This window comes from Aythya marila (genome assembly GCF_965140915.1).
Source record: "Aythya marila genome assembly, chromosome: 2".
Classification (NCBI taxonomy): domain Eukaryota; kingdom Metazoa; phylum Chordata; class Aves; order Anseriformes; family Anatidae; genus Aythya; species Aythya marila.
The window spans coordinates 21,481,496-21,625,674 of record NC_139043.1 but is presented as its reverse complement, the minus strand read 5'-3'; the positions used below and the strand labels follow the sequence as shown (position 1 = coordinate 21,625,674).

General features: G+C 38.2%; 3 protein-coding genes across 6 annotated transcripts; 2 read left to right on the top strand and 1 right to left on the bottom strand.

Annotated features, from left to right (window-relative positions):
• Window positions 1-3,471: 3,471 nt before the first annotated feature.
• Window positions 3,472-18,600, bottom strand: HACD1 (3-hydroxyacyl-CoA dehydratase 1). 2 transcript variants are annotated; one of them, XM_082752519.1, is made up of 7 exons: window positions 18,347-18,600; window positions 14,125-14,242; window positions 13,023-13,041; window positions 12,854-12,936; window positions 10,130-10,251; window positions 7,688-7,866; window positions 3,472-6,215 (listed from the first exon to the last, which is right to left on the bottom strand). In XM_082752519.1, the coding sequence occupies exons 1-7, from the start codon at window positions 18,472-18,474 to the stop codon at window positions 6,133-6,135; spliced, it is 732 nt and encodes a 243-aa protein (XP_082608645.1). In that variant the 5' UTR covers window positions 18,475-18,600; the 3' UTR covers window positions 3,472-6,132. The 2 variants fall into 2 exon arrangements, with proteins under 2 accessions (XP_082608645.1, XP_082608644.1); XM_082752518.1 differs by having other exon boundaries at window positions 12,854-12,942; window positions 18,347-18,598.
• A 9,538-nt stretch (window positions 18,601-28,138) lies between these two features.
• STAM (signal transducing adaptor molecule) lies at window positions 28,139-63,668 on the top strand. Of its 2 annotated transcripts, none has more exons than XM_082753873.1 (14): window positions 28,139-28,203; window positions 39,091-39,175; window positions 46,469-46,544; window positions 46,639-46,734; window positions 47,262-47,408; window positions 47,684-47,774; window positions 49,640-49,832; window positions 50,131-50,225; window positions 51,471-51,559; window positions 53,206-53,293; window positions 55,046-55,100; window positions 55,440-55,593; window positions 57,533-57,554; window positions 58,517-63,668. In XM_082753873.1, the coding sequence occupies exons 1-14, from the start codon at window positions 28,164-28,166 to the stop codon at window positions 58,651-58,653; spliced, it is 1,368 nt and encodes a 455-aa protein (XP_082609999.1). In that variant the 5' UTR covers window positions 28,139-28,163; the 3' UTR covers window positions 58,654-63,668. The 2 variants fall into 2 exon arrangements, with proteins under 2 accessions (XP_082609999.1, XP_082609998.1); XM_082753872.1 differs by having other exon boundaries at window positions 57,533-57,708.
• Window positions 63,669-80,270: 16,602 nt separating this feature from the next.
• Window positions 80,271-143,520, top strand: LOC309875289 (macrophage mannose receptor 1-like). 2 transcript variants are annotated; one of them, XM_082754546.1, is made up of 30 exons: window positions 80,271-80,795; window positions 84,674-85,075; window positions 86,496-86,669; window positions 91,454-91,618; window positions 93,712-93,825; window positions 96,182-96,328; window positions 101,555-101,737; window positions 107,093-107,250; window positions 110,692-110,805; window positions 112,059-112,174; window positions 113,514-113,662; window positions 115,110-115,309; window positions 115,794-115,918; window positions 117,135-117,222; window positions 118,157-118,301; window positions 119,825-119,866; window positions 119,987-120,150; window positions 121,334-121,401; window positions 122,546-122,646; window positions 123,157-123,299; window positions 124,037-124,151; window positions 126,013-126,182; window positions 128,565-128,667; window positions 129,526-129,755; window positions 130,774-130,939; window positions 131,674-131,826; window positions 136,421-136,537; window positions 138,510-138,677; window positions 141,521-141,574; window positions 141,896-143,520. In XM_082754546.1, the coding sequence occupies exons 1-30, from the start codon at window positions 80,729-80,731 to the stop codon at window positions 142,144-142,146; spliced, it is 4,392 nt and encodes a 1,463-aa protein (XP_082610672.1). In that variant the 5' UTR covers window positions 80,271-80,728; the 3' UTR covers window positions 142,147-143,520. The 2 variants fall into 2 exon arrangements, with proteins under 2 accessions (XP_082610672.1, XP_082610673.1); XM_082754547.1 differs by lacking the exon at window positions 80,271-80,795 and having other exon boundaries at window positions 84,680-84,788; window positions 84,892-85,075; window positions 141,896-143,338.
• Window positions 143,521-144,179: the final 659 nt, after the last annotated feature.

Here is a 144,179-nt window from a genome sequence, read left to right as displayed (position 1 = left end):
CCATCAGACTCCTGTTGAGATCAGTGGACATTCTTCAATTAACTTCTATAGAAATCACGCTGGTTTAACCTTGGTAGTGGGCCAGGACAAATAAATCCTCTCTTATAAATTTAGATCAGAAGTCCACCTCTGCAACTTTCAGATTAGGAGATCTTAGTCTGCATTATAATACCTCTGACTAACAGGATTTAGCCTCTATATGCAGTTAAGCTCCTTGGGGTTACAACCACTTGATTCCTAATTCAAAAGAAGTAGGTGTGAATGTTCACATACTGCTTTATCTTACTGTCATGGCAACAAAATCCTCATAGCTGCAATGTCGTTGTTAGTTATACAGCAAAGGACAGCCAGAGGATGTTCGCTGCCTGCACCCCTGAAAGGTTAATACCACTAAAAGCCCTGTTCCAAAACATTGAAATATCCACTATTGTAATACCTATTTCAGGATCATTGTAATGTAATTGTCTTCATATTGTCATGAATCTGTCGTGTTGACAGATGCTATACGTCTTTTTTTTTATGCCCTGTATTGTTCTGTCTTGTTAAAGAGAAGTTAAACCAATATTACTATTCCCACTTACCTCTTTTTATGTGGAATATAAAAAGGAAGTCTGACTACTAGCAAATACGTTAAAGTTGGAACCTCAAGATTTGTGAAATAATTCCAGATTAAAAAAAATATATATATATACACACAGTACTTATAAACAGATACCAGTCTGGTGTAATACTCTGAACAGTATGAGCAGTACTGAATGATAATGTCTGTATGAACTGACTTCTACATGCTACCACAGAAAAATAATAATAAAAAAATCAAATCAAATCAAACAGAACACAGTTTAAAACATGGCTTTTAATTGATGATGAATTTCTACAGTGCTACAGCAATTTAGCAATCTCTAAAACAAATATCTGAATCTCTAGCTCATCAAATCTTATGATCTTTACAAATAAATAAGTTATTAAAAGTATCATAGCGAGCGTTTTCCTGTCTGTGTAAACTGCTAATGATAATAACGCATTCCAGGAAAAGTAACAATAATGAACAGCTGCAGTGCATTTACATTTTTAAGAATCTTTAAGTACAATCTATACATGATATGCTTACATAAATATTTCCGTACTTACACTTTTACAAAGCCATCTGAAAGGACATAAAATACAGTCAAGACTGAACAGAGAAGCAAGAGAACTGCAAACAAAAAGACAACATGTTCCAGTTGATACAACATGACATGGAAAGTAGTACACATTTACGTTTTAGAACTCCAAAACCATTAGCAGTTGCAGGCCTGATCTTGATAACCAGCTCCTGTAAGAGAGCTAGAGTTACCCAACATTCAGGTTCTCCATAGTTTGTCTTGGTGCAGGCTTAAGTTCACTTTTTCAACTTATTCCTACTGTGGCCTAAGAATTCACTGGATAGGTCCCCTGATCTGCTAATAAGGATGAACAACTTTGTTAACATCTGTAAAGCTTCTTGTCCTACTAAAGGCACTCAAGACCCCTTGAAAGGCATCAGTGGCTTACAATGTCAGACACTGAAACAAAAGTACCATACCCTGTTAAGGTGTGCCACCACGAAAGCAAGATTAAGGGACTACCCTTGGCAAATGTGAACCTGCCCTTTTAACGGCCTTGCAAAACTTGGCAAAACTTCACATTATTGAACTCACTTGAGCAAGGGAGCACAGACAGAAGAGCGTTGCAGAAACAAAAGGTGTCTGTTTCTTAAACAGTCATTAAAACAAACATATATTAAAACATTTCAATGGGCTACGGTTAATCATCTATAAAAGTCTGTGATAAGCATGAATTTAAATTGTAAACTGATCATAAACAATACAGTCTCTCTGAGCACATTTTAAAATATACATTGTGAAATAAAATTTAGTTTTCAGAAAAAGCTTTCCATCTTTTTGTTCAAAAATACATTTAACCAATGTTTTGTAAAGAACTGCATGCCTGCCTGGAAATTTTGATTTATGAAGCCCTTCTGCCTAGTGCAGAATATTTACTTGTATTATTTTTCCTTTTTTTTTTTTTTTTTAATAAAACAGATTAAGCAAAAGCTCAGTTCACAGAAACTGTTAACATAGCAGTTATTCTAAATTATAGTTTATTGCAATGTTACTAATTTATTTGCCTTCTAATCACATAAATATACAAATAAGGTAAGCCATTATGAAGAGAGCAAGTACCACAGTCAGAGCAGTAGCTAGACCTAGATTTAAACTGCACATATTTCTGGATAAATAAAGGTCACAGGAAAGGTCTCCATTCAATTCCTCGTTAACGAGTCATTGCAATCTGCCCATTAACGCGGACTTGGCCGGGTGTTGTGTTCAATGGGAATTAGGAGAAGCAGCACACCGCATGATTTCTCCAGGGCTGTTCATTTTGAGCTGTACTATTGACAGCAGCTGACAGGTCATACCAGTATTTCAAGAAATACACGCTTATAGATCAAGATACAGATACAGAGAGCTGAGTGAAGCACAAAGCCTCTTTCTGTAACACACCCTTTGTGCAGAGAGATCCTCTCAGCTGATCTCATTAGTTCCTTATGCAGAGGGTATGAGAGCATGTTCAGCTGCCTCTCTTCTCAAATCCCAAGCAAAGAGAAGTGAGGGAAATGATGCATAACAGCTACTGTTCACAATGGCCTCCGCGATCCTCCTGGCAGCTAGTGTGGAGGATGCAATTTCTCAGCACTATATTCCATTGTACTGGCCTCACCCCGATGTCAGGATTTGGCCTCCAGACATTGTGGGCAGAGCTGTGAAAGGAGGTGATTCACCCAACCTGTCCTCGAACAGCCTTTCCCAGCGTGTCTGTTGGGGGGAACCTCAACAAATCCAACTGCTTTCAACTGGAGTTTACAAAAAGGACCTCGTGTTTACATTACTAGCAATAGTAAGAAATGTCACTTCGTGATTAGAAATCTCATTCCAAATGCCTGTTCCTACGTATTAGCATAAAAAAAAAATCAAACAAACAAACAAAAAACCTTCATAAGGTCATACTTTGTATTAATCCATGTCAGAAAGCAAATACAGCACAAGTAAGAAAACATATTCATACAAACAATTTGTTAAAGACTACATCAAAACATTACAGACACTGATGCCTGACTACATTCTAATCTCTCATAAACTGGAGGATTTCAATGCAAACCAGGAATATTGCAGAGAGGAATACAAAAAAGAGAGGTGTCAAAAATAAGTTGGAAAGAGAGCACCATAAGAAAATCATACTTAACTTTTTATGTCCATTTAACAAATTAATTAAATGTTTCACGGTGTTATACTGAAGTTTAGTTAAGCTACAAAGGATAAAGTCCTGGCCCATTTTACCCAAAATTTTCACTACTCTAGAGAAGATATTAAAACAAAAGGTATACATTGAGGCTTCAGTGAAAGACTTTAAACAAAAAAGAAGAGGAAGAAAAGAAGAGGAAGAGAATAAACTTACTTTTACAATTGTATCAATATCTTGTATGATGTTTTATGAAAAACAAGATTTTAACAAGCTGTGCTGTATTTTTTTATGTCACATTGACAAAAGGGTATAAAAATAGCTCCTGGATTGTCATATGATAAGAGCCTTAAGCCACAATGAAAACAAATGTAATACAGTATTAGAGCTCGGGTATTTCTTTTATTACAAGAATAGTATCTGTGGGATACACTCCAATAAAGGATTTCAAAATCACATACTGCAAGTATTCAATGCATTTTCAATAAATTGATAGCTATGGTCTTTGGTGAGCTGCCCTGACAGTAAAAAAAAAGAAAAAAAGAAAGAAAAAAAAAAAGACACAGAACTTAATCTAATCTTATTTACTCATGTTTCATCATACTCTTCTGCTTACTGAGAAATATTTCTAAGAACTGCCATGATGCTTGCTCCTCATGCATCAAAATGCAAGCAAAGTTTATAAAAGTGTATTCTAAGAACTTTGGACAAATACAACTGCTAGTCTGAACGTGTAACACAAGTATTTTGTGAATCAGAATTGTAAATGTGGTTTATATTTTAAACTTTAAATACTTTTAGCTGCATATAAAACAGAAAAGTAATAAGTTAACTTATAGCACCTTGCATACATTTGTTCTAAAAAATAAAAAGATTATACCTTTTAAAATTTCAAGGAATACAGCTATTCTATCTCAAGTCCACTATGCACCTACCATTTAAAAGGAATCTCATTTACATGTAATAAAGACAATGTAAATATCAAAACCGTAAGGCACAAAATGGAATTTAAAAGTTAGGGGTACAGTAAATCCTTGCTTTTTCATCAAAGTACCTGATACACCTGAAAAAGATGCATCTACAATTTTCAAAAGAAGTTGTACTATCATCAAATCATTGAAGATAAAAGTGGAAACTGCCTATTTGAGTATGAAGTTCAAACTCCTTCCAAAGAAAGATTGTTTTCCAGTACTGTATTACATCCAACTTAAAACCTTTCAAGAAATTATATGCATTGATAAGCTTTACTGTATCATTCTGGATGGTTGGACTAGATGATCCTGTAGGTCCTTTCCCACCTTGTGTTTCTATGGTTCTATGATTCTGATCTCACTGGTAGGATCTTTCTCCTGATATTCACTAGATATATAACCAGTTCTAGTTACACCTTCATGTTAATAAAGCCTCTTCCTCTACATGTATTTGTCACATAACCAAAATTTGTACATACTTAATGACTCAACCTATCCAACTTCCTTCTTACTTTAACTATTTTTTAATGTTTTCTGACCTTTCTGAAGAACGACTCAACTCTGCGCTCCCGAGGTACCCAAAATATAAGACAGTACTCTAGAAATTACCTCAGTGATCACAGGGAGTATTCTGATTTCCAGCTGCCTGATGCAGCTCTTCCGCATATATTCTCTTATTTTTATATTAGTGATTCTGGAAGCAACTTTGTTGCCTATATTATCAAGACTTCCTGCTACATTATTACTTTTCAATCTTCTCTCCCTCTCACTAACTATCAAAGTATCCTCAAATGCATTACCTTGTCTTTGGATCTCTGTGCCCAACTCTTGCCCATATTTAATCCATCTATTGGACTTCTTTCCCTCAGGTATCATATAGTGCAGTACCAGCTGTAACTTTTATTAATACACTGTAGATCCCCCTTGCATATTATTGAAGATGTTAATTAGAATTACATAATCACATTACAAACAATTAATGGGGAGGGAGCAATTAAAATTGCACAATGGGATGATTCAAAGCACAATCTATATTTTAAGACATTATTTCAAGTATATTTTATCCCTCTTACCTAATTATGGGAATAAAAATATCTCACTGTAGCTACAGTTTCTAAATGCAACACCATAATTTTTCTGCATACATAATTAAATGTAGAATAAGAAACATGCTGACGATTAGTCTTCCTCCACAAGAGTCCTGTTCCAGCCACTGACCAGAGAAAGGTAAGAACATCAAGACTACTCCTCAGCACAAACTTCTAACCAGTTAATATTATATCTATTAATCAACATTTCTTTTAAATTAAATGCAAAAATATAGAGAAATCTAAACTCGCACTGACAATCAAGAATTCTGCTCCTTTCAAAAATCCTTCTAGAATTCTACAGTGTGATCCTGTAATTCAAAGAATGTTCAACAACACACCAACAGTACTTATAACTGTAAAGGTATAATTTAACATACAACTTAAATAACATTTAACCCACCTACTCTATGAAAAACATCATTATCTAGTTCATGCTCTGTTTTCCAGAAGACTCATTTTCAACACAACTCATCAACTCTCCTTCTGTTCTTCAGCATGACTACAGATCATCAAGGCCTTTCACAATAGAAAGCACATTAGCCAACCACTCAGTTTGTTAAAGCTATTTGTCAGCCTATTGAAAATATGAAAACGTTTGAAGAAATGAACAATTAAAAATCAAAGTGAAACCAAAGATGAAAAGTTAATTCTGATGACATATTATCTGTATAAATAATACAGTCCATGTTACTTTATACACATTTATTCTTGTTCCATGTTTTAAAACTTGGACTCAGAAAAATCACAGGAAGTTTTGTTTTTTTACCCTTGTTTTTTCCGTTAAAAGCACCATAATTACACGGCTCAATTCAATCGTCCTTTTCTACAATCACTTCTCCATGAAGCACCTTTCTTCTCTGCCGCAGCATGTGGAAGTAGAGTTGTGGAAATACTTGATCAAAGCATAGAAGAAAGCAAATTAGATTAAAAAAAAAATCAACAGATCACATTACGGCAAAGTACACTTTTGCAGAATGATGAACTGAGGAAAAATTATGGCACACAGTGCCACAGCTGGTTAAGGCAAATAACAGTGAGTCATGAACTTCGCAGTGAGTTACAAAACAATAATTACTCAAAAGTCAGACAAAGCCCTCTGAATGTGTACTCTGCTTTTATGGATCTTCCCTTCAACATTTTATTTGTATGGAAAAGACTTAACCACTTAACAGGACTTAGCAGTACCTAAGTCTTTAAACCTATGCTAAGGTAAGCATGTATGAATTGAGACCTTGAGGATCCAAATTTACCCTACTTGTCCAAGTCTGAAATGAAGAGCTCTCTCTTTCTCTTGGTCCTATTATATTACGGTTCTGATGCATTTGATCATTATTTTTAATGCAAAGAAAATTGGATTTATTCCTGAAACATAAAGTTATGCAAACAATTCTTAAACTGTTAGTAAGTTGTGATAACTTCAAACATCAGTTTACTCATATAAATCTCTCTCATTGGTCTCCATGATTTCTTACAACAAGAAAATTCAAAGTGTGTTTACATACAAAGTCCACACTTTAAGTCAGTTTCTTGAAGGAATACATTTTATGGGTATACATCACAGCTCCTTTCAACTTCAGTTTTCCTGCTTCTCAGTTCTCTCCCTCGTCTCTTGCTTTTTTCTAACCTCACTGTCCAGAGTATCTAACATACACTACTTGCCCAGTTTGCTCTAGCTCCATTTCAGTTGTCAATGTGCTGTATCTAAATCAGGTTGCTTTCCCCTTGGCTGCACTGTTTAGACTACAGTGGAAATAACAATGGAAGTTCAAGACAGATAGTCTCTTTAGTCTTAGTTCTGGTTAGCTAACTGATCTGTGGCTCCTGGTATCCAGAAGCACAAGGAAAATCTGGTTAAACTGAAGTACACTCAGAGAGGTTTTGGAGGCAGGGGGTGGATTTCTGTGAAGCTGAAATTTTGCTTCAAGTTTTTCCTAAGCATGCTTGCTCAAATGGTTTCAGGTAAGAGGATACTAACAGCAATTAAAAAAAATAAAAAATAAAAAAAGAGAGAAGGCATATCTTTGGATATTGCAGGAGAATTTTAAAGTCATTGCTTCAAAGCAGCAGAGGCACTAGAAATTTACAGAGCTACAACTACAGACAGACATTTCTGTATGTAAATATTTTTACTTATTGCTGGTCTTCTTAGCATTTTCACAGAAATTAAGATAGCTTATGTTCTGATGCAAATAACAGAACAGAACATTTCAGTTTAAATAATTAAAGCACAGCAAAGCTTGAAACAACAGAAATCAGATGTTAAGAGTGGAAAGTGTCAGGAAATTTAACTACAGGCACTGTTGCCAGCATTGCTGATAATTGGTTATTATATTGCTAATGTTACTGAAGTTAAATAATACTTACATGGTATATAGGAGAACATGACAATAATAAGGAAGTAATAGTAGTCGAAGGAGACATTGTATTTGTTGGGAAGTCTCAATGAAAACATTCCTGTTTTCTTCACATAGGGTAAAGCAGCATATATAGTCAGCAGTTCACCAGCAACTCCAGCAGGATACAAAATTATAAAAAAGTTGTATCTGCATTAAAAAATAAATTAAAAAATGTGAGAAATGCCCAATGAATTTAAAATTTCCTTTTGCTATTATTAGTGGCACAGCAATATATTGGAGTAGTTCCTGCACCAAAGTCAAGGACCACCTCCTCAGTTGGCACAGAATATCAGTTTCAATTACTTTAGATTGGGTCGTTTTTGTTTACAGAGAATGAATTCCTCAATCACGTTATTTAAAAACAGAGAAATATTGGAATGCATGTATGCCTTTCTAATACTAAAGAGTCAAAAATTATTCTGTAAATTTGTAGTCTCCAGTAATGTCTTTTTAATTAATTTATTTATTACTGATCTTACGTCTGTTGTCACTGATAGGACTAAAACCAGAACTGGATCCCAAATTCAGATGATCCTGCACATCCCTGTCACAGTGCATGCACGCTAGGTCAATTCTATGTACTATAATTTCTTTGAAGACAATGGAAAAGTTGAGAAATATCAGAAACTTGTTTTACCCACTGCCACAAGGGAAATCTAAGTAATACTACGTTTACAACTAATACAAATTAAAATTTAAAGAAAACAACTCCAGAAAATCATCAAATCCATTTAAAAATAGGCAGAACACATTCAAATAAAGGGCAAAGACACTGAGTTTAAAGAAATTATGGTTTGAGTGCCACAGGCTACAGACATGTAGACAAAATGAAAAATGTAATCAATGGGGTTTGTGCAGTCCTTATGCACAGTGCATCATGTAGCTGCAGTCTCTCCTAAGGAACAGCTCTCTTGAGCTGACGCAGGGGAAGAGCAATGAGAGCTGTCACACAGGGTCTGAGAGAAGTGTACAGCGTGCATTCCATGACCAAAAGAGATGAGATCCAAAATGGTAGCAACTGAACATGAAACCCTCTCAGGAGCCAATGGGCTTAGAGGACTCATAGGTCAGAGAACAGATTACGTGAGGTATAAGAAGGAACTGATGCCATGACCTATACACAGATTGGCTCTATGCAGCGTAAAAGAAATAACGTAAAAACTCTGAGCTAAAATTTAGATCACACCTATACCATTAACTATGGACAGGCAGATATCTTAAAGACCAGAAAGGTCCAGCTCCTTAGGAATCCTGGATTTATGCTCAGTTGTGCTATTTGATTCTTTAAAAATCTTGATAGGATATTTTGAACTCCTGGAAAGATAACATATTTTTGAATGTTTTGTTTATATCATATTTCACCATACATCTCTGCTGTGAGAATGGCAGCTTGCCTATTATGAAGAAACAAAAATTCTATCATTCAACATACACTGATTTGATGGCAAAAAGCCTGTCAGTGTACTACTTTCTTAATGCATTTCTCTTTCTGAAGACTACATAAAAATCATTACGAAAACTGGACCTGATTATTTGCAAGTTTAGTGCTTAAACATGACCAAACCTACAACCTCAGGTATTAGCAAAAAAATAACGTTTAATAATGGACATAATTATCAGACACCTCAAAGAAGTGCATTAGAAGCATCAGAACTGCATTATCTACAGCACACAAATAAAGCAGAATAAACAAACACACAAACTTGTTTCAATAGTCACCTGTGCTGAATGTAGGTATTTCCTTTCTAACAGGGGAAGTCTGTCTGTCTTGGCATATATTTGTCAAACGATAACTAGAGAGAATGTTACTCTTCCAGTTAAATCTCCTGATAAACACGCAGTCTCTGTAATATATCTGATATAGTGACAGACCTTAAAGTGTGTTTCAAAATCAAAGCAGTTTTGATACAGAACACACTTTTTATGTTGGCTAAACTATGCCAATATTTAGCTTCACTACATTAATGTAACTACAAAAGCTCTGATAAAGCAGAACTTCTCACAAAGCAGTACTACACATACAGAAAAAGACAACAGCTCTAATAATTTCAAAGACCTTAAATCTACAAACACTAGTACGGGTGCTTAATTTTAGGCACTGTATTCAAAAGCATTTTAAGGAATCATACTGTAAGTTAAAAGATGACTCCAAAGATAAGGAAAAAATATTAAAGTGAATTAAAACACAGTTCAAGCCATGAGACACAGAAAGCATGGAACAAATCACACCCCAAAATCTCAGCTAAAATATTTTTCATATTTTAAACCACGTAATGATAATCACAAGTAGAGAAAGCAACCAACTTGCACTCTGCTGGCACATAACCAAAGCTCTCCCGTGTGTTAGCTCTGCATGCATGAAACTAACATGCACAGAACCATGAGAAACTGAAATGCAAGACATCTCCACCTGGCCCATTTAATGAAGTATGGCAAATGGTTGAGCAGGTTGAATGTGTAGAAGGAATATCGAGTAATCTCTGTCACAGTCCATACAACCAGAAAAAGAATAACGCTCTCCTCATTCTGGATCTGCAGAAGTATAAAGAACCAACACTTTCTTCATCCTTAAGCTTCTTTTCTGTGCAAACTGCAACAGTCTTCTGTTTAAGATATATGGAACAGAACTAACATCTTGTAAAGAAAAAAAATTTCTTTGAAACCATGCTGAAACCGTTACTATCATATATATATTTACTAACATAGAAACATTTTGCAAACTCAGCAATCTTTATCCATTATGCAAATACAAACCCATAAAACTATATTTGAGCTTATTCCTCCTCTTTATCTGCACTTTCACTATGCTGTTTCCCTCTTTATTTGTGGTTGATTTGCTTGTTTATTTTTTTGCTCCTCAAAACAGAAAAAAGAAAACACTAAATACACTCCTTTCATAACCAGCTTTTACCTATTCCATATTTCAGTACTCCCTCTATCTAGACTTTCTTTTACTTTTTATATTGCTTCTTCCCCCCCATACAATGCATGTCTCCATGAAACTTTAGATGAGATGAATTGTTCAGTAGCGTATACTGACTGGAACTTAGCTGCAGATCAAATCTGGGTGCAAGATGGTTAAGGAGTTGGAACATGGATGAACACTAAATTAAGAGTAGTTGGCAGATCAGGAGGTTTGTGTAAACTTACTCGACTGTCGTGTCTAAGATTTAAGTTCTGAGTCATTAAACTGCCTCATCAGTAGGTAGCACATCTATCTGCTATTTCAAAACATCAGTTCTTTTTCTCCTTAAGTGAACGAATAAACAGAAGACCCCAAATACAAAGAAGGCATGTGGGGATCTATTGCAAACACTACCTTCTGAAGAAGAATTACACGCAAGTAATTTTCTGTTCTTTAAAAGGGAGGGAATTTTGTAATACAATTCCATGCCTGAAGGCTGAAAAGCTCCAGGGATGTCTGTGAAATAAAATAAAGCAACATAAATTTTGTTAAAATGACAAAAAAAAAGGGAAGTGACTTTTTTTAATAGAATGCAACATGATGACAAAGCTTAATACATCACAAAGATGCTGAAAATGCACAACTCTATCAAAAGTCAAGAAGAATTTTAATTGATCATCTTCTCATAAAATCGCGCCCTCAATGTGTCAAAGAAGGTGCAATTTTAGTGAAAGGATCTCACAAACAAAATAAGATATAAAAATCCCACCAAACTCACAAAGAAACAGCAACAATGGCAGTGCTAAGACATCCAAACAGATAAGCAAAGGAAAAGACAGAATTAGGCTGTTCTTAGCCTCATGCGATTAGAGACAAACATCGATAACCCAAACTTGGATTCCTGTCACAGTGCTAAAGCCAAGCAGAAGTGCTCTAAGTAAGTATGCAGAGAATTCCTATTTGTTGCCTTGCAAATCTCCAGTCAAGTACAGAGATCTGGGTCTGGCTGTTATCACTAACATGCCTCTCACCACCTACGTGACCCTGAACATTCATGCCTGCTAAGCAGTAACAGCGTGAAATACAATCAGACATACATTTAGATGTATTTTGCTTGGACACAGATGTACTGAAGATAGAGGAAACAAGAGAAATGACTGGTTATGCTAAAGATTTAATCCACTGCAGATAATAATAATAAAAAGAAAAAGTGCTAAGTTCCAGCATTCATGTAAATATTCAATATTTAAAAAACGTGTGACTCTTTGAGACTTTTTCACATAAGGGAAAAAGAAAACACTGAATACACTTAACTTGCAAAAAAAAAAAACAACTATGAAAGGCTTATTTCATGTTTAAAAAAAGGCACAGTAAAGGAAAAGATGAAGAGTTGAGAAAAAGTTCTCTGTGAACTGAAATTAAAGGATTTGTCAACTGAGGCAGGAGCTATGATATCCCATCGGCAGAAGGGCATATGCCATCTGCTGGTGAGACAGTTTAATGGCTCAGCTTTTTAAAGAAATTCAGGAGCACGGGCTCAAAATCTATCACTGAATTCTTACGTACCCTTTACAGAAAGCAGAATAAATATCCTATCTACTAGCTGTAAGCAGTCTGCTTGTTTCATTCTGCTAAAAAATCACTAGACTTACAATAACCACCTACAGCCAGGCAAAGAAGTTATTATCATTTATTCAGGAACCTAAGTGTTCCTGTGACATGCTGGAAAACTTGATATACTTTTAATGAAAACAATGCAGTATGCATGCCATCAAATGCTGATATTCCCATAACAATAACATTTTGAGAAGGTTCCTAAAAGGAATTGCAAAATCACAACCATTTAAACCAGGTAAGTTCAATTTAAGACACATTTTCATTTAGATTCATTCAGTAAATGCTAACTTAAGTTCTTCAAAAGGAATAGGTAGCATTATGGTACATATGCAGGTAAATGAAAGCACTAGTTGTTGATTTCACTTAGGCAGACCATAGCTGACATGATGCTGAAGACAGTGCTGATTCACACCTGAGACCCAGACCCAGCCACTTGGGCAGAAGTACGTAAATTCAGTCCTGTAACCCCTATTTCAGAAACTGCACTTGAGTATGTCAGTCTTCTCTGTATGAATCTTACTAATTTTTAAATTTGTCTTCCTGATGAAATGAGAACTGTATTAATAATTCCTTCTTATTAACAATTGAAACACAATTTGCTCACACACATACCTGTTTTATACTATGTGCAATGAACCACACCATGAAGATTCTTGAGCTCACTTGGACCCCCGTCACAAGCACAGATGTGCGAACTATTCCTTGAAAAGAGAAACATGTTATCTCTGCTCCACTACTCATATTTTAATTAGTTACAGCAGAAACTAAAGAAAGAACTCACCAACTGCACAGTGGACTACCTGTAAATAAAAATAAGTTAAAGGTTACTAATTTACAGTATGTTACTATCTGCCATAGTAACTAACATGGGCTTTTTGATATTAATCTAAACCTAGGTTTATTTCTGCTGTTTTTTTTCTCCAACTAATATTTCAGCATCTTTAAAATAAGTACATGTTGGAGCTCTAGCAACCAGTGATGGGCTCATTATCTGATCTGTGTAAACACTAAATGAAAGAGATTTATTTTCCTAATTGGATATATTGAACATTTAAATACTTACAAAGTACTTCTTTTTTGAACTGGTAAACTTCCCTTCCATTATCTTACCCAAAGAATAATTTCACGGGACAATGTGGAAGGAGTCATACAGTGTACGCTAAATTAATAGAAATTTTAAAATGTTCTGTATTTACTATGGACTAATATCACTATTATCATTTTGCCAATGTTAGCTATGAATCTTCAGATTTATCTTCTGGTCAGTAATGGTTAGCAAATGGAGTGTTTTTCATTGTTTTGATAGACCCAAGTGGAATTACCTGTTGTGAAAGTTTAATAGCAAAAAAGCCAATAGAGAGCTGGCCACATAATTTTAAACAGCTGCTTGAACCACAGATGTTAGGGGCAGACCGAGAGAAAGAGTAAAAATGCAGACAGACACTCTTTGCTGAGCTTGGGAAAGAACCGTAACTGCTCAGTATACCCAACAGTTTTATTTCACGGGTGTACCATAAATTGAGACCATGAGCGCATGCTTGGCAAAGTCATATTATTTCAAGAATGCTTTGCACAACTTGCACAGACCTTGTTGTAAGGATTTATATGGGGCGTGTGAATCCAGTCTGGAAATAACTAGAAGCACACCAGTTCCCAGAGAATATTTGATTTACGGCAATATTAAGAGTTAACTTTTAAAAAATATGCTCATTTCTTTCAACTAATCTCCTTTCCCCCACAAAAAAAAAAAAATAAATAATCAAATAAGGAAGGTAAAACAACTTTCAGCACTAATATAACATTTTGATATTAAATTCAGGCTAATAATGTGGTTTGCCTATGATACGCAGCATCCAGTAAAGCAAACTATGTTTGAAATTTACCTCAAGCAAAGCAAATGTCTGGAAAAATTTAAGCGTCTTTTGCACGCTTCTGAATAAGCCTCTGTGTGTTCCTTTCTGTATATAAAAGCGCACCATGGCAATACCCAACACCAGCCACCTACAAAAGAAAGAGAATGGATACATTTCAAATAAGAATTCTAAAAATATCCATCCGCTGTAAATAATTTAGTAGAATATTTTCCTCACAGAATATCTTTGCTTCTTTACTTGTCGGTGTTCTTAGGAGATTGTTAAAAAAGTCTTTAGACAGAAATATTACGTAGTGCTACATAAGCACTACACTCTTTTATCTCTTTACCTGGAAAGGGATAGAGAATGACTTGTTTACCTTCAGAGGACTGATCTGAATTACCTAAATTAAGAGCCCATCAGACCAGAAGTCACTCTATATTTTTACTGTTAAATCCTCATGTGTCTTTACTGTGAATTACCATTATTGGAAAACATCTGATGAACTCAGCACTGATGCTACCATTTTGGTCTCAGGTTGGAACCGATGCACATCATTTGTACATTTTTTACGGCACCTTAACTTGTTATTTTCAGAACTGACTAGGGATCAGAGCTTCTGTTCTACAATTCAGAAGTGCTGAGAAGTCATCTTGGAAATCAAAGTCTGATGTGCTGTCAGGTTGGTGCTCTAAGTTCCTGGCTTCCAGAGGCAAGAACATTTAACTTGCAGATTTGATGGCTAATTTTTTAAAAATTATTTAATGAAATTGAGTGATGCTCTTAACTGATCATCCTTTCAATGTAAATGAAAGAAAGTAATGATATCTTTGAACCAAACTGAAATTTGTGATCTCAAATGGAAACTGAGATAAAAACAAAGCAAACACCAAAAAAACCCACTTCATAACCATGGTGGATTGAACCCCACCATCCCAGCCAACATCAAGTACAATAACCGAAGAAGGTATGAGCAATTGCTTCCACATAATTAATCCATGTTTATGAAATTAAATTTTTCAAAATAATATACCACATGTTCCATTGTTAATGCATTCCTGCACTCTTACAAACATCACACTAGCAAGATTCCTCGAAACTTCAGGCTTAAAACCACAAGGGCTACGTACAAAATTTCTTTAATATAAATTCATAGGCACAGCCAGAGCTGCAAGCGGCTATTTTGATTGTTAAAAATGAAAATATACGAATTGTAATAACATTAGTTTAACTTCTTGTCTGACTATATTTGAGAACAATCATTCAATCCTTTCATCCTCCGCAAAGCCGTCACAAGCGCATTGTGCAGCAACACGAACTCTGGCTGAGGCAGCCCCAAAACAAAAAGTGGTGAGGTCTGAGAAATATTCAGAGGCATACCAGGAGAGTATAGAAATATTCAGGGAAATAAATGAAATGTTACAAGGCTAAGTGGCGGGTCCTGCACTTGGGGCACAACCCCACACAACGCTACAGGCAGGCGGCAGAGTGGCTGGAAAGCTGCTCAGCAGAAAGGGATCTGGGGGTGTTGGTCAATGCTCGCCTGAACATGAGCCAGCAGTGCTCAGGTGGCCAAGAAGGCCAGCAGCATCCTGGCTTGTACCAGGAATAGCGTGGCCAGCAGGAGCAGGGAGTTGATCGTCCCCCTGTACTCGGCTCTGGTGAGGCCGCATCTCGAGTGCTGTGTTCAGCTTTGGGCCCCACACTACAAGGACATTGAGGTGCTCGAGCATGTCCAGAGAAGGGCTATGAAGCTGGTGAAGGGCCTGGAGAAGAAGTCTCATGAGGAGCCACTGAGGGAGCTGGGGTTGTTTAGCTTGGAGAAAACGAGGCTCAGGGGCGACCTTACTGTGCTCTGCGGTTACCTTAAAGGAGGTTGTAGCGGGGTGGGGATCAAGTTCTTCTCCTAAGCACCAAGTGATAAGAGGAGGGGAAATGGCCTCAAGCTGCACCAGGGGAAGTTTAGGTTGGATATTAGGAGACATTTCATTACTGAAAAGGTTGTGCCCGGGGAAGTGGTTGAGTCACCATCCCTGGAGGTCTTCAGGAAACGCGTAGATGTAGAACTTGGTACCATGGTTTAGTGGGACTTGTCAGCACAAGGTTTAAGGTTGGACTATATGATCTTAGAGATCTTTTGCCAGCCTGAATGATTCTATGATTCTCTATTTATATAAACATGTGGATAAATATTTAACTCTTTCCCAGCTTTTACACTGTCCCCTACAGTCCCCTGACTAAAACTGGAAACAAGACACCAGGAAAGATGGATATTTGATCGGACATGTTATGCTGTAACAGCATGAGATTTGCATGGATCATAACAGCTCCGTACTCCCCACGCGTGACATGCACTTCAGTATCAGTCCCTCAACAACTCTCATGTGTAGCATCTACCATGACACAGTCATTTCGCTTTGTCCATGCCAACAACAGTTCATGACGGCATTTCAAGCTCTACATGAAGTTAGTCAGGCTTCCCCACACTGTTGGAATGATTCCCCTCCATCCTTTTACCTTAAGCCCATGAATCTGATCTGCCAGAGCTCCAAAATTTGCCCCCCTCCCCAAATATTATTTAGATTTTATAACAGATGTTAAACATGAATGCATTAATTTGAGGTTGTCTCCTACCACAGTGGAAATGAGGAATTGCTGGAATCTCACTCGTAGTACTTCACAGCAAGGCTGCCCCGTTTTACAGTGACGTGTTGGACAAGAGGAAGGTGACAGCGGGTGTGCATCCAGCTGGCAGCACGAATGGTGACAGCCACAGCTTTGTGCTAACCCTAGCCTGAGAAGTCACGTTACATCTAATCTCACAAGGCATTTTCTGCATCTCATTCTTAACAAAAGCATTGCAGAGAGAAGTAGTCTTGGACTCCATCCAGAACCAAAGACTGTAAATATGTTTTTTCTTAAGTAAATTATTGTTTGGACGTTTGAAATTTCTGCCGATCACTTTATTTAGCTTTCAGTGGCTTCGACTCTCGAAGTAGTGAACACTGAAAATCAGCAGGAAATGGAAAACAATTCGTGTAATAAAGGTAGGATTTCCAGCTGGGACTTTTGGTAAGATTGGGTACTGACCTGCCATTTTAGTCACAGAATGTGTGCCTTAAATCTTCATTAGAACAAAAGATAAAATGCAATTTGGTATTGGGCTGGTTGTTCACATGCGCTTATGTATCAGAGAGGTTGTTAAAATTCTAGAAATGTTTTGCCCTATTGCACCATCTGGACAAACACACTGTTCTTCGTGTTCACCTGTCCTCTGTAGCACCCCTGTGAAATATTTCTCTACTTCAAACCTTTATTTTTCTCTTAAATTGTATCTGTTTGAAAAGATGACAATAATTTGTTCCTATCTCTTCTTTCTCTGTTTCCACATAAAATACGCAGTTCAGCAAGTCTGAATCCCTCTGGATGACAACCAAAGATGGGGAGGAGGAAGTGGGAGAGCCTGAATCAGCACCTAGGGTCAGAACTAAAATGGTTCAATAATTTTCTACACAGACTAAGATGACAGGCAATGGCATTGACAGATGAAAGTCAATGGCAAGAGTCAGCGCTCACTGCCAAATTCACACCTGGAGGAGGAGGCAGGGAACTCCATGAGGTGAAATTAACCTGCAAGCTACAAAAATCGCCAGTAAAGGCACTTCCCAAAGGCTTGTGATACACGAATAGTGTGCGCATGGATGCTAGTGGGAAGAAAACCATTTAAATCCCATTCCTGCCCTTCTGTGTGGCCACCCTGACAGAACTAAAGCATCACCAGTCCTCTGCAGTATTGCAATGAGGGGGAATTCGCCCTTCGGGACCCGAGGTGAAGCCGTTTGAACGATTCATTCTCCCCCACCGCTCGCCCCGCCGGCGGCTGAGGGGACAGCGGGCGCCCACACGGCCTCGTCCCCAGAGCCCGGGGGGGCTCCAGAGCAGCTCGGGGCCCCGGCCGGGCCCTCACCCGCGGGCAGAGCGGGCTGTGAGGGCAGCGGGCAGCCCGGCATTCCTGGCCCGGCTATACTTAACCTCGCCGCGCCCGCTCGCGGGTAGCGCTGCACCGTATTAGGCAATGCCGGGCACGCCGGGGCTGCAGCCCCGCTGCCGGCAGCCCCCCGCCGCCCCCCGGCTCTCCCCCTGCCCCACGGCGGCTCCCGCCCCGGCTCCGGTCCCGGTCCCGGTCCCGGTTCCCCCCTCCCGGTCCCCGCCGCGCAGCCGACCCCGCTCCTCGCTGCCGGCCCGCGCTCACCCCGCGGTCATGGCGACGTTGTAGAAGATGAGCCAGGCCGTGGCCAGGGCGCCCAGGCTCCTCTTCTTGCCGTTCTCCTTCTCCTCCACCGAGCCGTTGCCGCCTCCGTCCTCCTCGCTGGACGCCATGGTTCCCCCCCCCCGCGGCAGGGCAGCGAGCGAAGCCGCCCGCCCGCGGGGAGGAGGGGCTCCCGCCGCGGCGGGGCTGAGGCCGCGCTGACAGCTGGAGCTCGCCCTGTCCCTCAGCCCATCTGGCCGCTGCCCCGGGGGCCGCCACCCGCTCCCATGTCGCTGCCCGCTCCTCCCTCCGCCACTCCGGGCTTCCCCGGGCACGGCGGCGGGCAGGGGGCGGGCGGGAGGAAGGGGCCGCGGCCGCCCCTCGCCTCCCCTCACCGCCCCTCGCTGCCCCTCAGCGCCCCCCGACACCGGGAAGCTGGCGCCGTGTCCCCGGCTCCAAACGCCACTGACAGATAATATAGGTCTTAAAAAATGTATATATAAACCAAACACATCCACAAATCAAAGCACAAGGAGGTTTGAGGTTGGTTGGTGAGAGGTGGAGTTGTTGGACCAAGTCCATGGGGCCCCGGCTCAGGGGTCCCCCTAAGGGAGAGGATCCCTTCCAGTGTGGTGTGTCTTGGTGTCACCCTACATACACGAGGCAGAGTGAGGCAGGCCCCCTGACAAGGGGGAAAAGTCCTTCCTATGGCCTGAAGAGAGAGAGACCAGCTGACAGACTGAAGGATGAGATATGAACATAAAAGTTGTCCTAAACTGTAAGCCTGAAGCCTGTGCACATGAAAACAGAGCCTGGACAGAGCTTTTGTTAGCTACAGACCCAAAGCAGCATCACTGTGTTGGTGTGACATGGTCCTACAGAGGTGCAGGCATTGCCATTTGGGACAAATCCCTTGAACACAGCCATACAGACAGCAGAACTCCAAAAGCAAGTCAGGACCTATCTTTGAAATCCTACTTTGTCAGTCCCAAAAGATTTCAGGAATCCGAGTCTACCTTCTTTAGCATGCGGTAAGTCATCTCACTGTTTGAACACTTAGGTGGTCTCAGTTCGTGGGCCTTAGGTTAAAGGATTAGTAGATATGCCACACAGAAACTTTCTCTCGCACTTCTTACCAAAGCACACAAACAGATATTCAGCTTTCAGCTTCATACCACTGGCAACAGCGAATATGTAACATATGCAGCAATGCAAAACTTTGGCAAATGGCACCAGGTATGTGCTACTAAAACTATAGGAAAAACTATAGTACCAGTGTTTATATATATATATACATACACACACACACATATATATATGCACACATACACAAGCACTTTTCATGTACAAGTAGTCATAAGTATAACACCATTTGGGAATCCTGTAGTTTAAAAAAAAAAAAAAATAGAGGATTTTACACACAGGATTAAACGACCTAATTCAAAAACTTTTGCCAATTTATCTGAAGCATAAAGAACTGCATAGTAGGCAAATACATGGTTTATCTGAGCCTAAATTTCATCTTAATGTAATGCTTATAAGTTGGTTTAAACTCCAAAGCTTTCAAAAACTTTTTCTGTATTTCTATATTCCCATTTTATTGGCTTTGAGAATGTGGAGTTGAAATGGGTATCACAAATTAACCATGTATGTGAAAAGTTCTCTCATTTGAATTTGCCTACTTGTGACTTCACTAATGTCTTTCTGATCTTAAATTTTGATACAAGTCATTGCCTGACCCAAATTCTTAATATTGTAATTTTTAAAATACCACTAGCACTATAGCTTGCCATTTCTCTTTCAAGATTTTTCCACAGCAGATTTGAGAGAACAAGTCATATGTGCTTTCTGAAATAGGGAATTTCAGTTTTTAAATCCTTCCTTTGATGCTTTCCATACTTGTGCACAGAAGCTTTTGAAATTTGATAAGCAACGATATATAAATATTTTCATTAAAATTCTGTATTATTTTCCTTCTTGTTATTTGTTTGCTCAAAATCATTGATTTTGGATAAACAATTTATTTTTACTATAACTAGTTCTGTCTTTAATTGATTTAGTTAATTAAGAACTTATTAGCAAGGATAAGTATCTCACTGTTTTTGCTCTAGTATTATATTTTTTATTTGTGAAAGTACAATTTCTTTTGCTACCACATTACCCATTCACCCAAATGATGAGAAATTTCTGAAGATCCGTATAATCCTTTCTGGATTTGAATTAACTAAACATTTTGTGTCATTTACAAGTTTTGCCATTCAATGTTTTGCCCATGTTTCCCAATCACTTATTATAAATATATTAAGCATGACTTATTGCAGAGTGTTCATAAACACCCCACTGATTTCTTTTTCCCATGACAAAGAATGCTTGCTCTTTGTTTTTCTCTCCCGTGTTTTGATCCATGGAGCTATTTGTTCTTTAGCCTCTAACTATTTCATACGTTTGGTCGTTCTGTGAAAATTTTTTCAGTAGCCTTTTTCAAATGTGTTTGCTATGTTAATGTGTATATATATATATATATATATTAACCATTCTTGTGATGACGTGTTCCAGGAATTAAAATAAATTAGTTAAAACATAATTTCCTTTTCATAAGCTTTCTATTGTTCTCTTTTTAATTATATTTTCTGTCAGTGTTCCAATATATATTTTGGGTTTACTAGTGTGCAGTTTCTGAATCACTACAAGATACTTTGTTAAAATGTCAGCTATTTTCAAAGCATTAAGTACAATCTCTGTGTTTAATTAGAAATACTGTGCTTTCAAAATTGTTTCATCATCAAATTCTTTCAGAGTGCAATGTCTTCCTCTAATATTTAAACTTTGTCTAGCACCTTTTGGCCCCCAAAATCTCTGAATGATTTTTAACACAAATTTTGTCTACACACAGAAACTTAACCAATGGAACTGAATCAATTTATATATTAATTGCATTATTTAAACCAGCAGAGTTTTTAAACTCCTATAATGACTGACACACCCATCTATCTCAACTAGGCTCTTTTTCAAGTATGGTCTGAAATCAAATTTCTGAATAAATTTTAAGATAGTTGGTCTTATGTATGGTAGGTGAGCACACCATTACATTTGATATTCATTCATAACTTTCACAGGCTGTTCTCCTTTACTTGCTCTAGTTTCCAACCATAAACAGCTACACTGTTATTACAAAAATTAACATTTTCCCCAGCTTACTTCATTATTGATATTATCAATGTACATTTCTTTTATACCTTCCCTTTTTCACAAATAGATTCTCAACACCTTATAAAATTGAATGGCTTTTATTTCCAAATTATTTTCAGGAACATAAGGTGATGCTTTTATGAGAACTATTTTCTCCTGTCGTGTTCTACAACATTTTTTGTTGTTGTTGTTACAAAATTTACCTATCCAATATGGGAATATTCCTATAAAGTGAAAAGTAGCGGTACTCTGAAAATAATGTAATGACTTATCAGCTCCACTATCACAGGGGAAGGTCACCTACCATGAAATGCTGCAGAAATTACTTAGAATGAGCCCCAATCTCATCATGAGATCACCTTTTACACTTCAGAGTAGCTGAATGCCAGATGATAACTATATCCCAAGGAAGGAGAAATTGTTAAAAAGATAACAGCTTAAATTCTGTTTGTCCCCCTGCCCTCTCTTCTCTTAACGTTCCTAATATACCTTGCTAGAACAAGCTGTTGAGACAACAGACTTATGTATAGGACTTGCATATTGCTTTTGGCTTTCTGGGATTTTCTGAGTTATCAGTGAGGTGTTCAAGGGTGAGTAAACAGAATTTAGTTATGTTTAGATTTAGTTATGTTTAGATTGAACAACACAGTGTTTATGCACTTTTAGTGTGTTGAGTTCATCCAGGCACATATGTCTATGATTTTTTTTTACTGCTGCAGGAATAGGATAGAAAATGCTTTCAAAAGACATAGTGTAGAATGTATTGCATGTCGTCTGGAAAGAACTAGAAGATATCTCTGTTTGGTACGTCTGAAACAGCTGGGGTTTTGTGCTGTTATCACAAGATAAATGACTCATATTAAGCCTCTGACTATATAGTTTAGCAGTCAGAGAAGAAAAATGTGTCATGAACACAGGCTGAAACTATATATGAAAATATAAAAATTTTGGTGTGAACATTTAGAAATCTGTACATGAAAACTGTTGATTCTATATATCTGAAAATAAACCGGTTTGAGATGCCATTGTGTATTGTCCTATTTAATCCTCTTCAGAAACAAAAGTATAATTCAAACTGCAGTGTTGAAGGATGCACACATGTTAGGAGATGAATATCACCCTTATGTGAGATTGGTTTAGCATTCAGTGTGCTTTTTGTTATAACAGACTAATTGGACTCTGTAAAATAATTATTTTCCTTATGGGATATTTCGGACTGTACTGCTGTTTAAGTAGCCTGACATTTTGTTGCACTGCTAGGCTTGGATAGATTGATGGATAGACCTGTCCCACAGCCTGTAGCCTGTGCAATTGGCTTCTCTTCACAGCATGCAGACTGGCTGTATCAAGAAGCTAACTCTGCTATAATGTTCTAATTATACAGAAGCACATACAAAATGCTTAAAGCTTAAAGTTACCATTAAAATTACCATTAAATTCAATGGTACTGTTCATGTGAGTTAGAGTACATGTTTAAAATCAACTGTTAGTTTAAGTTCCCTTCCCTGTAGCATGTAATAGTTTTCTAAAATAAAGAAGCTTTGCTACCTTGTCAACATGTGTCATGCAGCCTTACAAAATGCACACTTAAGTAATATTAAAAAACCTTTTGATTTTCAGTATATTTCTACAGTAACTTGCTTACGTGAGTACTACAATCTCTATAGAGGAGACTGCTTCCATTACTAGTTGTGTAGCACACACAGTCTTTGCTTGACATTTAGTTTTATTTCAAGGACTTGAGTTCAAAAGGGCTCTTTATCAAGGGAATAGTGTTCCAATCTAAATTCCATTAGGGTTGGTGGAAATATCTCTATCTTCTTTGTTAGAAGAGTGGTAGAGAACATAAAGATTAATTTTAACCTCATCATTGGTGGAAATCTGGTCCAAGTTATCAGCAAGGAAAAGATATTGGGTGTAGTCAGTTTGGCCACACTGAGAACAGGTGCTGGTGCCAAAAAAAGCATTAGGACAAGCGGTTCCCTGTGGCTGTGTCAGGAACCTGGCACAGAGTGATGCTCCTGCCAGCACCCCAGGAAGCCTAGGCACCCAGAAGTTCCAGCACCTCACCAATTATCTGCTTCTTACAGCTATATCACAAAGCATCACTGTAAGATTACTAAAGCAAATAGTATAAGCACATCTGTATGTTTATCTTTGGTGAACTTGTTATCCAAAATCATTTAACAAAACTGCAATGTAAACATACTAAGTATTACTTATTGTGAGCTGCAAGTACTGCTTTGAGTGAGGAAAAAAATAGGAAGACAAATTCTAGTTTCTGGCACAAATATATGCAAATATTAACTAGAAATTTGCAGAGTGATTTCTAACATGGTCAGGGCAAATGGGATTGTTCTATTAAGTTTATTATTTGATTACTTGCCTAGTCCTAATGTTTGAAGAAACTCCAGGTATATGCTTCATGTAATTCCGTTTGCATACTTCAAAATCTTGAGGCCAAAAAGGACAATTAAACAATTGTGGCCTGACTTGTTGTCTAACGCAGGACACCAGACTTACAGTTTTGATATGTTTCATGAATACTCTTTATATAAGGCAATGTGTAAGAATACCATAAGCAAGCCATGCAATTTGGGAACTTGCAAAATATTAAGGTGCACAATAAACTTATGGATGGGAACTGAATCATTGCAGTCCAGTGTTTGGAATGCCTACATGTGGCTTGTGACCAGGATAAATTTTGTCTTAGTCATATCATTGCATTGTTATGCATTACAGCATCTTGTGTGCCATCCAAAACATCTTGTACTTGCCCTGTCAAAAACAAAAGCTATGATTAAATGGACTCCTGGCACTTTCTCCATCCTGAACTTTCCTCTCTTCCTTTGATTTTCTTTTCTGCCCAGCTTCCAGTTCAGAAAGCAATGTACGCAATAGACTGCAGTGAAAATGCAGTTAAAAACAAGGTCAGTGAGACTGATCCCAGAGACAACCACTGGTCTTCATATCTGTCTCCTTGTTAACAGTGTACTGAACTGACATTTTCCTGGAGTTATACACCTTATCTTGACAGTGCAGCAGCGAGCAAAGTAATATGTGCTAAAATAAATGGGGATGCCAAGTAAAATTCTCCTCCAGTGAACAGGAACTGCAGTGAACCTTCCCTCCAATGGACACAATGTTTTTGTTTTCCTCTAAAAAATACACTTCTTGTGCAACTATGTATCAACTGAGGGACTGCTAAAAGTATCAGAAATTTCCTAGCAGGTAAGTTACTGTTTCCAAGTATCCTTTCCAAGCAAAAGACTATAGGGAAATGATTCACTGTGTATCGTCAGAATCTGGCACTGAGCTTGGTACAGAAAAAAACCTTATCGACGTTTTAAAAATAAGCAATATTTTATATAACCAACCAACAACAACAGGAAACAAAACACACAGCTACTTAGACATCAACATTCTACATGGTTTAACATGTAACAATAAAGAGTTATGTCTGCACTTGTACCTGTGTGTAGTTTTCTTCATCAGGATTAGATGAATACAGAGTGGTCAAGCAGTAAAACATGATTGGATTTGGTAAGTTTCTTAGTGGGCAGGTGTTCATCTTCAAAAAATAGTCTGTTAGCGCATGCTGTCAGTTTTGTTATAGAATGTGAAGAAACTGGACTACACTGGCTGCTTCAGATTTTACAATGTTGTCAGTGACAACAAGTAGCAGGTTTTAACACTTTACTTTTCTTAAATTACAAAATTAATGTGTTTACAGTGGTCTTTTATAGAATCACTCTCTGTGTTAGCTAGTAGATAAATAACTACGGTGCATTTCCTAAGTACATTCTATAGTAAGTTCAGAAAATAATTAAGTCGCATTACTTTGCAGCTTTTTCTATTTTAAATAGAAAATGTAACTCTAGTGAACGTCCTACATATCATAACATTTTTCTATAGCAACATCTTTGCATATACTCATCAGTTCTTACGCAGTGTTTTCTAATACTGCTGGTACTCTCACTGTTTAGATATAGATAGTGGTATGACTTGAATATATATCAGGGCAAGTTATTTGATAGTGACTCATAACTAAATTTAGAAGTATTTTACATCTTTAAAACTCAGGAAGTGAGTTGCAGTGGCAATTAACTGAATGCAAACCTTGATCACACAGCAGTACATGAACAACCGTGCGATATATAAAAGTTGAAATGTGCCCAAACAGCAGATGCCTGTACCAATGTCTGGAGATTGTTCTATTTGGACAAAAGTAGCATATATCTAAAAAAAAAAAAGAACTTGCTATAAGGCTGTCAGAAGACAAGTTCTGCATCAGAGAAGTGTTGGGCAGATAGGCTCCTCTATGAAATTAATAGTCAGACCTTTGCAGAAGGCATCTTTGGAAGGAGGTCTGAAATAGAAATAGATGAATAATCCCCTGGACGTGCCTGTTTTTCTTGATCCAGTTTGGTGAAGCTGGTGTACAGTCCCCAGCAACTCCTTCCCAGCTCTTCCCTTGCACGGGATCTAATTACAAGGTGAGGAAGATGAGTGACATGATCCAACAGGGAACTTTTCTGCAGTGAGGTAGTTTTCAGTTGGATCAGCTGATTGTGCAGCCACAAATGAATTGGATCAAATTCCAAATCTAAAGCAAGAAATGTGATGGCAGCACATAGCCGTGGGCATGGGGAGTGCAGTGTTGCTGCAGTCTGTATCAGCTGTAGTTACCCTGAAATTAGATGCAATTTGACACTGTACCCTTGGACAAGATTCCTTACTTTTAGATAGCTAGCTTGGGCAGCACGAGTCCCATTTCAAATACAGTAGGAAATAATACACACATTTTGAACTACATAAAATAAGGGAAGCTTAACACACCCTTTTAATAGCATGTTCCTTACAGTACTTACACATAAAGTGGTAAAGCTGGTTTCCATAACCATCTCTGTCTGAGAGGGCAAAACCCACGCTTCATGGGAGAGTGCTCTAACCATCGTCCAGTGTTGTGCAATAGGAGTGCTAGAGCCATGGGATGGGGAGAAGAGGGAGATTCTTTGTAGTATTGAGCATTCAGAGGAGTCTTGTACTTTACGCTGTGTCCAACAGAAAAAAATAATAATTACAGAAAAAAAAATACTAGCCATAATTATAAAGCCTTAAGATGCTCCCTGAGTATGGGCTACCTTTTTCATAATGTTGAATGGGATGTTGCCTGGGAAGTAATGCTGGGCTGGAATCCACTCAGGCTGAAGAGGGTCTAAAAGCCAAATTCCCCACATCTTGTGTTTGCTCTTACTAAAGAAAAGAAAAAAAAGGTATAAAGGCTCTGACTGTTTTAAAAAGGATTCTTACAATTCATTTTGAAACCCATCAGAAGGAAGGGATGAAAAAGGAGGGGATAAAGCAGGCTCCGAGAACATCTGCCATATGTCTTTTGTGAACATAGTGGGGGATGATGAATAGCGAGGAGGTAAAGCGTCCTCTGGGAATACCTAGCAGATGTCATTAAATTGAGGCAGAATCTAAAAAGAGAATACTAGATTCCTTAAAAGGAGTCTGTCCTGAGCAGTAGATCAATGCTGACCTGCATCAGGCTTTGTGGATAGCGAAAGGAACTGAACTTGAGGTCCTGGAAAAATGAAAACAAGTAGCGCCTGATGAATGTAAAACCCTATGGGAAAAGGCTTGGTGTGGAGTTTTCATCTAATGTGGCAAAAGCCTGCCTAATGCATGCAATTACATTCATTATTGAGCATAGTTAGGGCTATTGATTTCGTCTAGTGTTTCTGTGCTGCGAACATTAGCCGTACCTTTGCCATTTTTTGTCACGTGACAATATTAGAATCATCGAATGGTTTGGGTTGGAAGGGAAATTAAAGATCACCCAGCCCCAACCCCCTGCCATGGGCAGGGACACCTCCCACCAGACCAGGTTGCCCAAAGCCCCATCCAGCCTGGCCTTGAGCACCTCCAGGGATGGGGCATCCACAGCTTCTCTGGGCAGCCTGTGCCAGGGCCTCACCACCCCCTGAGTGAAGAATTTCCTCATAACATTGAGTCTAAATCTAACCTCTTTTAGTTCAAGATTATTCCTCCTTTTCCTATCATTATCTACCCGAGTAAAGAGTCCTTCTTCATTCTTTTTATAAGACCCCATTAAGCACTGGAAGGCCGCTATAAGGTCTCCCAGAGCCTTCTTTTCTCCAACACCCCCACCTCCCTCAGCCTGTCTTTAGGGAGAGCTGCTCCAGCCCACCTCAGCGCCCCCCACATCCCCTCCATCACTTTCTGATGCCTCCAGCTCGGCCGTCAGCCCTTTTCTTTTTCGACCTCAGCCTGCTCCCCAGTCACCCCCGAGCCCTTAAACCACCGCCAGCCCGGGACAACGAGCTCCCTGCGAGCCCCTTGGGGCCACCCCTTGGCGTGTGACGGGGCCCCGGGGCCGGGCCGGGCTCGGCGGGGCGGGGCGGGGGGAGCCCGGGGCCGGGCGGTGGCGGCGGCGGCGGGGCCGGCCCCGCTTTCCCGGCGTGCTGAGCGGGGAGGGAGCGGGGCCGGGCCTGCGGGGAGGAGGCGGCGGCGGCCGGGGCGACCCAGGGCGGGACGAGGAGGAGGAGGAGGAGGAGGAGGAGGAAGGAGCCGCGGGCCCGTGGCTCGGTCGCCGCGCCCCGCCATGCCGCTCTTCGCCACCAACCCCTTCGACCAGGATGTGGGTGAGTGGCGGCCCCGGGAGCCCCCTCCCCGCCGGGGCTCTCCCCTCCTGCTTCCTCTCCGCCTCCCCGGCCCTCCCGCTGCGGCCTGGCCCCGGTGGCTGCGGGCCCTGCCCGGCCTCGGGAGGTTCCTGGGGGGGGTGCGGGGCCGAGGCTGGAGCTCGCCCTGCCCCGGGTTGGGCTCCGCTGCCTGAACACGAAGCCCCCTCTGGGTGGGTGCAGCCTGGGCTGTGGGCAGGTCTCAGCCCCACCTGGCTGGTTTCAGGGCCAGGCTGCACGGTTTGGGGGGGGGGGTGGGGGGGTGAAATCCCGCTGCCTGCTCGTGTGGCCCAACCCGAGGCAAAACAACACACGTAGGCAGCCCGAAAATTGGCACGGCTGGTTGTGTAAGAAGGCTCCGCTCGTACCTGCTGCTGCCATCGGTGTAATTCCGAGTGATACAGCAGGATACGGGCTGACTTCTTCTCCTATTTGGACCAGCACCCAGCTCCCCTGTTACCTCCCCACAGCAGAGTGACACGGCCGATGTTTCTGGGAACACCTCTCTTCATTAACCTTACATTTGCTGCCCCTCTCAGCTACAAATGCACCGTTTGTTTCTGACGGTTTACCCAACTGCAGAAGCCAGGGCTCTGATTCGGTTACTTCAGGCCTTCAAAAAAAAAAAAAAAAAAAAACCAACTCAAAACTGCTTGGAAAGTAGGTATTTTTCTCTGGGGGAAGGGGTTAGCGCATAAACAAGCGAGTGTTACCCGGACTCGGTGTGTGTGTTATCAGGATTCGTTAATCTGTTGCATCTTAATGAGGCGTAGCTCCGTTTCTTCCCATGTTGAATAATTAAGTGTGCCACGGTCTTTTCTGGTGAAGGCTGCCCTTTAATTTGTAATTTTCTTGATGGCAAAGCCAACAATTCTATATTCTGAAGAGCAGTAAATATCTTTTCCTCACTGTTTCACTGTCCTGTAGCATAATTTGGCAGCTGAAAACAAAGAAGACATTGCACTGCTTGCCAATTTTCTGTGGACTGTTAGAGGACTGAAACATCGGCGATATCTGTGAGAATTATTTGAACTAATAAGATTAAAAACTGATAGCCGAGGTTCTGGAAAGTGCTTGTTTTCTTCTTAAGGCAGCTGTCTAGCAGTGGTGAAGATCAGGCTGCTTGAGGGAGTTTACAGAGAGCTGAGGCTGATAGATACGTTTGTCAGCACTGTAGGTTTAACAATGTGGAGTAGTAGTGCCCAACTGGTACTTCAGTGGGCTATTTGCTATTTTTGAGGACAGGGGATGCCACCAACACCTTACCTGCTGTGACAGCCTAGTACAGACTCCAGTAGATATTTTTCAAAAGCTTTATTCTGTGTATTGTATGAACACTAGTAAATAACCGCTTACTTTCAAATTGTTCTTGGAAAAGCAGGTAGAAGGCTATGGGCTGCTTTTCCCCAGGCAATAAATCCAGCTTCTTTGTGTGGGCCCCCTTTCATAGTGCCCTGAGGGAGAGCAAAGAAGCAGCAGACAGTGGAGTTGGTGGCAGAGCTACTTGCTGCCTTTATCCATCGCTTAACTGGATTTGTGCCATGGAGGCAGCAATGGTGAAGTCTCCAGGAAAGTGTCCCCAGGCCCTTCTTCCCCGAGGCCTCTTGGGAATGCGCTATTATCTGGATGAACTTCTTGGCAGGCTTCGTAAGATAACGTCAGCTGGAGAGTAAGCTCTCGTGTTCTCGGGAAACTTCCCAAAGTTGTCAAGCAGTAGTGTTACTTTACAGTTCTTTTCTCAGAAGGAAAGTTGAGTGCTCTGCTTTTGCTCCTGCTCAGCAAGAACGTTTTATTTTGAAAATCAGATTCCCGAAGTAGGAAAGCAGTCAAAAGCTGGTCTTAGTTTCATACAAAGCTGGGCATCGGTCTAGTTGATAGTGTTGCTGGGGTAGCTGTGAATTCTTGCCTCCTGGACAGCTAATTAGTGCTGTGTAATGGTTGGAAATGACTTCGGAATCATTTTGGATGATGGATTGCAGTGAATGCATCTGGGACTAACTTGTTTGCCATTATTTTGAGGAGCATAAGCGTCTCTAAGCTCAGGAGGAGAAATTTCTCAGTTTTTCTCTCTGGTCATTAGCATCTGCCTAATCCTGTTAGCGTGCTCATGCTGTGCAGCTTGGTCATCTGGAATAGTGTACCACTTGGAGTCAGCTTTGTACACAGATTTTGAGGGGTGCACTTCTTTAGTCAAAACAATGTTAATGACTACTGTTAAACATTTTAAAATATTAGTTTAAGCTGCCTCTAGATTTCAGGAGATAGGTCATTGTCATCCTCAAGGAGTCCCAATACTTCTGTTTTCTCAATCCTCTTTTTACCGTATTTAGGAATATTTCAACATGAAGGGATGCTAATCAATGGTGACGTAAGTTGGTGTGGGTTTTCACAATCAGCTGTGGAAAACTTTGACAGTGTGTCCATGTAAGGAACATAATGCTGAAATACGAAATAAGAAAATCCTTCAAGATACTGAACTGTTGAGGATATAGTTAAGAGTTAAGATATAGTTAATTCTCCAAATGATGGTTTCGAATTGATGATGTACTTGTAGTTTAACATGAAGTCCATTTCTGCCATGTTTCATAACCTCAGTCATAACATCTTTTGCAGAGAATTGTTCCTGAGAAGTGGGGGTTTATCTGTAAGTTTGCAGGCAAGGTAACGATGTAACGTGCTTGATGAACCAAAAGACTGTCTGCTAGTCTGTCATGCCAGGCTCATTGGTAAGGTAGCAGTGGTTAGGCTGGGTGTGATGAAGAACTCACTGCTGAAGCAGTTCTCAAGTGTTATTTAGATGCTGTCTTGAGAATACAGCCGGTAACGCTGGACTTAATGCTGTGCATATTTAACTCTAACTTGGCATTAAGCATTGTAAACTTAATCTATGTTGTAAGCAGAGAATTGGAAGAGTTTTTTACTCTGTGGCATAAACTTACTATTTCAATATATTTCTGAAATTTTATAGGCTATAATAAATACAAATTCTGGTATGAGTTGTTAAAAATCACCCAATTTAAAGGGGAGATGTTTACTTTTAATTTTGAAAGGAATTAAAATAAAAACTTTTTGAAGTTGATCCGTCATTCAGCAATGTCCAGAATGCCAAATGATGCAACTCTTCTGAATGATTTTTCTCCCTTACCCACAGCAAGGAATGGAGGCATGTCCTGCATTTGCTTTGCATGTCATTCTTGTTCGCCTTGTAGCTGGTGTACTGGTTTGAGGCATCACAGGAGTGGGAACAAAGGAAGGATTCAGGCTTAATATTTACACCAATAGAAAATTAAGCAGGTAGTTTAGTAATGTACTGTCAAACTGATGTCATTGTTTTTCCTACATTTTCATCAACTATGGTATTTATTGACCATTTTACTATTACAACTCTTAGAAATGTAATAATATGCATGGATTGCGTATGACTGTGTTCAGTCATATGTAGGTACAGTAAGTAAGTTAAATTACCACTGCATACAGTTTCTTACATTAGGGTGTAAGAACTGCTTTGACCTCAAGTCGCATTGTGCAATTTCTCATAATAAAATACTGTTGTTCTTTAATCTGGATAGTCTTTAGATTTATCCCATTTCGTAGTCTTCAAAACCACCCAACTGTGCCTTTCTGTAAGCTGGGCTTTTCTGTTTGCCAAAAGGAGGGCAAATTGTTGCCGAGGAGACTCTTGACCCTGAAGAATTCTGGAGAATGCAGAGTGAGGCAACTTACCTCTGGCTGCAAGGAAGGATGACTTTCCAAGGAGTGGTTCAGATTGTCAGGAGACTGGCACTTGTTCTGCTCAAGTTGGCCTACTGCTTTTCTCAGCATTGTTTTAGGGAGAAGGATATTAACTGTGAGCTAAGCAGAAAATGTGTGGGAAAGGAGGTGTAGCCAGCCCCTCTCCAGTTATTTATAAATGTTTCTAAAGAACAAGGATTTCTCACTTTGGTGTACATTCTCAATGAAAAATGGCAATGCTGACAGGCTCCAGATGAGTGAAATAAATATTTCTTCTGTAGAATAGCCAAAATTTTTTTTTTTAGTGTCACACTTTTTGCAAATGAATCACCAGACTCTGAGTTGAGCTAGGCAAATTTGAAGCCAACAACTCACATTCCCTAGGCAAAGGAGTTGTTGTAGCTGTACTTTACTGGCAATTCTTTTTATTTCCTCCCAGGGAAGAGCTGTCACTTTAAGTGCTTCCCTTCATTTCAGGTGTGGCAACATACATTATAACATCAACATGCAAATAATCAAAGTAGTATGTAAAATCTGTTCCTCTAGCTGATAAAAATAACACTATATATTTGCTGTGGATAGTAATGTCTCGTGCTGATCTTTCTGAAATGCCACTTCTACTATGGCTTGATTTGTGGGGCTCTGCAAATAGTTCCTGGCACCATTTGTTTGTGTTACTTCCCTGTGATGCACCCTGGTTGTGGAGTCGTCGCCATCGTTACCATCTCTCTCTGATGTGCTCACCTTCCTGCTCTGTTGTGGTAGTTCTGGGTGAAAGGTTGTTTAAGTTCTGTGGATTTGTTATGGTTTGCATAAAATCTCTATTTTTGCCCAGCTTGTCTTACTTTGTTTTCAGCGTTCTTACCAGATCTTTAATCCTTCTGTCTTCGTTCTGTGCAGCTCGCTGAGCTGAGTGGTGTTTGTGTTGATGAGGCTGCCTCAGACATGGTGAGATTATACAATCATAAAATCATTCAGGTTGGAAAAGACCTCCAGGATTGTCAAGTCCAGCCTAGCACTGCCAAGACTGCCACTAAACCATGTCCCTAAGCACCACACCTACATGTCTTCTGAATAATTCCAGGGATGGTGACTCAACAACCTCACGGGGCAGCCTGCTCCAATGCCTCATCAACTTCTCAGTGACGAAATGTTTCCTCATATCCAGCCTAAACCTCACATGGCACAACATGGCATTTCCTTTTGATAGTTGTCTGGGAGAAGAGACTGACCCCTGCTCTGTTACAACCTCATTTGCAGCAGGTGTAGAGAGCCGTAAGATCTCCCCTGAGCCTCCTTTTTTCCAGGCTAAATAACCCCAGTTCCCTCAACCACTCCTCACAGAACTTGTGTTCCAGACCCCTCACCAGCTTTGTAGCCCTTCTCTGGACACATTTGAGCACCTCCATGTCCTCCTTGTAGCGAGGGGCCCAAAGCTGAAAACAGCACTCGAGGTGCAGCCTCACCAGAGCAGAGCACAGGGGGATGATCACCTCCCTGCTCCTGCTGGCTGCACTATTCCTGGTACAAGCCAGGATGCTGGACACACTGCTGGCTCATATTCAGCTGGCTGTTGACCAGTACCTTCAGGTCCTTTTCTGTCAAAAGCCTTGCTGTAGTGTAGGTAGGGAACATCCACAGCCTTTCCCTCATCTACTAAGCGTGCCACCTTGTCATAGAAGGACAGGTTCCTCGTCCAGTTTGTCAAGCAGGACCTGCCTTTCGTAAACCCGTGCTGACTGTGCCTGATCACCTGGTTGTCCCGCAAGTGCTGCGTGATGGCACTCAGGATAATCTGCTCCACAAGCTTCCCCAGCACTGAGGTCAGCCTGACAGGCCCGTAGTTCCCTGGGTCCTCCTTCCAGCCCTTCTTGTATATGGCTGTCACGTTTGCTAGCTACCAGTTGACTGGGACCTCCCTGATAGCCTGGACTGCTGATAAATTGCAGATGAAATATTCATCAGCAGCTGGGAGAACTCTCACAATCACTAGCCTGTGTTCTTGTTTACGAGCAAAAGTCCCAGCTGGGCACCATCCCTCAATGGCTAACTTACCATCTGGGTCAGGAAGTTGTCTTCCACACACTGTACAAACCTCCTAGACTGTTTCCTCTCCACTGGGTTGTATTTCCAGCAGGCGTCTGGTAAGTTGAAGAACACAAGAACAAGGGCTAGTGATTGCAAGGCTTCTCCCAGCTGCTTCTAGAATGTTTTGTCTGCCTCTTCAGCCAGGTTGGGTGGTCTCTAACAGACTCCCACAATGACATCTGCCTCGTCGGTCTCCTCCCTGATTCCTACACATGAACGCTCAACCTTCTTGTTGCCATTACTAAGCTCTAGTCAATCCAAAGAGGCCACCTCCCACCTCTCCTTCCTAGCCTGTCCCTTCTGAGGAGTTTGTAGCCTCCCAGTGCCGTGCTTCAGCTGTGCGAGCTATCCCACCATGTGCTGGTGATGGAGCTGTCGTAGTTTTCCTGCTGCACAACAGCTTCCAGCTCCTCCAGCTTCTTGTCCATGCTGTGTGTGTTGGTGTAGATGCACGTCAGCAATCCTGTCACCTTTCTGGGGGGTTCTTTCCAGGTGTGTTGTAGGGAAGTACAACTAATGCTTACCTTAGTCTTTTTCTGTGTTTTCCTAGGCTTCTCTTTCTTTAGTTGTATTGTATATTAGAGACTGAATTTGGGGCAAGATGGAATTGGTCTTACTTGGTGTGATAGGTTGTATGAGGACAGATGAAATGCAAAGGGAGAAGACTACTGATTTCACGCCCAGTGTCTTTCCAACTGGCTGAAAATTGTGATGGTACTTTTGTATGTGTTTCTTTTGTTTTATTAGAAGCTATGTAGAAAGGCATTCTTATATTATGCAGAATTTTGGTTATTGTCCAAAGAAGCCATAGGTCTAAGTATCCCTTTCCTCTGAAACAGCAACTTTTGCCACTTTTTAGAGGTGAAAGTTGAGAGCTTGCAATGGAGACAGATAAAGAAAGCAATGCTGTAAAATTTAGAAACTAACAATTAAAATCTGAGGCAACAAAGGATGGTGCAGTGTTGCAGAGGTTGAAGTTGGTACATTAATTTGTAGGCCTTGCTTATGCTAGAAAAAAAAAACAAAAAACAAAACACACAAAACCTTGAGCGTTTCCGTCATTAGTGAGACAACTTTGTGGGAGAGAGCTGTGCTGGAAAACTAGAGACAAAGCCTGGTAAGGCATGCCTCTGTGTCTTGTAGTTCTGTTTTCCTTTGCATTTGAAATAGCATGAATAAGTCTAAAAGAGCACTGATTCCATGCAGGAGCCAGTGCTGCCTTTAAAAGTTGTTTAGTAAAGCCTGAAATGTTCCCTGATCTCGTGTTGGTACTCAGCAAGCCAAATAAGATTTTGTAGCAGTGATGAGGTGCACTCAGGGAGTCGGAGGTAAACATTAATATTGCTGTAACAGAATTATTTTTGATCAGAGATGGAGGATGAAGAACATTTCAAAGTTTAACTTGAGGTTATCTTCTGTCTCCTGTATTAAGCTACCTTAAGACTTGAGATCTGTGTTTTCACCTCCATTTTAGTCCATTTTGGTGCTAAGATAGTGACGTGCCAGCTGTACCTGAAGACGGGTGGGGTGCCAGCTGTTAGTCAGAGTAAGGAAATGCTGAATGAACGAACGTGAAGGATTTTTTGGCTGCAAATGCCTGCCTCGTGTTGGAGGAGAGAGTGTTCGTGGATTTAAAGTGATGATAATGTAAGTAATTTAACTTAAGTAGCCCTGAGTTGTAATTTTGCCTACAAAACACTGATGCAACATAGCAATTTCGTCAAAGCGTCTCTGTTGCTCCTGCTGCCAGCGTGGTGAAAGGTGATAGCTGCTCGCTAATGCTCTGACAGAGGCACTGGCCTTTTTTGTGGGCAGTCCCTGTCAGCTACTGTACTGCTAACGCTCACGCTGTGCCAGTAACTTCTGACTGCCCTCCTTGGAGTCAGAATTTAACTGAACCTTTAGAGGCAGAAAACTTTGCTCATGTCCTACGATTGATTTTTATCCAAGGGAAGTAAGAGGTGCTTATTACTAGAGAAGACAGAGAGCACACAGAAACCGGGTTTCAGACTGAAATAAGGTAAGAAACTACTCAGTGTTTGGTGATGGAGGAAATGTCTGTCTAATACCAGGAGGTGGGGAGGACTTGCAAGCAAATGGCAGTTTTTAGACAGGACTAAGTTCAACTTTCAAGAAGAAATGTAGCTGTGGTAGAACACTTGTAATTGTATTCATGGGTAAAGCTGCAAGATATTCCATTTGAGAATTAAAGTGAAGGTTGTAATTGGTGAGGTGGATGTGGATTAGGGTTTTCATTAACCACCATCTTATCTCTAGTTTTAGCCAAGCTATTTAAATTGGCATAAAACACGGTTTGGTGGTATTTGACCATCTAAGGAACCTGAAGGTGCACAAATCCCTGGGACCTGACGAGATACATCTGTAGGTCCTAAAGGAACTGGTGGATGTAGCTGTTAAGCCACTGCCCATCATATTGGAGAAGTCGTGGCAGTCTGGTGAAGTTCCCACTGACTGGAAGAGGGGAAGCGTAATCCCCATTTTCAAAAAGGGGAAAAAAGGGGGACCTGGGGAACTCCAGGCCAGTCAGTCTCACCTCTGTGCCCAGCAAGATCATGGAACAGATCCTCCTAGAAGCTTTGCTAAGGCACATGGAAAACAAGGAGGGGACTGGTGACAGCCAACACGGCTTCACTAAGGGCAGACCATGCCTGACAGATCTGGTGGCCTTCTGCGATGGGGTTACAGCACTGGCGGATAGGGGAAGGGAGACTGACATCATCTACCTGGACTTGTGCAAAGCATTTGACACTGTCCCACGTGATATCCTTGTCTCTAAGTTGGAGAGATATGGACTTGATGGGTGGACCGCTTGGTGGGCAAGGAATTGGCTGGGTGGTTGCATTCAAACAATTACAGTCAGTGGCTCGATGCCCAGGTGGAGGTCAGTAATGAGTGGTGCTCCTCAGGGGTTGGGACTGGGACCAGCGCTGTACAGCATCTTTGTCAGTGTGGTGGACAGTGGGATCGACTGCACCCTCAGCACGTTTGCCAATGGCACCAAGCTGTGTGGTGGGGTTGACACGCAGGAGGGAAGGGATGGCATCCAGAGGGAGCTGGGCAGGCCTGAGAGGTGGGCCTGTGCGAACCTCATGGGGTTCAACAAGGCCAAGTGCAAGGCTCTGCACCTGGGCTGGGGCAATCCCCGGCTCAAATACAGGCTGGGTGGAGAATGGATTGAGAGCAGCCCTGAGGAGAAGGACCTGGGGGTGTTGGTTGATGAGAAGCTCAACGTGAGCTGGCAATGTGTGCTTGCAGCCCAGAAAGCCAACTGTGTCCTGGGCTGCATCAGAAGCAGTGTGGCCAGGGAGAGGGAGGGGATTCTGCCCCTCTGCTCTGCTCTTGTGAGACCCCACCTGGAGCCCTGCATTCAGCTCTCATGCCCCAGCACAAGAAAGGCATGGAGCTGTTGGAGTGAGTCCAGAAGAAGCCATGAGGATTATCAAGAGGCTGGAGCACCTCTCTGGTGAAGACAGGCTGAGGGAGCTGGGGGTGTTCAGCCTGTGGAATAGAAGGCTCCAGGGAGACCTTACAGCATCCATTTCTTTACATCTTAGTTTGCCACGCTGATTCTCTCTGATGTTGTGAAGAAAGATGAATTACATTAATCTTCATAACAGACAGTACTTCTGGCAACAAGGAAAGAGCCCCAAATTTCAGTTCCATGGGATTTCTCAGCCCTCTGACTGTTGAAGGATGCCCTGGCTGAAGGACAGCATGGGGCAGGGGTGAACTGTGTGGGTGTGCGAGGCTGCACGTGAGCTCTAAGCCTGGCTGCACGTTAGGGCTCTGCAGGGCGCTGTGTAGACACACTTTGAATGGAGCTGGTCCAGCTCCAGCAAAACTGGCAACGAACTTCAACAGGGGAATCCTGGAACTAAACTGCCTCCGTGCGGTTTGTCTAGCTTGGCTCCGGACTGTGCTGACCAGCTGTCTGCAGTCTGTTTTTCTCCTCGGCTTTATTTAGTATCTCATTTACTTGTATGTTATAAGGTATCCTCAAAACCAGAATTGAAATTCTCAGGTAATGGAACAATGCTCATTGATATAAACGGGGTGCAGCCTCATTGCTCTGTGGTCATGTTTTGGCATTCTTATTTCGCTTGATGTCTGGGTTCCACCATTCTGTCTTCTTTATGACTAAGATTTAAAACCCAAGAATTTCTCTGTTAGTTGTGCTAGCCCTAAGTGTGATTTAGAACATCAGCAGACCAAAAAAAAAAAAAGAAGTTGTCAGTTGATCTGCTGGTGTTTCTTAGTGCCATATGTTAGCATGTTGTCTGCTCAGGGTTTTTCTTATTTTTGTTATTTGATTTTTCTTTCTACCTACCCTCTTTATTTCTTAACTTTTCAGCAGGGACTGTTCTTGTCCTGTTCAGAAGGTTTGGAAGAAGGAGTCCCAGTGGCTTCTGTCAAATCAGCTTTAGTTTAGCAGTCTGTAGCTGAAAAGCGAAGGTGGAATATATCACCAAAGCAGAGACGAGAATGGGGAGATAAAAGTTTAGTGACTATTAATGAATTGTTGAAGCCTCCTTATTGAGGAGAAAGGAGAAAATACGTATGAAGCAAATGCAAGACACAGCAACTTAGTGTCTGACAATGGGGTAAATGCTGTTATGTCTGACTCTGCTAACAATGAATTAATACTTGGAGTATTCCTGTCGTATTAAACTTAACATTTCCAAATGCTCACTTCCCTCTCCCACCCCCCAAGTAAATCTGTTGATAGCTGATACCCTTTTGTATATATATTCTGGGTATATATTTATTGTGTGGACAAAATATGTATATTAATTTGCTTATTCATATAACTTTAGGGCTGCAAGTGAGCATTTGAAAAGTAAACAGAATTAGGTATGACAGTTTTAATGTATGAATTTATTAAATATATTAATGCATTTAGCAGTATACAGAGATAATGTTGCAACATCTTTATTGCCAATTTTGTTAAATTGTTATATTTTTAAATATAATAAGAATTGTATTTTGATTTACTTATGCTTTATTTATCAGAGAAAGCAACCAGTGAGATGAACACTGCGGAGGACTGGGGCCTCATTTTAGACATTTGTGATAAAGTTGGACAGTCGCGCACAGGGTAAGTGAGTTCAGAAATTATCTCATAGACTTTAATTTTGTTGTATCAGTCTTTCTTATATTCAGATGAGAGGAATGAAAACTTAGTTATCTTGTAAAGACTTTTGAAACATCTCGGTTTAACTTAATTTAAATCTACTCTGGTAAGTAAGTACTACAAGGAAGAGGAAAACATAGAGATTTTCTGCCCAAATAATTACAGTTCTTCCTTTGGAGATACTAACTGATCTGTTAAAATTAGGAATTACATACAGCAGTTTTTCATTGGTGTAACAGAATAACCAAGCTGATATGTTTTAGCAGTGTCAGTGTAAATCCAGGAGACATCATTAGGGGTTTTCGTGTAGAACCATAATCTGGCTTGGAAGTGACCTCCAGAGGTCATCTAGTCCACCCCCCTGCTTGAAACAAGTCTAATTAGATCAGGTTGCTCTGGACCGTGCCGAGCCTTGAATGCTTCCAGGGACAGAGTTTCCACAACCTATGTGGGCAACCCATTTCAGTATTTAACTATCCTCATAGTAAGCAAGTGAATAAATAAACCTGCCATCTGATTGCAATTTTCCTTGTTCCTACTTGTTTGCTGCATCGTGCCCTGTGACCACAGCTCTCAGAAGACTCAGGCTTCATCTTCTCTGTGTTCTCTGTTTAAGGAGTTGAAGAAAGCAATAAGGTCCCCTTTTAGCCTGCCCTTCTCAAAACTAAGCCCAGATCTCCATGTCTCCTTGTACGTGACTCTCCTCTAACTGTCTTGGCAGCACTCCACTGGACTTGCTGTGGCGTGTCAATATCCTCCTTGTGCTGGAGAACCCCAAACCAGGCAAACTCCAGCTGCAGTCTCACAAGTGCTGAACGAGGGGATGGATCTCTTCCCTGGCCTGCTGGCTATGATGTTATACTGTGGCCCAGGATGTGGCTGGTTATCTTTTCAGTCAGGCTGCTCTGCTGACTGCTGTCACCAACTAGGACCTGCCAATCCTTTCCTGTGGAGCTGCTTTCTTGGTGGCAGGCTAGTGCTGCCTACCCCAAATGTAACACCTTGCTTTTCTCTTGCTGAATTTAATGAGGTCTGCCCATTTCTCCAGACAGTTTCTCCTTACTAGACAGTAAGGAGACTCTTACTAGACAGTAAGATCCCTGTAGTTAGCCCGCAGCTCTCCAGTGTATTGACTGCTTCTTCCAACTGGTCAGCAAAGTTGCTGAGAGTGCGCTGCCTCCCATTATCTAGGTCATTAGAGCAGTACATTTAGCAGTACTGGTCCCAAGAGCTGGAATTTGCACTACTGGTGATAGCTCTTTGATCTTAGCAGTCCAGCCAGCTTTCCGCCCACCTTATCACCCTTCCATCCAACCAATATTTCACCAGTTGAGTGATAAGGAGACTATAAGACAGTGTAGAAGCTTTGCTAGAACCAAAATAGAAAGCATCTGCTGCCCCCTCTTTGTCACAGAAATGAGGCTGTGTTTTTGTTTTGAGAAGCCGTTTTATGACATCAGGGCTTTATTAACTGTTCATTTTGAAAATGTGCTATTGAATGAAACCCACCTTGATACAGGCCATTAATGCTTCCATTATTAATTATTTAATGAACTTTCTCATAGACTTTATGTGTGGCCTCATTTCTTGGACATGAAAAGCTAAAATGTGAGTTGAGATAGCAAATAAAAATACAACACTGAATAAAAACGTGATAGATACACTGAAATATTGTTTTTACGCTGTATTCAGATTTTGGACATGTATTAAATACATCCCCCCCAAGCATTCTCTGAAATAATTCACATAAGGAATGGCATCAAAAAGAGAGTGGTGCCGTTGCTGCTGTTTAGAGAAAGGCTTCTTTCAGGAGGACTCGGACTGCCTTGTAAGACTGTGGGAAACAGTACAGGATGTCAGACAGCAAATTCCCACCTGGGATTTTTGTTCCGAAGGACAGGTTCGGAAATAAGCTTATTCCTTGGGATTAGAGATGGTCTCTAGAGGAGTGTTTATAAATAGCATGGTGTATTGAGACTGCTGTGCTGTTGTGTATCACTCCGGTTAGGATAACAAACAGCTGGTAAGTTATTAATAATGCTGTTAGTCCCTATATGTAAAACTGTATTTCTGCTGTGTGTGTGTTGCTGCTGAGCCTGTAACAATAATATTATTATTGAAGGTTTCAGTACTCTAGTTCATCACTGAAAGCTTTTGCGTAGGCAAGATTTAGCCTCACAGTGACTTACCCTGAGCAGTGCTCAAATGTGTTTGGCTGCAAGAGACAGCTGCTTGGGAGTACAGACAAATCTTCTGGCAACATACAGCTAGATGTCTCCACGACAGCTGGAATTTCTGCAGTGATTTTAAAAACAGAACGAAACAACAGTAGTTTTATACTGGCTGTGACTTTAACCTTTGTAATACTTACCCTGCTTGTAATAAGCTGCCAGCTGACTCATTGCTTAACATCAGATTCTGTTAAAACTTGCTGATAGTGTGTTTTCTTTGTTTTGATGGATTATGTCATGCTACAGCAAGGTAAAGCAAGGCAGAATTCCCCATTAAGTTTAAGGCAGATATGCTACACTGTATGTAACTCTTCTGCAATTTAAGTTCCTATGGCAGGGATACTGGTCATCAGAACTGGCATCTGTTTTAATTTCTTCACCGGTTCTGGTCTGATGCAAACTGTCTGGTCTTGGCAGAAGTTTAGATTATGTAGCCTCTATTTTATGGATTTTCTTTTGTACTAGTCTTTAAATTGCATGCCCTGCAACACTGTAGATAGAAATCACCTTATACCAAAAGCCAAAATAGACTAGAAGGATTGTATTATTTATTAAGTGGCATTTTTTGTTGCATAGTGTTATCTGGCACATTGTCCCAGACAATGCTAACAATTTGTTTTCATCCAAGGTAGTTGCTGGATACCTGTTGTGCTGCAAAGAAGTTTCATTTTCTCCTAAGATAAATTAGTTACAGTCCAGTAACAGAATGGCTAACTGCATGCATACAATTGTGCTACTGTTACTTTTTATATTGCCATACCTTGGGTACAGCAAATCACAAATAGCAACCACTTTTATCTTTCTTCCCTTAATTCAACCAAAAAAAAAAAAAATAATACTGCTTTAGCAAGTTAGAACCCCTCCACAGCTCCCTCTTTTTAATTGGAATTAACTTGATACTTTCTGCATGTTTTGTGTATCAGGTTCTTACAGTGATCTAGAATTTGTCTCACTTGGAGTCAATCAAAACAGCTTTTAAAATCTCTGATATATATATATATATATGTATATATTTATTTTTTTTAGTAAGTTGTCCAGTTCTGCAGTTGCATATTGTATTTTTGTGTTACGTTTTTTAGGAACATTGGTAGTATCCAAAATGGTTCAGTGAGCAAGCTGCCTTTTCAACATGAAAAGATGATTAAAACACAGTGTTTTTGGAAAATTGTTTATTTTAGAACTGTTGATTGTGTTTGACTTGCATTTTAAATCAACTCACTACAGGAAAGTTATACATTCTGCATATTGTTGGCTTGCAATCAAAGTGCTTACACAACTTAATCTATAGTTTATCAGCTCCTAGTAAAATAATGTTATGACACTGGAATTACTCATTAAACAGAAAGAAAAGGAAACTTTAAAAATGTAATATGTTTTAGTTTGAGGTGCACCCGTCTTGCTTGCTATCTGTTAATTCCTCAGTGAGTTTTAGTTCATTGCTAACTAGTTCTTGAGTCCAAATCTGTTTGCATTTGGCCTTGAGAAGTTTGTACCTTTTGTTTTGACTTAATGAGACATATCAGTACTTATGTTTGAAACTATAACTACTGCAGTTTTTCTCTAGGAATGGTAGTTAATAACAATGAGGCAATGGAAAAAATAGGAAGTTGGTGACTGGGTGAAGATAGCAACGGTTAAGAAAATAGAAACATTTTGCAGTGCTGTCTGTTCATCGAGAGGGATTTGGGTATTGAAAACCTGTCATTCAGAAATGGCTTCTCTGTGTTGCTACTTGTTTAACTTTGTCCTGAGTCCTTATGGCTTAATCACTGCCTCTGTGAGTCTGTGTTCTGGTTAGCTCGTTATCCTTTTGTTGTTTCCATGCCTTTGTTTGTACAAGAGAAAACAGTAAAATTGCATGCTTGATAGTCTTCTAAACCAGTTCTTATCTTTTTTCCTACCCCCTCAAGTTACCCAATGTAAGTAGCATTTTACGTAGTCATCCCTAGTCATCCAGTGTATGTGTCATACAGAAACCAGGAAGCTCTTGGACTAGCTTGTTTCTCATGGAGCAAGGAGGAAAATGGAGACACGTGGTGTGGTGGTTCTACCTTGCTGAGTAGCTGAGCTCCACCACAACTGATCTCACTCCTCAAAGGGAATGGGGGAGAAAATTTGATGGAAAGGGTTCAGGGATTGAGATAAGGACAGCGAGATCACTCAACAGTTATCATCGTGGGCAGAACAGACTCAGCATTAAAGAAATGTATTGCCTATTACTAACAAGCTAGAGCAGCGAAAAACTAAATACAAACTAAAAACATCTTCGCCCCAACCACCCTCTTCCACCTCCTTCCCCTGAGCAGCGCAGGGGAACAGGGAATGTGGTCAGTCCAAAAATCTTTGCGGATGTATTTGTAAGTTTTTATGAATTAATGAGAAAGGTGTTTTTTTTTTTTATATATATATATTTTGAAGTTGTATTTGACATATATGAAAGATCATTTGATTTTGAAGATTTCCTGTTACTTTATTAGTTTTCAGAAGGAGTTACCGTAACAAAATCATTGTAGACTAATGGTCCTGGTCCTGGACTACTAAGCTCCTGAACATGTAGCCTACTTTTATAAATACTGGCTTAGCAATTAATGTCCATTGTTCATGATTTTTGTTGCTTGCAGTTCTAACACATTGTTTATCCTACTCATAAATGAACGCAGTTATTTATATAATAATGTATACATTAAAAACACAGTTATTTCTGAAAGTTTTATCATGTATTCTTTCTCAGGTAAAATGAACATAGCAGAAGTCTCAGATAATTAATAGGTAATGGACAGTACTTATCTTACAGCCTTCATTTGCAGTAATAATTGGTTGTATGAAGGTATACACTGAGTAATATGTAGTCTTTCAATGTGACAGCATTTTCTATAATTAGTACTACTGAACATGAGAGAGACACTTCTGTAAAATGTAGACACTGCCAAATATAGTATAGCCAAGCAGTGGTGTAACTTATACCTGAGTTTCATATTAGTTCTTGGATATCAATTCAATAGAACTGACTTTGCTTCCAAGAAAAAAAAAAAAAACACAAAAACACAAAGTTGCTATAAATGCTCAGAAAAACATAAAATCTCTTACTTTTAAATATACCCTTCTCTTTTTCTATTTCCCTACTGTTGCCTATTTCAAGGCTATCTTTTTAGGGCTATTCAATAGGTAATACTTGTATGCTCATGGTAATTATACCCTACACTTGCTCAGCCTTCTACCATCTCCAGAGACAAAATAACTGAGACACACACGGATTTAAATACATTAAACTGTCTGAAAATCCCATTCAAATTGTTAAATTTCCTTTTCCCTTTATGTCTATTTAGGATGACAAAAGTAAAACATGAATTCTATATTTATCTGCTTTAAAACTTCTGTGCAGTTTGTCTAACACTTCCCCCCCCCCCCCCCCCCCCCACTTGTTTATTTGCTATGTATTTTCTTTATAAATGTTATCCTGTAGATTAAAGCGGACTCTGAGGAGCATAGCGGTGGTAATTAAAAACAATGCAGGAAGGGCGTGTTGGTAATCAGTATGTAAGCAAATATTCTTAGATATGTGTGTGGAATATGGAGGAGGAGTAGATCTTAAGGGAACGTATGTGGAGGTAATTATCACCCTAATTCGTTAAATAAATATTAATTGCATAAGGTGATTGTATATCTACTAAAAGGGATAGAATATTCAGACTAATTTTTAAGTATGGACTGGGATGAATTGAAAGTGAAGCTAAGCTTACCGAGCACTTTTCTTGAAGGTGATTGATGAGCATGACACAAGTTAAATGTAGGAAACTGCTCTCTGCTTAACTTCAGTTACTAATAAAAATTATATTGTGACATTAAAACATTGAATATCTGAGGAGGCTTCTACAGCACTTAAGTCTTAATTTCAGCTTTTTTGCTTATGAAGTTTTACGTGTTAGTGACTAACGCTGACAGTTATGATATTGTATATGTATTTCCAGAGAAGATTTTACATTGATTTAGGCTTACAAGACTGATGTAAGTAGAGATTGTAACCTAACTTTAAAAAGTCAGATTTTTTTCATTGTGATTTGAATGGACACATGGGAATTAGAGAGATGTTAAATGAGGGAGAAAAGGAAGGGATTTACAGTACAAAAACTTGGTTATGTTCATGTAAAAGTGACAACTTCTGCCCTGCTCCTTCTTAAGTGAAATGCAAGCATTCCTTTCTTGAGCTGTATTGTCATCAATGGGGTATGAGTTCTGAATCCTTGCAGCAAGTGTTCAGTGTCCTTGGGCACTTTGTAGAGCTCACTTGGAGAAGGGGGAAGTAACACAGAGTTCTGATATCTGAAGGAGTTCAATGTGTTTGTTGTGTGAGAAGGTTGGAGTGGGAAAAGAGAGTAACCCATACAGGGAAAGACACTCTGGGGAGCAGGTAGGAGAGAAGCACAAGAAATCATGTGGTGGTTGAAGTGATGACTGTAAATTCACTTGCATGTCTTAGATGCTGAAAGATTTTGTTTTGATACCAGATTATTTAAGAGATCTGTGTTAAAAAGAAATTAAAGCAACAATATGAATTTGATGTAGCAAAAAAGTATTTTCATTAAAATCCTGTTATGGAGTTTTGAAATACATTGCAATCATATACAAATATTTTATATAATGATTTCTCTGATAAGAGTTTTTCTTAGAGTGAAAAAGAAGTATTTAATGAAGGTGTACAGACTACAGAGAGCTACAGTACTCTAATTGTCAGGAATTTTATGCATTTCTGCAGTACTTACAGTAATTCTCTCCAACTAAAAAAAGGATATGTAGTTTATTGAGAGGTTTTGATAACTAAGACTAGCAATCATACAGATAAAAATGGCTAGAACAGCTAATGGTGTTGATTTATTTTTTTTTTTTTAATTGAATGTTGCACTTTAAAGCTACTAAATAATTTACTGTTTGTATTCAGGAGAGCTTGCACTCTGTTGGTGTTGTCATATGTGCAGTAGGAAATGTTCATTGCAGTACATTATTTTAAAGCTGTCTTGTGTTTCTTTAGGCCTAAGGATTGTCTCCGTTCTATTATGAAGAGAGTGAACCATAAAGATCCCCATGTTGCTATGCAGGCGTTAACAGTAGGTTACTTTTTAATGTAGTGTTTTTCCTTCCTAGAAAGCTATATTGCAAAAACTCTTATCTGACTTTTCTCTCTGATCCTTCTTTCTTTAGCTTCTGGGAGCATGTGTATCAAACTGTGGTAAAATCTTTCATTTAGAAGTCTGTTCAAGAGATTTTGCCAGTGAAGTCAGCAATGTATTGAATAAGGTAATGTATTGCATTGATTTATATGTTTCGTATAAAAGCTAAATCAGAGAGTTGGGGTAACCTGAAATTGGAGTGGAATCTACTTCTGCAAGATTGGAAATTTTGGGAGGGGATACAAAGGAGAAGGGGGGGATTTGGGCAGAAGGATACAAGATGACTGTGAAGACTGTGAGAAAAAGCTTCCGGAATATCACTTCACAATACTGAGACTTATGTATTCTGTTCACGTGGGTAGTGGGACTACTTTATAAGTATACAAATGGACATAACACAGGACCTTCTATAACCTTATTTTACTCTGTTTTGGGGCTAGTCCTTATTGTTTAAGTGATATTCGTGAAGGCCATCAAACACAGTACTGAAAAGGGTGCTTAAAGGGTGTCCCTTTTCTAATAAGAACATCACTTAGTAATATATGTGACTTTAAAGTGTCTATACAGTTTATGTTGACAACAATATGAAATTACATGAAATTTAAGAATTAAGAATAGATTCCTACATTATTTAACTAGCTTGTTTTTCTGCAGGGTCATCCAAAAGTTTGTGAAAAGCTGAAAGCCCTTATGGTGGAATGGACTGATGAATTCAAGAATGACCCGCAGCTTAGTTTAATATCTGCTATGATAAAAAATCTTAAAGAGCAAGGAGTTACCTTCCCAGCTATTGGTTCACAGGTACAATACGTTTTGTGGTGGTTCTTAAAAGGAATGAAAAATTCTTTTTATCCTCAGTTCTGTATTTTAAAATTTGTAATCTTGAATTCTATAATGCATTTAGCAAACAAAACAAAATCTTTCTTTTCTAAATAAAACATTCATATGTGAGTTGAACTGCCCTGTTTTCCTTTTATTTTTATATTGCAGATGAATACAAATCAAAACGGTGAACTTACTGCATTGTCACAGTTTTTCAATTAATTTACTTTTACATTTTTATTTTTTTTGGTTAGGCTGCTGAACAGGCAAAAGCAAGTCCAGCACTAGTTGCCAAAGATCCTGGTGCAGTAGCTAACAAAAAGGAAGAGGAGGATTTAGCTAAAGGTGAGTACGTTTACTTGCTGACCCAAATAATTTGTTGGTAAGTATCTAGTGAGGCAGGAACTTTGCTTCCTTCCTCACTGTGTGCAGTGTATTTATGGATTGTAGATATGATTTCTATTCCTTCCTTTCTGGAGGGTTAGAGATCAAAACTTATTCTATGTATAAAACAAAATTGAATAATGCCAGATTTTCTTAACCCTTGCCAGACCAAAACAACGTAAAAATCTGTAAAACCTCGTGTTAAGAATGTTTTCCATAATGTAAATGTTTGATACAAGTTCTGCACTTGAATTTTCCCTCTCTCAGGGGCCAATGAAGCATATTCACTTGCAATTTAAACATTTGATTGAAGCAGACCATGAGGATTATAGTATAAGTGGTATGCGAAGTTGGATTCAGTAGGTTGGGTGTGCTACTTTAAACTTTGTATTTCTTTGAATAATGCTTCCTTAATGTACTTAACATGACTTTAAGCCTTTGACTGCTGTAAGCAGACTGTTAAATGTCTCAGTGCAGTCCCAGTAAACAAAGCTAGGATGTGTTTTATTTATTTATTTATTTACTGTTGTACCAAGGTATATTTAAAGATAATTTAATGATCCTATACCGTGTGCAAAGAGTTATTCTTAGACTAGACTGATCCGTATGGCTTACAGAGTGTTCAGATTTCAGCAACATAAAGGCATCAATTAGACCTTGTATGTAGTATGGCTTTTGGCTTAAAGTTAATGACTCTTCATTATATGAATGAAGACCTTGTGCTAGTAGATGGTGGATATTTGCAGTTTCTCATCTTTGATAGAAAAATTCTTCATTTAGCTATTGTCTAATATAACTTTGACCTATTTAAATCACCATTAGCCCATCTGTAAATGTTACTTGTGGCTTCTTCAGTAGTTGATCCACCAAGGTCTGGTTTTCAAGGGTTTTCTGTCTCAAGGTTCAGATTCTGCATGGGTTCTTTAACGTTTGTCCAATTCTTTTGTGTCTCAGTCTGTCCCATTTTATACATGGTCATCTATTTACAAATTTGGAGGAGTTTATTATGACCGAAACCTTTCTGCTTAGTGAAGTTTAGTTGACAATGATAAAGCAATTTATAAAATTATTCCAGGAGAGATAGGGAGAGAAAAAAGGATAGACAAATAGACAAGCAAAAGGCTTTCTATAAATTATGATTTAAGGACAGACTTTTTTTACAGTTAGGGTGATTGAGCACTGGTGTAGGTTGCAGAGAGGTGGTAGTCTCCTTTCTTGAAAATATTCAAAAGCCATCTGGACGTGGTCCTGGACAGCTGGCCCTAAATGACCCTGCTTGAATGGGGATTTGGAACAAATGACCTCCAACCTTAATTTTCAACCTTAATTAATCTGTGTGATTGTCTGATTTAGGCTAAAGCCTACTGATCTAAAAGACAAATAGTGTGCAGCTAAACAGCTGTATCTTTTTAGCATTTTAAGCAGTCTGGAAGAGTTGAACCTCGTGTATGCTAGTTAGAATGTAGATCTGCATATCTGTTTAAGACGCTAACAGTAATAGTAATAATAATAAATGGATCACTTCACTGAGTTATCCTGATTGTGCTTAAGTACTACTCATTCCTCCTGTCCATGTTGAAAGTCTCAGTAACTAGGAGTGGAATTATGCTCTATAGTTGTAAAACGTCTTTTCATCTTTTTACTGTTATTTATAAATGAAAGTCAGAAGTTGGTTATGATGCAAAAAAATGGAATTATACTACAAGTTTTCATAGAGATAAATTTTCAAATCATTCAACGCATTTATAAAGCAAATGTTCATCTGGATAACTTTTTCAGATTAAGAACTTTTCATAACCTATCTGAATAACTTTTTTTTTTTGTAGCTATTGAATTGTCACTAAAAGAACAAAGGCAACAGCAAACAACACTTTCCAGCTTGTATCCAAGCACCTCAAGTCTTTTAACAAATCACAAACATGAGGGCCGAAAGGTTCGTGCAATCTATGATTTTGAGGCTGCTGAAGACAACGAATTAACCTTTAAAGCTGGAGAACTTATAACTATCCTCGATGACAGGTACCTTGTACAGAATGCTTTCTAGAAGTGGTTTAGACTCTAATAATCGATCAGGAATAATGGTGTCTGGTATGTAGAAGCATATCGGAATACCATTGCAGTTAAATACATTTATACGTTAAATATTTTATCTCTGATTTTTGACACAGAAATGTAATGGTATAAAGATTAATATATAAAGATTTCTGCATATATGCAAATTGTGTTTATGTACAAGTAATAAAAATGCCTTGTACAGTGCAATTCTTGGAAAAAATCCATGTCAGTATGGGGTTTTAAATATGTATTTATCTTTTAGTGATCCAAACTGGTGGAAGGGTGAAACTCAACAGGGTATAGGATTGTTTCCATCTAATTTTGTAACAGCTGATCTTTCTGCTGAGCCAGAAATGAGTAAGTAACTTTATGTTTACTTATAAGTTATAAGTTAAGCTTTGCCTTGGCTCAAGGGATGCTTCTGTAGTCAGGTATTATCTCTGTGATCCCTGAATGGGAAAGGTTCAATTGCAATTTAATGTAAAGCTTGAAGTAAAACTGAGCCCTTACTGTGCTTTCACAGTCATGTCTCTGTGTGGCAGACCAAGGTTACCTAAGCTGGCATCTCTTGAAAAATAGGATGCTACCTGCTGCTGGCTTTGTCATTAGCTTCCTTGAGACTCATTTAACAATTTCATAGACAGATAGATAAATTTTGTAGGCAACAGCAGGTTTTTTTCCAAACTGTCTTTTTACTTGGTTGCAAAAGTACATATTTAATCAAGGAAAAACTGAAGGTAGGAGACAGAAACAGATTTCCATTGCTCGAATGGTGTAAGAAATCTAAATTATATCAGTATATATGTGGAAGGAATTTTTTGCTGCATATTGATTTATCTCTCTGTATCAACTTATTATCAGTCTAACATACTCTAAGCATGTAATAAAATAATATTAGGCAAAGTTTTAAGACGCTAAATCTAATTTCTGTAAACTGGATGGGTTTGAAAGATGAATTTCTTGTGTTCTCAATATCTGTGTGTCAAGGGTGTGAGCAGGTCAGCAGAATTAGACCCTGTTGGGGTTGTATGTTCTGTATTAAGGCTAATTGGTAAGAGTAGTATATGGCAGCTTTTTTGGTGGGTCCTCTGCAACAGAGGAGTGAGATGCTTTTGCAGACAATATTTGATGGAGAAGGAATAGCAAAACTTGACAATTTTCCATTCTGTATTTTACTTTGGGGAAAAGAAGACTCCAGTTTGTCATGGATGATTTTACCATTTTTATTGTAAGGTTTACTCACTAGCCCTGTTTCTTCCAATCACTCTTAGTCTGCTTTCCTGATTATTTATTATTAGGCAGTGTTATGTAGAGGGAGACTATAATAAAGACATTTAGTTGTTAAAACGTGTGTTTCTATTGACCTTGTGTGAACAGATGTCTTTTTCTAGTGCAATTTATTGATTTATTTCTGAAAATTTCTTGTCTGTGGAGATGCTTTTGTCCTTCAATGGACAAAATAATGTCAACAAAATAATTTTTAAAATTTTCACAGTAGATTTTTCAGATCCAAAGATCTTAGGTAACATGCTAGCTGTGAAACGTTGTCATTGCTTTGTTTATTTCTATTTTATAAAATAAAGATCTGCCTTTACCTTACAGTGAAAACCGAGAAGAAAACAGTGCAGTTCAGTGATGAAGTTCAAGTAGAGACAATAGAACCTGAGCCCGAACCAGTTTATATTGATGAAGTAAGTGTGATACAGCCACTGATTTTTCAACTAGTGGTATGCTTAAACATGCGATGTTTAACCCTTTCAAACTTTACCTCCAAAGTAATCAGTTTGAAATATCAAGAGAGCGTAACCAAAAGAGAAATGGGAAGGAAAAGTTGAACTTTTTTTTTTTTTAAATGAGCATCTACAGTGCTCTAATTTGTTCATTTGCCTTGAAGTTCTCAGGAATTTCTGAAACTGAATTTGGAGGCTGCATTCAATTTAGGGCCCTACTCCACGACTGTTTACCTCCCATCTAGATGCTTGGTGTGGAGTCATGTTTGTTCTAAAGCTGTGCTTTAAAGACCTCAAGACCCCTCAGATGTACCAATTATAAATACTCCCTTAGATTTATCTCTAGTATAACCAGTGCTGTCTTCTCCCGCACTTCCTTCTGTGAAAACTGTGAGCTTTTTGTTGGTCTAAAACGTATCCATTAAGATTCACACAATCTCACCTTGGTGATACTGCAAGGTTCCCAGGAGCTCTCAGCCAAAGCTGTTTTCCCCTGTCCTTTTCTTTTTCCAAGGGTGCTATTGTCATAAGATTTTTTTTTTTCCTTTCTCTCTCATGAGCTTCTATATGTTTCTCAACTAGGGTTATTTCATTGTTTTGTGAAATGAAAAAAATGAGTTACTGCCTTCCTAAAATCCTGTATATCTCCTGCCTCATCTGTCCCTTTCTCAGGTAGTCTTCCTCCAGAGAGGTTTTTTTTAGTTTGTAATCTGCAGAAATGACTTATCTCAGGCCTGTGTTGAGGTGCCTTTCAGCTTTGTCTTCTGTGATGAGTTCATGTTAGTTTGCATATAAGCATTTTGTTTTGTTGTTAAACTTCCCATGGAATATTTTTTTAGGAAGTAGTTCATTTGGCTTCTATCCACACTTTCCTGGGGTTGAGGAAGAAAAATCATGTCTTATACTGCCTATGTAACTCTGCCCTGTTAAGACTGTTTGATGCCACTCAGCTAAAAAGTGATTCTTAATCATTTACATGTATTGTTTAGTTAAGCAGTATAATTTACAGCAAGGCATAATTTCTGAAGAGCTTATGAATGTTCATTTTTTTCCCTTGGTATTTTTTTTAAATAGTTTACATTTAACCTTGTTAATCGAGGATGTGAGATTCTGAAGTAAACCATACAACCCCTCCGAACATCATCTTAAAAAACTCTTTCCTATGTATTAGTTATGACATTGCTAGTGTGCTGATAGGCATCATGTGTGTACAAAATGTGGGTTGGTTCTTCAGTGAATTTAGTTTTAAGTACCTATTTCTTTACTCAGGGTATTCTGTCAAAACATTTGCACTAATCCCACTAGGTGGTAGTGTTGCATATGTAATAAGCAGAATGGAAAAATGGAAACTGCTCAGGAAATACTGTTTAGAATGACTTCTAAAATTAAAGGGATATACTGCATATTCCACTTGCTGCTACTAATCAATTTTTTATCATTTGGCTTTTCCTTGTTGAAATATCTTCATTTGTTAAAGCTAGTCTAGATGATTTCCCAGTTCCAGGAGACCCAAATGGATGTTGTAAATAGCTGTTTTAAGTTACTGTTCTGAAACTGCTGATTCTTCCCCCACTTCTTCCACACTAATTACACAATTTTTCTTCTAGGATAAAATGGACCAACTTCTGCAGATGTTACAAAGTGCAGATCCATCCGATGACCAACCTGACCTCCCAGAATTGCTTCATCTTGAGGGTAAGAAAATCTCAGTTTTGTTGTTGTTGTTTTGCTTTCCAGTAATTACTTATGTCAAAACGAATTGAAACTACTTCAGCTTGTTTCACATGCTGCAAATATGCCTGAGGAAAGTGCTTAAGCCTTAACTGTCTTTTCACTTCTTGTTTCCCATATCTAAGAGACCAAAATGCAGTATTTTAATTTGAAGAAATTATCCTCTTCTCTCAATTACCTTATATTACATTTTCATTTACTTTTCAAGACCCAGAAATACTTAATTCAATTTTCTCCATTTTTTTTTCCTTCACGGAGTAGCACAGCATAAGTTGAAAAAGCAATGTGAAGAGAATTCCATGAGAAGAATAAAAATATTTCTGTGACTTAGGATGGGTCTGTGGGCCCATCCTAAAGCCACTTGCTTTTCACTTGCATGCATTTTCCTATTAGGATTTTAGAATTAGGGAATACCTTCCAGAGAACTACAAAGACTTGTCCTTTAGACTCAAAGTTATTCAGAATACCTCTTCAAAGAGGCATTATAGGCCATTCTATCTGGGTCAATAGATGCAGCGAAGGTTTTAGAAGGGAACCTTGGAGAAGGAAGTAAAGAAACTACGTGTTATGGAACAGAATATTGGCTTTAATTTACAATCCAGATAGGATCAGACTTTAAGAAAATGGGGGATTCTGAATCTATGTAGAAGTTGAGCAAGAAAAGATGCTTGAGCCTGTAAAGTGTTGGATATCTCCAGTCTTTTCAGAGAATCACAGAATTGTAGGGGTTAGAAAGAACCTCAAGAGATCATTGGGTCCAACCCCCCTGCCAAAGCAGGTCCCCTAGAGCAGGTTACCTTAAATTGGTAAATAATTCATTGCTTGGAGAAGTAGGCACATTTTGCATTCTGAAGTAGGGTTAAGCTGTAGTATCCCATTTTAGCTTTCCTTCCTCTTTATTTTACATGTGACAAAATCAGACTTTCTGTTAGTTAATTGTTGTTTGCTTTGCAGTTACATGAGCCCTATGTCCTTATGCTGGAAGTTGGGGTGAGGAGGTGCACTTTTATTTTAATGTTCTTCCATTCTACTTCTGCTAGGTTTTTCTTTGTGTTGGCTTTTGCATGTAATATCTTAGTGGTTTGAAAAAGCCTTACCTGACAGGATCACCCTCACACAGTTAGGATTCCAGTGAAATCACAATGTGCTGTTAGTTGTTAGTGTCTTTGTTGTGCAGATAATTTGAATAATTTCAGTCTATTTCCCCCTTCATTGTTTTAATAGGCAATTTTTTTGGTAGTAATGTTGATGGAGCACACAATCAAGGTTCCAGTGGCAAATTTTCTTCCTTGAAGAAAGATCACCTTTCAGATTACCTGAACTTTTTTTAATGCAAAATAGTTTCATCATTCTATTTACCTTTTTTATGTGCCACAAGTGTCTACAGCTGATACTGCTTTACACTCCCTGGATGTTAATTTACACTCCCTGGATGTTAAATGTGTTGTTTTGTTCTATTTAAACTGGGATTCTTTCTCTGTGCTATTATTGAAAACTTCAACTGGATCTCATTATTAAATTGTTCATGAAACTGCATCTCTTACTGTAATTCTTTAGCATATAGTTTATAGGACTAATCATAATTTTTCTTTTTAAACATTTTTCTTTATTTTTGCATCTACACATTTCTATCCGATAATTCATTTTAAAGCTATTTTCTGACTTGCTATATAGAAATATTTATTACTCTGATAATATTTTAATGTTCTTTTCTAGCAATGTGCCACCAGATGGGACCCCTCATAGATGAAAAGTTGGAAGATATAGACAGGTAAAACATAGGTGTTTTGACTCAATTAAGACACGTTTTTAGAAATAATAGAGTTGCTACTTAAATATACGCAGCCATTTCTGTCAATACTGGTAAAGAAGACAGGTGTATTTATTAGTATCTTCTCATCTGGGAGGAGGTCTTGAAGGATTATTTTTTTTCAAGGTCGTATAGCATTTTATAGTATTCTACCATTTGACATTATGGCACTTAACGGGCATCGCTTGACAGGCAGTAGGAGAATTTTGATTATCACCCCTTGTGAAAGTTCCTCTCTTTTGTCTGTTCTGTACGGAAGTTATCTAGACTGTAGAATAAGCTATATAATGTATTTTCTAGGAAGCACTCAGAACTCTCAGAGCTCAATGTTAAAGCAATGGAGGCTCTTTCTTTGTATAACAAGTTGATGAATGAGGACCCAATGTATTCCATGTATGCAAAGCTACAAAACCAACAGTATTATATGCCGTCATCTGGCGTTTCTGGCTCTCAGGTACGTATGTAAGCTTTAAGAGCCATTGACGTTATCAAGTACGTACTAGATTAGAGGTGATTTGCTCAAATTTGGCTGAAATGTTTTATTTATTTATTTATTATTATTATTTTTTTTACAATGTACTTCTGTTTTATTTATTTATTTATTATTATTATTTTTTTTTTACAATGTACTTCTGTACGGTACTGAAATAAAGTATTGATTTTGTAAGAAAGTGCAAGTTCTATAGTGTGGGGCATGTTGATGGCAAGTAGTTATGTATTTCGTGTTTCTGCCCTGCTGCTGCTGACTCCTCCACCCTAGAAGTTGGAAACCTCTATTTAGGAAAATTCATTGCCTTAACACTTGGTTAAAAATCATCTTGCTCCTTCAGAAATATTCTAAAATGAACTAGCAAATCTTTCTTAGCACAGTATGAAAACAGAATATTGTGTTTTCAGCTGCAAGCTTTAGAGATTTTCTATTTGCTAGTTTTAACAATTCTAGTTCTTTTCTGCTCAGTTTATTTTGATCAAGGAAAAAGTGTGTCCTGTTTTGAGTCACACATAAACAGCTGGAAAGTAGAAACTCACTAGGCCTTTGCATAGTGGGTCAAAGAAAGTACAGAATCAAAGGAGTAAAATTCCTGTTTAAGAATTGTAATTCTTAAATTACAATTACACCTAAAAGTTACACTCCACCCTAAAGTGAGCATTGTCTTTTATTTTGCTTTTAATTCCATAGTCTAATGTATATTTGCTTTATTTCTTCTTTGTAGGAATATGTATTTCAGGTTGTTATTTCAATAGTTTACTTTGTTTTTTAGTAAGTAAAAAAAAAAAAAAACAAATTTCAGCTTATTAATGCTCATGCAGTATTATAAAATCATTGGAGCAGATTTAGTTTTTAGCTTCCTACAAATATGCCCCTGCTTTCAGTGTCTTCTTAAAAAAAAATGTACATTTTCCCAGTGTCATTAAGGAAAACATTGTGTACCATGCATATTATACAAGCAATCATGTCACAACTCTTTTAAAGTAATCTCAATATTTTATTAACGGGTATGTTTCTGGGGATTCTCAAAAGGAAAAACTGGATTTTTGGGGTTGAACATGAACCACTATAAAGTCCTGAAAAGTTAGAAGGTCTCCTGCCTTTTCTGGCCTCTAAAATTATTTTGCGATATTGATCTACACTTTTTAAATGTTATAAGAGACTCATGGATCTTAAGATAGAAGGGCTGTATGATGTTAATTTATATGAACTCAATTATGCATGAGACCTGATAATTTCTTCTCTTAATTTTTGTTAAGCCAGATAATTCAGACTGAACAAAAGCATAGGTTTTAGAAATTTAGTCTTCATTTGGAATCTAGTTGAAACATCTACTGGCAAGCTTTCCCTCCAGCTAATTGTAAAACTTCATTTTCAATTGAAACTTTTCTTAAAACCTCTTTTTTCATTCTGCCCCCCTCAAACAATTTCACAATGGCAGTCTCAGGTGTTACAAGAAATTATAGGTTAGCTAAAGGTAGGAAAATGATGTGTGATTCGCCATTCATTTTAACTTTCACTAAGTAGAGCTGTTTTCTGGGCATCAAAAACCTCTGCTTTAGACTGCTATTTATTATACAACATAAGCAGTATTTTCATTCAGAAGAGGAATGAAACTAACTAACATGAATGATAGTAATTGAAATAAAATGAGGAATACAAGTTGTCCAGTGAACTGTCTGACCTTTTTGGTACTAGAGCCTGAGGTTATAAATGCAAATAGTGTCCTTACAAATCCAGTATTTTTTTGTACTGCAGCACCCAATAGAAGACAATCAGTCACTTTTTATTTAAAATACCTGTAATAAAAGTTTTGAGAGACTGTCTTTAAGTTCTTCACCAAAATTAACTACCAAAATTTTATTTTATTTTATTCTTAATATTCTTTTATTTAACTTCCTAGGTTTATCCGGGGCAACCTCAAGGTAATGCATATTTGGTGGCAGGCAGTGCACAGATGGGCCATATTCAAGGCTATAATCTTCCTCCTGAACAGCTCTCCTCCCTCAGCCAAGGCACAGTTACTCCATCTGCCAGCTCGGTACTGCCTGGCCAGCCTGCACAAACGTCTTACACAAAGTAATTTTAAGTTACTTTCCTATTTAAACCTAAATCAATTTAAACATAAAGGACTACATATTTGAAGGAGAAAATTTGTCTTCTAGAAATATAGTTTTAATGACAACTGAAATATATTTAAGTGCAATTACTTCCAGTGGTGCTTTTTTATTGGTGTTGTGTATTTGGTAAAAATTCCTGACAATTTTCAAACATTTCTTTGTGTGTGCATATATATATACACATACATGCATATGTACATACATGTGTATATGTAAAATTAGAGAAAATGCTGTATTCATAATTTTCATCATTAAACGTCAATTGAAATTTATTTTAAAAAAGTTATCTGCTGCTCTGTCTAGCTTTGCGTAATTTTTGAGATAGTGTATATTATGTCACACTTGTTTCAAATATTGCAAATTATTCCAAATTTAGGGTGGTCAGACATGCCAAATAAACAGATAAACCAAGTTTCTGCACACTTCACCAAACTTGTTTTGCCGTATGAAACACTTGTTTTTGTTTTTTTTTCATGACCAGAACAGAAAATGGATGGGGTTCTGTATTGCACATTAGACTGAATCTGTTTTATTTTAGTTTTAAAACTATTAGAAATGTGTTAGGTGTGTTTAAATCTGAGGAGTATGTTTAAATTTTAGTTGGAATATTCACTGGCTACAGCTTTATGTATGCAAGGTGTCCGGAGCCAGGAGGTAGCTTTTCCTGTGTGTGTATATAGAACAGTTAAAGGAACAATAAAAGTTGTCTTGCTGTTCTGTTGGTAATTTTTTTTTTTTTAATTTAAATATTTTATTTTATTTTTCAGTGCAATGGTTGGCTCTGTTGCTGGAAACACTTACTCTAACCAAGCTTCAGTGTACAGTCCACCACCTGCTACTGTTGATGTTGCTGCTTATCAGAATGCTGGAACTAATATGTCCCAGGTGCCAAACTATAACTTAGCTTCTACGTCTCTGCCACAGACAACAGGCAGTCAACAAGCACCTCCACAACAGCCACAGCCTCCGCCACCTCAACAGCCACAGCATACTTATTCACAGAAGGCTCTGCTATAGGATCCAGGACTTCGGATTCCTCATCTCCTTTAACCTCTGCTAAAGGCAGTTGACAATGCTTTGAGTTTCTTCCTTTAATCTCTTAAACTTTGTTTATCCCCAGCTTAATAAGAATCTATCTTGGTGAACAAGTTCAATTTGCACTGACTTTTTAGGATTTTTTTTTAATTTTGCAGAGGAACAGATATATTTAGGACATATAATTCCTTTTAAAATGCCTAAAAATTGGTACAAGATTATTTATGTCTGGTAGAATTGGCTAGTCTGTGAAAGCTCAACACTTGCAAACTGTTGTGGCATACGTGTTATGTACATATAGTGTGTGATTGCAGTAGTGGTCATTTCGTATAGCTATGGTGATCATGTGAATATATTTAACACAATGTTAAAAATAATTTACATTACTATTTTATTTTAATCATGAACTGACAACCATGTTTCATAGTTTTATCTAGTTTTATGACAGATGTGATGTCTTTTTCCAACGCAGGGAAAATGGTAATTCTGCGTATCATACTTACACTCACGAGCTAAGGTCTATATATGAATTTCCAAACTTACTGGATCTAGGTTTCATTACTTCTTGAACTGAACACAAATGTGTCATGACTATTAGATGGCTTTATCTACCAAAGTTAACTAGTAAGTGATCTGGGAGGATAACAGCAAATTATGATTCTGCTTCACATATAACTAAAACTACTATTCAGAGGCTGCTAAACATATCTTGGGACCACACAACAGATCAGGATTTTGCATTTTATCATGAGAAGCACATAATTTATTTTTTCCAATTTTTTTTTTTTTTTTTTTTAACGATGAGAACAAGAACTGTATTCTGTATGTGTTGGTAGAGAGTACACCAAAGACAGAGAAATTGAGTTGGAGGAGAAATGACGGAGCTGTAAACTGGAACACACAACATGAATAACACTACTTTATTCAAGTCTTCTTAATTAGAGAATTAATGGAGAATGATGGACTTTTAAATCTCTTTGCTGAACAAACTATCAGGGCTTTATCTCTTGTGGCCTTGCTTAGCAATTTGTTCTGTTTACTGTTCTAACACAAACACTTCTGCCTTAAACATCTGTTAATTTTTCAATTTCCAGTTGTTCTACCACTTGAGTTTATTTAGTAGTATAAGTAGTTTTACGAGGCCTCGTGATTTCATTGACTTTCAGATTACTTTGAATTTTCTTTTGCAGCAACATGCATTAGCCTATTTTAACCCTTGCATTTCTCAGAAACTGAGCCAGGTGGCTCTTCAAGGCATAATATTTTCTTTCTACAGCCAAGGTTCTGCAAAAGGAATACGGTTATGGGAGGCAGAATTCTGATATGCCTGATCAGAGTTTCTTGTACAAAGACTGGTGTTACTTTGCATTTGTATTCAATCTACTAATGCATCCTGATTTCCTCTACCTTTTCTGGTGACTAATTCCGGTTAGAGCAAAAGAACTTGTGGCTTCAACATCAAAGCTGTTTGCTCAGTCTTGTTAGTGTGTATGCCAGAAATCGTTCGCTTTTGTGTACTGTATTTTAGTGTGATGCTTCTGGAATTAAATGTTGCCCTTGTAATTATACTGTAAGTTAACCTCAGTTACCTGCTTTGTCTGCCTACAAGCAGTTACCTAACAAGCCTTTGTTTCACTATTTTAATCAACAGTGGTGTGTTCTGCCTGATGATGTTTTCATTTGCGTAACTTTGTAGCCAGGGTGGTTACAAAACAGGCCCATACCTGATGTTTCCCAGTTGGTGATGTTCTAGCCAGGACAACTGGTTGTTTTTATTATTGGTATTTTCTTTTTTTTTTTTTTTTTTTTTTCTCCTTTTTCCGGAATTGTTAAGCACCCTCACAAACTGTCAGTACATCAGTACTTGGTGTTACCACAAGAGTCTGTGGAATTTGAAAGAAAATGCTACCAAAAGAAAAATAATTCCAATCCATTCTGTCATAGATTATTTTTAATAGATCAAAGTGATCAGAGGTGGTTTTCTGTAGAAAGCACATACAGTATCATTTAGCTAGTGTCTTCTATATGCTTTAGGTATTCCAAAAGCAGAGAAACAGTCTATAGAAGTGTATAATTTCTACACAAAAATGAAAATAAGTGCTCTATACTTCTTACATCCTGATGCAAGAAGGAGCTTGAAGCATCAAAATAGTCCAGCTGAGTTTGATGACTTGTATTAGTTTTTCACATGTTGTATAATATACAGCAAAAATTCTTTATATTGCTAATTTGTCATTGTTTTAAAAAATTTTCAAGTCTTTTTACCTTAATACAGAAATGCTTGTTCCCGTTTTTTTCTTTTAACACTGAAAACTTACATGTATCTTCATTTTTTCTGCCTTCCAACTTACTGATTTGGGGCATTTATCCATTTCTTAAAGAAATTAAAACCCACTTTTATTTGTGTTCATCATGACCAAAAAACACTTGAAAATGCAATGCCATCTAAATTCATCATAATAATATATATATACATATATATATTTTTAATGCCTTTATTAGAGTCACTGCTCTAAAATATCTTCTGGAACAAATCTGTGAATTTTAGGTGACTTAAAATAAGTTTTCATTGTCCACAATTGGTGTAGTAGATCACTAGATTTTTGGAGTCAGTCTTAGCATTTCTATTGCATCCTGTATTTTTCTCATTTCAGATGCAATCTTCAGATTAAATTGAATTTGGAGCTGTATTACTTCACGTAGATTTTTTTCCATTTAGCAGGAAGATAGTTTTGCCTACTCAGTTGTGTCCTTCACTCCGGTATCACATCTAGTGATGTCTCCTCCTGCTTTGCTAGCTGCTGTTGTTACACTTCACTCATCCTCTCTTATCCTCTCTAACTGATAATTCATCAATTTCAGTTCACCTTTCTGATGATACAGTATCATCTACATGGAGGTGTAGCACCTTGCTGGTGCTTTTCTGCTGTGATTTGTTCTGAATTTCCTTATTTATGCATTGTTTTGACCAAGTTCTTGTCTGTTCTGTCTCACTATGGTATTGAACACTGAGTATTGTGAGGGAGGGAAAGCACATGTACAGCTACTGCATGGAAAAGCTTCTTAGCAAAGAAGTTAAGTGTCAAGAAGTTAATCTAAAAGTTAAGAATCCCAGGAAAAGACAGGTCATTCGTGTTCCAACAGAACTAATTTTTTAATGTCTTGTTTCTTCACATGTAAACTGTCAATGAAAGGCTGAAATATTTTCATGATATTTTGTATAACCCTTTGTTGTTTAACCCTTTCATTAAGGAATACAAAAACATCAACTTCAGGAGGGATACCTTCGTAGCTTGGATTTCATGAACAGGAGCAAACTCTGTAAAGTGCCTTCTGCACATTTCACATCTATAAACGAAGTTTGTTTACCGATGTGTATCATCTCAGTTTTTGTGGACATAACAAAGATGTAAAGATATACTGTAAAGCGTCCCAGGAAAAATACTGAGGCTGTGTGTTTAAAATTTGGTATGCTGCACTGATGTCATGGCAGTATGTTCAAGAGTGTGCAGTTGCAGTTACCACGTATTTATCCACCTGTGCTTAATAACTGTTACCCATGTAGATGTGTATTTAATGTCACCAGATAGTCTGTATACAGCAGTAAAACAGTAAAAGGAACAGAACAGAAGAATTACTGCATGCTTCTCAGCAGGCGTGGAGCAGCATATTGATGGCCCTCATGGTACCCTGACTCGATGACCTTGAGGTCTCTTCCAACCTAGAAAAATTCTGTGATTCTGTGATTCTGTGAACTAAAATGGATTTGAATAACCAGAACTTCCTGTAATTCTGTCAGATTGCAAATGGTTAGATGCAACAAAGGAGATAAATCTGCTTTTAATAGCATGTACATATTTTGCCAATCAAATCTAGGCTGCTATTGTAGTTCTCTCTGATTTCATCTAGATGGCAGGAACATCAGATTTACACTGGAGAACTGCTTAATACCTCATTTTCCTTTTTTTTTTTTTTTTTTTTCTTTTCAGTATTTTCTAATATCACTTACCTATATTTTTTTCAATCTAATTTCAAAGATTTCTGTGCTGTCTTCATTTTTAAAGGTCATACTGTATTCCTCATCTGCTGGGTTTCACAGACAGAACGGAAGAGAATGTCTCTAATTACAGTGGCTACAATGGCACTTTGAGTTACGTAACTGCAGTTTCCTTTGGAGAAAGTGCATCTCTTTTGAAGAACAAGGGAGCGTGATTTTTCAATTTAAAAATCAGGAGGAGTTTAAAAAAAATCAACGTAAAATCTCCACTGCTAACAGCAGGCAGAATCATTTTTTACTCTGTTACTCAATTTTAGTAAAGCTGACCATCTTCACACTACAGATCCTCCTTTTTCAGTTTCAGCTGTGATGAAGAATATTTACGTTAACACTATCCAACAGCATAGTAAAACCTTGGAAGGCCTTGAAATTTGAAATTTTTGCTTCAATAAAAACACTATATATATTTTTTTTTTCAGCCTTGTTTCCTAAATTAAGACATCTGTAATTAAAAACATTCCATTTGCTACTATGTATAATTGCAGGTATCATTCAGTTTTCATGCCACCACCTTAGCAAAAAGGTGGTAAGAGTTTTTGTTCTTCTCCCTTGCATGTGCTTCTGGAAACCCAAATGATTTCTTTCTTAGTCACGAAAAAGAAAAGAAGCCTGCTGCAGTCTCTTCTGGTTGTAATGAAGTGTACACAGTAGCAAAGTGCATTTTTGGATTTGTTTGGTTTGATGCACCCTTTGATGTTGGCATATGTATATATTTAGATATACTGCACTGTTGTACAAGAATTGTTTTAGTAAATAACACTATTTGTAAAAACTGTTAATTGTTTTTGGTATGAATGCAAAATATTAAAGTTGGAGTATTTAGTTCATTATGTTGCAAAGTCAATTTATACATTTCATAGAAGAATAATTAGAAAAGGACTTTGCTGGAAGGACTTGGGGATGCAATGGGCAAGGTCTGTTAGAAAAACACTAAATCAAATTTTCTGATTTCTTGGAGGGATGGGTTTTTGCTGTTGTGTTTTTGCCACTGCTGTTGTTGATTGATCGAATTTTTACTCTTTGAATTTTTTCATCTGTGATTAACTTCCTTCAGTTAAAATCTAAGTAACACATTAAATGTATTTCAAGTATGCTGCATACCCTCTTTTTATATATATATATATATATATCTTTATATATCTTTATTCATGCTGGTTTATATATATATATATATATATATATCTAAATATATATATATATTTTTTCAAGTGTTAGTAGTGAACAGAAGGAAACAACAGTATCTGTATAGTCCGATGCTTACGGATCAATAAGCAGATACTAGGGGCAGTTAGTGTCTACCCAGTTACTTGACAGTTAATGCCATTTCTGATGATGGTAACTCAAAGTAGCCTAAGATTGTGTTGCTAGGTCTACGTGAAGTGTTGAAGATCAGTCTAGAGCCTGGTTCATGAATATATTACTGCTTAAGGCCACAGCTGAAACTTGATGGTCTTGACAGCCGTATGCTGTGTTCCTAACACAATGTTAAAATTCATAGGTTTCTTGCTTGATCCAATATAAGTACTGAAGACCGCCACAAGGCTTAGGAAACAGTGAGCAACGGGTTAGCAGTTTTGCCTGTGCTTAGGGTCTGTTCCTAAAAAAAAGATGAGCTAAACATCTTGGGATAACTGATTATGTGCAGTGTGGCTTAACGCGACAACTCTTGTGTTTCAAGAGAAAATATCAGTTTGGCTGACAGGAATAAGTCTTGCAGTTTGTATAGAAATGAAACATGTAATGTGTCTGATTTGGAAAAAGGAGTGGCTTGTCCACTTAATTTTACGCTGTATATTCTGTAGCTGTTTCCTAAGCGTGATTTACTAATAAGCAAATTATTTGCCCTAGCTGCTACTGAAATAACACCGAAATCTATTTCTAGCCGGTGGTGATGGCTCACCCCTGTTGACTCATCCATCCTCGGGTATTTGTGGATCTTGCAGGCAAGTTGCTTTTGCAACCTGAGTGTCAGACTGTCCCAATTTTCTCTGCTTCACAAAGCATTGTGCACGTTACATCACTGGTTCTGATGTCTTTTAGGGCTGTGAAAATTTCCCCAAATCAGTTTTGCATTAGTTCCCTGGTAACATACTCTTGTAGCTGATGGTGAAGCATTGTGCCAGAGGCCATTTAGGCCAACCCTGCAATAAGCATGGTGGCCTCAGGAATACAGGTAATATGATGTTGTGGTGCCTTACACAAACACAAAAGGAAGCATCAGCTCATCACAGGACATGGGGTTTCAGATAAACTGTGGGTATTGTCTAACAGGCTCTCTCCTTAGCTCTGTGTTTGTTCGGAGGTTTGTTCTTTTTCTTCATGGCACTATGAGGCGGAAAAAAATAAGAAGTGAAGAATTTTTTAAGTGTCCACAAGCTCACTTTGTAATCAATTTCTTGCACCTTCTTCTGAATCATAATTGGTTATCCGCTTGCGAGGATAATGGCACTCGAGTAGGGTTCAGCATTAGTAATTCTTAAAATTCCTCCTGCTCACTTAATTGTAAAGTAGATTATTTCCTTTTAGTCACTTATCTTAGTAAGCTTCTTCTCGATCAAAACAGCCGTGCTTTCTACTCCTGAGTACTTTTTATCTCCCTGATAATCAAGGCTTCCTGTAAATGCTGGCTGTTGCTCCTGAGGTCTGGGAGTCCTGCTGATCACTTCAGAGGGCAGCTGTTTGCCCTGGTTGCTCAAACCACTCCTAATTTTGCCTGTTCCAAGAACCAGACTCCCTTGAATTTGTCTGTGAAGCTAAAATTCACACCAGATTTGTTGCTTGGTTTATTTTTTCAGTACAGTTAGTAGGTAGCAGGCAATTGCCTCTCTGTAAACAGCACAGAGCTGAACCGCGTGCAGTAGGATCCTGTAGTTCAACAGCAGAAATGCACAGAATTCAAATCCTATCTTCTGTATGTATATATATAAATGGGAGAGCTGTAGATGTGCGTGCACATATAGTTTAAAAGCATGTTTGTGTGTCTGTATATACATGTATATATTCCAGCAGCTCCGTATGTATGCGTGTTAAGTTATCCCCTTGTTTCACGTATTTTCTCATACTTTTTCCTTATGGTGAGCATGTCCATGAATATTAAAGCCTGGTAATACATAAATTTAATTCATTTTATATGTACACACACATATATATTGATATATTTGGACAGTTCCATTCTGCAGATTCTCCTTCCATAATACTTTAAGTGTCCTGTGTAGCTTTTAAATTGTGTTTTGAATGCAGTCCCGCTCTTCAGCCTAGGAAGTACTGTCTCTTTCCCTCCCCACTGGTTCAGTCACACAGCTCCAGTAATTGGGTTTCATATGTTTTGAGTTCCTCTAATGTTGCTTTAGCCTACAGAGTATTTTTCACATAGCACCTTGCCATTGGCTTCAGATCATCATTTTTGGATTGGCAATGATTGTTTTTCTGATTGGCAATTGATTATGCTTATACAATCCCATGGATAATTCCAACTTCCATTTCCCCTAGGCCACACGCTTTGAAGTTCTTGCAGCCTTGTTCATCTGTGCTAGAGGCATTGGATGTGCTTTGAACTTCAGCTTGTCACAGAGGACTTCTGCACGTGGCAGATGGGAGTCAGGGAGTGTAGGAGAAAATTGATAGCTAATAGTGTAAGAGCAGGCTATCCCTACCCTGCACTTATCAAACTGTCTCTAGATTTTTGAAGTGTTAATTTATATCTTCCAAAGTGAAAGTATGTCCTTCGAGACCATAGGTTGTTTCTGTAACTTACAGAAAAAAAAATAAAAAAAGGGTTTCAACATAAAAATTCTCTGTCCATAGTGGAGTTTTTCCAAAACACCATGCTACCCTCATCTTTGAAACTAAACTGCAAGAAAAACTTCCTGTTATGAAACAGTTCTAAAGATAATAAGCAAACTCTCATAATCAGCTCTCCATTTCTTTCTCGTATCACTCAGGAGGAGGCTACTCTAGTTATTTTAATTATACCATTAGGTACAGCAAATAGACTTAAGTGTTTAAAAGCAAATGCTGTTCTTTGGAAGTCATTGTGTCAAGTGTACAGTGATAACCTCAGTCTGCCTAAGTAGCCTACCCTAGTGAGGAGTGGGATCTGTAGTAGACCTTGTAAGAGTTTCCACTTCAGTGTAAATCAGTATGTTTCTCTATTTTTATATTATGTAATTTTCTTTATTTTTATCATGCTGCATGTCTTATTCTGTGTCCCTCCTCATCTTTTCCTATTATTATTATTTTTTTTTTTAATAGAATTTACATCAAGGCAACTCCTAACTAAAAAAGAATTGTATTCATAAAATATAGTCAGTCATGGGTCCGAATGCAGCACATTTGGAAACACGTTGGGAATACCCATCCTGGCCTTCAAAATAAGCTTCTTTCACCAACCCTTTTTTTCTGAGTATTTAGTGGAAAAATTAGTCTTTTCTTTCTACCATTTATTTGGGCTGATTTTCAAATAAATCAATAACTATTGCACACAAATAACATGGTGATCTTGATCTTTTTCTCCTAGTTATTAATCTTGCATCCTAGTATTTTCTGTGGTTGCATTTTCTTCTCATTTTCACCCCAAAAATTTCAGTGTCACCAGTCTAAATTCCCAGTAACCCAGCCAGGCCGCAGCCAGGGCTTTGGCACACAGCTCTTCTGATGTGGAAGCAGTGGTTCACTGCTGAAGATTTGCTACAAAATCCTCTAGTGGTCTGTCAGGAATCATGTTGCATTCATTGCAGTTTCTGGTCACTTGATTTATTTCTGGTCATTTTCTTTACTACCTCAATTTTGAAAATGCTTCAGAACAGTGGTGGGTACTTCGTAATCCCCCCCCCCTCCAATTCAAAGAGAATTGAGCTGCAGACCTCAGCACTGCACGCTTTTCCTCACCGATGTGCAGGGGTGTCCCAGGGGCTGGCCCCCTGCCCAGTCCATTTTCTGCATCCCAACAAAGCTGTTATTGCCACAGCACAGCTCCGCATACAGGCAGCAGCCCTATGAAAAATGGTGTTGACCTCTCACACGTGTAATTTTGTTTGACGGTTGTGCTGTTGTATTACAGAATATGATCTCCTGGTTCATCACCTCCAGCCTGGTTTTTATCAGGCTGTACATTCCACAGCAGTCAATTCTGTGGGCTTAAGCAACTTTCTTATCAACATATTCTGGGAAAAAAATAAAAATAAAATCTCTTTCTTGGTTCCCTCCTAAGCTTCAGGATCCTACAGGACAGCAATGTCTACATATTTGTGCAATTTTAAGCCCACCTTGTGCACTGAGTTTGCCAAAATATCGAGATTTCTTTGGTTTATGTATTTCCATCAGAGGCAGAAACTTTTAAATTGTCCCTTGGAGGAAAAAAAAGAGAGAGAGAGAGAGAAAAATGGACTTAATCACTGTGGTACAATAGTTCTGGGTTCATTTATTATAGAATAAGAATCAGTCCTATGTAAACTCAGGATCAGCACTGCAAGTGTGAAGTCTCAGTAGTCTGTGCTTCATTTGAGAAAGCTGCTGAGGGACATTATTAGCCTGTGACAGGCGGGTGCTCCTTTCAGGTAGTGACAAAACTGTCTCTTCTAGCACATCTTTCTCATGGACAGCAGCCTCTGCTCTGCTGATCCTTTGATCTTTCATTGGTTGTGACTCTGTAATGCCAAACTGTAAAGGGTGTTGTGCCATGAAATGAATCTTAACTGCAGATCTAGCTTGTCATAATTTCATAATTACCAAGAAACATTTATTTTGTCTGAACTTCTCAGCTAAATCAAACTTGTTATCCATAGCTCACTATGGCTACTTGGTCTTCTTTGGGGGGCTGGAGGGTAGGAACTGGTATTTGTTGACAATGTCTCACAGAACCAGAGAGCTACATGCACAGCAGAAGGGGCAGCTTTTGAAGATCTCAATGTTAAAAACGGGCAATATAATAGTCAATATTCTTGGGTATCGTACTTTGGAATAGGAATGACAAGCAACAAGCCTCAAAGAAAGGGATTTAATCTCTTTTCTCAGCAGTTCCCTGCCAGGTTTGTCAAGCACTGGCTTCGCTGAAGTCAGGTCTGATGTGGGGTAGCGTCTCAAGGTCTTAAGAATGGTGGAGGGAATGGAGGGAAAATGCAAATCATGACTTGAGGTGGATGATTCAATCAGGAGAGACAAAAAAAGGAAGATTGTGGAAATAAATGAATCTTTATTATTAAAACTTTGTTTCTGGAAGGACACACATGCTCTGTATATAGGGGATTAATCCATACAAACTTGTAATTGTCTGCAAACCAGGCAGTATTTTAGGGCTGCATAAAAAGCCCTTCCCCACCCAGACCCCCCCCCCCTTTTTTTTTTTTTTTTTTTTTTTTTTCCCCAGACCTGTTATGAAAGCTATACGGTAAGACAGGGCTTTCAGTGAAAACAGAACCAGGATGTGTTCTGTAGTATCAAGGGACTTATGGGAGCTACCTGCCCTGGGTGCTGTAGTGAAGTGCCTCACCTAGGAGAGGTTTGTTTAAAACAAACAAAAATGGAGGATAAATAGGCAAATCTTTTTGGCTGGTGTTCTGACTCCCATGGCATGCGATTTTTTGAGTGTTTCAGTGTTCATCTTCAATTGCTTACGTTTTTCCAGCTTGTAGGAAAAAAAAGCGGTTTATATGATTTATGAAGCACTTTAGCTTTCTTCCCCCTATACCTGTGCTTGCTGTTTGGCACTTTGCTATGAAGGCTTAAAGGAAGCAAGGAATGTATATGCAGAGCGTGGTTTGCTATATCCTGCTTTACTGCCTTGTGACATTTGCTGATTTGGTTTCCTGTAAAAACTTGGATACATCAGCTCACTTCTGGTCACAGATAACAGGCAGGAAGAGCTGCCAGGGCTCCGAAAAAGAATAGTCCATATAAATCCTCCATGCAGGACTGAGCTGAAGTGTTTTTATTTTAGGAAGAAAAAGCAAACGGCATGTTTTGATACCACGGGAGGAAGCTGTTCTCAGAAAATACAGATACCTCAAGTCACTCGTGACTTCAAACCCATCGCTTTAGAGAACAACTCAATGAGATGACAATGTCAGAAGGGGAGAGAGTAGAGTTGTCGTGGTGCAGCCTTCCTGGCTGCTTGGCATGCTGCCGCGCTCGGTCTGCCCGAGCAGTTACACACTGTGCTGGGTAAAACAACAAATGGTATGCTTGCTGTTGTACGTTCAAAAACAGACTGTGAGCAGTCATTGCATGGAGCAAAGCTCTGCAGATATCTAGTTTCTGGGAGGGATAGGGGAGGTAATAGGATTTGTGTTTAAGTGCAGATAGCACAGCCAACAAGTCAATGAAAAATTAGAGTGTTTTAACTACAGACATTGCTTGAAATGACAGAGAATTGCTTTGAAATTTTAAGTTTTTGAAACCTAGAGATTTGAATGTGAAATGGTAGAGATTGAAAATTATGGAAGACACATTGGTCTTTCCAAAAGAAATGTGCCCCAAAAGGGAAAAACCTTACCCTATCATAACACTTCTTAATCCATCATAACAATTGATTCCTTTTGATTTTTTTTTTCAAAAAACTGCCACTGGTTTCACATTGTCAAAGCCATTTTGATGCCTGCCTCCTGTTGAAATGAGTCATCAAAATAATCCAGCCACAACTGTGCATGATCTCTTGCTTCCAGCCAAGGTACCAGGAAACGCAAACAAATAACCCCAAACCCTTCCTGTTTTGGACTACTATCCCTTTCCACTGGGCACCTTTTACATTTTTCTGGATGTTCTTTCTCGTGTGTGTTTTTGTGTTTAAAGTTTGACTTACAAAAGAAATGCCTTGTCCATCTTGACCAACAAATTTGGAATCCAAGGCACCCACAACCAATCCATGTCTGTATGAACACAGGAGATGAAGGCTTTCCTGGTAACAGGACCATTGCTCTTTGACCACATAGGAGGTACAGGATTATTTCCTAGGAGAGAAAGGGAGAGTATAAAAGGTTCCTCAGCCCTACGGTGCTGTCAGCATCCACGTGTGAGGGCCGAGCCCCACTGCTGGTGTAAAAAAACAAGGATGAAGTCACAGACGACACTCCTCCTGTGCTCTGCAGATTGTCTTGTGGAGCAGGATTTTATCAGCTGGTGCTCAGACCAATGCTGCTTTGGTCTTTTATGTGGTTTTCAGACCAATGTTTGAGTTTGGCTGCCCGATGTTCTGAGGGAAACTTTTGAGAGAGTACTTCATCATTCACTCTGCAAACAAGCGTTATCTTTGGGAACATTACAGGCTCATCTATGCATGGTCATCATACAAACATTGGTCCACCTACTCTGTACGTTACATTGGCATGCCTTAAACTAGTGAAATGTACACAAAGAACCTGCAGAAAACCATTAGTTTAGTCTAAATTCCAGGAGCTGTGGATTCTGGTCCTGTTTTCACATCACAGGAGTGCTGTTTTCCTGGATTTGAAACCTATTGGCACGGCTCCCAGGAATCTGGACTACTTCCCTCTAGATTTTACAAAGTCAATATTCATAAATATTCTCAAGGAAATGCCTGGTGAGTCTGTTACACGCTGGTACAAGACATTTCACTTAAATCTCAGCACTTAATGCTTATTTTAACAGTTATTTTAATGGGAAGCCAGTTGGACAAGTGACAATGAAACTGGCTGTTTTCTCTAAGTCCGTAGCAGGTACAGCTTGGCTTTGGGGCAGTGTGAGATTTTCTGACTCCTCATATCACTCCCTGGTAGAAGAGAAAAAGGTGATTCAGCCTCTCTGCTTGCTCACCAGGGCACTTCTGCTGAAATTGCTCTCCAGTGAAGAGCTGAAGTGATGACACATATTAGGATGCTTCTGGCCCGAGTCAACAGTTTCATCCCTGGTGCACAACAGCGTTCAGACAGCAGGTCCTTTGGGGTGGTGTAGTGCTGTTCTTGTGTTTAATGTGTTGCTACATTTCTTACTAACTTCGGGGATCTTGCCAAACTTCTAAAAACTCAAGGCAAGGCTGCTGAATTTCCAAGAACGTAGACTCGCCCTTCCCTTTTTATCAAATGTTGTAAGAGGAGAACAGTTTTGACTTTGTTTTCTCTTTATCTTTTTCCCACTAAGATCTAGCGGAGCACATGCTGCATCAAGAGAGGGTGGTAAGGTCTTTATCTCTTGGAGCAACACTGCCCTGAAGTTCAGCTGTGGGTGAGCAGATGGAGAAAAAGTGAGAAGGCTCATTACCGCAACTCCAGCAGCCCAGCCCCCGAGGTCAGGTAAGAATTTATCCCCAAAGTGTCTTTTATAGTACTGTTTCACTATGTCTTCTCACAATAGCACTCAGCATCATCCCAATCCCTCCACCAGAGCTACTCCTACAGGTCAGGTAGCACCAGTCTCCCTCCCTCTATTCTTGTCTCAGAAGTGATTCCTCTTCAGACCACAATCTATGAAATTGTTGCATAGCTTTCATTTGATTTGAAATATGGAGGGTAGGATAGCTGTGAGAATGTCTCAGCCACTTTTTGGCTCATAAATTTCAGTATATTTACTTCTCAAATCTCTTTACTCATCTCTGTATTTGCTCCTCCAGAAAGTCTTGGTGGGTAGTCACAATATCATTTTAAGGTAAGCAGGCAAAGGAAGGAATAAAGAGAAAAGTAGTCACCAAGTTAGGTACTTCAGGCTGGCTTTGTGGAGAACTGTGTGTTCATCAAGGCTGGTGATGTTTCTGGGCGATTCTGCAGCAATGGGACACATGCTGTGCATGTGATGGGAAGTCTCCTGTGGGAGGCATCCACCATTGTACACATGCCCAAACCCAATGCACCCTGCTGTGGTCTAGTGAGTCAGACCATCTTGTGAATCCACCGTGCCATGCATTTTTTAAATAATAGTGAGCTGAGCCTGGATTCTAAACAGTTTTGGATTAATCAAAACTACATTAATTATTAATTTTGAATGTCAGATAAAAATATCATTCTCAAACTTGGTTATTTTCAGCAGAGAAAAAAAGGTATTGCTGAAATTAGAATGAAATTTGACTATTTTCTGCAACATAAATTTTCACTTTTTCCCTACTATATAGAAAACACAATAATATGTAGTCGGAGACTGGTTTACACAATACTTTAAAATATTTCATTTTTCTTGAGTTCATTTTCTGATGAAAAAAGATTCTTATATTCTGCAAAAAATGTTAAAAAAAAAAAAAAACACAAAAAAACCACACACACAAAAAAACAAACCAAACCAAACCAAAAAAAGAAAAAAAAAAAAAAAAAAAAAAAGGGCACAAGGCTTCTTTGAATGAGAAAGGAGACCTGAATTAACTGCAATTCTCAGTGCCTTTACTGAAATACTCGTTACTGGCATAGACTTTTATTTATTAAAAAATAAGTTGCAAAGTTTTTCAACTACTACCCAACAGAATAGTTGCTAAAAGCATTGGCAGAATTCAAAGACTTCTCAGATATCATCTTAATACTCACAGGATCAAACCAGTGATTAATGAGTGTGGTCTATGGTTTCGTCCCAGGATAGATTATCTGAAGTAAAGCTAAAGCAAACAAAGAAACAAAGAACCCCCCAAATAACCTTCTTTCCTGCAAATAAAGCCAGCCCAGGTGCTCTACTGGACAGTTACCTAATGATCCTATAATCTGCTCAGAGAAGTTTCTTCTTAAATACAATTGACTGCTAATTTCTTTCTTTCCTAGAGGAGGGTAGTTCTTGTCAGACCTCTGAGAGCTCTTGTCTATGGTTATATTTTGAGTTAGTACTGACAGTGGATATGAAGACTGTTGTCTTTGAATTAAACTGGATTTTCTCATGTTTGTACCATGATGTGGCAAACAGAAGTGACGGATAAACCAGCTTTGTACTGTTTGTTCTTTCAGCTTTCTCTGTCATGCCTCAACATTTGTCTTTCATTTCTAAAAAGCTTATTTCCTGGTGAGAAAAACCTCCTCATCCTTTATTAAGGTCTTTGTTCCATCTGTGAACTGCCATTTTTCTGCTGCATTTCTTTTCATCCATGGCAAATAACTAGAAGTGAGTGTAGTATGGAAAGGTAGTAACTACTATCAATACATTATGGCATTGCATTAATTTCAAGCTGTGTTCTGCTCGACTCCCAAATTTTGTTGAGCTACTCTTCAATTGCATATGGATATTATTATGCAGGAAGAAATCTTACAGAGACCACCAGTGTACTTTTAAAGTTACAAGGGGATTAAAGATGTGTATCCAAAAGGCTTTTGGCACTTAGATTAATGAGAAATGGCAGTTTATGACTTTATAATTATTTCCTGTGCAGATGACATTGACGTGTCTCCCACTGCTCTGGTTGTATACAGCCCATTGTCATGCAGGGCTCTGTAATTAAAAAATAAAATAAAAAATCCACAGCTATCACTTAGGATTGCTCTGTTATTAAAGAATGGGAGAGAAAACTGAGTATAATGTGATCGGCAAAGAATGCTTATTGGTGTTCCCTTTTTCCATCCTGTCTGGAGAGGATTTGCAGCTTGTATTTCATGTTTGAGATGAATTCTTTTCTGAGAGTGAACTAAGGTGCTTTATCTCCCAGATCAGCAGTGAGATTTTTTTTCCTATAAAACAGATAGCTGAAATAGGTGTAGGCAGACTGAGAAATGAAGTTAATACCATTTGCTTTATACTGGAAAACTGAATATATATATATATTTATTTTAAAAAAGGTAATAAGTAACAGTTAAAAAAATCAATGTAATTCCTATGAAGATAAAGAAACATGTAAGGCTTCACAAATAATCACAGAATCATGGAATGGTTTGGGTTAGAAGTGACCTTAAAGATCACCCAGTTCCAACCCCCTGCTATGAGCAGGGACACCTCCCACCAGACCAGGTTGTTAAAAATAAAAGCTTAAGGTGCTGCCTTTCCTGAGAAAAAACAAAATGGTTATCCAGAATTAGTATTTATTAAGTTTTTCTACTTAGCACAGCACTGTACGTATCCCATTCAGGAATGCAGGCCCAGGTAAGGCTGGATATCTGAGATGTTCACAGAGGGCTACGAAATCCAAGCTGTGCTATTACAGCCTCTCTTTCTCTCCACTGACAGCAAAGGAAATTCAGGTCTGCTGCTGTCTTGGGACTTGTTGGTATGATGAACACATTTGGGTATTTAGAAGAAATTTCTTTCTGTCATGTGAAGTAATAACAGAATAACAAAACTACTTTCTTGGCAGTGCTTTATTTATTTATTTTCCTTACCAGTGGTCAAAATTGTTTGTTGTGATGATGATATTGCAAAACCAATGCTGAACAGGACCCTGCTTATGCATTGGTTTGGTCATTGTTCCTATCAGCTGTCTCATTTCTATGTACTTGCAGAAGTGAACAGGATGAGCTTAAGTCTTGCAAAGTAAAATATGAGACAAACAAAGTGCTCTATGATTATATCAGGAAGCTTTTAAGAACCTTCTTTCTACTATCGCCTGTATCGCCTGACTCAGCCTTAGCTACATATAAAATCAGGTGACTGTTGGTGAGCATCCATAGGTTTGTGTTTTGGTTCTTTCAGTTCATACATGGTAGTTCTATAATTTTTCCTTGAAGTGATAGTTATATTCAGTTTGTCTGTCAAGCAAAGCTCTGAGAAATGTTAAAATTTCTGCCCATTTTCTGTGATTTTCTTCTTAGTTTTTAATTCTTGACATCTGAAAGATTCTGGTTTAAATACAGCTAAGTTCTATGACCTCTTTATACTATTTATATTTGGTTTAGTTAAAGTATAGAATAGTAAAGTTCTTAAAATGATCTTTGTAAATAATGTTTTAGAATGTCTTCATAACAATATTTTACAACAATACAATCTTCCAGAAAGCTAACTTTCTGATTTCTTTAAATATTGTGAGAATGTTGTTTAAATACTCTAAAATGACCAGTGAACTGCTGCAAAGATTATAGTATTCCCGTGTGTTGACAGAGTAAGAGCATGAGGTCTATATTAAGAGAGAAAGCATTTACAACTTTCTCACAAGTAAATTGTGATGTCAAGCATTCGAGAAAAGACACTGGAGAGAAATAAGCTAGAGAGAAGTCATCTGCCTCTTCTTCCCCTGCAGAACTTACAAACATCAGGGTCTTAATGCTGAAAGGCATCTCAATGCATGTGAGAGAAATCTTTCAACACAAAAATCTTTGGTATGTTTGGATTCTGTTTCAAGTAGATGGTTTTTTCTTGGTGGGTGGATAGAAAGTGGCACAGTTTATAGCAGTGTTCCTCCTTGTTTATAAGCAGGCTGTCTTTACTTTCTGGTCTTTTTTTTTTTTTTTTTTTTGAAATGTATGTACCTTATGAAGTTTCTGGTTTTGATAAAAATCATATACACGCTGAAGCGGTGGCTTGCCTAAGAAGAAAGACTTACTTTCAAAGTAAGTCTGTCTTGGCTGTGTTTACCTATCTCCTAGTACATTAATTTTAAGATGTGAACACCTTATAACTAAGGACCTCTTATCTGAATTACATGATATGAATCTGATTTACAATATATTACACAAACTGGATACAATATTACAGTATATTACACAATCTGAATTACACAATACAGTCCCTCCACACAATCCAATGTCTAGCTGTATTTCTGAAACAGGACATAATAAAATACCCTGGAAAACGGAATAAGAACTGATAAGAACACGACATGATCTATATAGACACACTGTGTACTTTACAGCCATGGGTCTTCTTTCCTTTGCCTCTTGAGACTCCCCTATGATGACGGAAATCAAAAAACCTTCTCAAATTTCTTTACTTGACTTAAACATTTGAAAACTTTTGGTTGCGTTTTCTGTGTCTTTTAACTATGCAGGCAACACTTATTTGTATAAGGAAACAGAAATGCAAGGGCATGGAAGTTCCTCTTTATTTTCCTAAGGTAGGTCAGGCATAAACCAAACCTGACATGTTAGAAATCATGAGAGTATAAATAAATTCCCAATATCCATGTGTGTTTATAAAGCAATTAAAATGTATGCAAGGAATAATGACATTCTTACTTTACAGTAGAGACGGTATGCTGGATTATTTTATTTGTTTTATATTTAAAGCACAGATAAAAGTTTGCATTAGTTGAACTTCAAGTGAATATTGCACATTACATTAATGGTATCTTCAAGGGATCATTGCTATGTAAAGGCTCTCTGGTGACAGGTATTAGAGCCTTGATTTTTCTTCTTCAAAAAACATTTTTTCTGTTTTGTTTTTAGAAATTACAAATGAAAAAATCAATTTCTGAATAACATTTCAAAGCAATCTGATTTGAAAAATGAAACATTAATTTTGCCAATTCCTATTTTTTTCAGTGCCCAATAAGTTATTCATATAGCTCCTTAATATAGTGTAAGTATTGTCATACTAATGATGATGAGCTTTTTGTTCTTAATTACATGTTTACTGTACACAACAATGCAAATGTTAGAAATGTATAGAAAACTACTGAAAGCCATCTTTTAGATACAGACTCACGCATGAAATGTCAAAAAAACATCTTGGATATAAATGTGAAAGAATGGCCAATAATCCAGTTGTTTTGCTTCAAAACAAACAAAATGGGGGTATTATGTTTCAGCTCTGGATATGATTTCATTTATACAGAACTTTCCATTTTCCTGTTGACTATCAAAAGTCAAGAGGCACCGCAACTTCAGGTTTTCAGGGTATTTTGCCAGGAACAGTCACCAGTTGCAAGTACTATATGTGCCAGAACAGGAGAGGGTCTGACCTGTTTTAGAGGAATTTAGGCCTTTGTGTTCCAAATGTAAATGGCAGCTGGCTTGCTACCCACAGAGAAAGATGAAAACATATGTCTATCTAGGGCGCGTTTTAAATAGTATCCTGTCATTAGTTATTTAGCAGATTGGAGTTCTGGTAACTATTTGCTTAAAATCACTATAGCCTAAGACTTTGCTGAATCTTTTTGTCCAAAATAGAGAAATTCTTCCCCTTGCACTACAATCAGAATACACTATTTATGTACTTGTACACTGATTCACAAAGAGTAAGCTAGACCTAGACTTAATTGTTGAGCAGTGTGCTGCAGATGAGACACGGAGGCTGAATAAACTCATCCAGACCTGGATGAGTTCTAGGCAGGGCATGTGTCTATATATACATACATGCACCATAATCAAAACAAGTTTGAAGTGACAGTACCTCCAGTGTGCGCAAGGGACAATGAGGAAAAGGCATTTTTTAAGAATTAGGAAAGGAACCAATTCAGTGATGCAAAGATCCCAAGAAAGGCTGGAATTCTAGTCTTAGTAGTAGCTCTTAGTAGCTCTTCTCACTTTGGTTGGAAGGGACCTCTGGAAGCCATCTGGTATGACCCCCTCACTGAAGCAGGCCTACCTTGACATTTAGATCAAGTTGCTAAGCTTGTACAGTTCAGTCTTGGGAATCTCCAAGAATTGTCCAATACTGTTTATTCTGTTACCTCCAAATATAGGTCATTCCTGGTGTGGCCACTGACTGCTTCCGTATTTATATGATACATGTAGGCACTTAGGTTATATGCAGCCCGCTTTGTTATTTGAATTTAAAGACTTTTGTGGAAGTTGTACTTACATGGAAACTGAACTTCACATAATGTGTCCTTTCTTTTATTATTCTTAGCCAAAAGAATACCAAGGATTCCCAAACTAAATGTGGATGATGGTCTGCTGTTGGAACATCTGCATTATTCTCCATGGTCTGACTCGTTCCTTCTAGCACTAGATGTTTTCCTAGGCTTCCCATATTTGCTAAGTGCTATTAAAATAAACATGAATAAATATTAAGGCGATTTAGGAAACTGTTTTTCCCTCCACATCTAAAAGCACTTTTCAATTCCTAAAGGTTTTGGAGGTGGAAGTGGTAGAATATGAAGAAACTCTTCATTTCTGAGTTGTGCTATGATTATTTGAGTTGGCTGTATCGCCTCAGTGGGAGCACTTGGATCTTGTATTTGTTCAGCATAAAGGTTATTACAAGTAGTTAGTGAATAACAAGTGCCAGATACTGCAGCAAGAGAATTCGTATCAGTTGGGGAAGGAGTTTCCCAGATGAGAATTCATCAATATAACGATACATAACTCTGCTAATTATGGTTGAAATACTTCCTAGCTCCTGTTTACATGGGACCACAGATGTCAATACAAATTATGAAAAGTTTCCTCTTCACTTCCCATATGTTTTCCATTGTAGGGCACAACAGAGCTCAGGTGCCTGGCTGGCATCCCTGCTTGTGTTACCGGGAGTTTTGTCATGGAATTCAAATGAGCTTGGATTTCATCTCCATTGTTTCTTCTCCTGTAAAAGCACTGTAAAAGTATCAGTTCTCTCTGCCCCGTTTCCTTCCATACTAATTTCACATGGCTGTTTGCTCTATTTTTCCACCCAGAACTTCCAGCAAAGAGGCTTTAAAAAACTTTCTATACTGACCGGAGATTTCTGAATGCATGATGGTACAAGAACAACTGCACAACATGCACAACACACATGGCACAATTCATCAGGCATGTGTATGTGTATGCTCGGTAAATCTAATATGTTACAAAAGCCTCTATATGTAAGACTGCACTAAGGCTTATGTTTTCCATCAATTTGGGACACTTCAGACCAAGTATTGGTAACAGCCTCTAAGCAACAATGTGCTGCTCCCCACAAAAAAAAAAAAAAAAAAAAAAAAAAAGCATTTGGTGAGGTCCACTCAGGAAGAAGCTGTAAAAACCTCAAGACAGATTGTGCTCTAAAGGCACCTTTTCAGAAAGATTACTTAAATTCCACAAAGATGCTTCAGCTTGTGAAAACCCAGCTAGCAAGTTTCTATCTTTCCCCCCCTCACACTCTGATTGTGTGAGCAAGATTTACATCATGTTAAAAGCAGATACAGCCATCAAAGTCAGAAGAAGAACAAAAACCTATTGAAATTTATCAGAGCTCAGAAAAAGCTGGAGAAATATTTAATGAAGTGCTTCAGTCCTTCTCTTTTCTTCCTCCAGTATCCACGACTCCCAGTGATTTTACTCATGCAGGCAACAAATCTGGTTCTGATCCTTGGCATTTAACATTGAAACGTGGGTATTAGTGCAGACAAGAAAAATAATAACAGTTCTCAGGGCTTGTTTCCAAATGATGCTGTGAAAGCCAGCATTTACAGATGTAAACCTAATTGCTCATAGCAGCTGGTGGGCAAAAACCAAGTAAACACATGCGTGGCACATTTTCATGGAAAGCCGGCATGCTCGTCTGTAGCTTGGGCACTGATGGCTGGTGTGAGCTTGCAGCTCCATGCATCCCCACTGGGCACCTGCCACCTGAGTGAGGGGGGGACAGTAAAATCCTGATTTCCAAAAAGCAGGGCTCTCCTCCTCCTGCAGTTTGGGAGAAGCCGGGGCGAGGTGGGGTTGCTGGAGGTGCGGACTCCCCTCAGGAGGCAGGAGGAGCGGTGTCCTGCTCGCTCACGGTGGACGCTCCTCTTCCCCGTCCTCCCCGGGGGGCTGATTTTCTTAGAAAAGTGAGCAAAAACCAACATGCAGCAATGACAGGCTCACGCAGGGGATAAAAAAGAAGGAAAGAAAAAAGGAAAAAAAAAGAACGACAACAACAACAAAAAAAAAAACAACCCAGCCCGCCCCTCAGCTATCACCACTTTATCACCTGCATGTGCCTGGAAGGAGGCTCTTCCCTCCGCCGAGGAAAATCAGCTTAGGAAAGCAAAGTTTGAACAGCGAATTCCTGTTATTTCAAAGCACCCCATGTGACAGGATATTTCCTTATCATCTCGAGCCCAGAGCTTTCCCCTGATCCACCAGCCCTGCACAAGTGCGGAGGACCTGCCCGGCAGGGAGTCTTCTCCTCACAGCGGAGGGGCGCGACGGGAGAAGCCGCGGCGATGGCTCCCTCCCCGCTCCTGCTCCTTCTCCTCCTCGGACTTCTGCCCGGGGCTTTTCCGCTGCTGGGTAAGTGCCCGCAGGGGCTGTGCACGATCCGTCGGGAATTAAGAGGGGTCTCGGCAGGCTGTGTGCGGGGATAACCCCCGCGCAGGTGGGGGGCAGCTCCGCGGGACAGGGAGAAGCCCGCCGGCATTTTGCCCCCCTCCGTGCTGCCCCCGGGGAGCCTCGGGGTGTCGGGGAGGGCCGGAGGGAAGGTGGGCGCCACCCGTCCGTCCCTCCCTCCCTCAGCCGCCCCCTCCCCGTCCTCACCCTGAGGTGATCTGTGGGTGAAGCTGCCCCATGAGGCGGCCTTTTGGGTTTCAGGGTTTTTTTGGGTTGCAGTGGGCACCAAGCAGGGCAGCTTCTGGGTGTTAGAGTACCCCAGATACTGTCATAGGGTTGTTTGGGTGAAACATGGAGCTTGCACCTCAGAATTTCTCTGATTTCCAGTGCACTGCTATATTCCAGCAAAAGTTTTGCCTCAGCCCCTCCTGAAAGCCTCCTTGGCATCCTTTGCAGTCCAGTTTGAGGTCTCCTGAAGCACAGATTTCTAACACCAGCTTGTAACCTTTTTTTTTTTTTTTTTTTCTCCGTGTAGTTAGCAGCAATCAGTGTAGGCTATCCAGTAAGCAAGAACCTCTGTGGAGAAGAAGACAGTCATCCTACCTGCTGGCTGCCTCATTTCTTGCCCCTCTCTTGCCTCTGGCCTTTGGTGTGCTCTCAGTAGGTGTTTGACACTGGTAGCCCTTCACTGACTTCATGAGTCACTTCTTAATTTACACTCATGTAATCTGTGATAGTTTGAGAAAGCTGCAAAATCTGAAGCTGTGTTGGCATAGTGGAACTTTTAAAATGTAATCTCTACTGTGGAAGAGGTACTTGGTCAGTAACATTTTACAGTACCTGCCTTCTGGGGCCAGAAATAGGCAAATCAGCAGTGAGATGGGTAAAGAAAACGAAACTTTGTGGGAAAAAGGATCTATTAGGATATGCTTGGGACAGTTAAGGTAATATGCTAGATGTCTCTGGATAGCTTATTGTTGTGGTTTAACATTGACAGGCAGCTAAATACCGCATAGCCACTCTCTTGCTCCCCCTCCTCAGCAGGAGGATGATGGTTGTGGGGAGAAAATAAAATGGAGGAAAACTTGTGGGTTTGAGATAGTTTAATGAAAGAAAGGAAAATGAAATCATGGAATAAAAAGGAGAAAAAAATATTCTCAGCTACCCTTTAGCAAATGATGTCCAGGTAACTGCTAGAGTGTCCTCCCTTGTTCTTCCTTCCCTGAAGCTTTTAGTGTCAAGCACGACATCTTATGACATAGATTATCCCCAGCTATGCCCCCTCCAGCCTCTTGGCCACCCCTAGCCAAGTGGCCTTTGGGGGGCTAAGGCCAGAGATGCAGCCTTGATGCCATGCAACCACTGCTCAGCAACAGCCAGAACATTGGTACGGTATCAATACCGTTCTAACTGCAAAGCACAGCACTGTACGAGCTGCTGTGGGGAACGTTAACTCCATCCCAGCCAGACTCAGTACAATTCTAAGGGTGGGATGAGTTGGTACTTATGCCTGGAAGGTTTCTATGAACCTTTTTCCAGGAGTAATTTTTGTTATATGTTACATTATATGTTACCCTATTAGAAACTGCCATAATTCAATGCACCAGTACTTGGGATGATGCTCAGGTGAAACTTCTTGTGTACCACCTCCAGCTCATCTCTAGTGAAGAATGGTTCCCTGTTATGGGAGCTATGACAAATGTTGCTACAGAACAGTGAAGAAACACAGTTAACAGTTACATGAATAGTTCTGCACAGCCCATTTTACAGATACAACTCAATATGTTGACAAGAAGTGATAGCAAGTGGTTACAGAGAAGAGCTGGCAGGGTTTCACAGATACCTGACTTGTTTGATATTCTTGTAGACTCTAATATATCATGCAAGAAAGTATTGTGTGGGAATCTGCTTTGGTGTGCAAACAGGCAGAACAGACACTGCAGTAGAGCCATAACCTGGAGCAGCACAGGACCATGATACAAGTCAGCTGTATGGTCATAGATGTATCAGGAGCAACTACAAGGAAAAGGAAATTTTCCAACTACAGTCTCAACCACAGTTCTTCTGCCTTAACCGCTGCCGCCTTCTACCTCTTGTTCTTCCATCCTGCTTTGGTGCCAACTTCTTTTTAATGCCTACTTGGCCATGTTGGCCCTTTACCTGTTTATAACTCATAAGTATTATTTGCTGTCAGATCCCTGTGTGCACTGGGGCCCTTGTAAAAGCTGCTGTGTTGCATTTAAATACCTCTTACACTTTGTAAAGATACAGTCAGAAAAGCAGAGGACCAAAGATTTTATTTCCTCCCTACAGACCAGACCTCTTTATTCAGCTTTCTGACTTTGTCTCTGAAGCCAAAACTCCCCACTCTTTTGGGCCTGGGTACAGCAGTCCAGGCTTTTGACTTTGGGGTACATTTTTCACATGCCTAGTGTCCTCTAACACCACAAGTTGCATAAAACTTATAATGTTACATTAAGCCACAAATAAAATTTTAGCAGCTTAAAAGATCAAGCAGTGTTTTCCACACTTGTGAAAAAGTGTGACATTTTCTTTTAACCGGAAGCTTTAAATAAGATTTCAGGAAAAGGAGAGTTGCAAGCATTGCATGTATCATTGGGCTAAATCCTAGTACAAATGCAGAATTAAAATAGTTATCACTAGAAGTGATAATTATATATTTCCTTGTATTGTCTATGAGTAAAGCTGATTGGCAAAAGGCAACAATTTTTGTCTCTGGTGCTCATCAGTTTTATGCTGCTTCCCAGTGAGTTGGAAGCCAAAGGACAGGAGAAGGAAACTGAACCATGGGTGAAATAAGTCTAGGTCAGCTCTTTCTCTGAGATAGGGGTTATTTGTTCCCAGATTGTTCTCCTGTAGTAAATTATGATCATTTCCACATTGGAGCCTCAGCAGAGACAGGAAAATGTTTTGTGGTTAACCTGTTTCCCATTAAATATTTTTTTTTCATTGTACAATTTGTTTAATTTGGTAATCTAGCATTAAAATAAATAATATTTCAATTAGCCTTAATCCTCGGAGTAACATAAATTAGTCTTTTTCCTAGCTTGTAGCCCAGCTAAAATACAGTTTTAAGACCTTGTGCAGTCTGTTACATTTTGAGTTAGAATATCAGTGAACTGTTAACTTACCATCCTAAAATGTATCTCAAGGGGATCAGAGGAAGGAGGAGAAATTCTCAGTCACTGGAAAAAAGTAAGAAAGGACAAAGTAATCACCGATTACTGCAGTTGAGTGAAAAATGAATATGCTGTTCTAGCCCTACAAGTAGCTTGTTTACAAAGGGTAAAAAATAAAAATCCTTCCACTCAGTTAAGACTTCAAGGATTTCAGCAGAGCTTATGAGAGCAAGAATCTACATCAAGGGGAAATGGAGCCTGAAGAACTTCTGCTGTAGGCATCTTCTCGCGCTTGGGAGCCAGGATCAAGGAGCTGAGTGCTCAGTGCCAGGATCCCAGGATCTGCAGTGCACGGTGTGCGTGCTCCCTCCTCCCATTAACTCCCATGGCTGCAGCTTGGAATGAAATCATGAGTGGGCTTTTTTCCTTAGAAGGAAAAGAAAAACTTTTTTTTTTTTTTTTTAAAAACAAACAAACAAACATGTTTTAAAGCTGCAGGAGACACTAGATCTGTCTCTACTGCCTTGCTCTTTTGGGTATAGGTGCTTTCACTGATGAAAGATAGTTGAAATGTCCCAAAATCTGAACTGTTAAACATCATCTAAACAGATGATGAGATTCAAGAGCAGCATCCAGACTCATATTTCATTTAGATAGTAGGTAAGATTGCTTCAAATAATTCCGTTGCTTTTTGCCTTACAGATACTAGCATCTTTTTAATATATAACGAAGACCACAAGCGCTGTGTACTGGCTCAAAGTTCTAATTCAGTGACTACCGCTCCTTGCGTTCAAGAAAATGAGTCACAAAAATTCAGGTGGGTCTCAGATCACCAGCTTATGAGCATAGCGTTCAAATTGTGCTTGGGAGTGCCTTCGAAGAAAGACTGGGTTCCGATCACTCTGTATCCTTGTGACAAGGCTAGCGAACTCCAGCGATGGGAATGCAGAAATGAGACTCTCTTTGCAATCCAAGGGGAAGATTTGTTTTTCAACTATGGAAACAGACAGGAAAGGAATGTTATGCTGTACAAGGGATCTGGTTTTTGGAGTAGGTGGAAAGTCTACGGAACCACAGACGATCTGTGTTCTCGAGGCTATGAAGGTAAAGTTCTATACATTCATTTCTGTATTCTAAGCTCATTTCTATGTGTATCTAATTAAACTATTTAGAAGTGTAGGAGAATTATCTTAGTCTTGTTGGTGATCAGTGAATGTGTCTTCTGGTGAAATAAGCAACACTTGAGTGTGCTTTATGTTTTCTGAGGGGTTCGTTTTGCTTTTCTTTTGTCAAAGTTCTGATAGATAATTAACCATAGAAGGCAGTGTTTCATTTTGAGGAAGAGGAAAGCCCATGGTTGTTCAGAACATGTATAGCCATTACACAACAGTTAGTGATAGCTTTGACTATTTATGTCTACAGAAAAACATAGTATCAGTGTATAGTCTGTTGGTTATGTTCCCCCCTCCCTCCTGGAGAACAAATATAAATTAGATTGTGAGGATTTAATTAACTCATGATATCTTCAGGTCTGGTATATTTGAAGGTGCATTTCTAGGTGTTTGAATTGCCTCTCAGGGTTGGTGCTGAAGTGTTAGACAAAGAAATAGGACACTTTAAATAGTTAAATATGAAAATGTACATACATGTATGTTTATGATAGTACCTGGGAATACATCTGGCTTCCCTTTGGTAAACAGAAAGGGGCAGAGGAAGGGAAGGATGCATTTTCTAGGGTTAGCACAAATGCTGATTACAGTATTAGTCCTTGACCCAGATCCAGAAAAAAATGAACCCTAGCGAAGCAAATTATCTGAAAGGAGGCAGGGAGGAGATGGAGTTATGGCCCATCTCTCCTTTGCCTTTGTTTTCTAGCAGCTCTGTGGGACAGTGACCTTGGTATGTCAGCTCCATAGCCGTCCCTATCAAGTGGTGTTCCTCCGTACATCCTCTCACCGAGGTACATACGTTGTGTGAGCACACAGAAAGCTGCTTTAGTTACTTTGATAAGTTTCATCAACTTGTCTGTCTGATGAAACAAAATTGGCCTTTTGATGGAAATTTTATTTGGGCATAGTATGAAGGAGTCACTCTCTGGTATATATCCTGCAAGTTTATATCTGTGTGACGTTATATCTAAAACAGACAGTAATTGAGTGAGTTATCAACACAAGAACAAACAGTTGGTTGGGCATAAAAAGAAAATTGGTTAACTTTGTGGATTTTATATTTTTGATTGTTATGCATGTAAAATGTAGCATGAGAAAGCACCTGTGTTGGCTCAGTCAGTTTTGGTCAGTAGTCTTTTCTGGCCAGTGGTCTCCTTAAGTGACAAAAATTTGTCTGATTGTGCAAATGGGTATGAGCTTGGACCTAGAGAGTAAAATCTAGCAACATCCCATTTCAAGTACGGATTGGATACTAAGCTAGCAAGCTCTGCTTGCTATAATATGGTCATAAAGTTGAACTGATACATATACCATGCTTATTACGTCTTTATTTTAAAATTCTTCTGTCTCCTTAGATACCTACACAGTGAAAGGAAATGCCAATGGAGCACCTTGTGTATTCCCTTTTAAGTTTGGTGGCAAATGGTACGCTGACTGCACAGATGCTGGCCGATCAGACGGCTGGTTCTGGTGTGGAACCACTTCTGACTTTGATGTTGACAAGATGTATGGATTTTGCCCACTGAAATGTGAGTTTTGTATATGGAAGATTCTGCTGTGCTCTGTTACTCAGCTGCCTGAGAATACTGCTGTCCTTGTGTGCTTTACTGTACAAAACACAATCTGAAACTTTGTGTTTTTCTTCTGTCTTCATGCAGCTTGCTATTTTTTAGGAACAACTTAAATATGAGAAAATGGGGCTCAGCATACAAAAATTGTCTGCCTTTATCCTGGCAAAAGCATGTTAATCATACACTGGAATCTGTAATTGCAGCATTTGCTCAAATAGCAAGTTAATTAGATATAAAGGTATGACATTAGTACATGCAAAAGGTGGCATAGAAGTTTGTGCTGCAGAACTGGAAGCTAGAATTTAACAACTGAAAAATGAGACTTCTTCATAGAAATTAATTGCCTTGTGAACATAAGACAACTTACCTGAACTTTTACTAAATCCTAGTACGTGCTACATTACTTACTCTTCTGCATTACTTTTCTGTAATTAAAAGCAGTAGGAAAGGTCTATATTCTAAATTCCCTGGTTTGAGTATAGCTAGATTTTAACTGTTGTATTATGAACATACAGAACTTTATGTAGAAATGTTACCATTCCTTTAAGTAAATTGGTGTGATATGCTTGTATATATTTGAATTATTTTCAATTTGAGTAAAGTTTCTCTGAACTTCCGTAAAATAGATACTGAGAAATTTGTCTGCAAGCTTTTTTCTTTTTTGGTCATGCTGGGAAAGGTGGCACTTTTCCTTCCCTTCTTCTTTATGATTGTGTTTGGCTGTAAAGCTCCAACTGACCACAGTGAGAACAAAAGAGAAAAACATATCTTTCCTTTGATGTGAAGAAAACAGAGTGGGTTGATCTTAACTGGTCTGATGATGAAGTATCAGTGTCCTCATATGATTTTCATGAATGTTGCATTCATTATTTCAGAAAAAGGAAAATTGCATGCTATTTTTTCCCTAGGCCAATATACTTTTCAAGATATAAAAACATGTTGGAAATATCAACCCCATAAACAGAGTACATGCAAATCAGCTTAAGTATGCTACCTGTCTAGCATTCTTTGAGCAAGGCAAATAGGAGGTATTAAATTTTTGTTTAGTTCTCTGGCATAATTCAAGGAAATCCATTCAGATGACTGTGATTGTTTTTGGAAAAAGCTGCTTTATGCTGATTGCCTGCATGTTTCCTTCCTAATTCTTCAGTACTGGCTATAAAATATTCATGTTTAGATCATATATTTTAATGAGAGACAGGCTGGGGTAGAAAAGTTTTAGCCAGCTGTGTGACTGAGAACTGCACTGCATGAGAGTGGTAAGTTGTTAAACTTCAAGAGTGCTTTTTAGACAGAAAACATTGAAGTCTTCTGTATGTTAAAGTTTATTTAATAAGATTTAAGCATTGTTCTTTTTCTAAGCTATCTGGGGGGAGCAAAGGTGCTGATATGAAGACCTTTACAGCTCTTCATAATAGGGCCTGGACACACAGTGAAATTACAATTGAACCAGTCACTTTTTATTGTGAGTAAAACCCAAATGTTTTCCAGTATGAGGAGGGCTAAGATTATGCTTATTAGTAATTATTATACCCAAAAGAAATGTGGAAATCTTACCAGGAGAGGTAACATAATAGTGAGTATGAGCCCTTGAGTGGGAGCTTTGTAAAGATGCTGATACACTGACAGATGAAACTTAAATCCCACAGGAAGAAACTGAGAAGTGTTTCCATCACTTCAGACAATTTTTAATACCCTAGGAAATACTGATTCTTTACAGGTTACACTGTGTATTTTTGAGCTGTTTGTTACATTGCAATGTAAAACTAGGCACTGAGGAAGAGAACAGGTTGTACAAGGTAAGATCACCAGGAGATCAAGTCATGACGTATGCCCATAGCTGTATTGAAGTGGGCAAAAGTCCATTGAGGCTCCTCTCTTGAGAGCTGGAAGAGCTAGAGCTTCTGTAAAGAATTTAGAAAGCCTAGAAGTAAACGAAGAATGCAGGGAGTAAGGAAATATTTAAATAGTCTTAGTCTTGCATATTAATCATTGGGAAAATCTACATCCTTGCATTCATTCAAAAATATTGATTTAATTTTTTTTTTTTTTTTTTTTTTTTTTTTTTTTTTAACGTCAGGCTTTTCCCCCATGCTGGCATTTCAAGGTGTTTTGAAGGATTTTTCAGAGTGGTTTTATTTCTAGTTCAAAATACCTTGTGAAATGACCAAATAAGTTACATAGGGTGATTTACCATGTTTCTTCTGATTTACCTGAAAGTCATAATCTGAGTTTGGATCTCACAAATTTATCTAGGAAAAAGAAAGAGAAACACTTCAGGAAAAAACATCTAAGAGAAGATAACTATGTGAAGGAATTTTAGTGTACTTTAGATTTTCTTTATTACTATTTTCAGCATTTAGTTATATCATAAATTACATTATAAACTCATATAAAGTCTTTATTATGGGATTTGTTCCTGACAATCTGGTCAGAGAGGAAGAGATGGCAGTTATATTATGGACTGTCTAGCAAGATTTATATTCAGTTTTCTTTTGCCATGATTCTGATCATGTGGTTTCCAAGAGTATTGGACTGAGACTCCAGCATGTTTGGGATGGCTAACTAGGCAGACAAGAACACTTGTGTTGTTACTCCTAGTCAAAGGCAAGATTTCAGCTTGCAATTTTGGAACTTAAACTTCTCAAGACCATTACTGATTTCCCATTTCTATTGTTTGCAGATTCAGTAGAAATACTGTATGCGATAAATCTATTAGCATTTTATATATATATTATATGTATATATGTATAATATATAAAATATATATATTTTAATTGTAATAAATATTTGCACCAATAGGGCAATTTTTCTTTCCTATAGGTTTTAGCTTGTTTGTCAAGGGCTATGAGTGAAATTCAGTGCAGTTTTGGTCTGCTTCACTTTGTTTTAAAGACTAAAGATAGTAGTCCTAGTGGAAACACCTAGCTCTCGCTAATTTCAATGTATACAAAAATGTGTGTTGAGTTCATCAGTGTAGGGATAAAGTTGAGCTCTTATAAATTCTTTTTTCAAGTTATGCAATTGTATTCTAATAAGAATTAAGCTTAGATGCTAAAATATATCATTCTAGAAATGTGATTCCTCTTCTGGTTTCCAAGGGGATACTAAACTTTAAACAATAGCATGTAGGTTTCCTAAAAACTGCTCTGTGAAGGTATTTGTCCTCATAAAACTAGAAAGTAGAAATATCTCTCTCTTTTTTTTTTTTTTTTTAAATTTTTTTTTTTTAATGTTCAGAAATGAACTTTATTTTGATGAAAGACCAAAGTTCTATAGAGCAGCACCAAGTGCAAGTCATCTATAAATTAAGAGAACAAGGGAGGGAGGATGAATGCCTGAGACTTGTTTTTCTTTTCTTCTGTAGTAATGGTCTAGAAAAACCCTTTTGTCAGAGACAAATTTCTTTACTTAATTATAGACTTTTAATATTACAGTCTCTATTTTATCCCAGGCATGTGCTTGTGCTCAGGAATTAAAGCTTTTGTAGAACTCAGTGTAGCGAAGTAATTTTGGCTTCTGGTAGTCACGAAGTACTTTGGATAGAAGTTAGTTTGTGGGTAATGACAGTTGGATGAAAGTTCCCATATTTAGTGTCTGTATTACAGTATACTATGTATTTATTTTGTTGTGTAAGGGTAATTTGAAAAGAAGCACTTCATATTGTCTATCAGATTTAATACAGGAAAAAGTGGAACTGGTTACTGACCTGCTGACATTTAACATGTACCATCCTTTGTCTTGAGTTTTGTTTATTGTACTGTTTTCCTCTTATTTACACTCTTACGTTTTCTGAGATCTCTGAATTCGGAAAAGGAAAAGACCCCTTTCTCTTAAATTTTCACAGCTTGCAACTTAAGGAGCTGATAGAGGCTGCAGGAATTTCAGTCTCTTTCCCATTGTCAGCAGACCTTCAGTGACCTCTACTATATTCGGCTTTTGTCTTGCAACTTATGGAGTGATATTTTAGTTCAGTGTTGGGACCTACAGTAGATCCTGTTTCTAGCAGAGCAAGATCATGCTGTTGTATCTTGTGTTGTGGAGATTCACCTGACATGATCTAGGAAAGGCTGTAGCAGTTTGAGGAGTGTGGTTACTTCTAATGTCGGGCCCTGATAGGTGACATTTTCACTGGTTTGACATTGCCAAGATGTGCCAACTGCAGATTTTCAACAAGATTTAGTCAAGTCATGGGACAGAGAAGAATACATGGAAGTATATCACATACATGCATAAGACAAGTGAGGAATTGCAGAAAAGTGTGAGATTGATGCTGATAATTTAAATTTTGTGTCTGATGTTTGGGTCTAATTATCTCTATCTCAGTTAGAAAATCCACAGCCACTTTATATAGCACCCAACATTTGTAAAATAAACAGGGATTTCTTAGCTCAGAACAGTGGGCAGCTTCATGTACACCTTAGAGTCCGTCAGGTTTTAGCATTTTTCTCCATAGTTAAAAATCTGTTCTTTTGGAATGACTTTAACCATTCATCTTCTGTTTTAAACAGCAGCTTTGTTATACCAGAGAAAATAGTGGGATTGTTTCATAATGTGTTTAATTGTCTGACACTATTGTCATGGTTTAGCTCAGGCCTGATATATTAGAGAACATTGGGACTCCTTTTAAACCAGTTCTGTACTGCAGTGCAGGTTTGTGTATTTTTGCTGGGCAATTCATTCCATATTTTATCTGGCTTAGTCTTCGTGATCAGTTTCAGCATTTCTTTTTCTCCTTGCAGTTAATAATATCGATTCATTGTGGAATACCGATCCTCTAACGAATGTCCAGTATCAGACAAATTTTGATGCAGCGCTGACATGGCACCAGGCAAGAAAAAGCTGTCAACAACAGAAGGCAGAGTTATTAAGCATCACAGAGTTGCATGAACAAACATACCTGACAGGTAAAGTAATATCATCCAGCAGTTTTTTAAAAAAGTGAATTATTGTAACAGTGGCACTTATATAGCATGTTCCATCTCGAAAGTCAGTATTTTGTTCAGTTCTTTTAATTAGTAGATTTAAATTGTTGTCTTGAATAATTCACCTGGAAAATTGGAAAGTTAATGATTATTTTATCCTGAATCAACATTGCCAGAAACTTACAGAAACATGAAAAATAACAACAAATATGTAATGCAAGCAATAAAGAAAGAATTTTGGAATGCATGAAAATTCAAAGTAGTTTTCAAAGCAAAAAGGCAGATACCAAGAGTGCATCTTTTTTAAGCTACACTTGCTGTGTGTACTAGTAAGCATTTTGGCCTATTTCATTAAAGCTCTCATATCATCACTATGTGCTGAAATATGAAAAGAATGTAAAAAAAGCTATATACAAAGGACTTATAAATAGCTTGTTTTAATTTCAGTCTCTTTCATTATTTCCCCAAGTCATTCTCAAACTTCTCTCCTGAGAAAATTCACTCCTGAATTCCAGCTTGAATGCATTTACATTCTATAAAGAGGCAGTCTTGTCTTCACTACCTTCTGAGCCTGTGCACACACGTGAAGCAGTCCACTATATTACATTTATTAAACAGATTAGAAAATACTTTGAATATGTCAAATCAATTGGGAGATAAACTTTGCTATGATGTAACATACATGTTGTGCTTTGTAAATTCAGAGGATGACTGGCTACTCAGTAAAAGCATTTTTAACGTGATGCATAGCCTTTTCTGTGTAAGCTTCTGTTTTCAGTTTAAGTATTTCGTCAAAACCTGAGTCTTATTTACTACGATAAATTTATTGTAAATTTATTGTTAAAATTAATGCTCAAGTGAGCATTGGAATTTAGGAGTAAATTACTAGGAGGTATGTTTGAACTGCAGACTATTATATATTGCTGCCAAATGTATGTGGAAATCCATTTTTCATTCTGCAACTATTCTGGCAGGACCAGGATTTCCTGTCGTGCTCATTTTTTACTTCTCTTAACCTCCACTTGTTTGTACAGAAGTAGTACTGGAATACATTACCGTGTTGTTGCCAGATCAGACTCTGGTATGACATTGCAGTCCTTTCCAGTGTTTAACTACCCCTGCTTTTAACCTGGCCATGCTTCAAGTCCAGCTCATAACCACAGTGTCAAAGACAACTAAAATACATGGAGCAAAATTGCTTACTGGCATGATGCCACCAGTAACAGCAGAAATTAATAATATATGTTGTGCAATGATTTTCTGTAAGCTATGCAGAAATAAATTAATTCAAAAATAATCAGCAGTCATCCAGCTAGGCATCCAAGACTTATACATAAAGCAGAGAGAGACAATTGATTAATAATTACTATAAATAATACCAGAGAATTCAGTAGGACCATACATGAGCATAATAAGTGGTTTTCAGATGTGGAGCAGAAGGTTGGAACAGCATTTGGAAACCTGACTTACAGTTGGCTAAAGAAGTGAAATCAGATGAGTCTGCAAATGCACAAGGTGTGCTGTTAAAAAGATGATTTTTGGAATGATCATGTTTAAATATAGTGTGATAAAATATGAACAGTACAATTACAATATTAGTTTACAATATTTTGTATATTTGAAACTGTTGGAAAATACACAGCAGGAAACAATTCATATTTGTTTTTTGGAAAACTGATTTTAGGAGGTTTTTGTTTGTTTGTTTGTTTGTTTGTTTGTTTGTTTTTGGATCTTTTATGTAACTTCCAATCTTATCTTTTATAATTATGCACCTTTCTTCATATTTATGATAATCAGCTTACAAAGAGCACATATGTCATTTTGTTTTCCATTCCAACACAATTCCCCACACCTAGAATTGTGAAAACTGTAAAGCTGAAATTAATCTTTTTGTATGGCCATGTAAGACTACATGTTGTGCAAGTTTAGCATAGCCACCTCAAAAGTATATTGTTAAAAGTTTAAAAAACTTGTACCATGAAAAAGGAGAACCAAAGAAGTTTAGCTTTCAAGTTCTAAACAAGTGTTTCTCTTGCCATGCACTGCTAGTGTCTGTCTTTGTCTCTGTTACCTAGGTTTGACCAGCAGGCTGAGTTCGGCTCTCTGGTTTGGTCTTAACAGTTTGAATTTCAACGGTGGATGGCAGTGGGTTGGTGGTGCTCCTTTTCGATATTTAAATTGGGTTCCAGGTAAGATTAAATGTGTTGCTAATAGGTTTAAAATAATAATAATATTAAAAAAAAAAAAGGTTTTTGTGTAACAGATTTCTTCTCTTGTGATCTGTTGTCCTGCTGCTATTTATCTTGTTTTGATATTGAAAGATTCTGACTGTGGCTATAAATGTTGTTAATGACAGCCCTCATGCTATGGATAGATGATGGGTTTAATTTATTATTTAGGATGAAAAATGTAGCCTCCAAATTCAGAGGAAAGTTTTAAGTCATCTGTATATCTTACTTTGCTTCATCTCTATGTAAACACAGAGTAAATCTGATGCTCTAGGTCTTTTCATTTGTGTGCTTAAACTGGTCATTTTTTTGTTTCCTTTCTTTTCCAGTTTGTTTTGGTTATTTGCTTAATGATTCAATTTTTAATTTCATCTTGGATTAACTGACCCATGGTAGCATGTATAGAAGTGAACATATTAGGCTAGCCTGCTTTGAAGCAAAAACGGCTGCTCCACACCTGGAGACAGCACTGTATTGAGCTCTGGTGCTGGTGTTAAGAAGCTAGCCTCCTATGCCTCAGCAGAGAAGAGGTGATTTTCCGGTTTACTATTTGGAGTGTCTGTGTTAAGGTGACTTTCAGTAAGACCCCTGTTTCCTCGCCCTGTGTATTCAGGAAGTCTTTGGAAGCTAATATAAAGTTGAGGTTTGAAGTTACACAGTGGGAATGTTCTTCATCTTCACTGAGCATGCCCCATGTATTTAATCTGCAGTAATGGTGTAAATGTACACTCCATCTTATCACCCAGTAGCTTCCTTGTGTAGGTAAGCCCAAACTACATTTTAGGTAGAGAAAACCTCTTTGTAAGCTTTGACATGAATTGAACCACTGTATAAATAGCTCTCCAACAGAGAGAGCACATGAGGAAAACAGATGGGCTGACCTGCAAGTTGCTGTGAGGGTATTTATAGGTCTGTCTTCTAAGAGCACAGGTGAGAATCTGCATGTAACGAAGAGCAGAGGAAACCTGACTGTGAGATAGAGCCAAATCAGCAAGGGAAGCTGTTCAAGGTTGTTAAAACTGCTGTCAACTCTCACCTATCCTGTAAAGAATTATATGAGTTTTGGCGTAACCAAAATGGGCTCCATTTGTCTTTAACCCTTTAAGTTTCTTAATTTCATTCAAAGGTAATACTCTTATGTCCATTTAACAAATTTTACGTTTGTAATGTATCCTTTACATTTTGCTTTGGTTAGCTTATGTTTGTCTCATCTCCATTTTTCTGGATGTTCAAGAGTTGACTGTTCTCTCACTAGTACATTTTAAAAGAATTTGTGGAAGCTTCACATTCTTCTGTCTCACTAGCCCTTAAGAGATAACAGGAAAAAACAACAACAAAAAGCAAACAATGCAATAAAGGAACTAAGTTACAAACATTTAAACTAAAGTTATGCTGGTTAGGCATTTGGGAAAGATAACTGCCAACAGCTGAGCTTTTTTCATGCATTAAACCAATTAAATTTTTTGTTCTTGAGATAAAAATATTTTTCCTCCCATGGAAAGGACTGTAATTTAAGGTAATGAAATCATAATGACCCAAGACAAATTTCAGTGAATCTTGCACACTAAAAATTATTGTTTTGCTGTGTTTATTGTTGAGCCATTCTGACACTTCCTTGTTATGCAGTGTAATGACTTGTTGAGATATGAAAGAAAATCCATGCTTAGTTTAATCATAGACCAGATCTTGCAAAGTTCATCTAGTTTGTTGCAGAAATGTGCTGTATGCTACAATTTCTGATTGCCTTCTAGATGTTAGATGTTAGTGCTAATTCTAATCTTCAACTGAAGAGAGCCAAATAACTTGCTGTTGTTGTGTTATTTAGACAAGTGGACAAGAAGTTCACACTAGCAGCATAACAACTTACTATTTTTATGTCTTTTATACTAAATGCAGAATTTCACTAGCTTACTGAACAGGTTTTCACCTAAATAATATACTTCAGAGCTGAGAAAGGGAAAAAAACAAATGAAATATGTGCACTGTAATACCTTACATTGAGGCTTTGAGCGTTTGAAGAGGTTGTTAAAATTGTGAACTGGATAAATATCTCAGCTTGTGGTTGCTATGAGAAGAATATCTGCTAAGAGAAATGAGCTACACCATTTAGGCAAAGGGACTGTTGAGAATTGCAATTGCCAATATATTAACATATCTTGTAATTAATTAAAACATGGAACAAATTAGAATATGTGAGCAATTGGAAGTGTAACCACGAGGTGCTTATACTTGGTTATTGTTGTGAAATATATATTTTTTAATTTCTATCTTTTTTGTTGTTGTTTTTGTTTGTTTGTTTGTTTGTTTTTTATTGAAGGGCATCCTTCTCCAGAACCTGGAAAAATCTGTGCAGCATTAAATCCTGGCAAAGGTGCTAAGTGGGAGAATCGGGAATGCAATCAGAAACTTGGCTACATTTGTAAGCGAGGAAATGCTACTTTAGAATCTTTCATTGTTCCTACAGGTGGGCTTGGTAATAATCCCCTAACAAATAATTAATGACCAGTGTTTTTTTTTTTTTTTAATCTATAATACTAATAGGTATTTGTTATTACAGATGGTAAAACTGACCAAAGGTCATGTCTATGCAGAAAGTGGCTTGGCTGAGATTCCCTGCAAAAGTGAACAGTGTGTACTTCCCCTTTATTTTGGCCTCCCTTATTCCTGTGTAGGCATCTTTTTTTTCAGTAAGATGCAGAAGTGGTTGAGTTCTCTTTCCAAAAACAAAAAGAACCATTAGAATTTGTAGTGTCGTGGTTTAACCCGGACAGCAGCTAAACACCACACAGCCATTCGCTCACCCTCCCCCCTCCCTCTCTGGGACGGGGGAGAGAAATGGAAAGTGAAGCCCGTGAGTTGAGATAAAGACAGTTTAATAAGACAGGAAAATAATAATAATAATAATACAATGATGATAATAGTACTACTACTAATAATGTGTACAAACAAGTGATGCACAATGCAATCGCTCACCACCCGCTGACCGATGCCCAGCCTAATCCCGAGCAGTCCGGCCCCAATCCCCCGGCTAACCACCCCTATATATTGTTTAGCATGACGTCAGATGGTATGGAATACCCCTTTGGCTAGTTTGGGTCACCTGTCCTGGGTCTGTCCCCTCCCAGCTCTTACTGCACCCCCAGCCTGCCTGTTGGCAGGACAGAGCAAGAAGCTGAGATGTCCTTGGCTTGGTATAAACACTGCTCTGTAACAATTAAAACATCGGGGTGTTATCAGCACTCTTCTCATCCTAAGCCAAAACATAGCATTTTACCAGCTACTAGAAAGAAAATTAACTCTGTTCTAACTGAAACCAGGACAGTAGATAGAATAAAAAGGTAAATTATTATTTATTTTTTTTTAAAGCGTGATTATCTAAAGCCTCATGTTCTCATTGAAACAAATCTATTTCTTCTTGACATTTGTTCTACTTATGAAACAGAATAATTTTCACAGTGCAAGTTGGTAGTGGAATTTTTAAAAACTCTTTTGATATTTATAAACACATTTAAAATATTTAAAATATACATACATATAAAATTATATATATATATATTTATATATATATATAAACTATTTCACCTGATTATAAAATTATTCAAATTATATATATAAAGAAACTTTTTCAGAAGAAATGTAATTCTGGAATTTGCTTAAAGTACACGGGAGAAACAAACCAGCGAGACGTTCTCATAGCTTTATTTAGACCTGATTCCCTATTTCTATAATTTATCTTGTAGCTTCTTCCTTTGTTTCTTCACTCTTTCCTTCTTTTATCCCTTACTTCCAGGTTTATTTATTTTTCTAGAACATACAGGTGTCTCCTAAATCCATTGACATTATTTTGCATAGGTTTTAGAAGCAGACAAACTACTACCATATTTCCACTCCATTTATTAATATACATTATTGGCAAACCAGATGTCAATTGCTGAATTTCCAAAATATTCAGCTTGAAAACATTTTAAAATGTTTTCTCCTGCCATAGCCAATATATAACCAGCCCAGTCAAAACCATTTAGAACAGCCTCCTGGCAAACTTGTTTTGCTTTATTGCAAAGAGAAAAGAACACAAGAATGAGCTAGTGTATCGTTAAATAAATATTGAAATTACTTAATATTAATTAAATAATACTTCAGTATTGAAATCAAGCATATTTATTGCCTGAGTTGGGAAAGACTTTAGTGCATATTTTAATGCTTTCCTGAATTAAATCGCAAACTTTTGTTAGTATTTGTATACATCTGATGACCAGATAGCTTAATTAATTTGGGCTGTCTTAGTTTGTTTAATTAGCTACTGCTCAGCTTTTCAGATTCATACATCCGTCTTTAAACACTGATGCATATAAATAAACTACTGATTCAGTTCTGGCTGCTATTTTATTTTGTTTTAAATTCAGTCTAAATTAAGTGTTAATTCAGGGCTAATGGCCATTTCCATTTTATGCATTAGGCTTTAACACATCCCTTCCCTCCCCCACCCCAAGTGCATCAATACTTTGGAGGAAGAACACCATCGAGACAAAAGTTATTCAGTTATTCAGAAAATTACTGAGTAAACATGGTGAGGTGACAGATTAAACAGAGATTGGTGGTGGTTCACATCAGAAACTATATTCCCAAATGTCCCGTGGGAGGAAGTCATAAAAAGAATGTGTGCAATCATGCAAGGTGTTAAGTGCCCTCAACTCCTAATGATGTAAAGGAAAACTCATGGCACACGATGTTTTCCTGACTAGGGTTCCTGAGTCAAAATATAAATTAATCACAAATTCATGCATGCACTTAGCAGTGTAAGCATAAAATGTAAAGGCAATCCATTGATATTTTAACGCTACAATTAAGCCCAACAAATCAGTGTAAATATTGTGGAATAAAAGAACACTTTAAAAACTCAATATAATTATGCTTGTATTCATAAGAAAGTAGAGAAAAATATTTCTAGAATCTTTATTTTTGTAACACTTTTTGCACTAAGTCAATGGCTGTTTTTTTTGTTGTTGTTGTTGTTGTTTTTTTTGTTTGTTTGTTTGTTTTGTTTTTGTTTTTGTTTTTTTCCCCCCCCCACAGAAAAAGTTTTTTTCCAGCAGGGGGCCACATCATTATATATATAAAGTCATGTAGAATTGTAGGGCTTCAAAACATTTGCCCTGTAGTACAGCAAAGTGGATCACTAAAAACCTATTAATTTCATTTGCATAACTTTCCTATTTTTTAACTTCATTTTCTAAAGAAAGGCTGGTCAAGTGTCTACATCCACCAAGCGACTGACAAAATAGATTTTATCCCAATCGGGCAATGTGCAATTATCTTAAAGTATTAAGTTCCCAAATATTTCATAAAATCAAATATCCATGAGAGAATTAAATGCTCTTAGTGTTACTGTTGTGACTGCTCTTTGAGCTCTCTCTTCTGCAGAGAATGGATGTGTGAGAGAGAAATTTTAATGCCTTAATTAAAACTTCAGCTAGTGCTTTCACCCTTTAAACACACAAGTCAATCACTGGGAGATCTTCAGCCTTCAGGAAGCCAAGATTATAGGTTACAAAATTATTTGCTCTCTTTTTGAGGGAAAAAAACAACCTCTGTTTCATTTCTGTATGTTATTCTACAGTATACCACAGTATTCATCAGCTTGTCATCTGGGACAACATTTTTTATATATTAGCACGATTCCCTTTGTTACATCTTATTTGTTTTAATTTGCCTTGTGTCTTTTGCTTAAGTCAGTTGAAGTTCAAGGTTTAGTACCTGTTTCCTTTAAGACGAAAAATATACCATATGGCCTTGTATTATTGTGCGTTGTCTTTAAAAGAAGAGGGAAGCACAGAGTTCATTGCTGACTAATGGAAATGAAGAACTGAAGGCTTTCTCTTACTGAGAAATGCCCAGCTATATGTCATGCAATAAAACCAAAAGAAACCCAATAAGACCACCAAAGTAACTGGACCGTCATCTACTATTCCTGTTTTTCTGTCTGCAACAAATTCCCTGGTGTTTTTGGATTTACAACCAAAAGAGTCTCCTAGCCTGTCATGGCTGCTTTAGTGTTTACAGTAATAGTCCTGCAGCCTCCTTCAGTCTGGCAGAGAAACCCTTACAGATTTACTGGGGAATAAAGACCTTTGTGATTCTCTTTTGTAGCCCTGTCTGAACTGCTTATATCTGTTCTATTCTGTTTACTGCAGAAGGGTGCACAGAGTGTGTTGAAGGAGCATATAAACCTAGATTTTTTTTTTTTCAGAGCTGCTCTCTGACTGTTATAGCAAAGCACTGTAAAATGCATATGCTCAGAGTTGGCAGCAGACATAAGACAAATCAGGCAGCTGTTTAAAGCATTGGACAAACCTCTCCAACAGTATTTGTCACCTCTGTCTCATTTCTCTGAAAAACACCATGTGCAACCAGTTTGTCTTTCCACAGTTTCCCTAGTCTCTATTGCAGTTCTTCATTTCTGTGGCAGGAGTGACAGGGCACTGATCATGCACTGAGCCCTGGGGTGACAAAGTTCAATTTTACTTGAACTTCTGATAAGATGCTGGCAGCCAACTAGTTTATAGCTGTGCTAGAAATTGGGTTCTGACAATGAGTACCTACTAATTGTCAACATATTCCATCTGCAACAGGGTACATACTTGCAAACTGGGCATGACTGATCGTGACTTGGATGCCTACTTAAATATTTCCATGGAATATACTCCCCTGTCCTACAGAAACTCAATGCTTCTCCTTCCCCAACACATATAAGTTTATTTTGCCAACAGAATTTCTGCAAACCTGCTGTCCTTGTTCTACTCTATATATTGGTGTTTGCTAAATCCGTCTGCAGATTATAAAAATGCTTCAAGAGTCATAATTTGTTTCTGTAACAGTGGTATTCTGTTTATTATTCATTTGGATGGCACTTCTCCTCAGGCTGAATTGTTTGCTGAACAGCAGTGTGGTTGTTGGCAGTATTCTGCTTTGTTCTGCTGAACTCCTAAAAGCAATTTTTTAAGCATAGATCATTTACTTTGACACTGTAATTTTCTCAATGGAGCTTTTAAAAAAGACTCCTAAAGTGGTGTTCTTATCTGGGTTTGTGCACAATCCTGTAGAATCAATTTTTTTTTTTTTTTTTGTTTTTTCTTCGCTAATCTAGAAAATGTGGCTAGATTAAGCATAAAATGCTTAAAGTCTGCTGACAAAAGGAAAAAAAAAAGAAAAACCACATACACACAGACACAAAAACAACCAACCAACACAACACCAACAACAAAAGCTTCATATACACGTTTTGTAAGCCCAGGTTCTTATCAGGTACCTATGCAACATGGAGACATGGAGAATGAAGAGTTGTGCTGATGTGAGTGCAGGAAAGTGATAGAGCACAGCTCTGTAAACTTTACATTTTGGTATACATGTATGCTTATAAAAGTGAAAAGTGTGTTTTTGTGGTCAGTTTAAATCTGTCTTTTCACAAGTTTCAAGCACTTGTTTTCAACTGTAGTGTTCTTAAAAAAAATCTGGAAGTTTTAACTTTTGATCATACTTGTATATTATGATTCCTTTATATATATTTCAACTCTGCTGTTCTTTGTGAAGAAAATATATAATTTATTTGTTTGTTAAAATTTTCCTTATGTAATTTTCAGTCTTTAGTTAAGAATAGAATCCTGAAATTCTTCACGGTTATTTTTCTTTTCAGAGACTAATGTGCCTATTAGATGTCCTGATCAATGGATATCATATGCTGGTCACTGTTACAGAATTCACAGGGACCCCAAAATATGGAAAGATGCCTTAACATCATGCAGAAAGGAGGATGGGGATCTGGCAAGCATCCATAATGTTGAAGAGTACAGCTTTATTATTTCTCAGCTTGGGTACCGTGAGTATTTTTTTGCAATGACATAATGAATTTTATACTAAGGAAATAAAGAGTTTTAAATAAGTCTTACCTACTGAGAAAATCTGTTTAAAAAAACAGTCTTGATCACAGGTACAAAAGGAGAATTTTAAACTTCAAAAATATTTGGAAGGAAAATACCAATATGAGAATTAAAACTACACAGACTATGCTGTCATGGAAAAGCTGTGCTCAGTGTTAGGACTTGCATCAAACACAAGCTCCTATTTCTCTGGGTCTGCTTCTGCCTTCTTTTATACAGGTTAAGCAATTTATAACCTTCTCAGAAGTTGGAAGAATTTTTACTATTAGTCTGCAAAGATAGGTGAGGCGAAACAATGTTTTTTTGGTCAGAATTTGGGAAGACGTGGATCCTATTACCAGCACTGCCATGTTCCTATATTTCATGTCATGTCACTTATATTTCTTTTGAAAAAGGAAGCTGTCTGTCCCACTATGTGGATTCAGATGTGCCTCATCTGAAATGTGGTACTTAGGTGCTCACATACTCAAGTTGTTGCAAAGCTAGTTAAGCTACAGATGCTGTGTGTTCCTTGAGTGAAAAACAACCATTCTGATGCTGAGGCAATTTTGTAGTTGCTATTGCTTTACTAGGACCTGATTTTGCATTTAGTATCAGACATGACTTTTTGATGGGGGAAACGTTCACAGCTGTGTCTGTTTCATTGCAGTAACTGATCCTGTGTGTGCTTTTAATGCCAGGTAAGTTAGTTTATCCTCACTAAAAGTGCAGTAAGCTGCTTTGGGCAGCATAACAGCAGTCTTGGAGCAGCAATCATAGAACAGCTGGCATGCTTTAGTTTTGTATCCTGTCCAACTCCATAGCAACTTGTGCTTGTCCTCACATTCATAGTATCATAGAATATCCTGAGTTGGAAGAGACTTACAAAGATCATCGAGTCTAACTCCTGCTCCAAATAGGACCACCCAATAAAAATCAAACCATGTGTCTGAAAGTGTTGTACAAATGCTTCTTGAACTCTGTTAAGCTCAGTGCTGTGACCACTTCCCTGGGGAGCCTGTTCCAGTGAAGTGGTCAGAACAAGGTCCTGTTCTTTCTCAGTGAAGAATATTTTCATAACACCCAGCCTGACCCTCCCCTGTCACAGCTCCATGCCATCTCTGTCACCTGAGAACAGAGCTCAGTGCCTGCTTTTCCACTCCCCTCGTGAGGAAGCTGCAGGCTGCCATAAGGCCTCCCCTTGGTCTCCATTCCTCTGGGCTGAACAATCCATTCAATTTCAGCAGCTCCTCATACGTTTTGCCCTCTACACCTTTCACCATCTTTGTAGCCCTCCTTTAGACACCCTGTGATAGTATTATGTTCTCCTTATGTTGTGGTGCCCAAAACTGCACACATTATTTGAGGTGAGACCACACCGGTACAGACCAGAGTGGCACAATCCCTTCCTTCAACTGACTAACCTTGCTGTGCCTGATACACCCCGGGGTACCCTTGGCCCTCCTGGCTGCCAGGCGGCACACCACTGACATATGTTAAGCGTGTTATTGGCCAAAACTCCCAGATCCATTTCTGCAGGGCTGCTCTCCAGCCTCTTGTCTCCCAGTCTGTATATACAGTCAGGGTTGCATCTTCCGAGGTGCAGAATCCAGCAGAATCTTGTTAAACTTCATGTAGCTGGTGATTGCCAAGGCCTTTAATTTGTCAAGAGCTCTCTGCAAGGCCTCTCCACTCTTGTAACAATCAACAGCTCCTTCCAATTCAGTGTCATCTGCAGATTTACTTAGTCTATCTTCAAGTCCTGCATACAAACCATTTAAGAAAACATTGAAGAGAATTGGCCCTGAAATGGAGCCCTGGGGAATCCCACTAGTGATTAACTGCCAGCCTGATGTAGTCCCATTACCTATAACTCTTTGAGCCTAATCTGTCAGCCAGTTGTTCACTCATCATATTATGTATTTGTCTAGCTGTATGCTAGACCTTTTGTCCAGAAGGATACCATGAGAAACAGTATTGAAAGCTTTACTGAAATCCAAAAACATTGCATCAGCTGGCTTCCCTTGGTCAACTGCATGGGTGACCTTGTCATAAAAGGAAGTTTGTTGAGCAGGACCTTCTCCTCATGAGTCTGTGTTGTCTGTGACCTATGACTGCGTTGTCCTTCAGATATTTTTCAATAAATCCCTGAATAATTTTCTCCGTAATTTTACCAGGTAATGAAGTCAGACCAATAGGCTTGTAATTACCAGGGTCTTCTTTCTTGCCCTTCTTGAAAATTGGAACAACATTTGCCAGCTAGTCAACAGGGACCTCTCCAGATTCCCAAAACTGCTGAAAAATAATTGAGAAAGGTTTTGTGATGACATCAGCCAGCTCTCTGAGGCCCCTGGGATGAATTACATTGGGTCCCAACCACTTTTTTGCATGGAACTTTTATTCTTTCAAATGAGGCAATTAGGAAAGGTGGGACTTCTTGATGAGGCATTAGACATTTGAAAGAAGTTAGGCTCTAAAGGAAATTAGATATATTTTCACCATATGCCTTGGAAGTTGATCATTTCACAGATAGATTAATGCCTTTTCCAAAGGCTTTTCCAAGACTGACTGCACTGCACTGGTTTTGTAAAAATGAATGTTTCTGAAAGGCATATAGTCCTGAAGGAAACCAGGCCTCTCACATATGGCACACTCACTGCAACAGACTATTTTGAAAGTATTTTTTTCAGAGGGGGAAAACTGGAACTACTGAAGAAGCCTTTTAAGGCAGTTGTAACAACATCAGATTGCCATTGCTCACCACTGAGATGAGAACACTCTGTATTTCAGTGCATAGAAAATCCTGTCTGCATCAAACTCTGCTACGAAAGTGCTGTGCAAATAGAAAAAAGTCCATCTTTGCACCAAGCAATTCACAGTCCCATGATGAAACCAAGCAGTAAGGGGTACAATGAGATAAGTATTGATGCCAAACTTCTTCAGTTTTTCTTGGCATCACCTCCAAAGGAGAACTTTAGAGAGGAACATGAAGAATAAAAGAGAAGTGCATTGTATATGTTTACACAGAAGTGCAACATCTGATATTGCACAAACGTGGCCCAATGCATATCTGAGAGAGGGGGAAATAACTCAGTTATACTGTTGTTGTGGAAAAAAAATCTTGGTATTTAGTCACCTGGTTTTAAAGAAGATCGCAAGACTCTGACAGCATTTCTTCTTCAGAGGAGAAAAAGTTAGGTAGGAAGAGGCTTCAATAATTCGTGGTGATTTCTGATTTACATGGCTTATTTAGCTGACTTAGATGTAAACATTTTGTTATGGATTGCTGTTTTTTGTTGCTATTACCATGGTAGGAGTCCACCACAGTAGGAGCTCTTGCCACCCAGTTCTGTTGTGCTGGGTGCCAAATAAACACAGTTAGATTTTTTTTTTAAACAAATAAACAAAAAAAAATTAGAGAGCATGGAAGACAGCAACTAAAGAGGGAACAAGACATTAATGAACATGATGGGCAGTGAAATAAGAAGAACCTTCAGTTTTGGTATCAGAGGAGAGTTTAAAGGATGGTACTGAAGTGTGTTGTTGGTGGACTTCTGAACATGAAGTGCAGTCTGGAAGAAGGGGTAAAGGTGACTGTTGAAGATGGAGCTGGTGTCCTGTAAGTCTGAGCCCTTGGTACTGGGGGAGAGATGGAAAGGACAGTATGGATGAACTACGAGGGCTGATCATATTCAGGTATAATAAAGACAGGAAGGAAAATGGAGGGAAACAGAAAAGAGGTGACTCCATAAAATTGACAAACTGGGAGGGTGATTTTTGCAGGAACTTGATTTGTCAAAATCGGAAGCCTCTGTGTTCCTGTAGCAGATGGGAGAAATGTCACAGGAGAGTTTTAAGTTGTGGGGGTGTCTATTAAACCTCCACCCAAAAAGTATTATCAGAAAAGGATTGCCTTAAGAGAGATGACTTTTAACAGTGCTTTACAGACTTCTGTTGCTAGTGACAGCAGTAACAGAATAGAAACAGCTCCAGCTTCCATTCAGAGACCACTCGAGCAGCAGATATCTTTATGGGGGGACTCACAATCCCATTTTTAATTTTCATGGGTGATTCCATTGTCAACTTGACTGTGGTCAGTCTGGACAGAAGATGATAGAGGAAGACTTCTTCTTCAGAAAGAAATGTGGGAACAAACTGTGAACAGGAGAGTGTTGTACAAATTTTGCACAGAATGAATGCTAGCCAAGGGAAGGACTCTGTGTAGCTGGTCAGTGTGATCTGATTCATAGTGCTGTGGAGCAAAGGAGACATCTATACTGCCTTTAGTCTAGGCTTGATGACAGATTATATGAATTCTATAGCAGGCCTCAACAACAGGGACATACCAGAAGGAAAGCAGGCCTTTTACTACAGTCATATTCAGATATCCATCAGTCTATAATTTTTTCTCTCCACAAAGGTACATTTCCTTCAAAGTACAGTTCTATCATGCTGCTAATAATGGAATTAAATCTCTTTTATGCTTCTCATAATAAATGCACTTAACAAAGTCATAAAATCAGTACTACAAAGGAATTCCCTTTGATGATGATTGAGTTCACATTCTAAATGCCAATTTTTTTTCCATATTCAAATAGATTTTTATTTTTTTTTTCAAAAGAAAATTAGATAATGAACTTTATAGTAGCAATATGGTAGAGTACAGAATTTTAAGCACCAACAAATAAACCTCTAAGATACATCTGCTGTAAAATAAGATAACTGATTATTCCTGCACTTCCAACTAAAAACCATCAGTTTACCCCATTGTGAACTAAAAAAAGTCCAACAACTAGATGTATTTCATTATGGTCTGAAATGAAACAAAATCAGGAATGCATAATGGAAAGACTTGCAAGTGCTCTGACTGTCAACTCTAAAAGACAGCACTGGGTGTGTAAGCATTAGAAAAGATGGCACTTCTACTTTCTTTGCTGTACTAAAGGTAAGAGGAAAACAGAAGGTAGAATTTTCTTTACATATTGTCAAATCTTGTTGTTTATGTTATACAAGGGTTTTGAGCCGGAAATGAGAACAAACCAAATTGTGCTACAACATAATTCAACACAGAGAGTAAGTGTGCTGTTTTGTACAAGGCTAAACAAATTTTATTGCATTTCCACTAGAGTGAGTGGTCCTTCCTGATGACTAGAGCAGATATGTGAGGAATGGTGTGCTGTCTTTATGAAACAGGGAGACTTAATATCCTGTGACTACCTTTTACCCTTCTAAGAATAAATTCTTTGCTGTTCCATGAAGACAAAATTTCCCATCATATAAAAGGATTGTTATCAATCTTGTTAATCTTGTTTTAGAGCCAGATGATGAGCTGTGGATTGGGCTGAATGACTTCAAGGTTCAGATGTATTTTGAATGGAGTGATGGGACACCTGTGACGTACACCAGGTGGCTTCGTGGAGAGCCCACGCATGCAAACAACAGACAAGAGGACTGTGTTGTTATGAAGGGAAAGGTAAAGTCATGTTTAGCTATTGACCTAATTATCTTATTTAATCTATCTTTCGGGACTTTTTCTATGCAAGAATACAAGAGTGGGGGGTGTTGCTGTTTGAAGCAGCCCATTTTAGACTCTTTTAGGTGTTACTTTTTAGATGAAAGTTCCCTGTTCAAGGTTGCTAAAAGTTTTCCATTGTTGCTTCTTTCAGAAGCAAGTGGTGGCTTTATTTCAAGGTAAATGACCTGCAAGGTCCTGAGATTTCAGTATTTGCATGTGAGTTTTGGAAGAAACTTGTAATTACATCGTGAAGCACGTGAACATATAAATTCTTCTCTTCAGGAATCTACAAAGATGTTTTAGATGCATTTGATTTTTTTCTTTTTTTATGCTTTAACTGCATATGTTGTATATAGCTACTTTAAGAAAATGCCTTAGCAATCACTATTTGATGCTAAAGAAAAATGCTATCTTTAGAAGAGAAGCCTTTGTTTTCTTTTTCTATGCAAAGTAATAAAACCTGGGTCTGGGATCTAGATGGATTACATATTGTGCTTGTGTCTGCACTGCATGTGAAAAGCTGTGAGGAAAGTGTTTAGCAATGACGTTAGAGGAGGCCTTTCCTCAGTGACTATGTGCCTACAGTTACAAGGCTGTATTTAAAAAGGCTTCCTTTAGGAATATAGCAACGATCAGTATCTAGGTGTACTGTAGGAACTGAGATAATCATCTGGTATAAAAGTCAATCAGTGCGATGTTGCAAAACAATATTTTTCCTCTTAGCAATAATTAAAAATATTGAACTTAGCACCTCCTTGAGGGTTTACTTATTTTACCAGCAGAAAAAAAGAGAATTTACCCATATCAAAGGCATCTTCTTATTTAGCAAAATTAACACTTGAGGGCTGTACTTTTGGTGAGTGCACTTCAAAAAGAGAATAGCTACACTTTTTTTCCCAACTGGCCTGAAAACTATACAGAGCTTACCTCTGTGTCGGCAAGCCCATGCTCAGTAGCAAAATTAAAGAAAACAAACTATAGTTCTTGCTTGTAGTTCCCATATTTCTCAAAATATCAAGTCTTAGAATATTCTGTCATACCTAAGGAACAAATACACAAATATAGCTTGTTTTGTATTTGTATATTTTTGTATTTTTCATTGACACTGGGGGAAAAAGTCTTTTTATTTTTCAACTCTTCAGTATACTTCCTGGGAAGTACACTAATGACATAAATATATTTAATGGCAAATATCCAAAAAATCTGGAAAGACTTCAGTGTTTATTACCTCAAAATGAGAAGCTGTTTGAGAGAGTGTTGTGGTTTATCCTGGCAAGCAGCAAATTACCCCACAGCCATTTGCTCACTCCCCTCTCACATAATGGGATGGGGAAGAGAATCGGAGGAAAGAGGTAAAACTCATGGGTTTAGAGAAAGGAAGTTTAATAAGAAAGAGAAAGGTGGGAGAGAACAAAAATAAAAGAATACACAAAGCAAGTGATGCACAATGCAATTGCGTACCACCAGCTGACTGATGCAACCCCAGCCTTCTTGCAAAGAAGGGCGGTATGAGAAGCTGAAAAGTCCTTGATTTAGTATAAGCACTGTTCAACAACTACTAAAATATTAGCGTGTTATCAAGATTATTTTCCTACTAACTCCAAAACATGGCACCCTACCAGCATTATGAAGAAAACTAACCTTCTCCCATTTGAAACCAGGAGAGATACTCTAGATGGAAGAAAATTGGAAGGAAAGTGAATCCAAAGGTGTGAGCATAGCAACATGGACTAGTGGACTCAAAAAACGAGACTTAATTAATTTAGGGAAATTAGGATTTTTTTTTTTTTTTTTTCACAAGAGGTTTAGTGCCATCAAGAGCAACAGCGGTGTGCATGCATGTAGCTGATTCAGGTGTCTGCATCGTTCTGGTGCACAGACACACCGGTTCAGAAGGTGAGACTGAGTGCAGAGGGAGCCAGCCCTGTGACACTTCTGGCTGTGAGGGGCATGGAGGAGTTAGCAGGTGGAGCACTTGCAGAAGGTGAAGAAGAGACTACATCACCAGTTCCAGGAAAGAATGAAGAAGAGAACTGGAATAAGAACCTTGGGACAGCAAAACCACAGTAATTAATATCCATGAAAGAGGAAGGCCTGCATAGGCTACAACATACAAATCTCCCCAAATTGAGAAGAGCTATATGTGTTTATTGGGGTTGTTCTCTCTGGGCCAAAGTTGAGATTTACAGTTGCATTGCTGCATTAAGAATTCAGCAGGGAGAAGGAACTTAACATGCAGCTAGATGTGTCTGGAAAGTTAGGATTTGTTAGGTATTTTCGTGAAAAGTTTTGCAGTGGTTAGAAGCTGGGGTGAAGTTATAATCTTTCTAAAATTCTTCTCTGTTGCAGTAGTCGTCACGCTCTGGTGCCAAGGGTGTAAATGCGTATTTCTTCCACGACAACCAGGCCATGGTTTACACAGTAGCTGACTAAACAGATTCTTAAGGGCACAAGGATTTTTGTACTTCACTTCCTGTGTTTCCTGGGCAGTGGTTATGACAGTGTTAGACAAGTATGTAGATGCTTTGTCCAACTTACAGAATTATAGGGTCATATGAAGTTCCATTCTTTCAGTATAGTTTCCATTGAATGTCATTGTTTCTTCTGAGAATCTGTAATATGGGGAGTAACAATCTTAATACTAACTTTACAAGGAATTTTTTGTATCTTCTAAGGAGTTTTTGCAATGAAGTCTTCTGTTTTCTGTTGTAACTGCATTTCTGCAATGACACAATAACATCTGTTATGTAACTGCATTTCTGCAATGACACAATAACATCTTCCTTCCAGTACCTAGAGGGTGCCTACCGGAAAGCAGGGGAGGGACTCTTTGTCAGGGAGTGTAGTGACAGGACAAAGGGTAATGGTTTTCAACTAAAAGAGGGTAGTTTTAGATTAGATATAAGGAAATATTTCTTCACTCAGAGGGTGGTGAGGCCCTGGCACAGGTTGCTCAGAGAAGCTGTGGATGCCCCATCCCTGGAGGTGTTCAAGGCCAGGCTGGATGGGGCTTTGGGCAACCTGGTCTGGTGGGAGGTGTCCCTGCCCATGGCAGGGGGTTGGAACTGGGTGATCTTTTCCAACCCAAACCATTCTATGATTCTGTGATCTCCCTTTCCTCCTACATGGTTATTAAATTAGTAGTCTTTGTAAAGATAGTGTATTGTCACCTCAAAGCATTCACCTTTCAGCAGGGTTAATAATGAAGGAAAGTGTAAGTCAGTGGCGAATCAGCCTCAGTAGAAGAATGGAGGTTGGAATGAATGGCTACTACTGAATTTACATGTAGGTTTTACTTCCTTTAAAGGTAGCAAAAAGTTGTTAAATACTTAAAAGCATAGAGCACATAATTTGAAAACTAAATCCAACTTGACTGTATTGTTGTGTTCTAATGTTCAGGATGGATTTTGGGCAGACCATTCTTGTGAAAAGAAAATTGGCTACATATGTAAAAGGAAACCCATGTCAGAAGCTCCAACAGAAGAGGAAACTATTGACACGGGCTGCCAGAGAGTAAGTAAAGGAAAAGTTGTCAGAGCCGAGCAGGCTGCTAGGGATGACTAAGAGGAGAAAATAGCACGTGGATGGCTCTGCAAGGACAGACAGACAAAAAAATGAGTTCTGTTTTGTCACCTTAGAATAGTTGGCTTTCTCATTTCTATGACAGATGGGTGAGGTGATTAATAAGTCTAGGCTCTGACTGTCATTTAACTCTTGATGTTCCCTCTAGATTTCCAGTGCTTCAAGCAAAATTCAAACGTGTTGTTCATGCAGTAGACTATTTTTCAGTGATTGGCATTCAGGCCTTCATAAGAAATTTGCTTGCACCAGCAGTTGCTCTTTAGCTCTACCTAAAATTTTCTTCAATATTATTCACAACAGTAAGGGTGTGCTTGTCTTCATGCTGTTCTGGCAGTGCTCCTTACTTTGAAGAATTTGTTACCAGTGCCTAAGCAAAATAGATCCACTATGCTCTTTCTGAACTGCTTGTGGATCTACCGCTGATTTGGAAACGTTCTGTTGACACTAGTGGTTCCAAAAAACTGACCGTAACATGTTATGTCCTTTTCCCCAAAGTCTGTTCTACACAGCCACAGAGAATTCTTTGATATAAATTCCCTGTATTTGTGCAAGAGGCCCTGGGAGAAGATAAAGTGATCCTAATGCTTATGTGTGCTGTCCTTGTCTAGAGAACTAAGTGCATACTGGTAGAAAAAGAAGTCTCCTTGTTGAAAAATTTAAGACCATCTGGGAAAATTTGTGTGAATTGTAGCTGGGTCACGGCAAACTATTCCTCCATAAGCATATTCCTGAGCTAATGACATTTGAATGACAAAACTTTAGAAAAGAGTGTTAAAGGTAGTTAATAATAACCAAATGTGTTTGAGGTGCCATTCTCTTTCTGAAAAGCCAAGCTGAAATTTACTTCTCATGAGCGTTTTCATGATTGCATGCTCATGTGCCAGACAGTCCAATAGTGAACACTGAAGGCCTACAACAAAGCCTCTCATGCTTTTATAGAAGTGAAAAGCACTGATTTATTAATTCATTATATACCAAAAATTATTTTATGAATCAGAACTTTAAAAACTGTTTTTGGCTATTTCCAGCCTGCCTTATCCAGTTCAATTGTTCCTTTGTCCAATGGTTAGCTGACAGTGTCATACATCACTTTTTCCCCATATTTTTTACATTTTTCATTTATTTTTGATAAGCAGTTTAGAAAAGTTATAACATATGTGATCACTTCATGTTTATTTTCACAGGGCTGGAAAAGACATGGCTTTTATTGTTACTTCATTGGAAATACATTTGTGTCATTTTCTCAAGCAAATCAAACCTGTGAAAGGCATAAGGCTTTTTTAGCAAGTGTTGAAGACAGGTATGTGAAAACGGCTTGCACGAGGGTCCCCCTGAGGATTTAACATCTAACATTATCAGAATATCAAAATAAAGATTTTAATTGGATGAAAATCTTGCTTGAGAGGACAGCTATCTGAAGATAGAGAATTTCTAAAGGTTTTTGCATATGCATTCAAATCTAGGAATTCAGTTTATAGTAAAAATAGGCAATGGCTGTAAAATCATTGCTACAGATGGTTAGAATTTTTATAATATAATAGAATTATATTTTCTTTCTTTAATTGCAGTGGTTTGAGCATGGATTTACTTAAGTGTAGTACACAGAATGATTCTGAATTCTCAAAAGTTAGTTTAAATGAGCAAGAGAACATCAGTTTCACCTATCTGCTCTTCTCAGAACTGAGCTACTTTTTCAAAGTTAAAATGAGAATCCAAATGAGGATAGAAGGGCTTGGTGCCTGAAAATCCATCACAATTCCATCAGGGTTCAGAGTGTGCTAAATTTCTGAGCAGCTGATACACATTATCAGATATGGCATATTGTGAAAATGAGATGGGGTTAAGAAACGAAGCTCACTGCACCTGCAGTTGACTCAGTGCTTTGCACTTTGTCTTACTTGCTTCATTGTAATTTAAATAGGCGTGTTCTAGCCTGAAAAATCTGTTGTGGATTGTAACTCTCTAAATGTAGGTAGCACTGCAGCTGTGTTTAAATTGTTTAACGATAATGTTGTAATTGTTTAATGATAATGTGGCTATATGTTGTTATGGGAAAGCCTTTTTAAAATTTGCTCTGAATTTGCAAAAACTGATTGTTTAAACACTGTAATAAACTATGGTAGATTTTGCCTCTTCATAGGTTTGTTTCCAACATAACTTTTCAGGTATGATCACTGCATCTAATTTAGGTTTTTTCTTAGTTTAATAGTTTAGTATCTTACTACTCTGGCCTTCATTTTGTTGTATTTCCCTAGTAGTGCTGAGACTTCTTGTCTGGTTTTGGTTTTGTCTGTAGCAAGAATTCATTAAATTCAATGGTACCAGAAACTCACAGTAATATAGTAATATTCAAGTAAAGTCCTGTAAAGTTTCTTCCTTCCCATATCCTCTCCAATTTGAAGTCAGTCCACCCTTAAATCACTTTCTTTATTGAGTATCAGAAGAGAAGACAGAATAGTCTGTTATTCAAACTTACAAAATAAATATTATGACTGTTTTATTTAGTTTGTTCAGGTAAATCCATCTAAAACATTCATTCAAGAAGGTACGAAGGTAATTCTGAGAAAATAAGAAACTATTAACATATTTTAAAAAATATTTTAATGGTATTAATTTAACAGTTGTGTTCTTTTGAACAGATATGAACAAGCCTATCTGACTAGCCTGGTTGGGCTGAGGACAGAAAGATACTTTTGGATTGGACTTTCGGATGTTGAAGAAAAGGGAACTTTCAAGTGGACTAATGGCGAAGCTGTCTTATTTACACACTGGAATTCTGAAATGCCTGGTAGCTATGACTCTATGCTATTTAATGAGTGCAGTGCTCAGAAAACATAGCTTGCCACTTGTTTTTTTTTTTTTTAAATTTCAATCCATAGCCCCTGCTTGATGGTATAATGAGCGATTGCTTTCAAATATACCTGGCTGCTCTGTCAAGCATGCAATGCTGTTGCTAACTTTCTGCATGGTGCTCAAGTGAGTTTTTAATGTGAGCTCAGAAAAAACTTTAAAGTGAGGACAAGTTCAGGTTTACTTTCATTCTGCATGTCCTACTCTAGAAGATTAATCTCTGCAGACACACTGTGCCTTGCTTGCAAGCCCTGCCTGTGCAGCATATCTCTTAGTATACTTGCTCACTGCATACATAAAGTGTCTGGTCTTAGAGAAAATGGCATTGTGGGAAAGGAAAAGAGGAAGGTTTGTGTTTATTCTTTTTAGTTAATATCTTTTCTAGATGAGTATTATTTCCTTATTTACTATGCTGTGTTGATGAAAACCTTGCTATTTTTTCCTGTTCTAATGAAAAAATGGGAATCAATTGGGGATCTCCTCAATGTATATAAATATCTAAGGGGTGGGGGACAGAGGGATGTAGCCAACCTCTTCTCAGTGGTTTGTGGGGATAGGACAAGGGGCAATGGCTGCAAGTTAGAGCACAGGAAGTTGTGCACTGACATGCGAAAGAACTTCTTCACGGTGAGGGTGACGGAGCATTGGAACAGGCTGCCTAGGGAGGTTGTGGGGTCTCCTTCTCTGGAGATATTCAAGGCTTGTCTGGACACCTACCTGGGTAGCCTGCTCTGAGGAACCTGCTTTGGCAAGGGGGTTGGACCCAATGATCTTTTGAGGTCCATTCCAACCCCTACAGTTCTGTGATTCTGTGATTCTGTGAATGGGAAGCCTTTTTGTCTCTGACATGGTTACATCAGAAAGAGGACGGTGTCTAGCATTCAAGATTCTGGTGTGTTGTATTTGGCTTTCAGGAGATCCTCTGATCCTCAGTAATTGCAGTGCCTTAAATGCTGATTTAAATGTGTCAGGTGGAGTGCTAAGGATACATGGACTGTGAAGCCAACAGTAGGTCTGCACATAGCCAGCTTATTTTTGAAAATCCTTGTCAAATGAGACAAATCTGAGAAAATAACTCTAAATATATCTTCAGTTTTAGAGGAGAATTAGTAGTATTGGGGAGAATTAGTAGAATTGCAGGTTATAATGTTGCTTGGAGGCTGATGTGATTTGATGTGAGATATGATTCCATATCTCACATATGGGTGAAAAACAGATTTTTATTTTATTTACTTTTTTTTTTTTAATTGTTGTTTTCATGAATTTAAAGCATTTTTATCTCTGTACAGACAAAGACTTAATTTCCATCATCACAGAATATGAAGTTTTCTAAGTTTGCAATGACCCCTGAAATGCTGCTTTTATGCATTCCTGTTTATAAACAGGAAGAAAGCCAGGCTGTGTTGCCATGAGAACTGGAATTGCAGGTGGATTATGGGATGTGATAAAATGTGAAGAAAAGGCAAAATTCTTATGTAAAGTGTGGGCAGAGGGAGTGACACCACCACCTGTTCCTACAACTACTCCTGTTCCCAGGTGTCCAGAAGGCTGGGACTCAAACAATCGTATCAACTTCTGTTTCAAAGTAAGTATGTTGCTTAGTTCTGAGTTAAGGTAGTTTCTATTTGCTGTGCTTATATGCAATAAAAAATGTTTTACAGAAGACTTGCTGTTTCATAAGCATATTTATGGATTGTATGTGGAGGTCTTGTTCCCTTTTATTAAAATGCTTATGGCTTTGTTTACTCCTCTGAAGTCTGATCTTGAGGTCTGATCTTCTGAGCTTAATTTCCCATCCCTTGTCTGTTAAGATTGAAAGTACCTTTCTCTGTGTGTTGTCTTGGAGCAGATACTGCTGTCAGCAATGCAGTCTGCTAACTTGCCTCAAAGACACTCATGTGAAACCTGTTTTTCACACAGATGAATGCTCATTAACCTTATATTCCAAGTTTCTGTAATCCCCACAGAACAAGTTAATTGTAAATGAATTACTTTTGTATTGCTGGTGTTTCTTTTTCTTGTGATCTGTATGGTCTACTATATCTGATTGCAAAACATGCTCTCTTTAGCCTTTTTCAAAAGGAGAGCAAAAGAAAACATGGCTTGAATCTCAACAGTTTTGTCGAAGTATAGGAGGAGATCTGGCCTCCATTAATGGTAAAGAAGAACAGTACGTGATATGGCGTTCTATTGCGTGAGTATCTGTTGCATGGTCATCCATCCGCTTCAATTACCCTTTTGATCTTTCTGAAATATTTCATTTTAGGTCTGCATTTTTACTTTAGTACATGTACAAGGTAGTCTTGATTTATTATCAGCACCTGCATCAAACATACAGCAAAAAAGCAGAGCTGATGAAATAGCCGTTGTAGTATGACTAGTGGCAGTCACCTCAGAAGCTAATGCTATTGTGAGATACCTCGCTGAGACAACATTTATGATCAGATATGAAAATATTTCCTGTGGATTTGTGAATATTATAAAATTACCTCAGATGCCTGTTGGTTTAGCATAAGCAAATGTACAAATAGGGAAACGGTCATGATATAAATCTGGTCAATGTTTTGTTTCATTATTTTCTGAACAAATCAGGAAGCACAGGTAACTTCAGATTCATTTTTTTTTTTCCATAGACAGAATGTAAATAAAGTTTATAGGTCCCTGAATTGTAAATAATAATAATAATAATAATAATAAAATAAAAAATAGGTGAAAGATTTCTGAATGTGTTCAAGAACTGTTAAAAAGATAACACTTGTGATATGACCTGAAGAGGCTGGGCTCAATGAGCACATACATGTGCTGACAAGTGTGTCTAGAAAGCATGACTGAAACATGGCAGCCTTGTAAAATATTGCAACCATACTAGAATCACAGCTATGTACTTCTGGAAAGGAAGAAGTCTCAGATGCTGCATTACCATATATTGACTCAATAAAGTCTGATAAATCAGTAAAGTGTGTCTGCTTACAAGAATTCGTTTAAGATGATTTTTATTTTATTTTATTTTTTTTAATGCAGTTCAACTGCAGCAAGTATTTTTCAGCTTGGATACTGTAAATGCCTTTAAAGAGAAAATGAGAAACAGTAGACATTGGACTATTAGAGAAAAGTAATAAACAACCTTATCAGATTTTCAGCAGTTGGATTGGTTTGACACTTTCTGAATAAAGTCTTGGCCAGTGTTTCAATTTATTTGAGTTAATGTACAGTGCTAAGAGCTAGAAATAGTTGTATTTTAATTGTTGTCTTCCCTCGTTATTGTTTCCAAGAGTTTTAAGGATTTTTACAGAAGTTTATCAGCTGTTGTGGATGATAGATTTTAAAAATATTGTAATGCTCTTATTAGCTTTGTTTTTATGTTTAAACTTCTTATAATTTGGATATTTATTATTTTTCTTTTTGTTTAGGAACAATGGTTATTACCACCAGCATTTCTGGATGGGTTTATATTATTTGAATCCTGATGATGGCTTTGTTTGGAGCGATGGATCTCCAGTGAGTGGTTTAATTATTCACAGGTGTTATTTTGCATTCCCCATGTTTCTCAACTGTGTGTGTTGTAGACGTCTGTGTGTAATTTTATGTTTAATCATAATCCTCTCTTGTGTCATGATCTCTTTAGGAAAGCTTATGAATAACAATTTCATGGCTTGATTTTTTTGTCTAAAAGTACTGATTTTTTTTTTATAAGAAAATGTGCATTAAATTATTGAGAAAGTTAAATTCATGTAGATGGAAAAAAGTGTATATATATATATATAATTATAATATCGAGTAAATATAGTTTATTATCAATATATGTATACTTCAGTAAAATAGTTCATCATTAGTATTTCTCTTCTTTGCTAATTAGCTCTTGATCTGAAATGACCTTCATTCCATGGAGCTGAAGGCAATTTCTTATGCCAGTGTAGAAAACTGTAGAAACAAAAGTGATTCTAGAGATGTGATTGCATCTCATTCAAGGTTGGTCAAAATGTATTGATGGAATTTTACCATAGAGAAAAATGAAATTGGTATTCATGCAGGAAAATTAGAATATCAGTATTTTTGTGAGTAAAATTCCAACATTTTTGTTGTGTCTCAGCAATGTCCTACTATTTTACTTGTATAGGATATGTAATTAATTTAATAGCAAAAAGTAGCATCATCATTGTTGTTAGATGAATTTTACAGAATTTATATCCTGAAAAAAGATTTCAATATTCTTCCAAGTGTGAAAAGAAACAAGTTATCTAAGCTGTGGTCCAGTTGAAATCTGAAAACAAATTTGAAATGTCAGCATTTGCAGGGGAAGTTCTGGTTTCCTTCTATCTCATAGACTGACAGTAGGAACAGATTTTAGGTGTCTGTTTGATGCCGTATCTTTCCCCTCTCTCTTGTTATCTTGCTGTACAACAGAATCCTCACAAAACCTTTTCTTTTATAGGTGAGGTATGAAAACTGGGGCTTTGGAGAACCCAATAATTATCAAGGAATTGAACTTTGTGCAGAGATCAGTGGCGATTCCAGCATGCTTTGGAATGACAGGCACTGTGATTATCTATATGGATGGATTTGCCAGATAAGAAAAGGTATTATTGCTTCCTTATGCATATTATTATAATAAGAAAAGATTCTTGGTTGATATTTTTTTTTCCATAACTTTGAGAAACAAAAACTTTCAAAACGTGTTTCTCAGAATGGTTCCTTGTGGAAGGTGAAATATGAAAGTGGCACAAGGATTTACCTGTCTTCAATGCATCTGAAGATAGAGTCCCTGTGGCACCCTGCTGGGAATTCTCACAGATCTTTCTCTGTGATTTCAGAAAGAACAATGTGATTCCTCAAAAATAGGAAATGTTACTTTGAATATTAATGCTTACGTCTCAATTCATACTTACTCCAACAAATGGTATTTTGGATTCTTTTTTTCATGAGTTGAGCTTCAAGTTAGAAAAAAATGGTTCCCAAATCAGTTCACATACTTGAATTTTCATGTGTGAAAACTCCCTCCTTTACTTGGCTTACGTACTTGGCTTTGGTCAGATAATTGAATCTATAATTGCAAGATGCAGCCTGATTTGGGGATATTTTATTTTACTTTGGCTGGGTTTTATATTCCTTTGTTGGTTTCTTGCAAAGTCTTCTTGAAATCAAATTTTGGATTCTTTTAATTTTCTGAAAACAAGACAAAATTTGTAATTTAGGGAAATTCTGAGTTCCACAAACAGCACATCTAACTACCTTTGAGTATTTTGGAAAATGCTTAGTTAAGCTTTTTGCCACATTCATGTACTGTGAGGGCAGGGTGCAAAATAAATATGCCTCATTGGGCTATGGACAACAAACTACCAGATCTGCTTTATGTTGGTAAAAGGATTTATTGGACAGGGAATATTTTATTAAGTGCCAATATCTATAAGACTCTTTTCACTACAAAGTAAATTGGTAAACCTATAAAGTGAGAGTTGTCCTGTTTTAGAAATTGTTTTCCTTAGATGCTGATGACCTCCATGATGCTATCTCTACCATGCCATAACCAAAACAATTAGGGGAATTCTTTAGCATGACATCTTCTTGCTAGAAAGAACCAGTTAATTTCTTGGGAGCATATCTTTTTCCAGTAGGATTTTCTCTATGGAATTTTTTAAGAAGCTCGCTCTTCTCAGAGAAATGGCACCATGGAAGAAGATAACCCAGCTTCATTCCTGCTATCTCTGGTTTAATCCAGAATCCTTGTATACAAGACCTGGGGAAAGGAGGGAGGGGAAGATACAGGGCAGTCTTGATAGCGTTAATGCTTTGGGACAGAAGGTTTTCAGCATCCATCAAATACCAAATATAATTACTCAAATCAGGCAAATTTCAAGGTAGTTCATAATAGCTTGTGCTTTAGGAGTATCTTATATTTAGAGCCTCAAGGAATAAGAATATGTATTTAAAAATACATGCCCAAATAAATGGCCAAAAAAAGATGTGGGCAACTTAGTTCCCTCTAGATTTTGTTAAAACCATAGCTAACACTAAAATTCGATGTCAAGAGAAAATCTTGCCCATCAGTCATGGTAAACACTTTCTCTTACAGCAGTACTAATAAATATTTTTTTTCTTACAGGAGCAAGTGTAAAGCCTGAACCAACAGAATCTCCTGCACCCAGTAAGTGTTATTGCTTTTACTCTTTGTGTGTGTGTTGTTTAAATGCATTTTTAAAATTCTATTAATGAGAATATCTTGTACCTCAGGAGCAATATAGTTAGCTTAGTATTTATTTTACAGAGTACACAACTACTGAGGATGGATGGATTATACATGAAGACAAACATTATTATTTCAGCACAGAGAGTGTTCCTATGGAAAAAGGTCGTGAATTTTGCAAAAAGAACTTTGGAGACCTTGCCGTCATTGAGAGTGAAAGTGAAAGAAAGTTCCTCTGGCGATATGTAAGAAAAATCACTAATATTATGAAATAAATTATCCAGAACAAGTGATTGTGGTCAGAAAACCTTTTCAACCTGTTGTACTTCCTACAAGTTTTATGAAAGTGAAGTCAGTTAAATTCCAATAACATTAAGCCAGATGAAAATGAAGGACAAATCCAAGTCTTTTTTTAGATTGTTTTCTATCTGAGACAGGGTCTAGGTTGGTCTAGGATTTTTTATAGAAATAACCACAGTAAGCATTAAAGAAATCCTTATCCACATTTAAATTATACAACGTGGCAGTTACAACATGTTATCAGAGTATTATAGAATCATAGGTTTTCCTGTGTTTGAAGGGAACCAAAAAGATCAAATCTGTTATATCTGGCTGTGACTGCTTATGAGTTAAAGTAAATCTTAATGTTTAATTTTAATTAATCTGTGGCTTCATTTTAGCAAGGAGTATTATAATCTTGAGCTACAGTTCTGTAACGCAGGTGAGTTAACTGAAAGTAAAGGTCAGCAGAAAAACTCAAAGTATTAAGTAGCAAATCAAAACCAGCTATTAATTTACATGCAATTCTCAGAAGACTGGCTTTTGAGCTTGTCAGTGTATCTGAGATGTAGTTACCTAGCAGCCTCTTTTTGGTCCTCAGGTTTCCCCCTTTGCCTCTTCCTATGGAATATAATTATGAGGGAAGAATCTGAGTCACAGATTATGGGCAAAGAGTTTTTAAATGATGTTTCCTAGGTGACTGGGTGTTAGTTGTTGGTTTGCTGTCTTGAGACCAACTTGTTTAAATCATCAATATCCTTAAAAGTCAGATTTGAACTATTTAAATCTTTTCTTGAACTGGCTGAAAAGTGCCAGTGAGATGACACAAGAGCCTATATTAATTGATTGTAGGAGGGTTCATGTCTTGCAAGGTATTTGTCAGATGACATCTGCCACAGAGGTTGTGCAAGATTTGATGATTTCACTGACTTTCAAGTAAGAAATGATGATATAGTAACAAAACTTTTTGGCCAATGTTGACGTTGTCTGAGGACTGTCAGCTGTGAGCTGCTTTAACTTTAGCACTGTAGCTAGAGAATATAGCAACTCATAACCCCTGTTAATAAATAGTTTATTACTCATTATTAACATAACGGATTTCTGTGATAAAAAGAGGAAGTGTATACAATTTTAATCGTTATATTCTAGATCTTGAAAAACGGCAAAGAGGATGCATATTTCATTGGTTTACAACTGAGTGTTGATCAAAAGACAAGGTAGGTCAATGAGAACCATCAAGCTTGCATTGTGCTTTGAAATCAAGAAAGAAGAAATCTACTGAGCAGAGAAAAAAAGATGAAATGCTTGTATGAAATTGTGGCCTATCAAAGTGAATGAGAATGTTCTTGTGTTTTACTCTGAATTCCCTAGGATTGGTATTTCATGCTTGATGGGTTTGCTTATGAAGGTTGTAAAAATGTATGAAATATCACAGTGCATCATTATATTTAATTGGTTTTATTTTGAATCCCACTTCTGTTGTTAGGTATACTCACCCTACTAATAATATTATTTTATATTTTTTATAGAATGAAAAAAGCTTGTTTTGAATTTTGCCCTGATCTGTTGACTGCCTTGCCCATACTCCAGTAAAATATAGCTAATATAAGGAATTTAAAAAAAAAAAAAAAAATTCTGTGTTGATACCAGTGAATTTTTTTCTTTAAGGAACGATCAAATCCTTTTATAGTCACCATAAGATGAGTCCTTAAGTGATGTAGCTGGTGTGTGTGCCTAAAGTTATAAAGGGTTCTCTGGGCATCTCTCTCAGTTGCAGTCCAACAGGAATGTATCTTTACATTAATATTTGATTGCCTGGCTATAATTTTTTTCTTGACAGTTTAATCTACATTGATGTACAACTTTTTCAGTATTTCTATTTTACCTTGTGGGGAGGGAAAATTGTCACAGGAATTGCCTTGTAGGTGGTTTGTCATGACCTCACAATTTTTCCTCTGCATGGGGGAATGATCAAACATTTGGCTAGTGTTATGACTAATATCTCTGATCTCTGTAATAGGCAAAATGAATGTATGACTTGGAGAGAAATGGTGAGCACCTGGGCTCCCTCATGCTGAAATAGTGTCTGGCTTTCATATTGGCCTAAATGGTGATTCTGGTTATTCCATCGGCTGCAAATTGTCAGTGTGTTGTATAAATCCAGAGTAAGCACAGCTTCAACACATATGCTATGTCTTTATACAGAGAGTAAGTTTAGTGCAATTAGCAGGGAGGCAAATTGGTCAAACAGTGCACCTTAAAGTGTGAGCAGCTTTATTAAACATTGCAGAATAACTTTTTCTAACATAGAAGCAAACCTACTTATATGTTAAAGTGTTTTGTTGAATTGTTTTTCTTAAGCTGGATGGATGGCACCCCAGTGAATTATTTGGCATGGGCACCACATGAACCTAACTTTGCAAATAATGATGAAAACTGTGTAGTCATGTATAAGAATTTAGGTGAGTTCTGTGTCATTGTTCCTCAATTTCATTGTTTGTGTGTTTGTGTCATAACTTTTTTCTTCTGAGAGGTGAAAGGTACCCATTCTTTTTTTTTTTTTTTTTTTTTTTTTTCTTGTTCTTTCATGAAATGCTGTAGTGGAAGACCATACTATTATACTATCATAAGACTTGTGTTCCTGTGTTTACCTGAAATCTAACATGAGGAAGCTCTAATAGAGGTCTGTGGTTATTATACAGCAGTTTTATATTTTTTATTAAAATTGGCCTAATATGCCACTACAAAATTGATATCTCTAGTACCTATTTCTACACTGCTTTCAACACCATAATTATAGTGTGTATGAAGTGGTGTATTTATCCTAGATGCTGTTACAGAATGAAAATAAACTGTGAGACTTTGAGGATTTCATCTTGTCTCTCAACTTTTTTTAGAATGAATGAAATTGTTTTTGATTTAAACAATGCTGACTGTGGTGTCATACACTTCTCCATTTATCTTACATTCAGGATTTTGGAATGATATAAACTGTGGTTATCCAAATCCCTACATATGTGAAAGGCACAACAGCTCCATAAACTCAACAGTTCCTCCAACAACATTTTCAACTCCAAGAGGATGTCGTCCAACTTGGCTTTCCTTTCAAAACAAGGTACCATAAAGAGCATGTTGGATGTTTGGCAGAACAATAGCTAGAAAGCAAAGGAATGATTTAATACTACTGTTTCTTATTAGAATAAAATATTGTTTGTTCCAGAGAGCTGGTTGTTGCCTACGCATTTTGCTTTATTTGCCCATCCACTACTTTGCTTTTTAACACTTCATTAGAAGTGGTATATAAGCATATTTAACTGTAATTTATGAAAATCATTCTCTAGCCATCTCTTCAAACATTTTGATATGGTTTTCCTAAAGAAATTGGAGAGTTCTTGAAATATTGACACTTTGATCTTCTATTTTAACCAAGTCATAATGTTCTTTCAGTACTGAATGTATTTTGTCTTTCTTGACTTTAACACTGTGATATGTTTTGTAGAGTTAAATTAAAAAGGAACAACAAGAAACAGGCAGACTAATATCAGTCATGCAGAATTTACCAATATTAGTTGACCGTCTATAAAAAGTCAGTTTTGCTTGTTTTTATTTAGCAATTTCAGATCAAATCTATTATATGTCTTGTTTAGCAAAACATTTTCTTGAAATATTAATTTTTTATGTAGAAAATGGACCAGCACAAAAAGCTTGCTTTAAGTTGAATGTGTTTTTTTTCTAGATAAATCTGTTATTTTACTGCCTTTTCTCCATCCATCTTTGCTTGAAGCAGTGATTTTCAATCTGTAAGAGGTGTTGGAGTAAAGATAATATATGGAGAATTTGTTCATGTTTTAGTGTTACAAAATATTTGGATCTACAGAAGATGAACGTGTCACTTGGCATGCTGCACGAACAGCTTGTATGAATTTAGGAGGAAACCTGGCCACTATCTCTAATGAACAAGTGCAAGGTACTTTAATTAGTTCTGTAGCAACTAGATGAAATGGCATTTAATCTTTACAGGATGCCTGTTGTATTTGTATAAATATGGGCAGCATTTGAATGATGTCTGCACATCTGATTTGGGTTCCAAAATATAAAATATTTAGAAATTTACAGTGAAATCTACACATGAATCTACAGAATTCTGATGTTGGCTTAGATATGCATGTATATTATCTTGGCAGCCAAAGTAATGCTTTGTCTGCCAGCTGGACCCAGCATGATCCTTTCCAAGTGATGTAGTTTCACTAGGTGGCATTAACTCGCTGCATGTCTTTCCATATTACCTCAAGAAGAAAACCTTTGGGATTAGAATTTACTGTGTCTGGGCAGTTTGGGGCAGAGGTTTGACTGCTCATACACCTACCCACAACTCACAGCACAGATGTTCTTCTTTTCACTATAGAAGCTGATTTGAGTGATCGGAAGAGCCACATCGGTGACTGGGGGAGATGAGCAGAGGGAAACTACCCCACGTTTCAGTAAACATGGCAAACATTCAAATTAAAAATTGGGAAAGATTTTGATAGATGGTAATAACACCTTCTTTTTAGCAATACTGTTTTTTACTTTTATACTGCAGTGACGAGAAACAGATGCTGCACACCACAAACTGTTTGTGAACTTAAAAGAGCATACTGAAAAATCAACTACTGTAAAATAAATCATTGTTGTAGTCTCAGCAATTAACAAGATTAAATTTAGATTACTAACATGACTTTAGCACTACTGACATTTTCCACATGTGAAGACATGAAGAATCAGATTTTCACTTTTCAAACATATTTAAATCCTTATTTGACATAACCTGCATAAAAGCTTTCTCAGGTGGTTCATGCACAGGGATTGAATTCTAGATAAAAGAGAAATGACCAATAAAGCTGTTAGCACAATACTATTGTTATTACTGGCAAGATATAAAGGCTTCAATTCCTGTTACAATTTCTGGCAGACTGACAATATTAACATTTGGCAAAGAAATCTATAGGTCTTATTCCTGGAAAGGTAAGTTGCATTCATTTTAAAAGACTAAGGCCAGGTGAATGGTTGATAGAGCAGACAGTAATGTAAAGACGAGTGAGCTCTTAATGTTGACTAGCAATTGGCAAAAGCCGTGATATATTTATTTAGCACAGTGTTTGATATGCTGTGGTTTAGTGGGTTGATAAATGCCAGCTGACCTGGCCTGCTCTGTTTTTGAGCTAGCCACACTAAGATGCACAAGCACCTTCATGGACTGTGCAAAGCTGTGGTAATCGATTCACTTGTGATAAACAGTTCTGTTGAAACTCATTTTAAAGCATCTCTCTTGTGCATTCTGCTCCCTGTTATGGCAGTGTCAGCTGTTGCCCAGGTATTCCATTGTAAGGGGAAACACATTTGCTGTTACAGCTGCAGATGCACAAGTTTTTGGTGCTCAGTTGTGTTGTCTGTATGATGCCACAGTGGCATAACCACACTGGTGAAATTATCAGAAATGTGTGGAATCTACATGGCTTTATATTTCTGTATCAGTTGTAGGACTGGGATTTAAAAAAGCATTGAGACATTTTAAAAAGCATTCCCGTCATGCTTTGGGGATTCATCCCTGTACGAGGTTAGATAAATAGCTGAAGTGTCTAGCACAAAGCAACAGCTTTATATGTGATTCCCTGTTTATTAAACTAAAAAGTCAATTCCTTTTCATTTTACGTGTTTGTGTAGTCAACAATAAATTGTTCTGTATTTCAGAAAAATACTTAATCTCTCAGCCTTACACCTGAGTTCGTTTACCATTCATTAAAAGTATTTTTTTTTTCTTTCTCTCTCTCTCTTTTTTAAAACTCTAGCTTTCCTCACCTTTCATATGAAAGATTTTGCTACTGACACATGGATTGGATTAAATGATATAAATCATGAACTGAGGTTCCTCTGGACAGATGGAACAGGAGTTTACTTTACAAACTGGGCTAAAGGCTTTCCATCAGGACATATGGGTTTCTACTCATATGATGGCCAGGTAAATAGCAATCACAAAACAACTGCTGAAATTTGTTTTTAGATTTATTTGCTGGGATTTGAGATTTTACTGCTCGACTTCGTCGTAGGGCGACGAAGCTGGTGAGGGGCCTGGAGAACAAGTCCTATGAGGAGCGGCTGAGGGGGCTGGGCTTGTTCAGCCTGGAGAAAAGGAGGCTCAGGGGTGACCTTATCGCTCTCTATGGGTACCTCAAGGGAGGCTGTAGCGAGGTGGGGGTTGGTCTGTTCTCCCAAGTGCCTGGTGACAGGACGAGGGGGAATGGGCTTAAGTTGAGCCAGGGGAGTTTTAGGTTAGATGTTAGGAAGAACTTCTTCACTGAAAGGGTCGTGAGGCACTGGAACAGGCTGCCCAGGGAGGTGGTGAAGTCACCATCCCTGGAAGTCTTCAAACGACGTTTAGATGTAGAGCTTAGGGAAATGGTTTAGTGGGGACTGTTAGCATTAGGTCAGAGGTTGGACTTGATGATCTTGAGGTCTCTTCCAACCTAGAAAATTCTGTGATTCTGTGATTCTGTGATTCTGTGACTTATTGGTTTCTTGATTGCTATGTTTACTTACATATCTAAAGACTTTAATAACAGCACTGTCCTCACTGTTGTTTTTCTTTGTTAATTTTTTTCCTCCCAGAAACCTGGTATTTTTAAATTGTTATTTAAAGTGTTTTACATGGTGCCACATATCTCATTGATAAAATAGTTAATTACAATCCTTCTTATACATGTCACGCACAAATCCAAATAGAGTGAAGGGCTCTGAACTGTATTAGCTCTTGATGGGATCTGTGGAGTGCTCATACAAAGATTACTTTCAGATTTCAATTCTCTGTGTCCATGAAGGCTGCATAACACCTCTGTTTGTCCTGCCTTTTCTAATTAATACACTTTTGAAACAAGATGGTGGGATTCCTGCCTTGTGGCATTGCCCCCAAAATGCACTGAATGAGCGCATTCTCCTAGTCCCTTGACCATAGTTGTGCCTGAACTTTGAAGGTTTCTCAGTTGACATGCAGATTGCAAGAATCATTTACAGGAAAACCTTCCCTACTGTACATTCAAGCAAAATTTGTCATTCACATTTGCAGGAAGGATATGTTTCTGTAAAAAGCTAGCCATTCAGGCTTTAAGGAGGGGGGGGAAAAAAAAAAAGAGCAAAACACTTCTGCTATTTGTCATGCAAACTGACCTGATAGGTCATAGAGTCCTTCTCTTTAATCTTACATATTTATAACTTACAGCTGTGCTATGGAACTACAGCATGTTACAACACTAGCTATACATTTCTCTTGAATGGAACTCTTACCATAGAAGTCTTAGTTTTATGTACAAAGTCCTTTTCATTTTTTTGGAAGCATCACCTCTGAGCTTATTATCCCTAATGGAGGAGGAAAATTTGGGACAATAAAAAAAGAAAAGCAACTTTAAAATGATACTTTTGGAAGGAGCAATATATTTTTATTTTTTATTTTTTGGTGAAAACTAGCAGGGTTTCTATGAAGTAATCTGTGAAAACTTGTAAAGCCCCTATTTTATAAATTTTACATTTATTTTTACCTGACCTCAACAAAATAAGAAGTTGTCACAGTTAATACAAAGTTCTATGGAACTGTTCAGTTGGAAAGATTTAAGCCTTAATGTATTTTACTTGCAAGTCAAGTTTTTCTCTGTGCATCTCCTCCTCGGCAGCAAAAATCACTAAGAAAATAGAATAAAATAAGCATGAATGTTCCATTGCACAAAACCATTTGTAAACAAAAACCCTTCTGCATTAGTCACTCTTCATTCAAAATGTGCTAGCGTAAATTCTAGCCGTCTAGTTCCATGTAAGAGAAGCTGAAATGTACAGCACACTCTAAGGGTGGTATGCACAGATAAGTGGCTGACTTTGAGTACGAGCAGTTGTAATTTTGCTGTTTGTGTGCTATTACAACTTATAACAATAGGTTTAAATAAAGGACTGATATATCAGAAATCATTGCTTTTTTTTTTTTTTTTTTTTTTTTTCTTTTCCCTGGGGCAAAGGTAAGCACTCTTTTCTTCAAAAATTCAATTCATTTCTCCTTGTTTGTGGCTTTTCTTCTCTCCATGTTGTATGCCCGGAGATGGGAGGATGCCAGAATTTCTTTGGTTTGCCTATTCACCCCAGTGTTGTGCAAGATAGAGCAATAGAGCAACAGTAACAAATTTGAGAAGTACAAGAGGAACAGAAACTCCATGCCATTAAAAACATATACTATTCAATATTACAAGGATTGGAGAGTAAAACTACAGTATTATTTTTGTCTGAAGATGTAAAAGGGGGACAAAAGTTTCTTATTTGCATTTTCTAGTTATTTGTAACTGATTTTGTATCTTTTTGTCCCAAGGCTGATTGTGTTGTCATGAGAAACAATCCTGTTAAGGAAGCAGGGAAGTGGGCTGATGAGAGCTGTGATAACAACAGAGGATATATATGCCAAATTAATGCAGGTACTTACTTGTTTTTTCTTTTAAAATATAATCAAAGCTCATGAGTTTTCAGGCTTTTGCTTGGTTGTTAAGTGCTGTGTTTCAACATCATTTCACTCAATAAAAATACATCCACAAATTGTTTTTCAGGCAGGAACATAAGGGTCACATTTGTCAGACCAAAGGTCCAGTCTCAGCAGACTCTTCCCAGTAACTGCCATATTATTAACTTCCTGAGCTGGAATCTGTAGCTTCCTCTTTGTGTTTAGTATGACCCTTAAAATGACATATGTTGCATGATTTTGTCTGCCATTTTCTGAACATGTTGGCTTTCAGAAGCCATTCTTTTTCTGGAAAAGAATGAATTGTACACAATAGCATGAACAATCTGGAGTGTGAATGTTGCTCATCCATGTTGAATTTGATTTACTCTAATTTACCTCTAGAAATTAAATTAAAACCAGTGAAAACCTGGATTTAAATATCAGATTGATTTGTAAGGGCTGGTCTGTTATGGAGTTTTCCTTTTCTCTGGCAAAAAATGAAAAATCTGTCCAAAACAGCCAGTCTCTGCAAAACACTTTTATTGAAGAAAAAAGTATTAAAGAAATCATGGCCTATGCTAATCCATTTCAGTAATACTGTGTTATACAGAATGCTCCTTTAGTCCATGTCACAGGTTGCTTTAATTAGCTCCTTTCCTTTCAACAGTTCTGTATTTGATTTTTATTACTGATGCTGGCTTAAAGAATAGCACATCCAACCCATGCTGGTCAGGGAATATGAAATCAAGAAAAGAGGCAGGTTGCTTTATCCTATTTGCAACTGCAGCCAAATCATAATCACCTTTAGAACAAATATCTCTCCTTTATTTTGCAGATGCTGAACTTCTCCTTTCTACAAATACAGATCCATCAAGCATTTTCCGTTATGGTAACAGTAGTTATTTGTTCATCCATACCAAAATGAAATGGGAGGATGCACGAAATAACTGCAGACGTGATCAGTTTGATCTTTCAAGTATCTTAGACCCCTACAGTCATTCGTTCCTGTGGCTAAAGATATTAAAGTATGGGGTGCCCATGTGGATTGGACTTAACAGTAATGTGGTAAGAACATCAAACTGGCTGAACGTGATGCTGCTCCTCTTATGGGCAACTTAGAAAATGCAAAATCTTATTATCTTGTTTTACTTTAGCTTGTTAGTTAGTCTTGGTCCTAAATATTTTTATGTATTGTCAGATTTACAGGTTGAGGTCTCCTCTTCCATTACTCCGATTAAATTGTATAGAGTAGACATATTTTTCACGCTTGTTTTATGACATTAAACCCTGTGAACTTCCAAACAATACATTTTAGGCTGGAATTTGGAAATATTTCTTTATAGTGCAACATTTGCTTTTTGAGATAAAATCCACAAATTTTAAGATGTACAGTGAGAATCACTTATTCTAAATAACAACATTTATTTTTCAGAAATAGTTAATTGTTTTAATTCATTTTATTTTACTTGTCTGCCCTGTCCTAGTTCTTTGATACATTAATACTTTCTGGATATTAAAATGCAGCACCTTTTCTGCTTGGCACAGGTTCTAGTCATGCATTCCCTCCATTTGGCTGCACACATGTAAGAAATACAAATTAGTGAACATAATACACTCCTTTTTAAATAAATAAAACATTCCCCAAACCTAATCAACTGAATGATTCCATTAAGTTCACAAGCTTAGGTGGGAGATAATTCAGTTTTTAAATGTCCTTTAAATTAAAAATTTTACATTTCTTGCAAAGTGGGGGAAAACAAAAATTACTAATCAGAATTTCACTCCTAAAAATATTTATATGAAATGATTGCAACCAAATTAACAGTTTTGTTAAGTTCAAAATTAATTCAATGTCACTTCCTCTGCATTTCATTTTACTGAAAAGCATTTGTTGCTCTGCAGTATTTCTCAATGAGCAGCTGCTTGTCACAACATAAATTTAAAAGTCTAAGCAATTTGTATTTGTTATCGATTTCTAAATGAAAACTTCTGGCACAAGCATCTACATAGACATTTGACTAACAAAGAAATGGTTAATGCTTAGGGTTTAATCGTTCCTGTTGTTTTTTGTTTTTTTTTTTAGACTAATGGACGTTATGAATGGATTGATAACTGGAGAATGAAGTATACTAAATGGGCTGAAGGGGAGCCAAAGCAGAAAATAGGCTGTGTCTATCTAGACATTTCTGGAGCCTGGAAGACAGGATTCTGCAATGAAAGTTACTTCTCTGTTTGCAAAAAGAATGATGGTAAGAACTTGAATTGAACCATCGTAATTACAATGATGAACTGTTTAGAGTTCATTGTGCTGGGTGGTGCTAATATATATTTAGATGCCGTGTTTCATTTCAAGAACTAAATAGATGAAGTGATTAAAATTTAATTGGTTTGAATGGGGCTGCTTTAAAATGAAGGCCAACACTTACTAACAAAGCTAGATTTCCTGTTAATAGCCATCATTTTACATTATTAGTTATATAGTTCAATTTTATTCCAATATTGTGTAAACATGTAAAAACAGCAGTCTTCAAAAATCCAAATGTAATGAATGTGGTCACAATGGTATGGTGTTGAGGGAGGAACGGCTGAATGACCAAGACATAAACTTACAACAGTGTTTACTCATAGCAGCTTTCCAGGTTTTCCCTTTATAACTGAATAACAAATTATAGGTAGTACTGAAATTTTCAAGGACACCCCTTCAGGCCTCCTCTTCTGTTTTTGATCTGAAACTCACATTGCTCTCATATGATAATGCATTCTGCATTCCATGATGGTAGGTCCCAACCTGTATAATTAGTCATTTGATCATATGGCTCCTAATTCAGCAAAAAGTCAGCTGTGATTGTGGGTAAAGAGTAGAGCTCAACTTAAGAATGTGTCAAAAGATAATAGAAATATTACCCCCCCTCTCTCTCTTCTCCCCCCTACTCCTTTTTTCCTGCCTTTCTTTCTTCCTTACTTCCATCTGTCGTTTTGACAGTTCAAGCTCCCACTGAGCCCCCTCAACTTCCAGGAAAGTGCCCTGAATCAGAAGGACACCAGTCATGGATCCCTTTTCGAGGCCATTGCTACTACATTGAATCTTCATCTACAAGAAACTGGGCCCAGGCATCTTTAGAATGTCTTCGTTTGGGTAAGTATCTTCAATCAAAATCACATCTTTCCGACATGCTTTTCCTCCTGTGGGAAGCTGAACATGGGGTGTGCATTTTGTGACTTTGAGGGTGGTCCAAGTGTTAGCCCACAGCATAGTTCAATGCAATTATTGCCTTAATTTTGAGGAAATGGAGCTACTGTCTACCTCTGGCACACACCGTCTTTCATGTACATGTACGGTCTGTACCCACGTGCCCAAAGACGAGCTGGCGGGGAAGAAGACCGGCCTGGCTCAACAGAGAATTGTGGCTTGATCTTAGGAGGAAAAAGAGGGTTTATAAGCTTTGGAAAAGTGGGCAGGCCACTAAGGAGGACTTTAAAGAAGTAGCGAGGCTGTGCAGGGATAAAATTAGGAAGGCCAAAGCTCATCTGGAGCTCAATCTGGCTACTGCCGTTAAAGATAACAAAAAACGTTTCTATAAATACATCAACACAAAAAGGAGGACTAAGGAGAATCTCCATCCTTTACTGGATGCGGGGGGAAACTTAGTTACAAGAGATGAGGAAAAGGTGGAGGTGCTCAATGCCTTCTTTGCCTCAGTCTTTAGCGGCAATACCGGATGTTCTCTGGATACTCAGTACCCTGAGCTGGTGGAAGGGGATGGGGAGCAGGATGTGGCCCTCATTATCCATGAAGAACTGGTTGGTGACCTGCTACGGCACTTAGATGTGCACAAGTCGATGGGGCCGGATGGGATCCACCCAAGGGTACTGAGGGAACTGGCAGAGGAACTGGCCAAGCCACTGTCCATCATTTATCAACAGTCCTGGCTATCGGGGGAGGTCCCAATCGACTGGCGGCTAGCAAACGTGACGCCCATCTACAAGAAGGGCCGGAGGGCAGACCCGGGAAACTACAGGCCTGTCAGTTTGACCTCAGTGCCAGGAAAGCTCATGGAGCAGACCCTCCTGAGAGTCATCATGCAGCACTTGCAGGGGAAGCAGGCGATCAGGCCCAGTCAGCATGGCTTTATGAAAGGCAGGTCATGCCTGACGAACCTGATCTCCTTCTATGACAGAGTGACGTGCTGGGTGGATGAGGGAAAGGCTGTGGATGTGGTCTACCTTGACTTCAGCAAGGCTTTTGACACCGTCTCCCACAGCATTCTCCTCGGGAAACTGGCTGCTCTTGGCTTGGACTGGCGCACGCTTCGTTGGGTTAGAAACTGGCTGGATAGCCGGGCCCAAAGAGTCGTGGTGAATGGAGCCAAGTCCAGTTGGAGGCCAGTCACTAGTGGCGTCCCCCAGGGCTCGGTGCTGGGGCCGGTCCTCTTTAATATCTTCATCGATGATCTGGACGAGGGCATCGAGTGCACCCTCAGTAAGTTCACAGATGACACCAAGTTAGGTGCGTGTGTCGATCTGCTTGAGGGTAGGAAAGCTCTGCAGGAGGATCTGGATAGGCTGCACCAATGGGCTGAGGTCAACTGCATGAAGTTTAACAAGGCCAAGTGCCGGGTCCTGCACCTGGGGCGCAATAACCCCAAGCAGAGCTACAGGCTGGGAGAGGAATGGTTGGAAAGCTGCCAGGCAGAGAAGGACCTGGGAGTGATGGTGGATAGTCGGCTGAATATGAGCCAGCAGTGTGGTCAGGTGGCCAAGAAGGCCAACAGCATCCTGGCTTGTATCTGAACAGCGTGACCAGCAGGGCTAGGGAGGTGATCGTCCCCCTGTACTCAGCTCTGGTGAGGCCGCACCTCGAGTACTGTGTTCAGTTTTGGGCCCCTCGCTACAAGAAGGACATCGAGGTGCTTGAGCGGGTGCAGAGAAGGGCGACGAAGCTGGTGAGGGGCCTGGAGAACAAGTCCTACGAGGAGCGGCTGAGGGAGCTGGGCTTGTTCAGCCTGGAGAAGAGGAGGCTCAGGGGCGACCTTATCGCTCTTTTTAGGTACCTCAAGGGAGGCTGTAGCGAGGTGGGGGTTGGCCTGTTCTCCCACGTGCCTGGTGACAGGACGAGGGGGAATGGGTTTAAGTTGAGCCAGGGGAGTTTTAGGTTAGATGTTAGGAAGAACTTCTTCACTGAAAGGGTTGTGAGGCACTGGAACAGGCTGCCCAGGGAAGTGGTGAAGTCACCATCCCTGGAAGTCTTCAAAAGACGCTTAGACGTAGAGCTTAGGGATATGGTTTAGTGGAGGGCTGTTAGCGTTAGGTTGGAGGTTGGACTCGATGACCTTGAGGTCTCTTCCAACCTAGAAAATTCTGTGATTCTGTGATTCTGTGATATGGCACCGGGCATTATAAGAAATGCGTGGCCTGCAGTGAAGATCACTAAAATGGAAACTATGTCCTTTTACCCTGCTAGGAGGTAGTCAAGCTCATGTGTAGCAATCACTAAAACTTGTTTTAACGACATTTTTTACATTTGCATTTCCAATCTGATTTGTCCCTTGATTATTGCAGTTTTATGCCACTGGAATGAAAAAGTTACAGCTGTCTAGGCTGGATAATGTATTAGTCAGCTAGGGCTGTTGTTTCATTCTTGCAACTTCCTTCCCTGGAAAAGTGATGTAAGGTTCATTATGCCAGACTTCATATGTCAATAGTATTGATGTCTGTAGCACTGGTGGCTAAGTGACTTAGGTGTTTAGCCTCCTAGTAAAGTATGCAGAGACCTCGTTACTTCAGTCAGTGGAACTAACTACATATTATTCTTCACCTGAAGTATATTTTGACATTTGGTCAGATGAATTGTATACAAAACTCCACTGAATGGGTTGTGTATGTCTCTGCTGGCAATAAACCTACCAGTGAAATGCCTGTCAAAGTACAGACACTGGAGTTGGATAAGAAGAATCTCACTCTTTCTGCTGGTAGTCAAGTTCTTTCTTGGGTTCTCAGGAATTAGTACATTGCCAGTTATAGTTTGAGAAACTTTAGTATTTCTGAGGGAAGGCTAAGTTTTGGTATGGGTTCTTTAAATCTTATTATATTCTCCACATCAAGATTTGCATAACATTTGGATGAAGATGTAGCCCTCCTTTGGACACTCTCTAACAGTTTTATGTCACTCTTATATTGTGGTGCCCAAAACTGCATGTAGTGCCTGAGGTGAGGCCACGCCAGGGCAGAGCAGAGCACGACAATCCCCTCCCTGCCCCAGCTAGCTACTCTGTGCTCAATGCACCTCAGGGTACCCTGGCCCTTTTGGCTGCCAGAAAACACTGCTGGCTCATGTTCAACTTGCCATCAACATGTCTTGGTGAGTTTCGTGCCTGGACACTTGGACTGATGCTGTCCTGCGACAGTGCTAGGAAGGACCAGAACAGGATGTCCTTTTCCCGAGTCCATAATTTGGGTTCTTCCCTTTCCATTGTGCCTCTTTGCCCCTCTGGGCTTGTGGGGAATGACCTTTGATGGGCTGATGGCTCCTTTGATGAGCCTGGAGTAGCCAAAGAAGCGTACTAATTGGGGTCCCTCCTCCTTGTCTCTCTGTACTCCTTTGTGGATGTGCAGAGGATCTTTTTCCAACAAACATAACAGTAAACAAACATCTGAATCATTCAGCAAAAGAGGAACCACTAAAAAAACATGAAGACTGTAGTGAAAAAAAGAGGAACATTCCATGTTCTCCTGTATTCTGCTGTCCCTACTTGCACTCTGGGTTTTGTTTGCAGTTGGGCATTTTCCAGTTATATCTCGTGCATAGTAGAATTCTGAACCATAGTAGAATTTATCACTAGATCAGCTGTGATCCAAATTACTTCTACATTTTCACTCTCTGTAACTGTGCCTTCTTTACCTGAAGAAAAACACCTTTGAAAATTCAACAGCCCAATCAAAACAGTGGATTGTCAAACACAGCTGTTGCTATATACCTATTGACTGGATTTCAGTCTCACACAAGATAAGTGAAGATGCTCTTTACCCAGTATGCCACTCCATACAAAGTTGTGTAGCTCATTCTCTCTGCTGGCACACTGCAGGCTCCATGCTGTGACCTCTTGTCTGCTAGAGCATCAGACAGAATGAATCATTATAGCAGAATGCATAGTGTTGCATGTGGATGACTAACAAGGTATTACACTATCTGGACAACAGATGATCAAAATGATCTTTCTTTTTTTTTGATGGGTATAATAAGAATGTAGGAAAATAAACATGACCTGTTTGAAGAGTTACACTAATGATTTATGCTTCAGAAAGCCAGCAAGTGTGCTTGCTATATGTGATCTATACATAGGCACAGAAAATATGTAATCATCAATATGTAAAGTTATATTGCACGCAGACTAAAGGTATAGCTACTGTTTACTAAAAAGTTGTAATTTTGTTTAGAGACTTATATTTATAGTAAAACATCAGTAGAAGTTTATACTGGATAACATATTCGCCTGTTGTGTTGTTCCTTAAGTTGTTAGCTGCATTGCTGTTTCCCAGTGAATGAGAAAACAGTGAACAGTGCTAGTGCAATGTTATGAAAATGATAAGAAATACCTAAGTGACAGTACAAGCTTGGAATTTGGCACAGATAATCAGTAGTAAAAATAAGACTGACATCTCACAGGATAACAATAATGCATTCCAATACGAAACTTACATCTCTAAGAGATTTTTCTCTTTGGGTGTTGCAGGTTCTTCTTTGGTATCAGTTGAAGACTCAGCTGAAGCCAGCTTTCTGACATACACCATTGAACCACTTGAAGGGAAAACATCAACTTTTTGGACAGGAATGTACAGAAATGTGGATGGTAATTTCTTTTCTTTTGACCTCTTTTTGTTTGGTGAATAATTGTTGCAAGCTGTTTGATGTGGATGTTTAAAATTTCATGTTACACTTCTTTAATAAATATCATGGGAAATTAGAAAATGTTGTCGGGTCATGAAACGAAACCAGTCAATTGTAACCAAGTAGTAACCAATAACGTATAACAGAAAGACCATGCTCAGAAAGCTCGTCTTGAAGCAAGAAAAGTACTTCACAACAAAGTAAAGTTCACAGGCACGTATAGCAGAGCATAAAGAGGACCATGTTGGAAGTTAAACTAAAGTCAAATGGTTCTCAAATGGAGAGACTCTAGGCTGATGCATTTGTCACTCCAGTTTTAGAGAGAGAATAATGTTTCTAACATTACCTCCTATCTTTGGAATCACCATCCGGAATGACTAATCTCCCATCTTTAGTTATGGCTGGCCCTCAGAACTTTGCTTTGAAGCTGGAATTGTTTTTGTCTTCAGAATTTTGTAGCGTAACTTTTTCTATTTTCTGCCTAACTGTCAGAAAATGGAGGAAAGAGACAGCAGACAGTAGGCTACTTTAATGAAATTACTCCTTATAAAAATAAATTTGCTTCTTACTGTTTATTTATTGATAAAAATAACACTCAGTTATACAGTTACTTCTGTCTAATTGATAGACCTAAAGGCTACTTCAGTTTTGTGCTACTCAGGCTAAGACTCCAGTTTAACAATGGCTGAGACAGGACTCCAGAATGGTTCACAGAATCACAGAATTGTAAGGGTTTGGAAGGGACCTCAAGAGATCATCGGGTCCAACCCCCAGTTCATAGTACTGCCTGTTTGCTTGTCTGAGTTTTGGAATTTTTTTTCCTACCATTGCCTGCTCAAATACTTCAATACACCACTTAAGGGGAAGAAAAATATTCAATTATATTACCTGAATCTTAGCCAGGAAACCGGAAAGTTGTCACCAGAGGATAAAAGAATTTGAATAATAATTTATAAGTTATAACACATCAAGAAAAGCTGAGATTTACTAATGTGGTTGATTGATACATAAAATAGTTTTGGAAAGTAGTTCTAGAGTAGGTGTAAAACAATGCAGTTCCTACAGCAATCATAAACATGAGAGCAGCTACATAAACATGAGAGCAGCTACATAAACATGAGAGCAGGTATATGCCATTGTATAGCTACATGGTATATAGTGACTGTATCTAAATTTAATGATTGTATCAAAATATCATACAGTGGAAAAAAGGCAGGTATTTAAAACTAAAACGAGTAAAAAATGAAGACTTATAAGAATAAAACAACTTTCATGCTGAAGCTAACCATTTGCTTATCTGAGTACAACTTAAAAGTCACGTGGAGCACATTTGTTTTAAATAAATAATGTTATTAAAAGATAGTAAAGGAAAAAAAAAGGAACAGGAAGGATGAAACAGAAAGTCCCAGCATACTTGAACAACAATGATCACAGGATTTTTAAAGCAGATCTTCAGAAATGAAAATTGTGTGTGCAAAGTCAGTGGGAAGGAGCAAAAACTGAAAACCAAATGGGAAAAATTAGACTTAAAAGGACTTTAGTGGGAGCTTTGAAAAGAGTTATATAAAATCTCCCTACATATTACTGAAATAAAGCACATTTTGGTGAAGATAAATTATGTGTTTATTTCAGGCATTTCTATAAACTGAATAAAAAAATGTTGCTACACCAGTGCAATAAATTATGGGAACTTTATAACTTTGTAACTTTATTAGCCAGATTGGTCTGCAATTTCACCAAAATTGATGCTTTATCACTAGCATAATAAATCAAGGGCAACTATGATGTGTCAGGCCAAAAACCTAAATAGTCTAGTGGCCTGTCTCTAAGAGTGGCCACAAGATTTCTTAGGAAGGCAACAAATGCAGAACAGGTGGCAAAGATGGAAATAAATACTATCTTGTTTCTTTCCATATTCAATGTTTCCCATTTAGGAGAATGGCTGTGGCTAGACAACACTGCAGTGAATTTTGTCAACTGGAATGTAGGAGAACCTTCCCCTCAACAAAATGAGCACTGTGTCGAAATGTATGCTAACTCTGGGTACTGGAATAATAACTATTGCTCTTCCTACAAAGGCTATATTTGTAAAAAGCCAAAAAGTAAGTGCTACATTTATAATTTTGTTTGATGTTTTGAGTATTCTTGTGTGCTAGTAGATGGCTTTTACAAACAGTGAACTTCAGCTGGGTGTTTTGTGTTTTTACAAATGCCAAAGGAAGTGCATTTGCATACCAACAGAAAGAAAGACTAACTCTTGCCAGAAAGAATTGCAGACTAGTGTTCAGATTCCTCAGAATTGTTTTGAAAAGACTGTTTTCCATTATTAACTCTTTCTAGTGTAGACATTTTACAAGATTGCCTGTCCTGTATTGATAATTGTTCAGTAATCACATTGTTAATACTGTGCTTTGCACAAATTAGTGCCATCTCTTTAAAAATATATTCCTCGGGGAATCCCTTCTCAACACAAGGAATACCCTTAGCTTATTTCCCTTTGGCAGGCTCATGTGTGTACTATTTGTGAGTATGAAGCAGTGCTTCTGTAAATTGACTATTCATGAATTGTAAATGAACAATTTTGGACCTTTTGTCTCTATATTGTCCTGTTTTGAGATGATGAATACGTGAAAAGCAAAACAAATAGCATAGCTTGAATGTACTAAACTGGAAGTGTCCTGAAATAGTAAAATGTGCACATTTGGCAGTAAGGGCATCTAGTGCACATATTTTCATAGAAGTCATGCTAATAATTTCTTATAGTATGTTGCAATATCAAAAATCTACAGTTAGCACCTATATACCCACTTCCTCTACAAGACTGGATATGAGAGAAGGTTTTGCTATCCTTTCTATAAATTTGCTGTCGTGCCCATTTTTACTGACTTACTCAGATACTCGTAATGATGACTGTATCTTGCACAGAAAATACCGCAGAACTGTCAAATATAGCCAGCCATTCAGATTTTACTTATCTATCTTTTTACATTGTGATTGAAAAAAAGAAAAAGCAATTTATTTTCATTCTTTAATTGAAATAGTCTTAGCAGTAGATAAAAAGTATTACAATCAATGGCCACCATTCCTTTTTGACCATTCAGCTCTCCTCTTTGTTCTGGCATTGTTATTCACCTGTTTCAATGCTGAGTCAGTTCAAGGACCTTAAACAGATGGAAGACAGTTACTTTTTTTAGGACTCACTTTGGCCAGTCTAGAGCTGGAATGCTATGGAGTCAGCAAAGTGCCAGTGTCAGTGCAGGGACTGTCAGCTGCTTGCTCAGGGGTGGGACTCAATTGAGTCTTACAGTGCTGTAGAAATGCAGCTCAGGTTGGCAGAATTTTGCTATGATAGTGCTCCATTTGCAGTGTTGAAAGGATATATTGAATAGCTAAATGGAGTGTTAGAAGCATCATTTTATTTAGTTGCACTTTCTGTGCCTTGCTATGCTTGCTGTTTTCTGAAGAGGCTGCAAATGCAAACCTGTGATTGAAGTTTTCTTGTAAAATAGATGCTATTTGCTGTTCCGCTTACTGAGGTAATTTTTATCATAGCAATTTGAAATTCTGTAGCTGGTCTATTATATAAATAATTTAACTTTGTTTTGTAAGTATGTAGGTACTTCAAAGAACTGTTCAACAGTTCAACAGGTGTTAGTTGACCATGCTACAAAATAGTGACTAGGAATACCATGTTCATTGCACCTCATTCTCACTTCTTAGAAATAACAGATTTGTACCAGTAAATACAATGCTTGTTTAACATGTAGGTGAGTTTAAAATGCAGTCATTTCATAGCAAAACCCAACCATGATGTGCATAATACACATGATCAGTGGAACACAACACTTGGTCAGCTAATAATTTTTGGCTGAAAAAAAATATCTAGGTTATTATATTCCACTTTTTCTCAGTCAAATGAAGCAATGCAGCTAGAGGATTATTTTCCAAATGTAAATTATTTCCTTCTCTTTCTTGCCAAGATTGTCTTTTACACTGTGATTTCAGACAGAAGGTAGCATTATTGTCCCAGAATCACAGAATGGTTGAGATTGGAAGGCATCTCTGGAGGCAAAGATCTGGAAGCATCCAAATAATTGTGTCGAGTTTTACTTTAAAGATGTAGAGCAATGTAGGTTTGTCTCTAAATGTAAAACTAGCTGTGCTGACAGTCCAGCAGTGTTTTGGAAAATCTTTGGAAGCAAAGGTTGTTAGATTATTAATTAAATCAGACAACATAAGCTAGGAGGTTGGCAAAACAATTTAACTTCCTGGGTTCACCTTCATCAGAATGAAACTTTATGCATTGATTCAACATTTTACGTGCACATAACAAAATGTGGATTTAATCTTTTATAATCACCTACTTTTCCCAGCAAGCCAGATTTCATGGTCCAAATATTTAATTTTAAATGGGCTACAGACATTTTGGTTTGGATGTGATGAGTGCTAAGACATTTTGGAGTTCAGAAATGGATTCAGTTATCTGTTTAGGCTGGTCATCAAGGTCTCTTAGCAAACCAAATATATCACGTTTGCTACATTTATATAGAATGACAAGTACAGCAAGAATTTATAATTGTATTCAGGATCATGTCTGAGCATCTCTGCCCCGATCATGTTTGAACATCTCTGCCCTGAAGAACTTCCTTGTGGTTTTTCAGCGATGTAGGGATTTGTCTCCATGGTGGCTCTTCTCTTGGATTTGTTGCTTCTAGTAGTTGATATAAACACATACATAAGAGACAATAGCACAATAATCATCATGCTGTGACTTTTGATAGGTATATGTGTGCTCCAAACCAAGGTGTATGGAGCATTTAGAGATCTGTATTACCATACATTTCTCAGAATATGATTTTTCACTACGTTTCAAATAATGTAATTAACATAAGTAACAGAAAATACAATAATAACATCATTCTTTTTCAATGTTTTGAAACACCAGCAATTGAAATACCGCCATCAGCTGAAATGCCACCAGCTGAAATGCCTACAAAGGGTAAGAATATTTTCTTTCAGGTAGACAAAATCTTTTCCAGTGTAATATCATAAACAAAATAAATCTTATTCTGTGAATCTTATTCATGTATCTGAGTACCAGATCTGTTTCCTATGAGCATGTTAATACTTAATGGAATACAATCTACTCATGCATTGTTAGCCTTTAAAAAATCAAATAATTTTATTCTATTATCTCATTCTCTTGTTATTTTGAAGCAAATTAAACACTTTGTCTTCAAACATAGTGGAAAAAAATTGCTTCCAGCGCTCAAATAGGAAGCGTAGAATAACCTCTTGATTTCTTTTTATTTGTTTTCAGCAATGACAAAGGATGAGAGGGCTCCTACTCTAAGCCATGGAAAAACAGGAGTTGTGGTTATTGTTGTCATCCTCGTCCTAGTTGGAAGCAGCCTTGTGGGCTATCTCTTCTACAAAAGAAGAAAGAATCGTTTGTCAACAAATGACAGCTTTGAGAACAATTTGTATTTTAATAGTGATGCAGTTCCTGGAACTAGTGACACGAAAGATCTTGTGACCAACATAGAACGGAATGAACATGCAACACTGTAATGTAATAAAATGAAATGTAATGTAATATGTAATGTAAAATGTAATGTAATAAAATAAAATGTGCCTTGTTTTAATAAAATTATGCAATTACAATTAAGCCAAAGCTATTTTTTCATGTGCAAATACTATATCAGCCACTTTCACTGTGTGCATAACATAGAGCAGTGTCTTTATACTGTAACCATTTTACGTTGTGTAAGATTTCAGACCTCATGATCTGAAGACCCATGCTGCATTAGAGATAATGCAAACTAATTATTAAATGGAACGATGAAATGGTTGCAATAAAGAAAGTGAAATTTAGGTAGATCCACTTGAGAAAGCTTCCAATGTTTGAAGTTTCTGCACCAGATTCATTTCAAACCTACATTTCATGTCATAAGGGACAGATTTACAAGCTGTTCAGCAAACACCTCACTAAATCAGCCAGCTTTCAAGTACTCCTGGAGGCTTAACTGCAGCGGTAGTTGCTAGGTGACAAGTCTGTGTTTAGGCACATCTTCTTTGAACCAACAGATGAAAAAATCCTCTCATGACATAATTTCAGTTCCCAAAATTTCACACAACATAGAGAACCAAGATTTTAGTTCTTTAGGCTAATTTATTCTAAGATTTGATCAGGTAAAATCTGTGGGCAGGCCTTTGAAATGGAAAAGTGTGGTTGGTGTTAATTGCCAGAGTTCTGGCTGGCCACAAGTGGATGTGTCTGGGAGAGGTGGTAAAGGTCATGGCAAAAGTTGCTTCTTATAAGGGCAGTTATTGAGGAGGGGAGGAACATTACCTATGCATGTTCTGAAGGCTTATTGGAGTGCTGGGCCGTGGTGATCACATGTTGGTGCTGCTCTCCTATACCCTCTGAATAAACGGCATAGGTTTGTGAGGTGTGTGCTGGAAGTCAGGAACAATTTAGCTTTACCAATGTATCAATTAATGCTGATTTGTTTCCTTTCTGGATCAGTTACCATTTATGGAAATCTTAGATTCCTAAGTGTGGAGTTTATATTCCTAATTTTTGCAAATCTTGTAAAACGCAAATCATACATGATTCCTCACTCGCATAAAAAGATGTGCAAGATTTAATTCTGTGGTTTCATATTTTGTTCCATGAAATAAACAGTAAAATTTGATTTAAAAAAAAAAAAAAATAAAACAGTTTTGCATTGTATAGTCTTGACAATGTAAGACTGTAACAAGATAAAATGGAGATGATCTGACCCTGGAGACATTCCGTCCTAAGCTGTTATCTTCCTGAATTTGTCTGTGGATTATGTGCTCAAACAATGCCAGCTGAGTGATCTAGAAAAAAATCTGGAATTATATATGTATGCAGGTAAGATGGGGAAATTTGTTCTGGAGTGCCTTTTCTCCTGCTCTGCTCCCTTTCTCCAGGTATTTCCTTATCTCTGTTCCTTCTGCTGTCTCCTTTTTCAATGCACAGCTGTTGGAGCATGTCTTTTCAAGGATTAGTACTTCTAATGGTCCTTCATCCCACCTGTTGGGGTTCATGAACCAGAATTTTCATAACTGATTAATGATGTTGAAGGTGATGCCATTTCAACTACATGGTTGAAACAGAAAGCTATGTCAAATGGGCAGTGAAATGCCAAGAGGCCCCGCTTGCAACCCCTGCCTCATTGCACTGGCAGTTGTGCAAAAACCAGGCAGGTGCAGTCGCTTCCCTAATGAAGTTCGGCCCTGTTCTGAGGCCCTGCACAATCTTAAGGTGGTATCTGTGCACTGAATGGTTCTTCCAGATAATAATTTGTCACATGTACATGTGACAATGATAGCTGCTTCTGTAAAGTGCTGTGTCTGGTCTGCTCTAAGACTTGAAAGATTTTCAGAAGATGAAATTTAAGCCACATGGTTTACTGTCCATCCAATTGCAATAAAATGGAATTGAAGCACATCTCCCATTAAAAAGAGAAAAAAAAAAAAAGAAAAAGATAATTATGATTCCATTTAGTAAGCTTAAGATGAGCACTGATGCTCTAAACACAAACTTTAATGGCAATTTTTGGATGGAAAGCAGA

What these genes read in the sequence shown, in the direction of transcription:
- HACD1 (XM_082752518.1), bottom strand. Translation starts at nt 18,474, where the DNA reads ATGGCGTCCAGCGAGGAGGACGGAGGCGGCAACGGCTCGGTGGAGGAG. An exon ending in AACGTCGCCATGACCGCGGG is followed by an intron (nt 14,243 to 18,346) that starts GTGAGCGCGGGC and finishes TTTCTTTTGTAG; the next exon opens with GTGGCTGGTGTTGGGTATTG. An exon ending in TTGCACATAGTATAAAACAG is followed by an intron (nt 10,252 to 12,853) that starts GTATGTGTGTGA and finishes ATACTTCTGCAG; the next exon opens with ATCCAGAATGAGGAGAGCGT.
- STAM (XM_082753872.1), top strand. Translation starts at nt 28,164, where the DNA reads ATGCCGCTCTTCGCCACCAACCCCTTCGACCAGGATGTGG. An exon ending in TCCCAGCTATTGGTTCACAG is followed by an intron (nt 47,409 to 47,683) that starts GTACAATACGTT and finishes TTTTTTGGTTAG; the next exon opens with GCTGCTGAACAGGCAAAAGC. An exon ending in AAGTTGGAAGATATAGACAG is followed by an intron (nt 55,101 to 55,439) that starts GTAAAACATAGG and finishes TGTATTTTCTAG; the next exon opens with GAAGCACTCAGAACTCTCAG.
- LOC309875289 (XM_082754546.1), top strand. Translation starts at nt 80,729, where the DNA reads ATGGCTCCCTCCCCGCTCCTGCTCCTTCTCCTCCTCGGACTTCTGCCC. An exon ending in CGGGGCTTTTCCGCTGCTGG is followed by an intron (nt 80,796 to 84,673) that starts GTAAGTGCCCGC and finishes TTTGCCTTACAG; the next exon opens with ATACTAGCATCTTTTTAATA. An exon ending in CTGGAATTCTGAAATGCCTG is followed by an intron (nt 113,663 to 115,109) that starts GTAGCTATGACT and finishes GTTTATAAACAG; the next exon opens with GAAGAAAGCCAGGCTGTGTT.